General features: G+C 40.0%; 6 protein-coding genes across 15 annotated transcripts in view; all 6 read left to right on the top strand.

Moving 5' to 3' along the window:
- Positions 1-7,693, top strand: part of tbc1d10ab (TBC1 domain family, member 10Ab) — a 24,544-nt gene extending 16,851 nt beyond the window's left edge. The window contains exons 8-10 of the mRNA XM_082157731.1: positions 2,174-2,363; positions 3,664-3,818; positions 4,230-7,693. Of these exons, the coding sequence (XP_082013857.1) occupies positions 2,174-2,363; positions 3,664-3,818; positions 4,230-4,634 (750 nt within the window). The 3' untranslated portion in view covers positions 4,635-7,693. The remainder of the gene's footprint in view (positions 1-2,173; positions 2,364-3,663; positions 3,819-4,229) is intronic.
- A 22,046-nt stretch (positions 7,694-29,739) lies between these two features.
- aplnrb (apelin receptor b) lies at positions 29,740-31,854 on the top strand. Its single transcript, XM_082157366.1, has one exon. The coding sequence runs from the start codon at positions 29,823-29,825 to the stop codon at positions 30,900-30,902; it is 1,080 nt and encodes a 359-aa protein (XP_082013492.1). The 5' UTR covers positions 29,740-29,822; the 3' UTR covers positions 30,903-31,854.
- Positions 31,855-38,595: 6,741 nt separating this feature from the next.
- LOC309489717 (uncharacterized protein) lies at positions 38,596-51,742 on the top strand. Of its 6 annotated transcripts, none has more exons than XM_082158573.1 (9): positions 38,606-41,869; positions 42,495-42,851; positions 43,007-43,152; positions 43,301-43,401; positions 43,516-47,033; positions 47,659-48,015; positions 48,172-48,317; positions 48,466-48,566; positions 48,681-51,742. In XM_082158573.1, exon 9 carries the CDS (start codon positions 49,905-49,907, stop codon positions 51,063-51,065), a length of 1,161 nt encoding a protein of 386 aa, XP_082014699.1. In that variant the 5' UTR covers positions 38,606-41,869; positions 42,495-42,851; positions 43,007-43,152; positions 43,301-43,401; positions 43,516-47,033; positions 47,659-48,015; positions 48,172-48,317; positions 48,466-48,566; positions 48,681-49,904; the 3' UTR covers positions 51,066-51,742. The 6 variants fall into 6 exon arrangements, 4 of the variants coding, with proteins under 4 accessions (XP_082014700.1, XP_082014699.1, XP_082014701.1 ...); XM_082158575.1 differs by having other exon boundaries at positions 38,682-41,869; XM_082158576.1 differs by having other exon boundaries at positions 38,689-41,869; positions 48,466-51,742.
- Positions 51,743-55,946: 4,204 nt separating this feature from the next.
- LOC309489157 (C-type lectin domain family 10 member A-like) lies at positions 55,947-82,144 on the top strand. Of its 4 annotated transcripts, none has more exons than XR_014202353.1 (6): positions 55,947-58,324; positions 66,598-66,872; positions 67,385-67,659; positions 67,815-67,960; positions 68,112-68,212; positions 81,796-81,859. XR_014202353.1 is itself a non-coding variant. In XM_082157732.1 (5 exons), the coding sequence occupies exons 1-5, from the start codon at positions 80,103-80,105 to the stop codon at positions 81,929-81,931; spliced, it is 777 nt and encodes a 258-aa protein (XP_082013858.1). In that variant the 5' UTR covers positions 79,485-80,102; the 3' UTR covers positions 81,932-82,144. The 4 variants fall into 4 exon arrangements, 1 of the variants encoding a protein (XP_082013858.1); XR_014202354.1 differs by lacking the exon at positions 81,796-81,859 and adding an exon at positions 68,327-69,168; XR_014202355.1 differs by lacking the exons at positions 55,947-58,324; positions 81,796-81,859 and adding an exon at positions 65,602-66,554 and having other exon boundaries at positions 66,698-66,872; positions 68,112-69,168.
- A 5,189-nt stretch (positions 82,145-87,333) lies between these two features.
- LOC309489524 (C-type lectin domain family 4 member F-like) lies at positions 87,334-89,297 on the top strand. 2 transcript variants are annotated; one of them, XM_082158328.1, is made up of 5 exons: positions 87,334-87,606; positions 88,210-88,419; positions 88,575-88,720; positions 88,869-88,969; positions 89,084-89,297. In XM_082158328.1, exons 1-5 carry the CDS (start codon positions 87,423-87,425, stop codon positions 89,220-89,222), a joined length of 780 nt encoding a protein of 259 aa, XP_082014454.1. In that variant the 5' UTR covers positions 87,334-87,422; the 3' UTR covers positions 89,223-89,297. The 2 variants fall into 2 exon arrangements, with proteins under 2 accessions (XP_082014454.1, XP_082014455.1); XM_082158329.1 differs by having other exon boundaries at positions 88,869-89,226.
- A 14,396-nt stretch (positions 89,298-103,693) lies between these two features.
- LOC309489699 (coiled-coil domain-containing protein 63-like) lies at positions 103,694-115,245 on the top strand. Its single transcript, XM_082158559.1, has 14 exons — positions 103,694-104,044; positions 104,917-105,474; positions 105,651-105,759; positions 107,728-107,905; positions 107,989-108,087; positions 109,430-109,543; positions 109,629-109,696; positions 110,364-110,548; positions 111,080-111,235; positions 111,316-111,398; positions 112,028-112,184; positions 112,325-112,488; positions 114,837-114,952; positions 115,068-115,245. The coding sequence occupies exons 1-14, from the start codon at positions 103,900-103,902 to the stop codon at positions 115,168-115,170; spliced, it is 2,235 nt and encodes a 744-aa protein (XP_082014685.1). The 5' UTR covers positions 103,694-103,899; the 3' UTR covers positions 115,171-115,245.
- The last annotated feature ends 15,993 nt before the right edge of the window (positions 115,246-131,238 follow it).

Below are 131,238 nucleotides of genomic sequence, written 5' to 3'. Positions count from 1 at the left end.
ACTAGATGCCGCTAAAAATTACACAGTGCACCTTTAATGTCATGTAATCTATAATGTATATAGAAAATCTCAAAATGAACATCCATTTATCATATAGTACACTATAATGCTGTGATGCCTAAATTCACTTGTAGCATTTAAAAACGTTAAACGTAAAATAAATGTAACATTTTTGATTTCGTTTTTTTCATTTAGACAAAATGTTATGAAATTTTAATATCATCCATCTATCAGTATTGACCAGAATTTTACGCCTAAATGTAGTTGTTTTTTCTGGAAATTCAATTTAAAAAAGTTTGTGGTAATGCCTTGTTTTCATAATGCTGTGTATTACGTTTACAATTGAATCTCATATAATTTTTTTGCACTTAGAACATGGACACAAACCAAAATATAAGGTTGTTAATAATGAATGATAAATCTGTCTGCTTGAGTTAAAACAGTGGAACTAATATTACAAATCAGAAATTTGGACTAAATTTGGAAAGCTGGGATGTTACTTAACCAAACTACTAAACTCCATCTAACAAACACATCTAACAAGTTCTACCTGGTCTCGACCCACTCTGAGAGCACACTTTCTAAAAACAATTTGATGGTTCACAAACAGTCCTATTCTGGTCAACAGTTCCTGACACAAAACAGGTTGAACTGTTGCTGTAGTTATCTCTATGGCAGCCATCATGAGTTTAGGTGTCAGGATTGACAGAGATTGCAACAGTCACAGCCAGTCATGACAAATTTGATGTTTAATGTCAAGTTTGTGGACCAATAGGATTTCATTTTGTGTGGGGTTACCTATCACTCTAGGACGTGTATTAGGGTTTCAGTTAATTGGGCGCTCAAATTGACCAGTACAATCTTCCTCAACAGTCTTGTTCTGCTTACTTGCAGGTTTAAGGAATACAATTTTTTTATTTTTTTGCGTAATGTTATTTTTTCTTCGGGGCGGCTGTTCCATTACCAGGAATCCAGTGCGATCCAGCATTATGTGAGGTATTTTGTGTCTGACCTTCAGGAGTCAACAGACAAATGCTCCAGAGTGGGCGGCAGGACCCGGCCTGTCAGATAAGGAGTGAACTAGATTAAACCAACATCAGGATCTTCCTCCCCTCTCTCTCTCTCTCTCTCTCTCTCTCTCTCTCTCTATCGCTCTCTCTCTCTCTCGCTCTCTCTATCGCTCTCTCTATCGCTCTCTCTCTCTCTCGCTCTCTCTATTGCTCTCTCTCTCTCTCTCTCTCTCTCTCTCTCTATCGCTCTCTCTCTCTCTCGCTCTCTCTATCGCTCTCTCTATCGCTCTCTCTCTCTCTCGCTCTCTCTCTCTCTCGCTCTCTCTATCGCTCTCTCTCTCTCTCTCTCTCTCGCTCTCTCTCTCTCTCGCTCTCTCTATCGCTCTCTCTCTCTCTCTCTCTCTCTCTCTCTCTCTCTCTCTCTCTCTCGCTCTCTCTCTCTCTCGCTCTCTCTCTCTCTCGCTCTCTCTCTCTATCGCTCTCTCTCTCGCTCTCTCTATCGCTCTCTCTCTCTCTCTCTATCGCTCTCTCTCTCTCTCTCTATCGCTCTCTCTCTCTCTCTCTCTCTATCGCTCTCTCTCTATCTCTCGCTCTCTCTCTCTCTATCGCTCTCTCTCTCTCTCTCTCGCTCTCTCTATCGCTCTCTCTCTCTCTATTGCTCTCTATCGCTCTCTCTCTCTCTCTCTCTCTCGCTCTCTCTATCGCTCTCTCTCTCTATTGCTCTCTCTCTCTCTCTCTCTATCTCTCGCTCTCTCTATCGCTCTCTCTCTCTCTATCGCTCTCTCTCTCTCTCTCTCTCTCTATCTCTATCGCTCTCTCTCGCTCTCTCTCGCTCTCTCTATCGCTCTCTCTCGCTCTCCCTATCGCTCTCTCTCTCTCGCTCTCTCTCACTTGCTTCTGCCTGCGGGGTTTCCTCTTACCGTTTCTGTTATTAGCGTGTGAATTATAGCTGTCAAAATTTGTTTAACACATCCATGGTCTTGTGTTCGCAGTGTCAGATTGTAGGAACTTATCAGCGAAACTGATCATTCACCACAGATGATTTGCATGCTGGGAATCTGTTTAACAATGAAAGCGGTTATAGGGAAATGGATCCACTGCAATACATCCCAGACTTCACTTTGTCATCTTTCTTTGTTTTTTCCCCATCTCTGTCTGCACAGGAGGCCATCCAGTTAGACGGCGAGATCCTGTTCGCTCTGCTCAAGCGCGTGTCCCCGGTGGCCCACCGGCATCTGAAGAAACACAAGATTGACCCTATCCTCTACATGACAGAGTGGTTCATGTGTGCCTTCTCTAGAACGCTGCCCTGGGCCTCTGTGCTGCGCGTGTGGGACATGTTCTTCTGTGAGGGTGAGACTTTAACACCGTGTGCACTTTGTCCATTGTTGACAGCTCACCCCTCCACAAAGGGGATTTGCACCTTGCTACTTGTGACATTTATTTGCAAAGTGCAATAACTTTATGCCAAAGCAGATGTGTAAATGTTTAACATGCTCACTTCAGAGGGGTTTCCAGAAAGCAAGGTTAACTCACCGTCACATATACCCTGAACTCTTGCTTGATTAACCCAAAGCTTGCTTACTCGAGGTGTGCAGGTTCCAAAACACATATACTGCCAGTCAAACCTACTCATTTTTATTATTACTTGGCACATTTAAGAATAACAGTGAAGCTATTCAGTGTTATTAATATTACAGTAATAGGTTTTATTTGTTAATTTTATTTTATGGACAATCAATTATGAAAACACATTCATTGTATGTCTGTTTCCTGTCAACCAAAGCTCTAAAGGTTTTTGATATGTTCTAAAATTAGACAGCCCTAGACTGATATACAAGTAGTGCAAATGTTTCTATGGCTACGTTCACACTGCGTGTCTTAGTGCTCAATTCCGATTTATTGCTCAGATCAGAATTTGTTATAGTTGTTCACGTGGTTGTTTTAAATGTGGCCAACATCAGATTCCAGTGTGAACAGATCCCAGACTGACCCGCATGTCACGCAAGCAAGGTGTCATACGGAAGTAAACATGGAGAACTTTAAAGTAAGTGATTACGCATTTATTTATAGTGTGATTTGCCGCCGAAGCCGAGGATGACGAACACCTTCAAAGACGAGGATGCAACAAAAGAGTGCAGTTTTTAAACATTATATATTTAACATTATATACATTGAAACATCATATGAGCCCACATGTTTTGCATGTATAGAGCTGTCACTGTAATACTTATGAGTTCTGACACATCACTGTCCTTCACTCACCACCTTTCGCACCTGTCTTGATAACGTTGGGTATGTAAAATCTTTGAAGTGACTCCCATGAGCGCAGAATCGTGACGAATGTTGATCCAGAGTGACGTAAAGGTCGCATGAATTCCGATACGACTGTTCAGACAGAGGTCGCATTGCAAAACACCTGACCTGTATCGGAGGATTTAGCACCACACATGGACGTGGCACGAATCGGAATCGAAAAGATCATATTCCGTGTGGTTTGTGCCGTTCACACTGTCATGGCAAAAACAGATCAAATAAATATAAGTCACGTGAGCAAATAAAAATTTGGGCCACATTTACCTGCAGTCTGAACGTGGCCAAAGTTACATATACACTGTTGCCTAATGGAAATGCATGTCTGTGTGTGATGCAGGAGTGAAGATCATCTTCCGCGTGGGTCTGGTGCTGCTGAAGTGCATGCTGGGATCTCAAGAGAAACTGAAGGCGTGCCAGGGCCAGTATGAGACCATGGAGCTGCTCAGATCTATTGAGCCACGATACATGCACGAGGTTTTCCTGGTGCAAGAGGTATCACACACATATACCCTTACGTGTTACACTTGAATTGTTGCATATTGCATAGTTTTTCTTAGAATTATGAATGAATGAATGATAATTTTGAATAGAAATAGTAGGCAGAGTACATTATATTCTGTGCAGTGTGTAGATAGCAACAGCCAAACATAACCTGTGTCTCCCCCTGCTGGTTGTAACATGTCTTTTTGGCACATGCCTGCCTTTAGTACCATTTGATTTGCCTGAACTTTATTGACGCTGTTGGATGGAAAATTTTGGTAAAATGTTAATAATATAATGACACGTGCAAGTCAAATATAGAGCCACAATATCAACTTTGACAATACAGTGTTTTTCCCTTTTCTATTATTGATATTGACCATTTAAGACGTATATCTCCCTCTCTTTTGCCCTCCCTGTCAGGTCATTGAATTGCCTGTGTCTGAGCGAGACATAGAGAAGGAGCACCTCTCTCAGCTCCGGCGCTGGAAGGAGACCCACGGAGAGCTGCACTGTAAATCCCCACCCAGAATGCACGGCGCCAAAGCCATCATGGCCGCCGAGCCGCCCAGTCGCCAGGAGCTCAAACAAAACCCCACAATCATCGTCGAGGCACCGCAGACCACCGAGAGCAAGGCGGACAAAGGGAAGAAAATCAAGAAGAGCAAAACGGAGAAGAATAAAGACACCATTAACACCTCGCCTCCCCTGAATCCGTACCCGTTACCCAGAGACCCAGCACTGCAGAGCGACAACCTCTCGAAAGACACGCTCCTGCAGAGCTCCAGTCAGAGTCTTAGCAGCGCAGAGCACGACACATACCTGTGAACCGCTGCTAAAACATCTGGCATCAGTCCGCCCCTGCCTCCCCACTCTCAGGATCTCGCATCAGAGGGGAGGTCACATGACCAAACTATACTTGTGGGAGTCACAGGTTATTACAGAGGATGAAACTTTACATCATGAGCTTTAAAGTGTGTTTACAGGATTATATGTATATGTGCATGTTTGGAAATGAAATGAAGGACAAATAGCCAAAAGCAAGTGTCAGATCTCTGAATGAAGCGTTCATGAGCTGCGCTGGATGCAGATGTGGTTCAAACTAGTCATGGTTCCTGCTAGCAAATGCAGAAGACACACTCTAGTGGGATGCAAGTACATTTCCTCCATCTTCCTCAGGAGATTACATTTGTCTGTTTTTGTTCGTTAATATTTATGCCTAAATTTAAGATTTTTGTATTTGAATTGCATATACAATTTTCATCCTTACACAGTTTTAACATAAATGAACTAATACAATATGACGCAGATTTGTCAGTCATACAGACATGAAACGGGTAAGATTTCTGTAATAGTACTAATAAACTGAACGTTTTAAATGCACAATAACCTGGTTTATATATTTATCATCAATCAATATGATTGTTACATTCATTTTAACTGATTGAATATTACTTGTTCATACTTTTTAACTGAATAAATGTAATTATTTTCACGATTTATGCTCATTATAAGCGATTTGGTTGAATATATTTTGAAAATATTTAAATAAAATCATGCAAATAGTTTGAGTGCAGAAATATTACCCTTTTCTTTCCTGCTCTATTTATGTATGACTGACAAATATTCATCACATTAAGTTTAATAGGTTTTCTAAACTGCGTAATTCAAATTTCATATGCAATTCAAATACATGAATCTTAAATTTAGGGCTAAATATAATTTTTTTTCAGTGAATGGTTCTCCCAAAAAAATAACAATGTCATCCTCATCCTATTTCAAAATCTGCATGTTGTTATTTTTATCAGTGGAACCAAAAAGCATCAATTTTGAAGAATCTTTACGCTGCACTTTCCCACAGTGACCCATCTGGCATTAAAATGCTTTACAAGTTAATATGACATCATATGCTCACATATGACTGCTGTCATGGTGTTTGCTTAACGTTTAGGTCAGAGCTGTGTAAATATTCTTCAGAGAAAATGAGAGTGAGTAAATAATAACGTAATTAACTCTTTAAGTACTTGTCATTAGCATCAAAATGAGTGGAAGATTTTGCATCTGCCTGGCAGAAAATATTTCTCTGAATTCAGTTGTAACTCATGGTCTTGACCACCAAGGGACTCTATTGAGCTTCTTTTGTTTTCAATCCCAAATTCAGTTGCAGTTCACCTTCTTGAACACTAGAGCAGAATTGGGAGAGAGTACATCACATGACCAAAAATTGTACAGATTCATGTTCTCTGACATTGCTGACAACATTAACTATATAAGACTATTTAACTTAGTGCCAAAATGAAAACAGAATTCACTATTTTGCTAAATAGATTTGAATTCCCTGCAAAAGTCAATCGTAATCAATCCAGTGAATGAACTTTTGGGAGAATCATTATATAAGGCAAGCAGGTTTGCACACATTCCAGTGCATATGTTCCAGTTATAATCATCTTGTATTTCTGTAGCGGTCCAATGTTATCTTATGTGTAAGTTAGATGTGTACATGACTTTTGACTGTCAAATTCTTGACCAAGAGATTGTTTTTGCACATTGCCATCTTGATTTACAAAAAATGAAGGCATGCTGTAGGGCACAATACTCTGACCTTTTGTAGGGTGAAGAAATTATATTTTTTAAATATCAATGATTTATTTTCTCTGATGTAAATAGCCAAGACAATTGTAACACTATGAGACTTTTTATTTCTCTTCTTGCCATGGCTTCTTGTAAGATATGTATATTCATGAGCATTTATGGCAAGATTTCGTATGTATTTGCTTATTGGTCGAGGTGTAGACATTATTGCGGCAAGTCTTCTTCTTTGAGAGGAAGTGGTCTAGCTCATATCAGATGTTATTTCATTTAACTGACACCATTCACCCAATGTGTCACTATGAGGAACCACAAACTGACACTTATGCATGCTTGACCTCTCGACTGCTGAATTGTATGCGCTGATGATCCAGGTGTCATATTTATTACGCTTTTTAGAATTAGGTTCAATAATCTTGTGGGAAATCACACGCATTGAGGTTGAGAAGGCATTCTCATATAGATTTAGTGCTAAAAACAATGCTGTAATAAAGCTATATTATATTTTTAATGAGGGAATCAAGCATATTCTTAATTTTGAAAGCTTTATTTTCAGTGTCCTTGTTACACATTACATGTAGTTACTGTAGTAAAATATGCATAATTACATGCAACTAAACCAAACCGTAACCCTATAGAATGTACATATTTAATTATTATTATTCAGTAATTACATGTATAATTACACTGTAACACGGACACTGACATAAATTGTAACCCTTAATTTTTGTAATCATATGTTGGTAACTTTACAATTAGGTTCCATTAGTTAACATGTGCATTAACTAACAATAAGCAATACATTTGTTACCGGATTAATGGGTAACACTTTATTTTACAGTGTCTGTTACATATAGTAAGAGCTATACATTATGCATAATTACATGCAACTAATCCTAACCCTATTATATAGTAAGTAAGTGGTTAATTGATATTACTTAGTACTTAATGTATAATTACACTGTAACAATGACACCTTAAAATAAAGTGTAACATATTAATGCTTTAGAGGTATTTCATGTTAACAGTTAACAAATGAAACCTTATTGTAAAGTGTTTGCCATATTTACTGGTTTCGTTGATGCATTGGTTCAAAGATTTACATTTTAGAGCCCTTGAAAGGGACCAGCTGAATCCCAGCACTATTTGGGAGAATCCACACGCCACTTTGATAAGAAATGAGTTATTTTAGATTTAATTTCCATGTTTTCTTTCTTATTCACACTCAAATTGTTACATCGTATTGTATGCAAATTCGAGTTTGAGCAGTTTTTCATGAAATAAATGTGATCCTCTCATCTTGTCAGTCAGTGAATGGTTGTTTGCGTCAGTAATTAGTGAGTCAGGCAGGGTCCGGAGGGAAGAGTGCGAGGGAATGAGGGATGAGGAGAGGTGAAAGAGGGTACTGTGGCTGTGTGCAATGGACACCTGTTGTCTGAGCTCTCGCAGATTTGCATGTCAAAGGTGCTGGCGTGCTCCCCTCTCCTCATCTCCTCACCACAGCGTTTCCCAGAACCCCCCTCCTGTCAGCGGATGTGCCAAAGTCATCCAAGCCCGTTCTGACAAACGCATTAGTCAAACCTCAAAGTCAGTAACTGGGGAGTCAAATTTGGTCTGAAAAATTACATTCTAACTTACCTATTGTAGTGGATTTTTCCCTAAACCCGACTATCTAGCGTCTGCAAATCGACACTTAATAGCCTTTATACTCTAGCTCTCTGCGTCTTCCGTCGACAACTGGCCGAGTCTCTTACTCTAACTTACTTGCTTCCCTAAACTGACAAACAGACCTTAACAAATGTCCTTTAAATGCTTTAATCACGGCCAGGAGATCTTCCCGAGCAGTTCTCAGGGAATCTCTCCCAAGAAGCAAGGCCGGAGGATCTCAGACAAATTCCATTGAGAATCCCCCCGTAAAACACAGATACAACAGTCTTTATAGAATCGAGAAAACAAATAAGACTAACATGTCACCTTCAATATGATTGGTTCAATTGGTTCAAAAGCCCCAACCTTTTCCCTCTGTCACTGGCACAAGCAAACTCTGTTTTAATGATGACTTCATTTGTTAATCACAAGATTCTAACAGACTGTCTAGTTTCATTTCCCAAACTATGTTATTTATACACACACACACGCACACAGTCAAAGACACAAGTTTTCCATTGGTTTCGTACAGTACATCCTGTTCAAATGTTAGATGTTAAATAAGGTTAGATGTTAGAAACATGGTTAGTTTAATATACAGTTTAAAATGTCTATGACACTATACATCATATTTTAACGAAAGATCGGGTGTTGATATTGCAAATCGGTATTTGTTTTATTATTTGAATTTATTATTGATAAAAAAAAAATTATCAAACACATGCGTGGGGCTTAACCTAAATTCATTTGCGGTTATTTATATGGTTACATTTCATAATTCAAAATCAGCAGCATAGAAATGAACTTGCACAGTTTCATTTATGAAAGACTAATGTCCACTAACAAAGTAAACAGGGTCAATTTGGACCCATAATATAACGAACGCATAATGTTTTAGTAAAACAAAACTTCAATTCATCAGTTCTGGCCAATCACAGGTTATGCCTGTAGTTCAAAATGTTCATGAACTGCAAATGTTTTATTTGTCATTTTTGTGATTGAGCAAATGTGTAGTACAAGTCACCATGAAATCAAAAACGACAATATTTATTTCATGGTATATTGCAGTATTTATTAAAAACGATTTATTCGTGCACGTCATTTTTTTTTTATTCATGTGTCCTCTTAATCTTTAATCAAAATAACTTCCCCTCCCTCTTGCAGCTCATCTCTTCTCTTCTCTTCTCTTCTCTTCTCTTCTCTTCTCTTCTCTTCTCTTCTCTTCTCTTCTCTTCTCTGATGTTGACTGGAGTGAGGGCGGGGCAACCTGTCACTCACATGAGATTGACCAATAGCAAACCACAACCAGTCAGTTCCCCATGGACAAAATCAAGTCCCGCCCTCATTTGTTCTTGTTCCAAAAGCCGTTTCACTCTGATATACGTCACAATAGGGAAGAAAAGACTGTTGTAACTTCCATTTTATGTCGTATTTTTTATGAAAAAAAATCAACTTACTCACCAGAACAAACACCTGTCGCATTCATGCTCTTTTTTAATGTGCGAGCAATTGCATACAAACTATGCCTGGGACTAATTAAAACAACTCTTTTTTTATTTTTTTGCCTTGATTATTTCCGTCAAATGCAGTTCTGGGCTGGTGTGCTATGACTGGTTGGCAAATTTCCCGCTCTAATTCCGGTAAAGTGATGTATCGATGTTCATTTTTCCTTAAACCGTTGACAGTTCAGACTGCGCATAAAATCGCTTAAAGTCGGCATGAAACAGAAGTTGCAATAGTCTTTTCTTCCCTATTGTGACGTATATCTGAGTGAAACAGCTTTTCAAACAAGAACAAATGTAGGGCGGGACTTAATTTGTCCATGGGGAATTGATTGGATGGTTGTGGTTTGCTATTGGACGATCTTGTATGAGTGACAGGTTATTGCCCCGCCCTCCTGCCGGTAAACACATCATCAGAGAAGAGAAGAGATGAGCTGCAAGAGGAAGTTATTTTGATTCAAGATTGTGAAGGAACATGAATTTTAAAAAATAATGATTGTGTAAAGATAAATCATTTATAATAAACACTGCAATATTCTATAAAAAATAAGAATGATCAATTTTGATTTCATGGTGTCTTTACTGTAAGCGATGGGTTCCATAAACTACAGGCATGAAATCCACAGTGCACTGGCACATTCCTTTGTAAATCAATCTGGGGATTTGAGCTCGGTGGGGAAAGCTCATAAAGCAACCTGCAGGAAATGCTGTGATTATTTATGACAAAAATCCCCTCTCCTGCATGAGGTGTAGCGGATGCCAGATCGTACGGAACAACTGTGCTTCTTCCACTCATTTCTTCCTCCTTTTGTACTCCTTTCTTTTCCATTTTTTTCAGCCACATGGCACACTGTCATGCTTACTGTCATTTTACTAAAAATAGTCTTGTTCAAAGATTACTTCAATAAAAATGAAAATTCTGTAATGTTTTTCTGCTGTGGAAGGCATCAAATCTGCGACAGGTGACCCAGACATCGCCCTCTCAAACCTGAGACACCCAGACATGAGGCGGCCGTACAGTTCAGGGTGAAAAAACACAACAACTGTGCAGAGGAGGATGACCAGATGGATATCCTCAGTTATTTTAAAGTCACCATGAAATCTTATTTCTTCATATTTTTTAATGGAATATTGCAATATATATATATATTCTAAGTTTAAATTAACGTGTCCTAATAATCTTGAATCAAAATATCTTCCCCTCCCTCTTGAAACTCATCTCTTCTCTACGGCCGTCTTCCGGAAGCTAGTGATTATAGTTTATAAAGTTTAAAATATGGATATTTTCCTTAGACAAACGCATGTCTTCACTTCAGAAGGCCTTTATTAACCCCCTAGATCAGTATAGATTACTTTTATAATGGATGGATGCGCTTTTTTGGGCTTCAGTAATTTTTTCCAGCCATTCACTTTCATTATAAAGCTTGGAGGAGACAGGACATTTTTTACATATAACTCTGATTGTATTCGTCTGATATTCGTGGCAATAGCCAACAATACATTGTATGGGGCGAAATTATCGATTTTTCTTTTATGCCAAAAATCATTAGGATATTAAGTAAAGATCATCTTCCATGAAGATATTTAGTAAATTTCCTACCATAAATATATAAAACATTAATTTTTGTGAGTGAATGCAGCACAATCGTGAACATAAATGGACAACTTTAAAGGCGATTTTCTCAATGTTTCGATTTATTTGCACCCTCAGATTCCAGATTTTCAAATAGTTGTATCTCTGCCAAATATTGTCCTATCCTAACAGTCCTAACTACATCAGTGGAAAGCGTATTTATTCACATTTCAGATGATGTATAAATCTTAATTTAAAAAAATCGAGCCATGTGACTGGTTTTGTGGTCGAGGGTCACATACATGAAGATTAATAGCTCTAAACTCCTGTTATTGTGTGACAAACTCCATATGGGTGTTTGACATGATATGGCAGTGCAGTGACAGCAACGTCCTGCAATGTGTCATGCTAGACTTCATCTAAAACAGGGGTTCGCGAGGTTCACTGTCCCGCAGAGTTCAGCTCAACCCCTGATCAAACGCTCCTAAGAGACTTCAGTCAAAAACATTAAAAACAACAACATTTGAATGGTAGTGTATATTGTTATAATGATGTTTTTCATTATTGTTTCAATTTGGCTGAAAAGCCTCCAGAGTTTTCAGTAGTAGACTCATATTGGGGCATGTTGTCACAGAAGGTACTGACGTGTTCACTGATGAACTGTTGCACTAACTGTGGAAATGTAGTGTATATTAAAGTCTTTAAGGTATATAACTATGCAGAAATGCTTCAAAAATAAACCCTGATGCATATTCAGTGGAGAAAAAGTGCTAGGATTCTTATACCATAAATATGTCAACATTTTAATCCATTTAACCTTTCAGGCATTTCTCTTTTGCTTCTATTTTTCCACGCTGTAGCTGAGTTTATGTGTTAAGGTGTGAGTTTGTTAGTTCAGATGATAGTCATTGGCATGGAAACATCCAGTAGTCCGTGTGGGTCAGGAAGTTGGTTGTGTCAGGTCAGGGTCAGAGGTCAAACAGATGCTTTTACTGTGGACAGAGGGCAGGAAGAGGAATTGGGCTGTTTACTCCTGGTACAGGATGACTCCGAGATCAACAGTCCTGCACTGTCCACCTCAACGCTCACTGTTTATTGTTTACAGCTTTACATGCACGTCTTTGGATGTGTGCCCGCAGACTTTATCATTTTGTTTGTCAAAATAATGCATTGGTTTAGTCTCAGCGGGAGGTTCTGCCCAACTGTATCTGTGTCAGTGGAGAAACGTCTATTTTCGGCTTAGTTTGAGCTGAGTGGTCTTGCAGCCGCAGCTTGTTTCATTGAATTGGTTGAGGTCAGAATAAGAGGATAACCATGAGAGAACATTGTAAACAAATTGAGAAATTGAAGTAAATTTAATTTAGTGACATTTAGTGTGCTGTCTGCTCTTGATAAGTATGTTTAGGCATTGCATGTGGTTGCAGCTGTAGGGCCCCATGAAATCCTTTTTATATATATTTTATTTTTCCAAATTCAGTTTTTGTCCACTTGAATTTCTCTGGACTCCGTTTTAATGGTTAAATTAAATTTTAATAATAAAAAAACATGCCTAATTAGTTGAAATCATGAAACTTATACAATTTAAAAACAATAAATTAAAGTTAGCAAAAGTTATTCCATAAAAACTTTTTATGGCTCTATATGAAATGTATGGATCCACGATATACTGTATCGGCCACCATATCGGTATCGGCCGATATATAATACAGTTAAGTGCAACATGTGCAGCGCAAGTCTGTCATGTTTTTGTAATCAGGCTCTCAAAAATTATATAATAATTTGGATTTTAGATTTATCGGCCAATAGCCTATATCGGTTATCGGCTTTCAAATATAAAGAATTATCGGTTATCAGTAACACCAAAATTTTCATATCGGTGCATCCCTAATGTAATGTGTTTTATTTTATTCCCACACCCCAAAAAATGTCCTTTTTCAATGATTCAAATTTAATGGTTTAATTAAGTTTTATATGATTGAAAGGCATTTTTTTTGTCATTTAATACATATTTATTATTAAAACAGTGGTAATAAAATGAAGGCATATGCACAGCAGAAGATTACTCTCAAAATTAAAAATCACACCATTCTTTCACACTTTAATATTCACAAACAATAGTGCATATATCGCTATTTGATGAACCTTCTGCAGCTGTTCTGTCATTTTTGGCAGAAAAATTTTACGTTTTTATTTTTACTTAATCAAAATGGTATGAAATTTGGTAAAAGTTTTGACTAGCTGTGTGAACACACACACACACACACACACACACACACACACACACACACACACACACACACACACACAAACAAAATCATGACATGATTCCGAAAGATTAAATGTTTGTATTTGTTCACTTGTATTGTTCGCAGTCCAAAATAACCACATCGGAAACAAATGAGAAGCGAATTTCATCTAGTGGAAGCGTTTGGTACTGCGCCCAAACAAAATCTTACTGAAAGTTCAACCTCAAATTCGGAACACAGCTTGTTTAGAAATGTTTAAAATATGTTTTGAAAAATATACTTAATATAAAATTTGAAAATAGTATTTTTGTGCAGTTTCATAACAATAAACCTTTTTTTTTTTTTTACTCTTTTCACTTCTGCAAAAATGCCAAGTGTCTTTAAAAAGAGACCAAACTGAAGTTTGCTTCAAAGCATTCAAGATTTAGGGCAGTTTAAGTTGGAAATTTAATTTGCAGGTCTATACTCAAAAGGTGGTTAACAGGTAATAAATGGAGTATAACTATTGCATAAATATAATTCAGTACCATAAAATCCCCTAAAGATACAAAATATTAATTAAAAAACATTATCAAACTAAAATATAGAACATTCAGTTAGTTAAGAATTGGTCATTTTTGACCACCCTACTTTAATTCATCCAAAATTGGTGAATGTTAAATGAACCGCCCTGCTACACACAAAAAAAAATGGTTCTTCAGCGGTTCTTCAGGGGTTCTTTGCGGTGGTTAAGGTGCTATATAGCACCACTACCATTTAAAGAACCTGTTAAGCCCAGTTTGGTTCTTCAGCGGTTCTTTAGCGGTTCTTTGGGGTGGTTAAGGTGCTATATGGCACCTCTTATGGTTCTACATAGCACCATTTGACAAAGGTAGGTGCTATATGGCACTTAAAGTGGTTCCCCTATGATTACAAGCCAATGAACCACTTTTAGTGCTATTTAGCACCATTTTTGTTTAGAGTGTATTTATTTCCCCCTAACTTACCATTTTTAGCATAAAGAACTTTCAGTCTCTGTCTAAATGAAAGGGCATGTGGTTTTCCCAGCCATTTCAAGAGCGTGTTAAAGGAGTGTGTTTAGTGTTTATTTGAGGAATGTTTTTTGCCTTAATCTCTATTTGATCTGGACAGTCTTCCTGCCATTGTTGCTTCATGTCTCTTCCTACCGTCTCCTATCTTCCCGTCCCTGAAACCCTTCTTAGTGAGGAAGCCATGGATGCAGATACAGGATACACACACTCATTAGTGTGGGTGATTGTGGCAAAAACATGGTGTTTAACAGGGTACAAGTGGGTAAAAGCTTAGAAATACGCATACATACACACACTGAAGACGATATGAGAAAAGATGATGTGTCTGCAACTACTCACAATCCAATTTGAAGCTTGTGACATAAACGCGCACATCAACCCAATCCCTTTATTTAGCGTTCATGTTAGGATTCATCAATCGGAATGATTTCAAAAAGTACTTTAATTATATTTCCTTAAATGGGTAATGTAATGGATTACGTTACTAACTACATTTTTATGTCATGTAATTTAGAATCTGTAACTGATTATAATTTGTAAGCAATCTACCCAGCTGTCACGGTGGGTTGCAGGAAGGCAGACGGAAACGAGGATATAATTCCACAACAAACATCGGACAAGGACTGACAGAACAGACAGAACTTAAATACAAACACGGATTACACTGATTAACAGAACACAGGTGATACAACTGAACTGATAAAGACGTAACCATAGAAACAAAGGAGTGGCGGGAAAAGAACAAAGGCAAACAGGAACATATCTATGGAAACTTGTTTCCGCCACAGAATAATTTTTTTTTTAAAGATAATTGCGACTTTATAACACGCAATTGTGACTATATCTCGCAATTCTGAGAAATAAAGTCAGAATTGCGAGATATAAAGTCAGAATTGCGTGATATAAAGTCGCAATTGCGTGTTATAAAGTCAGAATTGCAAGATATAAAGTCAGAATCGCGTGAAATAAAGTCGCAATTGCGTCTTATAAAGTCAGAATTCTGACTTTTTTTCTCAGAATTGTGAGATATAAAGTCCAATTCTAAGAAAAAAAAGACTTTTTTTTATTTTTTTACCTCAGAATAGTTTATATCTCACAATTCTGACTTTATAACACCCAATTGTGACTTTATATCATGTTGTTTGATAAAGTCGACTTTATATCTCCCAATTGCGACTTTATTTCTCAGAATTGCGACTTTATTTCTCACAATTCTGACTTCATGTCTCGCAATTGTGAGAAAAAAACTCACAATTCTGACTTGATAAATCGCAATTGTGAGAAAAAAAGTCAGAATTGTGAGATAAAAAGTTGCAATTATTATTATTTATTTATTATTCAGTGGCGGAAACAAGCTTCCATACATATCAAAACACAAACAGAGAGTTCAAACATACACACTGACATGTGACACCAGCACTGAAACATATTAGGCCTATATATTTTTTGACCTCGTCATTTTTAATAAAAAAATGTCATAACTGGATCATCTGGTGAAACGACAGACTTCTCTCTGGTGATGTATGCGGGATTCTCCAATCATTTAGTCTGCTTAAACCCCGCCCCTTTCTTACAATCCACTGCAAGTGCGCATTCATTTTTGAGTGAAACGCCCACATCTCAAAGTCCAATCAACAACCGACAAATTCCCTGCCCTACATTTTTAATTACACTTGAATGTACGTCACAATACGGAAAGATCTGTCGCTACTTCAATTTCATTGCGACTAAATTGAAATTCTTCACGTTCACATCACAGAAAAGATCCTTCATATTTTTACTTTTATGTTTCATAAAACAACATGAGGGTGAGAAGGCTAAATAATGACAGAACTTTCATTACCCCTTTAAATAATTTCTTAGGGACTCGTACTGTAAAATCAAAAAGACTTTGAAAAGCAAAGACCTTGCACACTCCATGTGCCTCTAGAGTTTGGGAGTGAACAATGGGTCCTAATGAGGCAATGATGTCATACATCTGTGTGTCAGAGACCGTGTGTGTGTGTGTGTGTGTGTGTGTGTGTGTGTGTGTGTGTGTCCTGACAGTGAGTAGGATGGATGAGTAGACACTGATGTTGTGCACAATGGGTAGCCACTTAAGAGCACATTTTGGTGTAGATTGATTACAAAACCATATGGCAAGTGAGAAACTGATTTTTTTGGGACAATGGTTTATTGTGTTCCAGCTGCCGTGAACCCCACCTTCATTATGTGAAATGTTTGAATGGTATATTGCATATGTGTGTAACTAAGGACACATGTCATAATATGATTAGCATTTTCTTCAGCAAAGCTCAGTTAAGCTGAGATGAACATCTAAGTCCATAAATGGTACATGCTGCTCTCACACTGTTGAATTATGCGGCTCATGAACTATTGCTAAATGAACTCACTGTTTGCAGGTTTGATCATAGAGTTTTTATACTATGTTAGAAGTAAATATCCACTTCTAGGATCAATATTCGCAGCACTGCTGCTGACCTAATCCATTACATATAAATTTGCACAGATGATTTCTAATCAGTGTAAACAGAGAAAAACTGTTAAATCTGTCTGCAAAGATAAGGTGATTAGAATCTGTAACTGATTACAATTTGTTATCCGTTATCCGTTATATTGTAATATGTATATATTACAATAAAATATATTGTAATATGTAATATTACAAATATTCCAGGTTCAGTACAAGTTACGCTCAACCAACAGCTTTTGTGGCATAATGTTGTTAGGCATTAATGCATAATAGGCATTATAGGCATTAATGCAATAGCCTAATGCAGCATGCATTCATTTTGACTTGTCCCTCCTTTTCTTTAGAAAAAGCAAAAGTATTTTTTTCTAGTTTTATCCATAAATCCTCAAATGAATTTTAAAATGACAAGAACAAGAACTTTACAGCTCAAATAATACATGTTTTAATAGAAAAATCAATGTGCTTGTATGAAATTGAAAGATTTCTCATTTCTGCTTTTAAATCCTCCAAAAATTGACACCATTCACTTGCATTGCAGTAAACTCGATTTTTGAATTTTTTTTTAAAGGCGAGTTTGGATCCAAATTTCTTTTTGTGGTAATTAACTTTATGCCATCAATGCTGTCGACTGAGATGAAGTTGTACTGAACTTGGAATATTCTTTGGCTCTGTTTTTCTCATTTAAGGAAGGCGGCCTTTTAAAGGAATTGTTCAACCTAAAATTAAACTGAAGTCTTCATTTACTCACCCTGGTGTTGTTCTAATGCCATATGACCTTCTTTCTTTTATGGACCAGAAAAGGAGAATTTTTTTAAATGTTACACTCAATGTCATTTAAAAATGTCACACTCCATATAATGGCAGTGAATAGCGACCAGCATCAAGGTTTTTAAAAAAGTATCTTTTGCGGTCAGACACAAAATTATCACAGAATGATCCCATGTGACATTTTCCAAGTGTGCTGGGGGTGTAAGATAGGGTTTAGTAAAAAATAAACCGAAATCGAATGTATTATTTAATGAAATTCTTGACCTTGGCCGTTGATGTTTTGTATACGGCTGCACGTTGTGAGCCCGATCTCATCCCAAGTCGTCATATACTGACGCTTTTGACATTTCGTCTACATCCAACGCACATGGCACCCTTTAGCGTCAATATAAGACGCAGATAGATATGGGCCAGAAGGCGCCTCCTAGCGGTCTAACCCTAACCCTACCCCAGACCTAAACCTACGCATAACCGAACAAAGCTCTGTGCGTGTCATATTGACGCTAAAGGGTGCCATGTCCGTTGGATGTAGACGAAATGTCAAAAGCGTCAGTACATGACGCCCTAGGATGAGAATGCGTTGATGTTGTGATACTCGCCCAGAAAAAGCACACAAGTTGAGAGAAATCAAGATTATCAAAAACACTACATGAAAGACAACACCTAGAAATCCCAAATAAGTATCCATGTACGTTCTATAGTGAGTTAAATATCTCCGGATAACTCTATGAAGAACACAATGGATATATTCACCTCAGAGGAGAAGGTACACATGGGATGAATTTGATGTCGTGTTTTTGTTAATCTTGATTCCTCACAACTTTTGTGTTTTTCTGGGCGAGTCGGAGTGAACCGCACTGCTAATAGAGTCTCATGAACACGCAGTCGTACACAGAAGAGCAACAACTAAGGAGTTTTATTAAATAATGCATTTAAATTTGTATACACCCAGAACATTTGGAATATAAGGCACATGATCATTCTTTGATACTTTCGCATCTTTTTTAATAAGCTTGACACTGGTCACTTTTCACTGACATTATATGGACGCGTGTGAGCAGGACATTTTTTTTAAAACGTATATCCTTTTGTGGTCCATAAAAAAAGAAGGGCATATGGCATTAAAACAACACCAGGGTGAGTAAATAATGACTTTAGTTTCATTTTAAGGTAAACAATCCCTTTAAGAAACCTTCTTTTGGCCAAAATATAATGTATCCTTTGCAGAGAAGCCAAACCCATAATGCATTGCAATGAGATGAGTTATCATCCAGGCAGGGGCGGATTAAGGTTGTCAGGGGCCCCTAGGCTGCTCTTTGTGTGCTCTTTGTGTTGTTCATTTAAGCCATTCGTGGACAAATCGCCCCTTTATATTAATTTAATTACTTAGGCTATATACCAGATAGATGAGCGTTTACATAATATAGCCGCACTCAATCGCACGACCACAAGGAGACATTTATTAATTATTTATTAATAAACTGGTGTTTTCTGTGTCGCAGTAAAGATGAAGTTGATGATGTGGTCTCGCCATGAACGCCAAAAAGAAATGCACATTTCATATTACATATTCAGAGAGTAGGCTAGCCTATTTATTTTAGTTTTTAATATTTTCGTTTAAAAGTAGACATTTCAAACTTTCTATAATAGATAGCCTATATTTCTCAAATCTGTGAGGCACAAGCTGAGTTTCGGCGCCCTCCAGTTCACATGCAATGCAAGTGATCGTGTCGGCGCCTTATTACACTGTCTGCTATATATTTGCTTGTTATTTAATAAATACAGGCAAATTGTCGATAAAACATTGATCAAAATTAAGATACAATTTATACAAAACGAAAATCTTTTAAAAAAGAGACTACAAAACAAAACTTAATGAAGTGGTCAAAATGTTTTACCCATGTCTCCAGACATATTGCACATCTCATGATGTATCATATCTTTCTCATGCTGCATGCTCACTTTCATAATCAACATTGATTAAATTAAAAAACATAATTACGTCACATATTTTCCAACCCAGCCCTCGGCCCTGTTGCAACAGTCGTTGTTTAGGTACCTTAAACGCGCACGTACAGTCTCGGAGTCATCGCTGCAACCAGGAAATGAAGAGAGCTGAGACCCACATCATCTACATCTTCGTCTCTGCCACCCCAGGGTGCTAGCGCGACCAGCGCCATTGCTAGGAGGGCGCCAGCGCCTCTGCCTCTCAGCGCCTCTGCCTCGTGAGTGGATGATAGCCCTGAAGACGCCTAGCAATGGTTTAACCTTTAGTTAAGTTATACCTTAAGAGTCTTCGTAGCGCGCTAAGAGACAGCGAGCGTTATCGGGAAACGCAGCCCAGGAATGATGCTTATGATGCGTAATGGAGATTCCAAAGCGCTCTTCTTTGGTCAGAACCACGGAGAGCGATCGCGGATAGGTCCGTCCTATGCACCGAAACTTTTTTACAATGCAACAAAGCTATTAAAATCTGTATAGTCACAGATAATTTAACAGTATATTAGTCAGTAATTTTTATTAGGTTAAACAGTGATTAGATAACGTTTTTTATTTAACGTTCTGGCCCATCCAAACTGGAATCCCCCCCCCAAAAAAAAAAAAATTGTCTGGCCAATCCGAGGCCCCCTGAACACGTGGGGCCCCTAGGCTGCAGCCTATGTAAGCCTGTGCATTAATCCGCGCCAGTATCCAGGTATCCATCCAAGATTGCGACAAAGCCATAAAAATCTAAATTATATAAATATAAGTGTCTCAATACAAAAACATTCTAACAAAAAAATGTATAGTTATCCTTATTTTACTTTATCATTTGAATGTTATTAAAGCATCACACTGTTAGCTTAGCAACATGCTAAAATCAAACTCTACTGAAGTAAAAGGTGAGTAGAATCTTCTTAATTCAACTCTTTCCCCAATAGCTCAGTCCAACCTATTTTCTCCTTCCAGATTTACTGGTTCAGGAAGAGGTTTATCAATAATCTGAAGACTTGCAGCTTACAAAACAAGACTGTCCTCCAGTCTCAGAGGGCCAACACAAACGCAGGCCACATCCTGACAGGCCCTTTCCTGTCACTCCAGTCTCGTAACCCACACCGCTCAGACTTATTCTCTGAGTGTCTTGGGAGCCATTGTGATGTGCAGTGTCTAAATGAAGATCACTGCGGTGGAAACTTGTGCCCCTGTTTTTGTGTGCCAAGCACTATTTCAGGGCTCATTCTCAGGAAACAGTGGCATTTGTGCACTAGTGTCCTGATTCAAGAAACAGGATGATCTTAATCAGATTCTAATTTTGAATGTTTGTTTTTCATTGGAACGTCAGCAATTCATCACCATTACATGGTTATCTGTGAAAAAAAAATAAAAAAATATTAATTTAACATTAATGAATTAAATTAAATGAATACATTTTGGTTTTATTGAAATGCATGCATGCTTCCTTTGTCCATAATGTTTTTTTTTCTAAAAAGCATTTGTCTGTTCATCCACATTATGTTGTGACAAGTTTTATGTTTTAGAAGACATCATAAACATATTTGGCCATTACACGTTTTCTCTTGCAGTCTTTATGAGTATTTAATTAAGCTTAAACTTACGGTTAAACACTGATATAGGAAAAATAGTTGTTGTTTTTTTATACAATTTTAATAAAAAAGTGGTGCAATTTGCTAGTTCAGGCTATTATTAGACCATCAATCAGTAACATATTGCAGATTTAGCAAAGTTGAGACAAAACATGTTTTAAAAGTGAAATGTCACAGGTTATTAATATGTCTTTTATAGGTTATTAATACTTTATTAGTATAATGTGCTAAATTCCCAAACTGAAGGTAAGATTTCTTTTTAATGTTTTTGAAAGAAGTCTTACCATGGCTTATTTGATCAAAAATAGAGTAACAACAGTAATATTGTGAAATATTATTACAATTTAAACTGTTTTTCTATTGTAATATACTTTAAACTGTAATTTATTCCTGTGATCAAAGCTGAATTTTCAGCATCATTACTCCAGTCTTCAGTCACATGATCCTTCAGAAATCAATCTAATATGATGGTTTGATGCTCAAGAAACATTTACTCTTATTATCAATGTTGAAAACAGTTGTGCTGCTTATTTTTTCCCACAAGATTCTTTAATGAATAGAAAGTTCAAAAGAACATTTATTTTAAATAGAAATCTAATGCATCTTCCAAAAAACTCTTACTGACCCCAAACTTTTGAATTATAGTGTAAATACATGAAAAGCAAACATGTTGTAATGGGTTTGAAATAATAAATTGCTTTAGCGTTTAGGGTTAGTATTCAGGATTAATGGTAAGTCACTACTGGTACTTTGCAGGGCTGTTTTCTGGAATTACCCTCAAATTTAGCGTAGCAACAATAGATGAGAACATCCCTCCTGATATGTGCCAGATATTTACATCAGAAGCAACTTTTCCTCTTCCAAACAATGGCCATCACAAAAGAGCAATTAAAGAGGGATTTCTCAGGTCAAATGTCCAAACGAGGAGTCGCCCACAAACACAGTCCAGACACGTTCAGTCATAACATGTTGTAGGCCTACTCAAGATGGCTTTTCCTGTTAAAGCCTGTGTTGGCCATCAAGCATTTCACTTGAGCCATTAAGAGGGAAAAAATTTAGACGCCACACGTTTGGACGTACTTCAATGCATATGTCTAATTTTAAAACAGGCTGCGATTAAATCAAAGCTCAAGCCTGAGTGCTAACTTCCTACACTTTCATGCGGCGTGTCGCTTTTCCTCGTGGAAAGCTAAGACAAGAAAGGAAACCAAGCCATGCCGATACACCGCAAGGACAAAAGACACTCGGCTTTCTTGAGAGATCCGTCACACCGCTGCTCTCTGAGGGCAGGAGATAAGAGAGAGTTAAGTAAACACAGCTAGCCGCTAACTGCTAACAACACCAGCGGCTTCCATACGGATCTCATCTTTCAGCTCATTTAATTGGGCCAGACAATAGCCTGTACTGGCTGGTCTGTAAATCAGCACTACTGGGGAACATGTGGAAAGAAGGCCAGCCGCCCTGAAGCAGCTAGTGCGGAAGCTGAAACATGTTGGTGTTACGTCTGCCTGATTAGCATCCGATGTTTTCAACAGATCGTTAAATAGAGACGCGCAGAGCAGCGGGGCAAATGCTTATCTAGATATTCAACCCCGAGCATGGCGAGGAAACTCTCACCAGCCGCAGATATAATGCCAACAAATGGAGCTCCTTAGGAAAGAAAACACTGAACCGCACGAACTCCCTAAGGAAGACTAACTCCATGAACTCATGACTTCTGATATCAGGGAACTCATGTGCTGGAAGGAAGCAGGGGAGAGCGGGGCACTAACTAACGTGGGGGTAGTTGTAAAAGACTTGTTTTAAATACTTCCACACATGCTAGCATGACGAAACTTAGTGTATTTACTATTTGCCATATCAACACCATATAGAGAAAAAACTGCGGCAAAATTCTTAAATCTTTGGAAGATATCACTGAACATTTATTTAACCATGCACAGCAAAAGTACATTTCTTAAGTAAAATTTTCAGCTCTTTTTATTTTTTTTGTGTGTTTATTTAAAATTAGACAAATCTGATATTATTTTAATCTCCAATATGTTATTTAACAGTTGAGATAGTTCTTGAATGCTGATCTAACCAGCAGAAGACACTAGCCTGGTGTAAATCCCAGTTGTGCAGCTGGGGCATGTTGTCACACTGCGTTACAATGAGCCCCTATTAGAAACTATGCAATTCTATTCTATACTTTTATGAATTCTATTGAAAAACCATGAGAAAAAGGTGAATAAAGACAGAGATTGGGAAAAATATTAATGATTATTATGTTTTGAACTAACTATTATGTGTTTGCAGTGTGCTTGTTGTCAATTTTTTTTAAAAATTTTTATGATTAAAAATGCCATTATTTTAAATGAAAAACATAGCAATTGTATTTTATTGAGAAAATATTTTAGTTTGTATTGTTTTTTTGTTTGTTTTTTATTAGATCAGATAACATTTTAATCTGTCAAATGGTCATGTTACAATGTACCCCACATTCTATGGGACATTGAAATGAATGCGTGGAAAAATAAATACTCTGAGCCCAAAGTAGGTTTACACAAACTGAGAAAGTGAAAAGGCGTTAGGTTGTACCCCGCTCTCCCCTAGTTGTCACACTACTATATTTTCCAGTATAGCATGCAGTAACTTTTCTACAGTCTACCCATGTTTGGGTCAAATATGGACAAACCCAATCATTGGTTTAATTTTTTTTTATTAAATTCTTAAACTCAACAGTTGAGTTTTTCCATATCTGACCCAAACATGGGCTGAAACAACCCAGCATTTTTAAGAAATGTTGTTAGTAACAAACAATTTTTTCCAACAAGTAGTTCTGTAACATGACAACATTGCAATATTTCCACATGCTACGGCACCTTGGATGTCCTTTTTTCTCTCTCTAGTATGATTCATTTAGTGAGTTGGTTTGTTCAAACAGTTTCAAAAACGATTCACTGATTCTTTGAGTCCTTGCACAAAACCTCATGTCTCAGTTCGTCACTGTTTTTGGCTGTTATAGAAATTAGCATGCTGTTAAATTCTATTTGTGTCAGCTATTTTGTGTAAATGTGTCTGTTTTTAATGTTGTTAATGTGCAACAATGGCCATCCACTGTTTTAAGAGCCCTAAGTACTTTTTCCATTCATTTTCCCCATTAAAAAAAAAAAGACCTTCATTATTTATAAGCCATGAACCAAACCAACCAGCTGACAAACATATAAATATAGCATCAGTGTAGTTAGCTTCTTAGCTTTTTTTTTTACTTAACTGCATTTTCAAATGGTAGATTGACTTTAACTATGGTCATAGCATCTTGTAGCGTGGCTAACTAGTTTAAGTAGCTTCCCAAACACCTTTGAACACTTTAGAGGAGCTTAATGTGACAGACTGTCTTCTCGGGATGATCTGTGTTCTGGGTCATGGCAGGACAAGAGAGACAGGAAGGGGCTTTGGGTAACCTGATGTTTGGTCCACATAATTAGCTTCCTTGTTGTCTCCAGGAAGACCATGCGGATGTTGTCCACACTCTTGATCCCGCATTTTTTTTAATCGTCCCAAGCCCATGCTAATCGCATTTCAGTTTCTGACTGGAAACTGTAACTGAAACTTATTTAAAACAAACACCCACACCTTCAATACGCTGCCAGGCTCGAGGAGCGTGTGTTCAGGGGGTGAAAGGAGGAGGCCGAGCGATGGCTCAAAGGTGTGAACTCGTTCATTGTCCCGTCCCTGGTGCTCAGCGACTTGGTGTCAATGAGTCGGAAACTCTTGTTAGAATCAGTCAATGAGGCGCGGGTGTGGTGCCGTAAAAGACCGCCACACCTTTCCATGTGACGAGGAATGTATTACACATTTACAAATGCCTCTATGTGGTTTCATTCAACTTTGAGATTCAGAATCAACAGCCAAATCAATTAAGCTCTTTTCTAAGCTCCTCATTGTTCTTTCACTTTAGCTTGTGTGTGATGCCGGAGATGCTGGCCAGAGCATATCTACACCTGAGAGACGCAGCTGTCATGTGACACACACAGGGGGTGGTGACACACACACACACACACACACACACACACACACACACACACACACACACACACACACACACACACACACACACACACACACACACACACACACACACACACACACACACACACACACACACACACACACATCAAACGGACTGAGAATCTCCTCACACTCTGCTTATCATGCCGGTTAGATGGGGAGTGAGACAGTGGGAAAAATACACAAACTACAATAAAGATGTTTTATTGCCATATGATTCAGTGAAGAATCTCCATGGAACCTTTCATTCCATAAAAGGTTCTTTATAGGAAAAAGGTTCTTTCGATTATTAAAAACTAAGAAAAAGTTGATTCTTTTAAGAACTGTTCCCTGCAAGATTCTTTGGGGAACTGAACGTAGTTCTTCTGTTGCACCTCTTTTGGAATCTTTTAAAAGTGTTTTTGGATGTCCAGAAAGTTATGATGCCCTTTTACCTCTTTTTATTTATAATTTTTTTGTTAAAAGTTAATATGGACGACATTGTTTCTGGTGCCACCCATACAAGACTTTATCATGTTTGTGAGGTTGGGGGAAATTATATGTGACTAACTAACTAACTAACTAACTAACTAAATAAAAGATTTCTACCTTGGCTTACAAAAAATAAATCTCAGAAATGGGGTTGTTATTAACACACACACACACACACACACACACACACACACACACACACACACACACACACACGCACGCACGCACGCACGCACGCACGCACGCACACACACACGCACACACACACACACACACACACAAGTACACAGAGATTTCTTATATTTTCTATAATTTTTTATATTTAAGCCTAAAAAAAATGCATTTTTTCACACAATTGGTGACAGTGTGCCTTGTGCAATATTTATTTATGTATGTATGCCCCATATGATATGCAAGAAAAAATATATGTATATCATGGCCACAAATGATCAATTCGTTCCCTCGACTTACTAATATGTGGCCACAATATACTAAAACGATAGAGCTAATTCTTAATTTGTGGCCATGATATAATGTACTAAATTCAATATTTTGATCAAGCTGTTCGCATTATAATATTACTGTTGTCATATTCATGTTTCTTTAACCAAAGGATGGCAGGTAGATGTGTAGTGCTGTGAGTACGTTTTTTTTGTGTGTTTACTAAACCAAATAAAGTATAATGAAAAAATAAATGACTTAAAAAACATCAAACAACTAAAGTATGCCATGGGACTTAAATAAAATCAACTGAATAAGAAAATGACACCATGTTAACATATACACTTCTTTCCCAATCATGCATTCGTTCATTTAAAGAAATACATTTATTTCAAGGGAAAACTGTTGTACGATTGCTGATGGTCGACAGCTGCTGTTTCGTCAAGATTTAATTTGGTTGAAAAGTAAATAAGCACAATTGTTCTCCTCTGTCAGGAGGTCTATGTGTTTTCTCAGTTGTCTAAAACATAAACTTACACTCCTAAATCCCTTGTGGCCCTCACACAGATGCCCTGTACACACATTTGTCCTTATTAAGCAGTTCATTTGCGCTGCACATTGAGTCGGTTAACTTCTGAAAAACATCAGTTATTATCCATGGCCAAGGTCGGACACAACGGATCAAAGAGGCTGCGCTGAATCCAGCTGCTCGAAGAGCTCTGTCACTGTGTGTGTGTGTGTGTGTGTGTGTGTGTGTGTGTGTGTGTGTGTGTGTGTGTGTGTGTGTGGTCTAAAACTGCGCTTGCCATTCATTCCATGTATGGTGTGTGCATGCAAATACCACATCAAACTCTGTCATGTGTGAAGCCCACAGATCTTAATAGTTTTGTTCCCATCATTTAACATTTAAATAACACTACGCCATTTAGAAACGGATATAAGATACTTTATTTTGGATAGGGGACACTTGAGACCTACGGAAATAAATTTAATTGCAGAGGAATAAACAGTTTGGCAGTTGTTGGACCCCCAATTGCTCTTGTCAAGCATTTGCATATCTATCTGTACCATTTGTTCCATTATCATATCTCTCCTGTTAAAATCAAGGGAAGATAAGTCCAATGCCTCCTGTGAAGTGTGTATTTGGAGGGGGGGCGCATGATCTGTGATTTAGCTTCAGATAACAAAATACTAGTTTTTAGTCATGCTCATTTCAATGAAGAATAAATCAAAATAACTTGTAGGAAGATTCTGTCATGGGGCATGTTTAAATCTCCATTTAACATCTGCTCAGACCTGCCAAAAAGAGCTTGTGCCCTGTATAGGATGTTTAGAGGGAGTTTTAGAGATTCAAAGAGTCAGAAAGCACAAACTCCAGCACATGTTGAGCCATTTTAATGATGTCACAACACTTGATCTTACAAACGCTGCAGCCTCCCGTCCTGGGCCTGGCCAGTGCACGTGTGTGTGTGTGTGTGTAGGATGGGGTCGGGGAGGGATAGTTGTGTCTGAGCGGGTCAGGTCCTCGGCGCCACTGACGCCTCATCGCTGAGAGACGAGGAAGGGTGCCGAGTGAAACCTCCCGTCTGCTCCTTCACTCTGAGTCAGTTAAACTGTGAGCCAAATGCTCTGCTGATATCTGCCATTTACAGTGGGAAATAAACCTCACCTCTCTGCTGCTTTCCTTTGAAATTGATTTAGTTGACCCATTTCCATAATAGATTGTAAATTTAAATCGTTCTTGTTTCTTTGCTGTATTTTTTAAAACCCCTGTTTAAAACCCTGATGCAGTCTTGCATTCAGACACAAAGTGGTTGGGAGTCTATTCTATTTTAAATTCTGTAGCAAATATCTGACTTATTTTCTGGAACTGGGTTCTTTTTCAGTTGCTTGTGAATGTTGCGTAATCTTCTAACAAAGGTGTTGTTGTTTGTGTTTACTAAACCAAATAAAGTGTAATGAAAGAATCAAATTATCATTCAACTTCTTAATCATTTACAAATAAGTATGCATTGTGACTAAAATAAAACAATTGGATAAGAAATCAAATAAAATTACTGTTACAGTAACATATATGCAGTTTGTTGCAGACTCTGCCCAATCTTTTCTTTCTTTCTTTCTTTCTTTCTTTCTTTCTTTCTTTCTTTCTTTCTTTCTTTCTTTCTTTCTTTCTCTTAATCATTCATTAATTTCCAGCATAACAGACTGTAAATAGATAGAAAGTAGATAGACTTTTTAATATTTTTAGCTTAAAAAAAATGTTTTACAGTTGGTGACTGAGTACCTTGTGCATTATTTCTTTGTTTGTGAATTTCTTTGTAAATGTATTTATTCTTAAGACAGATTATATAATATATTTTTTAATATACATAATGTTCTTAAAATATAGTTTATGAGTATAGTTAAAATAAGACTTTATTTTTTTATAAGGTATCAAATAATTATGAGGTATTATTTAGCCTTATTATTTATTTTTACATATTTATTTATTTATTTATTGCAAGTGTTTTATACCATCATAAATGGTCCAGCACAATATATTACTTTCATTATTGTGTGTGTCACGTTTACATTAACTTATTATTTGATACTGTCTTAATGTATTAGCCTATTTCTTTAATGTTTCTTTATTTTTTAACTTTTCTTGGGACTGTGACATGGCTCATTGCTGCTAGTTCAACACATGATGTTGTTTTAATTATTGCATTTATTGCTATTACATTAGGCTGTTATTAGCTTACGATTTTTACGGATTTCACTGTTGAGTGAAAACTCGAACGAGAGAAAACGCAATTTCATCCTAAAATAGCCTAACTTATACGGCACGTAAATATCATGCTGAAAACGGCGTTTAACTGAAGATTAGTCTTATGCACAATTTGTATACGCATTGATGATGCTGCACTATATTTTCTGGGATAAACTCGGACATATATGATCTTGCTCGGGCAAGTCTGTGAGCGCAGAGGCAAACGCATTGGAATGGAAATTAGAGCCCTCGAATCGTCCAACTAATAGACAGTTGTTCACACATTCACATCCGACCATTACAATATCAATTAATCCGTACAGGGGAAAAACACAGGTCCTGACATGTCGCGACAGATAGAGAAGTTTCGTGTTTAACTTTTAAAATAGTAAATCTCTTGAAAATATTAATACAAACGCGAAAAACGCTCGTGTATACAGTAGTATTAGTGTATAAATAGCCTATATAAAAGCAAGTTTATATAAAACCTGTAGCAGAGCTCTATCAATTTAAACCTTCTATTTCTGCAGCATTATTTACGGCTGTGATGTGCGACTATTTTTAATGTCCGCTTTGAATGTGGTCTACGCGCTGTTTCTCAGTAGTTCCGCTTGCAAATATTTTTGTTTGCTTGTTATTTTTATATTTCGTTGACTAATCCTGTGTGTTTTCCTGTGGAAGCTGCAGTGCGGGTGAGAGGAGGGGTCACTGGGGTAGAGGGGAGGGGTCAGGGGTGAGGGGAGGGGAGTGTGAGATCCTGAGGGTTTAAAAGCCACCGTTTGTCCAGCTGAAAGTGTATTCTGACCTGAACACATCACAAGCAACTTGTCTGTGATCATTTAGATCTCTTGTCAACGGATACTTTAAACACTTAGAGATTTTTAGAGGAATGAATGCCATGGACAACATGACTGCTGACTACAGCCAAGATTACTACGACGAGGCAGCAAACAGCTCAATGTGTGACTTTGATGAGTGGGAACCATCATATTCACTGATTCCTGTGCTCTACATGCTTATCTTCATCCTGGGCCTCACTGGTAATGGTGTGGTCATCTTCACGGTGTGGCGGGCCCAGTCCAAGCGCAGAGCTGCGGATGTCTACATCGGAAACCTGGCTCTTGCTGACCTGACCTTTGTGGTGACTCTGCCTCTGTGGGCCGTCTACACTGCCCTGGGATACCACTGGCCCTTTGGCGTGGCCCTCTGCAAGATCAGCAGCTACGTGGTGTTGCTCAACATGTACGCCAGTGTCTTCTGCCTGACCTGCCTGAGCCTGGACCGTTACATGGCCATCGTGCACTCGCTCACCAGCACACAGCTGCGGACCAGAGGACACATGCAGGCCTCGCTAGCCACCATCTGGCTTCTCTCAGGTGTGCTGGCTGCACCCACCCTGCTTTTCCGCACCACGGTGTTCGACGTCGAAACCAACCGCACCTCCTGTGCCATGGACTTCAGCCTGGTGGTGAGCAAATCGGGCCAGGAGACCTTTTGGATTGCGGGCCTCAGCATCTCCTCCACGGCTCTTGGCTTTCTGATCCCCCTTCTGGCCATGATGGTGTGCTACGGGTTCATCGGCTGCACCGTCACACGTCACTTCAACAGCCTTCGCAAGGAGGACCAGCGCAAGCGTCGCCTGCTGAAGATCATCACCACATTGGTGGTGGTGTTTGCTGCGTGCTGGATGCCCTTCCACGTCGTGAAGACCATGGACGCCCTCTCGTACCTGAACCTAGCGCCTGACTCCTGCACCTTCCTGAACCTCCTGCTGATGGCCCATCCCTACGCAACCTGCCTGGCGTACGTCAACAGCTGCCTCAACCCGCTCCTCTACGCCTTCTTTGACCTCCGCTTCCGCTCTCAGTGCCTCTGCCTCCTCAACCTGAAGAAAGCCCTTCACGCCAGCCCCGCCAGCTCCCTCTCTTCACAGAAGACCGAGGCCCAGTCGCTGGCCACTAAGGTGTGAGGAGCTGGTTGGAAGGGTGACACAGAATTGGGGTAACAAGTCAACAACTTCCCTCAAACTCTTACATCCTTCACAAGAACTCAAAGGTTACTCTGTTTGTTGGGGACAAGAAGACTTTCCTTTTGTATCTGACTGTGGGAACTTGAGGAACCAGCTTCTCCTGTCCCGGGACTATGCGTTGTTACTCTGTGTAATATAAAGGAGAGCGTTCTGGTTCTGAAGAAACTGATGCAGTCTGTTTGTCCTGGTGTCTCTGAGACCACAAGCAGCTTCTGGAAAGCAGACCCCCCTCCGACAGCTGTGCTCCAGACGTGCGGGACACAGTTGAATGTACATTATGGAGGACGAGCGAGGGCTTTTCTGCTTGCCTCTGCATCTCTCCCGGCTCCAGAGATTGAGCTTCACAGACTCTGCTGTTACTTTGGAGCTGCAGGGGGGTGGGTGGCCCACGGAAGGCTTTGAGAGCAATTTATGAACTCTTTACTTTTGAAACTGTATTAGTGTATTTAATCATGCTCCTTACCCTTTGGTTGCTTGTTTATGTTTTTGTCCATTAAGCACTTGTTCGTAAGGGGCAGTGATAAGAATCCTGGTGGCCAGTCTGTCTTATCTAAACCGTCAAGATAGGGGAGGGAGGGATGGGAGCCTTACATGAGAAGAAGTGTTGCAGCTTGATTAAAGACTTTCAAGGGGGGAGGTGGGTGTTTTGGGGAGACGAAAACAGGAGATAAAGGGAGGGGGGTAAACTCAGACAGACAGATGGCAGTTGACAAATGTTGTTGGGGAAAAGGGACGGCCAATTAATAGGTGGCAGCTTCGACAGATGAGATACTGTGCGTGTGAGTGTGAGCTCATGAAATGTGTGCAAGTCAACTTTTATTTTGATATTGTGGAAAACACTGCTGTATGATTCATTTATGCAGTACTTTCTGAATAAAATGTGTATTATGAATTTCTCGTGTATGCCTCTTGTTTTGTCATCCGTTAAAGCTCATGGATTCGGCTGGAATGTCTGCAACATTCCCTCATGTGCGCTGTTTTTCCTGTTAACGCTGGGCTGAGGCTAGTTGCTTTGTCTTTTATTGTCCTCGGCCAGTTCAAAATCAAAGCAAGTGACTGACAGGAAATGCATGTTTAAAGCTGATTTCCTTGTGTTTCTGGTTTTGTACTCTTGGCTTCGTCAAACTATGTTGTGTACACAGACGCAACAACACTAAAGAGCTCTTTAAAAATAGACACAAAAAATCATCACCTAAAATATGAACTCCCTAAAATATGAAGTACTAAAAAAATTTTTTTTCAATAATTTAACAACATCTTCATTTTTTATTTGCAAATACTTAAAACAAGTATAAACCATTTACACATCTATCTATCTATGTATCTGTCTGTCTATTTATATATTACTTTGTTATATGATATAATACAATGATTCACATTAGAACAATTCACAGTATCTTTTTGCATGTGTATAATTCATTTGGAATTTAGCACAAAAAACAACAACAACAAAAAAAACCCCTTTAAAATAAAAACTGCTCTGCATATGGAGGGTCATCAGCCCCTAAACAGCCCACTAATGATTAAGCTCCCTAATAAGCTTTGGTCAGGACATAATCATTATCAGAGAGACTATACTAATCTGTGGTAATTAGTGGTCTTTAGCATGGACTTATATTTGTCCTTCATAATAAAGGGTGTGGTTATTATCAATAACACTGATAACTATGTGCATCATGATACAGATGAAAAACACTTTAAATTGATGAAATCACAAATGAGCTTAAAACTTTATTTGCTTGTAGAATGTACCACAACATGCGAGTGTGTAACAGCTAGAAAAAAAAAGAAAAGAAAAAAAAAAGCTACTTGTTAACACATTTGACCATTTGTGTAGCATTTCTTACTTTGAATAAAAGCATCTGAATGAATTAATGTAAATGTACAATCTAAAAATGCTGGGTTGTTTAAACCCATGTTTGAGTCAAATATGGACAAACCCAGCCATTGTGTTTAATTTTTTTAATGCTTTTTTTTTTTACCCAACTTGTGTTTGTCCATATTTGACTCAAACATTGGTTGAAACAAACCAGCATTTTTTTTTAGAGTGTAAGTAAACACTAACAGGCAGTTGATAAATGAGTGAATTATATCTATTCTGAAGATTACTGCATAATGTGGACAGACTGAACATGCAACAGGGATTATGAGGCAGGCAAAACACACGTCTGTTAAGCGGGAAACAAAAAGCAGAAGCAAGAGGGTGGGGCATTAAGATAGCGGAGGAGAAGTGAAAGAATAGAGGGTGTTTCTTTTATATAAATGGCCCTTAGAGACAGAACAAGTGTGTTTTGTATGTGTGTGTGTGCAGTTGCTAGCATGTGTGTGGGCTAGTGCCTAGTGGGCTAGTGGGTTTGTTTATTTGTTTTCTGTCAGGGGTGTAAAGTGAAATATGAAGACAGGAGACTGTGAGCTTGCATTTATGGATAAAGAATTGAATGTGGATTTGAAGAACGACGCTAGAACAGGGTAAAGTTATTCCATGTTTCTGGCGTCTGCTGCTAACATGTTCCACGTTTCTTTGCTAACAGCTGCAGTGTGTGGGCACAGATCAAATGTTGGGCTCAGTATTGCCCGCAGGTGTCAAATTATACCTTAGGTTCTCAAAGAAAATCTGGACGATATTTCTAGGGACATTTTCAAAGATGTTGTAAAGATTTTGAACAGTAATTTAATCTCCCTGCATAATTGTGAATTTCATGGTGTGAAGTTGCATATGTTAAATGAGCTGCTTCCTGTGCTTTAAAGTGAAACATGTATATGGTGGAAGTGGGAAACCTGACAGTGTAAAATCAGAGCATGAAATAAAACATTCAAAATCTTTTGTAACTTAAAAAAGGTCATCTCTGCACTTCCTGTACACATTTTCGTTGTCTAAACATATTTTTCTTTGTTTTATCTTGACATTCTGATTTTTTTCAGTGTCTTATGCTGATGTAGTTAATTTTTTGGATAATTTTTTTCTGCTATCCCAGCTTAATAAACTCTAACAGAGAATAAGGAAGCCATTTGTGGAGTTCTAAAATCTGTAAATACTGGAGAAGCGGCTCACTCCAGAACAAATGGGTGGAGCGTACGCAGAGGTGGACAGTATACACTCTAAGAAGAAAAGGTTCAAAAATGAACCTTTTGAGGTTCCTGGAAATTGCAACTGTGGGGGAACCTGAAGGTTCATTTTTGAACCTTTTTGAAAAGGTTCTAATTGGAACCTTTACTTAAAGGTGCATTAATGAACCGCATGGGTTCCATTTTGAACCTTTTTATACACACTTTTGGTATGTATATATATATGTATTATTATTATTATTATTATTATTATACATTACTACTTTAATCCCATTTCACAACACAGACACAACCTATTATTCTTCTTGAAATATTTATTTAATATAGGCATATACAAATGTGAACACAGGACAGAAAGTACAAATGAAGACTTATTAAAACTGGAATAGAATATAGAGAATATAGATTATAGAATATTATATATCATGAAAAAAACGAACAGAATGCAACTGAATATTCACAATAAATATTATTAACCCATTTATTGTATTTACATCATGTATTTACACACCCACACAAGTGTACTATACCACATTGATAATATAGAGAGATCTTGGACTCTCTTTGAATAAAAGTGGAAGCAGCAGGACAGCAGCAGCCATTGAGAGACCTTAAATGTAAAAGTGTAAAAATATGGGTAGTTTAGTGTTAATTGCAAAATTGTATTTACTATCCATAAAAACAAATTGATTACATTTTCATTTATATATATTACCTTTGTGTGCCAATTCAATATGGGTTTTTTTTCGCTTCAGCCAACTCAGCACAAATATCCACCCCGACTTCTCTTCTGTGGCACTCATTAATAACTTTCGGTGCCACCAGGGCAAGATTTTTCAGAATGTTCTTTTCAATGTTTGCATCAAGTATGCTTTCAAACTCTAATACAAGCTATTAAGGAAAAAAAAATATTAACAAAAATGTTCAAATACGCAAATGTTCATTGCTTTGAAGTCATAATTTGGAATACAATTCTACTCACAATTGAGGGGATTTTAAGGGCTGGATAGCGTGATAGTATTTCTTTTGTGGAGTGATGTTTCACGTAGTCTGCCCTCTCATTCCTCGTCCGTGCCATGCAGTCTTGTAAAAGTCGGCTATTTGGTGTCCTCTTCAAGCATTCTGTTCTCATTTTCTCCAAGTGGATCCCTATGCTGTATTCATCTTCTCCTGATTCACTCTTTCCACACAAAAAAACATACTTATAGGTATGCTATTCTTAAATAACATACCTATTCTTAAATCCTGAAGAGTATTCTATTTGTGACTCTTACCTCTTCAGACCTTTGTCTCTTTTGGTGCTTGTCTTGGATACCTGATAGATCCTCAGTCTAAAAAAATAAATAAAGACATCTATTACTGTAGATATCCATTAAGGTGTAGTATCATTTGGCATACTTATTTCTTTATTAGTTACCTTATTGGTGACACTTGTCTGTTGGATGCTCTGAGAAATCATCTGGTTCTTTACTTTCCTGAATCTGCTGCGAACTTTATTTATCTCTTCAATGTCAACCAAGGGTGATCTTTCTTTCTTGAATTTGTTCTTAAGAATCTCATGCCATGACTCCTTCAATTGAAAAATATTAATTAAACATGTATAACCTTCAAGATAACAATATCAAGGAAGTATTAAAGGGTTTATGAAATTGAAAAACATCATGTTCTTACATATCCCCTTCCTGTCCTGTCTCTCAAGAATTGGTATTTAGTAACAAGGGCTGAACACACCCTGTTGTATTGTTCACTTGTTGGATACCTGAAAAAAAAAGAGATTTTTTTTTTTTTTTTTTGCCATATATGGGCATCTGAGACTGTCAATTCTCAAAGCATTTTTATAAATCATAAATTCATATATTTATTCTTTGTAATGTGTGAAAAGCATTGATATTAAAAGTTAACTATTTGTACCTGATTGTGTTTTTGTTTTTTCATAGCATGATTTTTGGGGAATTGTATTGAATCCAATTAGGGTCAATTTTACCCGTACCATACAGGCTGTAACCAGAAATCGAACAGTGCATAAAGGTTTTTGGTTCACCCAAAAAGAACATTCTGTCATCAGTTACTCTGATTTCTAAACCTGTATAACTTGTATACTTGCTTTGTTCTGCTGACTTTGAAGAATTTTAAAGGGATAGTTCACTTTAAAATTAAAATTCTGTCATAATTTACTCACCCTCAAGTTGTTTTAAACCTGTATGAATTTATTTCTTCTCCTGAACACAAAGGAAGATATTTTGAAGAATGTCAGTAACCAAACAGTTAACTGGAACTATTGACTTCCATAGTATATATTTTTTCCTACTATGGAAGTAAATGGTTCCTCAGATCTGCTTGGTTTACAAATATTCGTCAAAATGTCTTCCTTAGTGTTCATCAGAACAAAGAAAATTATACAGGTTTGACAATTTGAGTAACTGATGACAGAATGTTAATTTTTGGGTGAACTATCCCTAAACATTTTGTAATACAACAAATTATATACATGTATAACGTTATACCGTTAAGTTTTCTGCGTTCAAAACGGTTATACTGAATAACGTTAATTAGCTAGAATTAGTAATGAATTTTAGTTAAGAACCACTGATGTAAATAATTAAAAAGATTATAGCTTAGGCCTTATATCCATAAGCCAACTAAAAATGCTTTGTATTACTAACGTTATATTGTTACTAAAATAAAAATGAGGAGGTAGAGGTAAAAACAAACAAAACAAATATAAACCACAAATTGTTCTTGTTTTTTTCTTACCTTTTTTCAATGTCTGAATCCAATCAATTTTGCGATCTTACTGTCGATAGAAGAGTCACAAAATGAGCTCAAACCTTATTATGACACACTACACTCATTATATTATCGCAGATATCAATGTTTATAGTTATTTTGACATGTTATTTGTGACTTACCTAAAATATTTACCGTCGATCTTCTAGTAGTCCATCAGCTGACGTCACGCGAGTCGCGCAACAAAATAACGGTTTAAACGTTTTTTGTTTTTTTTCACAGACCATTGAAGATTTTGTGATTTACGTAAAAAAATTATTAAATTATTAATGAATTGATATTATTTAGTAGCACAATTAAAGTGGCTAAACAAAAATTAATATGTTATTGAGGTTTATGTGTTCTGATTTTTGTGTGGAAACAAATAGCCTACATTGTACAAATTTTCAAAACTTTTAATAATAATAATAATAGGTAGGCATGTTATTAGCCTACTATTAATATAAAATAAAATAAATAGTAGGCTAATCAGAACAGTATTATTGTTATGCATAATAAAAAAAATATAATAATAATAATTATTATTGATATTATTATTACTTCTTGGATGTCATTTTTGTTAGAAGAATCCAAGAGTAATTAATTAATAGCCCAACGTTTCAATAGATTAGGCCTATTTCTGTATCAAAAAAAGAAAAGAAAAAAGAAAACTATGTAAAATATATATATATATATAGGCCTATTTTTTTTTTTTAAATAAACCATTAAATGGCACTTTCTGGAGAGTTCTGTGCAAAGAAATGGAGAAATTGAGTCTTACATGATAAAAACTGCAAGGTTAAGAGCATATACTTTGCATTGTTGTAGTAGCCTATCAACAGGTTTTAGGACATTTAGCATTTACATTAGGACTGTTAATCAGTAATCACTTGATTACACATTTAGTCTTATTTTCCTTACCTTGTTGTTTCCTTACGTTGTGCTGAACTTGACCAAATTGATCTGCTGCTGCTGCAGCGGCGGCCGGCAGCGTGAATTTTTTTTTTTTTTTTAGGGCAGTAAAAGGTTCTGGAACTTTTGCGCGCTTCCACATCCCGCGCAACTACGGATCTCAAAGGAACATTCATTATATATTGCTGCGTACATTTATTTATCCGTGTCGGAGTTCTGAGTAGTAGGCTAGCCTATACGCGCATGGCATGCACGAGCGGTGCGCGATCATGGTCGACTGACAACGAGATTAAGCAGCTGAACAAGACGGCCGTGTTCCGATTGTTCTCATCTCAGCTCCGCGGAGACAAAATAGACATGCCATTTAAAAAATCTTTCATTTATTGTCAGAAATATGTTTTCAAAAGCATCACTTTCATCAAATTGTATATGACATAATATATATATATATATATAAGAACAAAGGTTTGTAGTTCACTTTGCAATTTACAGAAATTCTTTTTTGATGAATGTTTACTGAATTATAATTTATTGACTTCTCTATAAACAAAATGTTGTATTTATCTACCTGAAAGCAGGGTTTTTTCAGGGCTGTAGTTTTGCTTATACTTGTGCAAAGTATTTTTTAAACTAACAGGTGAACAACAATAATGGAGCATCTTTATTGATCAAGTGCTTTGAATGTGTACAAATTTAAAAGTTCCATTCTTGTATGTTCAGGGGCTAATAGCAAAGCAAGGGCCTAATAACAAAATAAAACAATATTTTAAGGCACTTATAAGGTTCAAAAAGGAACCTTGACAACAGGCCAGGTTCTTATATGAACCCTTCTGCCACAACAAAGGTTCTAAAATGAACTGAAAACATGTGCCAAATAATCAGTGGATCATTATAGAACCTATAGGTTCAACTTTGAACCTTTTTCATAGTTAGAAGTTCATATTTGCACTTTAAAGTTCTTTTTTGAACCCCAAAGGTTCAATCTCTTTTAAGAGTGTACATTTACTTGAGGACTGTACTTAAGTACACTTTTTGACTATCTGTACTTTACCTGAGTATTATTTTTCTGGAAACTTTTTACTTTAACTTCACTACATTTGAAAGACAAATATTGTACTTTTTACTCCACTACATTTCTGTCAAGGTCCTTGAGTAGAAAGTAGTAACGTCAGTCAGGGGATGATTTTGGTTGCAGGGGTTGCATTTTGGTTGGAAATAAAAATCGGGTTGACGTCAATCCGACTGATGTTGGTTTCTGACAACAACCCGTTTTCCGTAACATAATTGCGTTTTAGCATCGATTGAAGTTAAGCTTCTTGTTTCTGTATGCTCAATAGCTTCTACATTGTGTCATGTGATATAATTGAATGATCACAGCCACTTATTTGCCAGTGGCTTATCGTTATATCCGCTTCGAGTAAATGAGCCAACAGCCATCGAGTTTGTTTGTTTGTTTGTTTTAATTATATTGGCTAATTCTGTTTTGCTTTGATGGTCTTTTAAAATAGTTTTGTTTGATAACTTGTATACATTTTCAGTTTTGATTGTTTTGTCATTCTCTATTGCTTTCTCAGTTGGTAGCTGCATAACTTCAACCAGATATTAAAATACAATGAGAAATGTTTAGAAATGTAACTTCTTCTTTTTCCGTAAAACACACAGTGCTCTTTATGATTAGAAACATGGTGAGATGGTGAAATTAGCAACCCTGCATCACTTTAAGGTAGGGATGCACCGATATGTATACACCGAAAATTTTGGCCGATACCGATAATAACCGATAATAACCGATAATAACCGATAATCTTTATATTTGAAAGCCGATAACTGTTATATTGGCTGATAAATCTAAATCCAAATTTTTAAATAATTTTGAGTGCCTGATTACAAAAACAAAAGTCTCATGTCCCAATCACACAATTATAATGATGTTTTAATTTTAATTTTATGTAGCCTATGACAGACTTGCACATTGCACTTAACTGTATTTTCTTTTCAAAGTGATTTCAATATGAAGAGTTCAGATGCAAAAGCCTCTAAGTGCCATCTGACATTTTCTTCTAGAATAATCATTTATATCAAGCTTGCATATTTAAATTCAGTAATTTCACTTAAATGGTCATTTAAGTGAAATTATTGAACTTAAATATATGAGCTTGATAAAAATGATCATTCTAGAAGAAAATTTTAGATGGCACTTAGAGGCTTTTGCATCTGAACTCTTCATATATTTCAAGCAATTCAAAACCATCATGACGAGCAGAGCACATCTGAACTGTCTTAGCTGAAGGAAATAATCCAGTATTTATCGGCTTTAATATATCGGCCACATTTTCTTATTGGCCCGATAACGCTAACATTAAAAATGAACATATATTGGCCGATGCCCATATGGTGGCCGATATATTTTGCATCCCAACTTTAAGGTTTTAGTTAAATTCTACAAGCTTACACAACAATTAAAATGTTACAATTGAATTACAAGAGGTTAAAGGGATGGTTCGGAGTAAAATCAACCTAGGGTCCTTTGCACCATGACCTCGAGCCAAACACCCCCAGAAGCCTATTTTCCTTTGGTCATCCATGAAGGCTCATATTGGGGGATGTCGCACTCCAGATCAACATGACTTTTCATGGTGCCTTTCTCAAGCCGATGCCAGTCTAATGTACCTGACCCAGTGGTGGATCTTAGCCCAAACTTGCTGTAATAATCCAGGATAAGGTCTGTGATGCTACTGTGAACATGATGTCGCTGGAGGGCAAGCACAATGAGATTATGAGGTATGGATCCACAAGCATTAGCAAGGTCCAACCACAACACAGAGAGATCTCCTTCTCCTTCACGAGCCTCCCTGATGAGTCGTGTGATGACTCCTGTGTGTTTCAAACAGCCTCACACTCCCTGGATTCCACCCTTCTGAACAGAGGTGTCAATATAGTGGTTCTTCAGGAGGAACTCAGTTAGTCGTCACGAAAGGATACTGAAGAATATCTTTGCCTGTTTATGCAATTGTTTCCTGCAGCGTTAATGAAAGTTCATGTCAGGTAAAAAGGAAGCAAGACATTCTGTAGATGATATTTAATGTTGTGTCTGCTGGTTTTATTTCTTCAACAGTATCAAGTTTAACGCACTTTAGTGTTCTATACAGGCCGTTTGGCGGTTCACAAGTTCCTTTGCCCATAAGAGACTTGCGCCTTGAGACTTTTCTCTGCGATTCGCAGTCTTTAAATCCATATAATTTGTGTTGTCATTGATGGAAAAATCTGTTTGATAGCAGCACTTGTAAATAGTACAAGTACACCATCTGTGTGGTGGCACAACTGGTAAGCTTGTGTGGCAGCGGCCCGGTTTGAATCCTGTCCGTAGTGTTCCCAGACCTAAAGTATACCAATTTTTATTGTGCTACAAAAACATTTAGTTATACTAAAGTACCAATAAATTGTGCATAAATATAAAACAAATTCACTAGGGTGGTCTGGTGTCCCGTCCTGAAGAGGGTCTTTTTTCTCCCTGTTGGTGATATCAAGAGCAATCAAAGCTCCTGAGACTCTATGTGACTCTGTGACTCTAGCGATGGATGAATCACCGCAGATGTGTATTTGTCTTCCTCATCAGAGCCTCAGACTCTTTACCACTGAAACCCAATTACAAGGGGGAGTGTTTGAGGAAAGAGTTTGGAAACAAATTATTTTTGCAAATCCATCTAGTGATGATTTAATTAAATAATTGCCTGACCTTTTTATGATCATAAATGTTCTGTTTTTAGACTCGTGGTGTGAATAGGCACATCTCAATCCTTCCTGTCTTGGCAACCCGAATGTCACATGACTCACACATTGACCACTTACAGTTTCATTTTGAGTTTATTTCCGACTTCAGTTTTAAAAGCAGGCTGAAGAAATGCAAAGCATTGTAGCCTAAACAATCTGAAGCTAGAACAACCGCAGCATTAACCATTAACACAGTGTTATAATGAGTGACATTAAGAGATCAGAGATAACTGAAGATATATATGATGATGTGATGTTGATGACTGAGACTGTGGAAATGGACAGAGGAGAAAGAGTGGAGATGATGGTGGATATCTATGACAGTGCAGATACTGAGAGACATTATGATCTGTGGACAAACACGGAGAGACATCAGCCACTTCAACACACTGGTAATGTAATTCATCTGATACATATTATAACAGAGAGACAGAAGTATTGTAGTATCTCTTGTGTTTTTCTCAGTTGCTTTGGTTAATTTATTGAAACAGTCTTAACATTCTCTAAACTCAATTTTCACAACTGTTTTATGGGACACCATGTCTGCAAAATGTAGTTACTCACCCAAAACATTTAAAGTCAAAATGTTTTTTCACCATCACAAACATGCCATGTCATAAATATTTTTTTAGAAATGACACGCATGTCTGACAGATTTTGATAACTGAATGGCTCACACAATGAAAGACTGTTTAGATGCGTTGAATAGTATGACAATTTTACAGAGAATCAACTCATCAGTCTTGATCAGCAGGCCATGTGTATTAAGATATTATGTATGTAGTACTTACTCTTTTGCACCAAAACACTTGCACTAAAACAGATGGAATTTGCTTAAATAAAAAAGAAATCCAAATTTGGTGTGAACAAGAAATGAATTGTTCAGAGATCTGAACTTATTTTGCGAGATCTCATTTGAGAATTGAGCCAAAGCGATTGAGCAGAACTGTAATATATATATTCATAAGAATATAGCAGAAGTGTGACGACTAATTTAATCTTGTCTGTCGTCTTCAGGAAGTGTCTCGGTGAAGAACAGAAAGCACAGAGCAGTTGAAGTGTGTTTGTGTCTGCTGTGTGTTCTTCTGCTGACTGCTGTAATGATGCTCTGTGTGTATTTCACCACCGAGAGAAACCAGTTACGAACCCACATTAATAATCTGACTGAGGAAAGAGAGCAGATACTTACCAAATATGAGCAGATACTGAACCACAGTAATAATCTGACTGAGGAAAGAGAGCAGATATTTACAAAGTATAAAAAAATTATAGAAGATAAAGAACATTTCCTGATCAAGAAAAAAAATCTGACTGCAGAAAGAGAGCAGATAAAAAACAAGAATGATGAACTCCAACGTGTCCTTTATGAACAAGGTAATTTTGTGTTTTCCTCATTAAATCATAAAAAAAAAAAACTTTTTTCTACCATTCCACGTCAATAAAAATAAGCATTGACTTTTCATTGAATAAATTTCATCATGGACAAAGCTAAACTGTGTAAACTAATATCTAAACTGGTGTATTAATAGATCAGCGTGCTGACAACTTCAAATGGATTTACTACAACTTCAGTTTTTATTATATTTCATCTGAGAAGAAGAAATGGAGTGACAGCAGACGAGACTGTCAGCAGAGAGGAGCAGATCTAGTGATCATAAACAGCAAAGAGGAACAAGTGAGTGAGAAAGAAAAAGATTTTGTGTTTGTTTGTGCACATTGACACATGGGTTGGTCTGTTTTAACTAATGAGACAAAGGTGTATTACTGTTATTGTAATTATTACTACATATATTCTACAATATATTACTGTTCTATCATAACAGGAGTTTTTGCAGAAGGTTGCAGGTAATGATCAGTTCTGGATTGGTCTGAGTAAAACAGAGAGAGTGTGGAAATGGATCGATGGCACCACAATAACAAAAGGGTGAGAGATCACTGGATTTAACTGATCATTAGCCAGAATTTCTCTACTGTGAGTATGTTATCATACTCATAACTGACTCTACTGGAAATCAAACAGTCTTCTTTGTTGTTTCAGGTATTGGAGAAATCAGAAGCAGTATTTATATAGTGATTATTGTGCTGTAATTATTTCATCGGGTTGGACAGATAAGGAATGTTATTATTTAATAAAATGGATCTGCAAGAGAACAATTTTAAAACCACTCATTAGATTAAATATATAAGAACACACAAAGAAATAAACCCATCGTGTTTTTGATCAGTGGTTCTGCTTTGTAATTCTAATTATATCATTGAACAGTACAAGTTATTTTGAAATGAAATATCTTTATGTGATTCATAATATGTTTAAATATGCAGCTTAATTGGAAATATGAGATCTATGTAATATTTCATAATATATCATAATAGAGATGAAGATAAATGGATCCACTCCTTTAAAGTCTGTGGATATTGCTCATGAGAAAGGGTCAGTGGTCTGGTGTCTCGTCCAGAAGAGGGTGTATCAGATAAATAGTCCACTTTGGTGGCTGAACAAAGAAAAAGGCTTTGCACTCACTGTCCAGGATAGATTTCATTACTGAAATAATATTTATTACAAAAAAATAAGTATAAATTCAGCAAAAATTATGGATCTAGTGAATCAGCACAATAAAATACAGATTTTATGTAAAGCTCTTTATGTCCTGTAATTTTATCTGTGTGAGATTGCTTTCTAGTGATGGGAAGTCCGGTTCTTTTCCGCGAAGACAGTTCGTTTCAATGAACCGGTTCAAAAAACCGGTTCCCTTTCAGTCGCTCGCGTTCGACGTAACGTCGACGTGACGACGTAATTGGGATCACTTCAGGGAGCCCTATCAACTTCGAGTGTCTACAGAACGAGCCAATGAAAGTTGGCGTGCGTGAATCGCGTTACGCGCCCCCGCCCCGCCGAGCGGGTATAAACAGGAAGCGGGCGCACGCACACATTGTCTTTCATTTCGGAGCCGAGTTTCTGTGAGACTTTTTTGTCTATGAGAATCAGCCTTGAAGACTTCAAAGAGGATCGTCTCTCTCTGTTCCTGTGTTGGTGTGACGGCGCGATCAGCGGTGGCCGCGAGCATTGCAGCTCTCAACTGCTGTTTTCACAGCACTGTGTTTGTGTCTGTGTGTGTGTGTGTCGGTTCGGTGGGCGTTTCCCCTGTGTGTGCATTCACACTGCGGCTACCCCTGGGTGCCTCAACACAAAAAGAGAGTTCTAAATCCTTTTTTATTTTTTACTAAAAGAGCAACACAAGCGTGACCCTGCGTCTTTTTCAAGATGTCATTCCGCTTGTGTGTTTCTGGATGCCGTCGTTCCCTGGCGCCAGCAGATGGCCACAGCAGTTGCCTCTCGTGTTTGGGCATTCAACACGCTGAGGCAGCTTTTGTGGATAGTTCATGTTCCCATTGCGGGAATATGACTATCGCAGCGCTGAGATCGAGACTCGCTTACCTCAAGGGAGGTGCAGTCCCCTCGCCTATGCCCCGATCTAGTGTCTATTCTGCCCCGCAGAATAGACCTACTTTGGCGCATGACCAGGGTGATCTGAGGATTACCGTGAGGGCTTCCCCGTCGAGTCATCCTCCGCGGGCCCCTCACGCCTCACAAGCGCTGTCGCCACTGGGGCCCCTTAGTGGACGCCTTGGTCCTTCTCCGGAACGACCAACCGTTTCCTTTGGGGCTCCGGCTGATGACCAGATGTCGATCGCAGCATCGGAGGGGGAGCTGTCCTCTGGAAATGACGACTCGGCTGCGTTGCCCCCCTCGGGGTGTGTAGCGTCGTCCGAGCCAGATCCAGAATGGACCGCTATGCTTTCCCGGGCCGCCGAGAAGGTCGGGCTTGCGTGGAATCCTCCACCATGTCCCGAACCTTCTCGGTTGGACGATTGGTTTCTTGGGGCGGGCCGTGCTGGTTCTCAGTGCGCCGCCCCGGTACCTTTCTTTCCGGAAGTGCATGAGGAGCTCTCTAGGACGTGGAAGGCACCGTATAGTGCCCGAAGCCGTTCTAGTGGCTCCTCACCCCTCGCCACCCTCGACGGCGGGGCAGCTAAGGGGTATGTGGATATCCCCCCAGTGGAGCGGGCCGTCGCGATGCAGCTGTGTCCGGCGTCCGCTTCCTCTTGGCGGGGTAATCCACGCCTCCCGTCCAAGGCCTGTAAGTTTTCGTCCGGCTTAACGGCGAAGGCTTATAAGGTCTGTGGACAGGCTGCTTCCGCCCTCCATGCCATGGCGCTCTTGCAGGTCCACCAGGCCCAGGCGCTCATGGACATGAACGAGGGTGGTTCTGACCCAGAGCTCGCGGGAGCTCCGTGTGGCAACCGACCTCGCCCTCCGGGCGACGAAGGAAACCGCACGTTCGGTTGGTCAGGCGATGTCCACTCTGGTGGTCCAGGAACGCCACCTTTGGCTCAACCTGGCGGATATGAGGGACACCGATAAATATCGGTTCCTGGATGCCCCTCTTTCCCAGGTTGGGTTGTTCGGCGACGCGGTCGAGAGCTTTGCCCAACAGTTCTCGGCCGCACAGAAGCAGACGGAGGCCATCCGGCACATCCTGCCCCGGCGGACCCCTGCTGCTCCCACCCGTCCGCCGGCCGCAGACCCTCCGTCTACTCGTCGCCGTGGTCGGCCTTCTGCGGCGTCCTCCGCTCCCGCTAAGCCCCAGCAGCAGCAGCCATCATCCAGGCCTCAGCGTGGAGCAAGCCGCAGGAAGCCGACCCCGCCCGTCCAGGCCGCTGCCAAACCAGGAGGCAAGCGACGGTGCAAACGACCCTGAGACGGGCGGCCCAGAGGTGGATCAAGTTGCTCTTCAGGAGATGGCGAAGGCGCCACTCCTTCCCCCGGTGGAGGGCCGGGCGGAGAATCTTTTGTTTCCTTTTCTTTTTGTTCTCTTTGTGGTACCCACAATTTCAATAAAAGAGCAATTTCTGAAACCTCCGGGCCCCAAGAGGGCGCGCTTGGCAGTCGACGACGCCGCCATGCCTTGTCACTCCCGAGCCCCTCTTTCATCGCCAGCAGGCAGCAGTGGCTGTGTCCTGGACGCACTGACGCCTCCGCACACTCACTCTGCCCTTCGACGGAAGCAGGTATGTGCTGCACCACACACTCAGACCCCACTTCGGGCCGCTGTGCTGTCCGAGTCGGGTCCCTGCATTCCGCCGCGCTGCCCCACCCGGGGTACGTCTGTGGTGCCGTTGGTCCCGCTTGCTCGGTCTCTGGGAGCCTGGTTAATGCTTCCCAGCCCGTCTCGCTGGCTCATCCGTACCATCAGACTCGGCTATGCGATTCAGTTCGCCCGGCGCCCCCCTGAGCGGTCCCTAAACAATCCTAAACAATCTGAAGCTAGAACAACCGCAGCATTAACCATTAACACAGTGTTATAATGAGTGACATTAAGAGATCAGAGATAACTGAAGATATATATGATGATGTGATGTTGATGACTGAGACTGTGGAAATGGACAGAGGAGAAAGAGTGGAGATGATGGTGGATATCTATGACAGTGCAGATACTGAGAGACATTATGATCTGTGGACAAACACGGAGAGACATCAGCCACTTCAACACACTGGTAATGTAATTCATCTGATACATATTATAACAGAGAGACAGAAGTATTGTAGTATCTCTTGTGTTTTTCTCAGTTGCTTTGGTTAATTTATTGAAACAGTCTTAACATTCTCTAAACTCAATTTTCACAACTGTTTTATGGGACACCATGTCTGCAAAATGTAGTTACTCACCCAAAACATTTAAAGTCAAAATGTTTTTTCACCATCACAAACATGCCATGTCATAAATATTTTTTTAGAAATGACACGCATGTCTGACAGATTTTGATAACTGAATGGCTCACACAATGAAAGACTGTTTAGATGCGTTGAATAGTATGACAATTTTACAGAGAATCAACTCATCAGTCTTGATCAGCAGGCCATGTGTATTAAGATATTATGTATGTAGTACTTACTCTTTTGCACCAAAACACTTGCACTAAAACAGATGGAATTTGCTTAAATAAAAAAGAAATCCAAATTTGGTGTGAACAAGAAATGAATTGTTCAGAGATCTGAACTTATTTTGCGAGATCTCATTTGAGAATTGAGCCAAAGCGATTGAGCAGAACTGTAATATATATATTCATAAGAATATAGCAGAAGTGTGACGACTAATTTAATCTTGTCTGTCGTCTTCAGGAAGTGTCTCGGTGAAGAACAGAAAGCACAGAGCAGTTGAAGTGTGTTTGTGTCTGCTGTGTGTTCTTCTGCTGACTGCTGTAATGATGCTCTGTGTGTATTTCACCACCGAGAGAAACCAGTTACGAACCCACATTAATAATCTGACTGAGGAAAGAGAGCAGATACTTACCAAATATGAGCAGATACTGAACCACAGTAATAATCTGACTGAGGAAAGAGAGCAGATATTTACAAAGTATAAAAAAATTATAGAAGATAAAGAACATTTCCTGATCAAGAAAAAAAATCTGACTGCAGAAAGAGAGCAGATAAAAAACAAGAATGATGAACTCCAACGTGTCCTTTATGAACAAGGTAATTTTGTGTTTTCCTCATTAAATCATAAAAAAAAAAAAACTTTTTTCTACCATTCCACGTCAATAAAAATAAGCATTGACTTTTCATTGAATAAATTTCATCATGGACAAAGCTAAACTGTGTAAACTAATATCTAAACTGGTGTATTAATAGATCAGCGTGCTGACAACTTCAAATGGATTTACTACAACTTCAGTTTTTATTATATTTCATCTGAGAAGAAGAAATGGAGTGACAGCAGACGAGACTGTCAGCAGAGAGGAGCAGATCTAGTGATCATAAACAGCAAAGAGGAACAAGTGAGTGAGAAAGAAAAAGATTTTGTGTTTGTTTGTGCACATTGACACATGGGTTGGTCTGTTTTAACTAATGAGACAAAGGTGTATTACTGTTATTGTAATTATTACTACATATATTCTACAATATATTACTGTTCTATCATAACAGGAGTTTTTGCAGAAGGTTGCAGGTAATGATCAGTTCTGGATTGGTCTGAGTAAAACAGAGAGAGTGTGGAAATGGATCGATGGCACCACAATAACAAAAGGGTGAGAGATCACTGGATTTAACTGATCATTAGCCAGAATTTCTCTACTGTGAGTATGTTATCATACTCATAACTGACTCTACTGGAAATCAAACAGTCTTCTTTGTTGTTTCAGGTATTGGAGAAATCAGAAGCAGTATTTATATAGTGATTATTGTGCTGTAATTATTTCATCGGGTTGGACAGATAAGGAATGTTATTATTTAATAAAATGGATCTGCAAGAGAACAATTTTAAAACCACTCATTAGATTAAATATATAAGAACACACAAAGAAATAAACCCATCGTGTTTTTGATCAGTGGTTCTGCTTTGTAATTCTAATTATATCATTGAACAGTACAAGTTATTTTGAAATGAAATATCTTTATGTGATTCATAATATGTTTAAATATGCAGCTTAATTGGAAATATGAGATCTATGTAATATTTCATAATATATCATAATAGAGATGAAGATAAATGGATCCACTCCTTTAAAGTCTGTGGATATTGCTCATGAGAAAGGGTCAGTGGTCTGGTGTCTCGTCCAGAAGAGGGTGTATCAGATAAATAGTCCACTTTGGTGGCTGAACAAAGAAAAAGGCTTTGCACTCACTGTCCAGGATAGATTTCATTACTGAAATAATATTTATTACAAAAAAATAAGTATAAATTCAGCAAAAATTATGGATCTAGTGAATCAGCACAATAAAATACAGATTTTATGTAAAGCTCTTTATGTCCTGTAATTTTATCTGTGTGAGATTGCTTTCTAGTGATGGGAAGTCCGGTTCTTTTCCGCGAAGACAGTTCGTTTCAATGAACCGGTTCAAAAAACCGGTTCCCTTTCAGTCGCTCGCGTTCGACGTAACGTCGACGTGACGACGTAATTGGGATCACTTCAGGGAGCCCTATCAACTTCGAGTGTCTACAGAACGAGCCAATGAAAGTTGGCGTGCGTGAATCGCGTTACGCGCCCCCGCCCCGCCGAGCGGGTATAAACAGGAAGCGGGCGCACGCACACATTGTCTTTCATTTCGGAGCCGAGTTTCTGTGAGACTTTTTTGTCTATGAGAATCAGCCTTGAAGACTTCAAAGAGGATCGTCTCTCTCTGTTCCTGTGTTGGTGTGACGGCGCGATCAGCGGTGGCCGCGAGCATTGCAGCTCTCAACTGCTGTTTTCACAGCACTGTGTTTGTGTCTGTGTGTGTGTGTGTCGGTTCGGTGGGCGTTTCCCCTGTGTGTGCATTCACACTGCGGCTACCCCTGGGTGCCTCAACACAAAAAGAGAGTTCTAAATCCTTTTTTATTTTTTACTAAAAGAGCAACACAAGCGTGACCCTGCGTCTTTTTCAAGATGTCATTCCGCTTGTGTGTTTCTGGATGCCGTCGTTCCCTGGCGCCAGCAGATGGCCACAGCAGTTGCCTCTCGTGTTTGGGCATTCAACACGCTGAGGCAGCTTTTGTGGATAGTTCATGTTCCCATTGCGGGAATATGACTATCGCAGCGCTGAGATCGAGACTCGCTTACCTCAAGGGAGGTGCAGTCCCCTCGCCTATGCCCCGATCTAGTGTCTATTCTGCCCCGCAGAATAGACCTACTTTGGCGCATGACCAGGGTGATCTGAGGATTACCGTGAGGGCTTCCCCGTCGAGTCATCCTCCGCGGGCCCCTCACGCCTCACAAGCGCTGTCGCCACTGGGGCCCCTTAGTGGACGCCTTGGTCCTTCTCCGGAACGACCAACCGTTTCCTTTGGGGCTCCGGCTGATGACCAGATGTCGATCGCAGCATCGGAGGGGGAGCTGTCCTCTGGAAATGACGACTCGGCTGCGTTGCCCCCCTCGGGGTGTGTAGCGTCGTCCGAGCCAGATCCAGAATGGACCGCTATGCTTTCCCGGGCCGCCGAGAAGGTCGGTCTTGCGTGGAATCCTCCACCACGTCCCGAACCTTCTCGGTTGGACGATTGGTTTCTTGGGGCGGGCCGTGCTGGTTCTCAGTGCGCCGCCCCGGTACCTTTCTTTCCGGAAGTGCATGAGGAGCTCTCTAGGACGTGGAAGGCACCGTATAGTGCCCGAAGCCGTTCTAGTGGCTCCTCACCCCTCGCCACCCTCGACGGCGGGGCAGCTAAGGGGTATGTGGATATCCCCCCAGTGGAGCGGGCCGTCGCGATGCAGCTGTGTCCGGCGTCCGCTTCCTCTTGGCGGGGTAATCCACGCCTCCCGTCCAAGGCCTGTAAGTTTTCGTCCGGCTTAACGGCGAAGGCTTATAAGGTCTGTGGACAGGCTGCTTCCGCCCTCCATGCCATGGCGCTCTTGCAGGTCCACCAGGCCCAGGCGCTCATGGACATGAACGAGGGTGGTTCTGACCCAGAGCTCGCGGGAGCTCCGTGTGGCAACCGACCTCGCCCTCCGGGCGACGAAGGAAACCGCACGTTCGGTTGGTCAGGCGATGTCCACTCTGGTGGTCCAGGAACGCCACCTTTGGCTCAACCTGGCGGATATGAGGGACACCGATAAATATCGGTTCCTGGATGCCCCTCTTTCCCAGGTTGGGTTGTTCGGCGACGCGGTCGAGAGCTTTGCCCAACAGTTCTCGGCCGCACAGAAGCAGACGGAGGCCATCCGGCACATCCTGCCCCGGCGGACCCCTGCTGCTCCCACCCGTCCGCCAGCCGCAGACCCTCCGTCTACTCGTCGCCGTGGTCGGCCTTCTGCGGCGTCCTCCGCTCCCGCTAAGCCCCAGCAGCAGCAGCCATCATCCAGGCCTCAGCGTGGAGCAAGCCGCAGGAAGCCAACCCCGCCCGTCCAGGCCGCTGCCAAACCAGGAGGCAAGTGACGGTGCAAACGACCCTGAGACGGGCGGCCCAGAGGTGGATCAAGTTGCTCTTCAGGAGATGGCGAAGGCGCCACTCCTTCCCCCGGTGGAGGGCCGGGCGGAGAATCTTTTGTTTCCTTTTCTTTTTGTTCTCTTTGTGGTACCCACAATTTCAATAAAAGAGCAATTTCTGAAACCTCCGGGCCCCAAGAGGGCGCGCTTGGCAGTCGACGACGCCGCCATGCCTTGTCACTCCCGAGCCCCTCTTTCATCGCCAGCAGGCAGCAGTGGCTGTGTCCTGGACGCACTGACGCCTCCGCACACTCACTCTGCCCTTCGACGGAAGCAGGTATGTGCTGCACCACACACTCAGACCCCACTTCGGGCCACTGTGCTGTCCGAGTCGGGTCCCTGCATTCCGCCGCGCTGCCCCACCCGGGGTACGTCTGTGGTGCCGTTGGTCCCGCTTGCTCGGTCTCTGGGAGCCTGGTTAATGCTTCCAAGCCCGTCTCGCTGGCTCATCCGTACCATCAGACTCGGCTATGCGATTCAGTTCGCCCGGCGCCCCCCTGCGTTCAAGGGCATTCTGTTCACCCGTGTTTTGGCGGACAATGCCCCGGTGCTCAGGTCAGAGATCGCAGTCCTACTGGCGAAGGATGCGATCGAGCCGGTCCCTCCAGCCGATATGAAGACCGGCTTCTACAGCCCGTACTTCATTGTACCCAAGAAAGGTGGTGGGTTACGACCAATCTTGGACCTGCGCGTCCTGAACCGGTCCCTTCACAGGCTACCGTTCAAGATGCTTACGCAGAAACGCATTTTCAAATGCATCCGTCCCCAAGATTGGTTTGCAGCGATCGACCTGAAGGACGCGTACTTTCATGTCTCGATTCTCCCTCGACACAGACCGTTTCTCCGCTTTGCGTTCGAGGGACGGGCATATCAGTACAAGGTCTTACCCTTCGGGCTGGCCCTGTCGCCCCGCGTCTTCACGAAAGTCGCGGAGGCGGCCATTGCTCCCATGTGCGAGCGTGGTGTTCGCATCCTCAACTACCTCGACGACTGGCTTATTCTGGCCCAGTCGAGAGAGCAGTTGTGCGAACACAGGGACATGGTGCTCAGTCACCTCAGCCACCTAGGGCTTCGGGTCAACTGGGAAAAGAGCAAACTCACCCCCGGGCAGAGGATCTCTTTTCTCTGTATGGAGTTGGACTCGATCAGCATGACAGCGCGCCTCACCGAGGCCCGTGTCCAGTCAGTGTTGAACTGCGTGAGCACGCTCAAACGCAGGACAGCGGCACCACTGAAACTGTTTCAGAGGCTCCTGGGGCATATGGCATCTGCAGCCGCGGTTACGCCGCTCGGATTGCTTCATATGAGGCCGCTCCAACACTGGCTCCACGATCGAGTCCCGAGATGGGCGTGGCAGAGCGGCTCGTGCCGGGTCCAAGTAACTCCGCACTGTCGCCAAACTCTCAGCTTGTGGTCGGACCCTTCGTTCCTGCGGGCAGGTGTTCCCCTGGAACAAGTGTCCAGGCACTCCGTGGTCTCCACGGATGCCTCTACCACCGGCTGGGGGGCCACGTACAACGGGCATGCAGCTTCAGGTCTGTGGACGGGGCCTCAACTGCATTGGCACATCAACTGCCTCGAGTTGTTAGCAGTACGTCTTGCATTGAGCTGTTTCAAAACGCTGCTACTAGGCAAGCATGTACTGGTCCGTACGGACAGCACTGCGACCGTTGCGTACATCAACCGCCAAGGTGGTCTACGCTCCCGCCGCATGTCACAACTCGCCCGCCATCTCCTCCTCTGGAGTCAGAAGCGTCTGAGGTCGCTTCGTGCCGTTTACATTCCGGGCCTGCTCAACCGTGCAGCCGACGAGCTCTCACGGCAGCAGGTGCTACCGGGAGAATGGCGACTCCATCCCCAGGTGGTCCAGCTGATTTTCAGGCGCTTCGGGACCGCTCAGGTAGATCTGTTTGCCACCCCGGACACGTCTCATTGCCAGTTGTTCTATTCTCTGACCGAGGGGACCCTCGGCACGGATGCTCTGGCACACAGCTGGCCCCGGGGCCTTCGCAAGTATGCGTTTCCCCCAGTGAGCCTTCTTGCACAGACCTTGTGCAAAGTCAGGGAGGACGAGGAGCAGGTCTTGTTAGTTGCGCCGTATTGGCCCAACCGGACCTGGTTCCCGGAACTAGTGCTCCTCGTGACAGCCCCTCCCTGGCCCATCCCTCTGAGAGAGGACCTGCTCTCTCAGAGACGGGGCACCCTATGGCACCCGCGTCCAGACCTCTGGAAACTCCATGTCTGGTCCCTGGACGGGACGCGGAGGTTCTAAGTGACCTACCCCCTGCGGTAGTTGACACCATCACTTCCGCTAGAGCCCCCTCTACGAGGCGCCTCTATGCATTGAAGTGGAACCTGTTCGTTGACTGGTGCTCCTCTCATGAGGAGAACCCCCGATCTTGCTCGATCAGAGCCGTGCTTTCCTTCCTGCAAGAAGGGCTGGAGCGAAGGCTGTCTCCCTCCACCCTTAAAGTGTATGTTGCCGCTATTGCCGCACATCACGATGCTGTTGATGTTAAGTCTTTGGGAAAGCATGACCTGATCGTCAGGTTCCTGAGGGGAGCGAGGAGACTGAATCCTCCTCGCCCACTCTCTATACCCTCTTGGGACTTGTCTCTGGTCCTTTCGGCACTTCAGAGACCACCCTTTGAGCCTCTGCAATCAGCTGAGTTAAAAATTCTGTCCTGTAAGACAGTACTCCTGGTTGCATTGGCCTCTATCAAGAGGGTAGGGGACCTGCATGCATTTTCGGTCGACGAATCGTGCCTAGAATTCGGCCCGGATAACTCTCACGTCATCCTGAGACCCCGGCCCGGATACGTGCCCAAGGTTCCTACCACTCCCTTCCGGGACCAGGTAGTGAACCTGCAAGCGCTGCCTTCGGAGGAGGCAGACCCAGCCCTGGCTTTTCTCTGTCCCGTTCGCGCTTTGCGTCTGTACGTGGACAGAACGCAAAGCCTCAGGACCTCAGATCAGCTCTTCGTCTGTTACGGAGGCCAGCAGAAAGGGAAGGCTGTCTCCAAGCAGAGGATGGCCCACTGGATAGTGGATGCCATCGCCTTGGCTTACGAAGCCCAAGGCGTGCCCTGCCCGCCTGGGTTGAAAGCCCACTCCACTAGGAGTGTCGCTTCTTCCTGGGCGCTGGCTCACGGCGCCTCGCTGACAGACATCTGTAGAGCTGCGGGCTGGGCGACACCTAACACGTTCGCTAGGTTTTATAGCTTACGTGTTGAGCCGGTTTCTTCCTGTGTGCTCGCTTCTACTAGCCGGTAACACCGAAGTTCCCGCTCTAGTGTCGGCTTGCTGCGCCACTCCCTTCCTAGGAACGGATACGTGCGCTTTTTACTCCAGTCAAGTTCCCCATTGGCGAACCCTGTGAGTTCCTCCGCACCCCTTCGGCAGTCGGACGTTGCGGAGCGTCCGACGCCAGGCCTAGTGCTCGTATGCTTGTTAACTTGTGCTAGGCTGGGTTCCATATGTGGTGATCCCTGCGGCGATCCCATATGTGTATTCTTCCACGACCAGCTCCCTGCGGTGAGCCCGTGTCTTCCCTTGGCAGAGTCTGCTCTGCCGTCACTGTCCGGTGTGTCTCCCCCTTTTGGTGGAGCCACCCCAGTGACATTCCATATGTCGCACTGCCCCTTCGGCCAGTCCATATGTGTATTCTCCACATGTTACCTCCCTTCGGGCAGGATGTGGCTCCGCAGCGTTCTTTCCCCTGGAGAGGTACGCTTTCCCAGTGTTATCCAAGAGTTCCGCTGTGTGGGGTATAATGGAACAGCAGTTGAACTCCCTCTACGCAGGTCTTCCGCCCCAGCAGTTGGGGGTCTGAGAGTCTTGCGTAGGGCGCTGGATGTGGCAGCAACCGTGGCGTTTTCCATGGGATCCCAATTACGTCGTCACGTCGACGTTACGTCGAACGTGAGCGACTGAAAGGGAACGTCTCGGTTACTGATGTAACCCTCGTTCCCTGAAGGAGGGAACGGGAGACGTAACGTCCCGTCGCCACCGTTGCTGACCATCGCTGCATGGCCGTCACAAATCTCGGCTCCTCAGCGAAAAACAATGTGTGCGTGCGCCCGCTTCCTGTTTATACCCGCGCGGCGGGGCGGGGGCGCGTGACGCGATTCACGCATGCCAACTTTCATTGGCTCGTTCTGTAGACACTCGAAGTTGATAGGGCTCCCTGAAGTGATCCCAATTACGTCGTCACGTCGACGTTACGTCTCCCGTTCCCTCCTTCAGGGAACGAGGGTTACATCAGTAACCGAGACGTTCACCAGTTCTTTTACGTCATCACGTAATGACGTCAATTCTATCATCCCGGCGGATAAATATACATTCAAATAAAGGCATTTGTAATCATAACTTCAGTTAAATAATAGTGCTCATCGTCATAATCATCTTGGATAGGTTTCTTACATTTACGTTTTGAAAATTAACCCTGTGGTAGGCCTAAGGCGATGCGCAAACGCGGATGTTTTACATGTCTTAAAGTGAATCATTTTTATTTTATTTGTAATTAAATAAACTTACATTTCGCCGAATTCGGCCCCTCATTCAAGTCCTTGGTTCACCCGTGCTCATGTATCAGCACAGCGCATAGACAGTAACACAGCATCAGTTGGCCAAAAGAAAGTTCGGTTCAGAGACGGTGTTGTTATCACGCATGCGCAGTGTCTCCAGCTCGTCGGTTCTCCGTATCGAATGTGTCCGAAAGAAACAGTTCTCGGTTCTGTACTGGTGATGCGAGAACTGCTGCAACAACCAGTTCTTGACTCGAGAACCGCCTGTGTGTGAGCTGAGAACTACTGAAACCTTACTAGGCTATATAGCCTTATTCAGTCGACAAAACAAAAAACTTGATGCATATCTATGTTTAATACGTTATGTTTTGATTAACACATTATAAACATTTACTTTGCACCCTTTAAAACCTTGGCAAGAGTTTACGTCAAAAATGTATATCAACTTACTTAGAAATTAAATGATCTGTTCCAGAAAATAATGTTTTAGTATAATAATAAATGTTTAGTTTTACAATCCATTCATTGTGTTTCCAATCTTTAAAATAATACAGTGAAAAGGCAGTAGCCTATGTGATAAAAATGTTTCTAACATGTTTTATTTTGTTAGACTTATTGATGTTCAGTAAAATACTTCAGATTTGCATGCATTTCGTCCCTCTGAAAAAATTGCACGCATGCTCAGCTCATCAGCTCATCGGTTCTCCGTATCGAACGTGTCCGAAAGAAACAGTTCTCGGTTCTGTACTGGTGGTCCGAGAACCGCTGTACCTGTACGTTCGGTAGTGCGCGCATGCTCAGTATCAACTGCTCGTGCTCATCACTTCTCTCAGCACGTCTCAGTTCAGTGAACTGTTGGATTTACTGGAGTAACATATATGCCTACTCCGGGATATTGGTTTATTTTGAGTAGAGGTGACTGTCAGGACTCAGGCATGTCCGAAAGTGAGTAACTTTACTAACTTGTTGTGGATCAGTGCTGACGCAAGACGCGAACTGTTTCGAACGATTCAGTCCGATTTAGTGTACTGGTTCGACCAGTTCACTAAAAAGAACCGGTTCAAAAGAACGATTCGTTCACGAACCGGACATCACTAGTGCTTTCACACTTACCTCATTTAGTTCGGTTGATTCGCACTAGAGTTCGTTTTCCTGAGTCACGGTGAATGCGGCAATCACACTCGGGTGCGCACCAAAAGCGGACCAAACAAGTGTTCGAGGAGGTCTCAGTACGCTTTCAAACGAACTCTGGAGCGGTTTGTTTGTGGTAAGAACGTGATCTGACCTCGAACAAAACCAACTGCCAAAGAACTGCGCATTTTTGGACTAAACCAGTTGCCGTAGTCAGCTGCGCTGTGCATTATGGGATGAGGAGAAATGTTTGTTGACGGATTGCACTTTAAGCATGGCAGCTCGCGGACAAACTTGGAGTTGTGAGGAGGTGCGGAGCCTGATAGAAATTATTAACATTATTTTCAAGCCGCATCCTCGCTTCATTCTCAAATATTGTTGTTTGTCTAAAGTGGTGTAGACAAACTATATAATAAAATATGACCAGGGATACATTCAGCCCACGCAGTCGTCTCTCCATAGTAAACAGCGGCGTGTTGTCTGCTGGATTTTCCACCTCTTTGTTTACTTCCATGAGTTCTGTTGGAATTTTCCCGCACGTTAATTCTGACCAATCGAAGTGCAGTTATAGAAATGCATTCAAGACACATCTGGCCAACGAGTGATGTGGATGTTGTCACGTGACTGCATTTTGGTTCGTTTTATCAACTCATAAACTGATTCGGACCAGAGCGATCAGTGTGGTGTGAAAAGGAACCAAAACGCCTGAAAATGCTACAAAGCATCATTTTTTGCCCTTGGTCCGGACCAAATGAACCGAACTACAGATGTGAAAGCACCCTGAATCACGTGTTGTGCTGCAGAAATAGTGTGAGCAACACTATCAACTGATCTCTTGAGTAAACTAATGTTTCATTAACACAGCAAAGCACTGAGCTAACGGCCTCTTGAAAAGCAAAACAACAGACTAAAGGAGATGAGCCATTTATTTCACAATAGATTCTCTGATAATAAACATCATAATATCACATTCACCGATGGGCAGGTCCTGCGTCAGAAGCAAAAGCCAACAGAACACATTTGATGCAACAATTAATCTGTGAATAATGTGGGACACCTGAGGTCTAGTGTTTGTAGGTCCCCCATAAATACATGAATGACAGTGAAACTATGGGTTAGACAAAGCTGTGGTGTCATGTGATCAAAATCACATGACCTATCAAATGTCCAACCATATTTGAGGGTGGAGCAATCATCAAACAGGAGGCACCTTGTGTGAAGACCATCCGAAGGTTAGTGACATAGAGTTTTAACAAATTTGATATTAAGGAGTTAAATACATTTTAAACAAAGCAATCCTGCTACTTTTTAGCCTAATATGCTTATGAAATGTTTGTCCATCAAAAAAAAGTGTAACTTTGTGTGTATAAACTATATATTTTATATTTTTATCAAATTTCCTAGTGTCCCGGATTAGAAAATGTGGTTTCCAAATCCGGGACAGCATGATCAGCCTAATGTGGGACAGTACTTCAATGAGTCAAAAATGTGTGGTGGGGCATGGTTTGTGGGACAACCATGTTTATTTACATGGTTTTAGTCTTGTAATGCAATATTAGAATACTGTTAATGCAGATTTTTACAGTCATGTTAATTTTTTATTCTTGGATGGCGGTTTGAAGGCTCTTTTTTTGTGTGTACGTGCGCATGCATACGTACGTCTCTCTCTCTCTCTCTCTCTCTGTCTCTCTCTCTCTCTCTCTCTTTGTGTGTGTGTAAAAGGTAGGTAGTTGACTTAAAATGAAAAATAGCTCTGAATTTAAAAACGCAGTAGAAAACCAATAAAGCCATTCCACTTTATTTTATGCATCTGATTAATTCAATGAAATGTATTCAGATCACAATGGCAAAGGTGAGAAAGACAGGGACAGATTGTCAGACTCAGAAAGAGAGGCAGAAACAGGGAAAGGATAAGAGAAAGAAACTTAATCAGTGGAGGCAGGACAGGATGAGAGGAGCCATAGAGGAATATAGGCAGATTGTTGAGGATGGTGGGGTCCCTCAGCCGAGACTGTTGGCCAGGGCATGGAATGTCCCTAAATCTACTCTCCAGCACAGGATAAAAGGCAATGGCCACTTTCACCATACAATAGGAAGAAAACCACTGATTAACAAGGAGGATGAAGCTGAACTGGGGCAAGTTATATGCACATTAGGAAAACGCGGATTCCCCCTAAGAATGCCGGACATACAGAAACTGGCCTACCAGTTTGCAGAGAAGAAAGGAATTAGGGGATTCAGCAAAGAAAAAGGCTGGCTACAAATAGTTTCAGGGTTTTTTTTTAAACAAAACAAGAACCTGAGCATCAGAAAACCAGAGACACTCTCAGCCTCAAGAGCTGCAGGGTTCAACCCCACTGTGGTGAAAGGTTGGTTTGAAAAATATAAAAATACGATTGAGAGTCTGGGGTTGGAGAATGCTCCTGATCATATATGGAACTGTGACGAAACAGGGCTCCAGGACCACTTCCTGTCAACTAGGGTGGTTGCTGAGGTTGGGTCGCCTTGTTTTGAGGTTACCAGTGATGAGAAGGGCGAGACTACAACCTGTCTTGCCAGTATCAATGCTGCTGGTGGGTATGGACCAACACTCATCATATTCAAAGGCAAGAGGCTAAGGGCAGACTGGCTTTTTGGGTCCCCAAACAACACGCACCTAAGGATGTCTGATAATGGGTGGATAAATGCGGAGTTATTCTGAGAATGGGGGAAGTGGTTTTTAAAAAGCCTTCCACTAAATGATCCACGGCCGCACCTGCTCTTTGTTGATGGTCATGCCTCTCATGTCTACAACATCGACTTTTTAAATATTAACCCCACCACCTCTGGCAGATGGAAGTGGTGACACAGCCAGATGTCTCCTTTAAGTCACTGATCACCATTCCTGTCAGAGAACGCCCAACTACCAGCCGCCAGAGGGCAAAGCCTCCTTCCTATGATTTGACTAGCGATGCCCATTTTTTTTTCATCAAAGAGAGAGGGGTTAAGAACAAAGAGAACAAGGGGAAAAAGCAAAATACTACAAAGAACACCAGACAGGTGAACCAGGATGCTTGTGCTATCTGCCAGCATTCGTACGGTAACATAAAGGACCCCAAGGTCACAGAGGACTGGCTTTCTTGTCCAGTCTGTTCACAATGGTTCCCCGAAAGCTGTGCAGAGAACAATGGGGTTATAGATGATAAAGGTGTCTTGACATGCAAGGATTGCTTGTTTACAGAATTGTAGGAGTCCAAAGTTAACCTCTGCAGTTTGTTTTTATTAAGGCAGTTCAGGTTGGAGAAAAAGACTGTTACGATTAAACGTTTTCAACTGGAGTTAACAGCACATTTATGAATTAAAGTTTGTTCAAGCTGTGTTTGTTGTTAAGTAAACTGTATTATCGGTCTGATGATGTTTCATCCATCCATAACCAAGAGAATTACTAACTAAGATTTAAGAGAGAATCTAAAATATATTAAGATTTTACTATTCTACATGTATCAATGTTATTTTTTGGTCTTTTATAATTGATTTTTCAGTGTCCCACATTGGGGACACAACTGTCCCACATTAGGAAGCTGCAGATTGTCTCAGACGACTTGCAAAAAGAGCACTAATATGTCTATAATTTCTCTTATGAATGGGTTATCTGAATTTTCTCTTTTGATTGGATTAGGACACATCTTGGGGTTTTTAAAATGGTATTGGGTGTGGATTTAATGTTTTGGTTACACATTGCAAGTGCAAAAAAATTTCCCACATTATGACAATTGACCCTATATATGCATGTGCCGTCTGTCCACATTTAACACCATAGTTGAAATACGGGGACTACTGGTATGGTCTTGGTCTCGTCTCAGTCTCAACACACTCTGTTGAGGGTATATAAAATATTATAGAATAAAATACATGTCAGGAGTGAATCTTAAGAATAGGTTACACAGAACCGCGTGCAGGAACGAAACCAAATCATGGTATCACACCAGGAGCCTTTCGACTTCTCAGATTCAGCGGATCATCCAAGATGGATCAGATGGTTTGAGAGCTTTCATCTAGCATCAGGATTGAGTGAAAAACCTGAGGAATACCAAATCAACTCCTTCACTGTAAAAAAAAATTACATCCCCAAGTCAAAAATGTCAAGTGACCGATAACATCTACATTTTTCAATTAGCCTGACGTATTCTCATTGAGCCAATGTTAACCGACTATTGCAACAAGAATTTTACTTGTAATTTTTGATTTGGGAGGGTTATACATTTTTTACAGTGTTGTTCTATGCCATAGGAGACGGTGCAGACAATATTTTGGCCATATTACCGCTAAGTGAGTCAGAGAGAAAGAATTATGAATGTGTGGTGGAAGTATTTAGACAACAACTGTGTCGGCAAATAAAATGATGGTGAAAATGCAGAGACTTTTATAACAGCAGTCCACAAGCTGACAGAACACTGCAACTTCAGGGCATTTAAAGAGGAATTAATCCGAGACCGGAGAGTTGGGTGAATCAGAGACAGGGGACTGTCAGAACGTTTACAACTGGATCCAGAGCTAACATTAGCTAAAGCTATCCAAAAAGTAAGGCAAAATGAAACAGCAAGCAGTGTTACATGGATCTGACTAAACGTCCACTCACAGCCCCTGGAAGCAAGATTATCAAGACATAATATGCTAGTCAATGACTAGAAGCACATAAGCTACATCAATTCATCAACTAACCATTCAGAAACATCCTGTTGCATTCTACATGTTGTCACTTCTTCTTGAGTCTCTCCATCATTGTCTGACTCCGGTTTGAACATTAAAGGCTAAAAGTTTTTGAAATGTTCAGTGCATGTCTGTGTGAGGTAAAAGGACACGAGCTCTTGAAGCTCCGCCCTCTGTGCCGGGAGCAGCAAATCATTTGCATTTAAAGGGACAGACACAAAAACGGTGCGTTTTTGCTCAAAAAGTGACAATTTTAACATGCTATATAAAAATATCTGTGGGGTATTTTGAGCTAAAACTTCACATACACACTCTGGGGACATCAAAGACTTATTCTACATCTTGTGAAAAGGGCATTATACTACCCCTTTAAGAGACAAAACAAGCCAGAAAGACATAATGATGGCACAAAATCAGCACAACATGACTGTGGTAGATGCGGAATGGGACAGACTTGTAAGGATTGTCCTGCGAAAGTTGCAGAGTCTCGAAAATGTAAGAAAAAAGCCCATTTCGCAGCTGTATGTTGTACGTACAAACTGGACTATGTTTCACAACAGGACTCGTTGAGGCATCGACAGGGACCGTTAACGGAGTGGACAGAGACTGTCACTGTAAATTGAACTCCTATCAAATCTAAACTTGACACAGGAGCTGTGACTGCCGTTCCAGAGTACATTTTCAAAGCAAACAAGTTTGGTGAGTTAAAAACACCCCCAAAAGTACTGTACGGCCCAGGGCATTACATTCTGGATGTAAAAGGATGCTTTCAGTGTGTACTGAGTGCAAATTCAGGAGATACTTTTTCAATAGACCTTCATTTGGAATTGGTGAATGTCTCAACTACTGGAGGATTTGAGTGGTGTTAAACATCATGCAGATGCCATTCTTGTCTTTGGCCGAAACAAACTTGAACACGACCAGCATCTGAAAAATGTCTTGAAGAAACTCACACATATTCACCTGAAAGACAGACAGAAGTTGCTGCAGAAGCGTCATCCTACGGCATAGGCACCGTAGCAGTCTAAAGGATACTGAGAAGCGCTATGTGCAGATTGAAAAAGAAGCACTAGCAGTGATGTGGACGTGTGAGAGACTGGTGTCATATCTACAAGGTCTGCATTTTACGATTCTCCCTGACCATAAACGTTTCAAACCACTACTGGGAAGCAGAGGACTGGACGAACTCCCACCCAGGATTCTCAGATTTCGCCTTCGTTTGTTTTAATTTAGTTTTGACATCCAACATGTTCCAGGAAAAAAATTCATCACAGCAGACACACTTTCACGCGCACCTCTGGACGTGGGTCCAAGCAGAGGATGTAACCTGCAAAAAGGTAAAAGAACACGGTCTTGCCGGATGGCCAGAAAAACACACAGTGAGCAAAAAGCTGATGCCATATGTGAGAGCAGAACTGACTGTACCTGATGACATCCTGTTGAAAGGTGACCGACTTATCATTTCAGTGACATTGCAGAAAGAGATTCTGACAAAAATACAAGACGGGCACCAGGGGATGACAAAGTGCCATGCCAGAGCACAACACTCAGTCTGGTGGCCGGGTATTTCATCACATATTCGTCAGATGGTTGAACATTGTCACACATGCAATCACCACAAAATAGTTCACTGTGAACCACTCTTACCTACTTCTCTTCCGGCACGTCCTTGGCAAAGAGTCGGGATGGATCTTTTTGAAGGGGAAAGAAAACGTACCTGCTCATTGTAGACTATTTTTCCAGAGGTTGCACACAAGTGTGCAATTTCAGCGTTTTTTAGTTTAAGGGCAAAACAGGTTTAACTGGCTGGAGGCGCTGTCAGTTGAACCTGGTCATAAGAAAACCGCTGTTAATGTGGTCACACTATGTGTTTAAGCATTGAATAAAAAAGTGTTTTGAAAACATTTGTAATGCATAAGATGTGTTTTCAAAGTTTAATCATATGAACCTACAGAAGTAGGTCTTTAGCCTATACTGTTCCTAGACTTGTGTTTCTTTTAATGCAAATTTATTTTCAATTACGCAACATGTTATCTCTTTAATAATCATCAATTGTCCAATCTTCAGCCTTCAATATATTTAATCTATTGTATTCCATTTGACCTCGTTTTCTTCATAATAACAGGCTATTCAACTTGCAAACACTCAATATGACTCAAGGAAGAAATATAAGAAACTTTATTGTAAACGGATTTGTCTGTCTTCGTCACCTAATAGCCTATTAGAAAGATTACGCAAAATGCGCATAGGCTTATCGCCTATTGTTAAACTGTTATGTTTCATCTGTCCCACCCCTGTGTTTCAATCGCCCCACTCAGGCGGGACAATTGAAACAAAGCACAACTACCGTTCAAAGTACATTTTTACTTAAATCATTCTATATTTGTACCGAATAACACATGAAAAGCAAAAAAACTATCTGTAACCTTATCTTAGAAAACGACGTTTATCTGAAAAGTGTTTCAACTGTCCCACCTCTCCCCTACTCACTTTCGTTGTCTAAAGACGGAAACAGTCTGAATACCAACCAATGGAAGACAGGGGGGGTCGTTTGAGGAAAAAAGAATTTTTGCAAATCCATCTGGTGATGCTTTAATGGAGCCCAAAATCACAAAATTCAGCTTTAGAGAAAAGATTATGAGTGTCATGATTCCTGTCTTGTGTTCCCCTTGTCTTTTGTATTGGACTTTTATGTTATTTCCTGTTTTGTGCCAAGTTTTGTAGTCCTTTGTAGTTTTTCTCATAGACATAATAAATACATAGACGCCCTATTGGCCGCTGGATCGTACGTCAATGGCGCCGCCATACTGCGGAGGGCAACTTTCCCATACCTCTCATAACAAGAATTGAGAAAAATGCCTATTTCGTGTGCTGCTTGGGGCTTTACAAATCGCCACACAATTGAAAACAGGTCTCAGGGAATTATCTTTCACAAGCAAAACTGAAAATTTGTTTCTGGTTGTATTTCATTTACTATTTTTATTTTCAGAGGAGAAAGGCCGCGAAATTTTAAAATACTACTGTTATTGTGTCACGAAATGTAGTTTTAAGAGTTTTTCAGTCGACAATGTAGTTGTTTAAAGCTCAAATCTGTGGTTTATTTATAAAGATAGCGCCTATTTAAAAATGTTATCTGACGGTTTCGGAGTTGTGAGATCCAGCGATCACCGGGCGCTCATGTACCCCGCCGAGAACAGCCTTACCTCGGCTGGTCCTTCTGACGTTCGCCGCTGGATCTGATGTGTTTAGTCTAGTGGTTAAACATGGGAATAATTCGTCTTGTGTATATCTAATGGGCGATCTTTGGTCTCATTAATCTATAATTTGTTCCTTGGCAAATCGTTTTGGCTGAGGGCAAAGTGAAGTTTCATAACTTTATTTAGGCTATTTAACGTTGTAGCCTGCTGTATGTTTGACTGAATCGTTTACTTTATTTCTTCACTTGTATAGCTTCTTATACCTTTTAAAAACTGAAATTTAACAAAAAGAGACAGGGTTGCGTCATTTTATTTTATATAGCCTATGTAATCATATTTTAAAATATATAAATTTACATTATTTATTATTGTTATTATAATAATATACCACTTGCGATTATCAATCTATTACAGTTATGCTGTTAAATTATTGTACTATTCATAGTAACTATTTAACTTATTTTTTATTGTCTATATTCTGTAATTGATATTTCATATTCTATTGCTATTATTATAGTATTATACATAAACTATGCTATTATCAATATATTATTATTATAATAATATTATAGTACTTATGATATTATATAATTATACTTTTCATTACTATTTTATTTGCTGTATACTGTTTGTTTATTTATTTGACTAAACTATTTACTATTAGCCTTTACTTCTCACTTTATCTTATATTTACTATTTGCATTGCACTGTAGTTGTACCATATCATTTGTAGCCCATTAAAGGATCCATCAGTTATCTTTGTTATTGCTAAAATCGGGTCAATGACAGAATATGCTTTTTCCACAATAAGAAAACTTTATTTAATTTAATGTGAAAATTAAATTATATGTCAGTATGGGGGTGTTTACAATTATTATCCAAGAATAAAAAGCCAAATACATGACAAGCCTGAGCTTTGGCCATTCCTTATTAAAAAAATATTTTATAAGTCTAACTATAGAGATTTTAAATAACTAGAGATGGAACCTTTTTGTACACCAAATACAAACCACTGAAATCGGTTGATAAATGTAAAACAAATTGGTTTTTATCCAGAAAAACCACAGCTCACCTGTTTACTTGCATTTGATTACAGCGCAGTCTTGCCCTCCGCAAAATGGCGGACGTGTTGACGTATCGCAGCAACGTTCCAAAGCGGCCAATAGGGCGTCTATGTATTTATTATGTCTATGGTTTTTCTTATTGATTAGTTCCTGATTGTTCCCAGGTGTGTCTTGTTTGCCAATCTCCCCTTGAGTGTATTAATGACCAAGTGTTTCTCATGTTCTTTGTCTGGTGTTGTCCTTTGTTGGATGTATGTTTGGTGATGCTCATTCTGTTATCGGGTCCCTGGTTTTGTTTATTTTGTTTATTTTGTTTATTTTGTTAAACTATTTCTGCATTTGGATCCAACTCCTCTTTTGTTTTTTGAGTTCATCCAGCGTTACAATGAGATGATTGCCTGACCTCTTATAATCATAAATGTTCTGTTTATAGACTCTCGGTGTGAATGGGCACATCTCAATCCTTCCTGTCTTGGCAACTTGAATGTCACGTGATTCACACCAGTTTGATCGTGAGTTTCTTTCTGACTTATTTATTTCCTTCTTTTTTTTTAGACAGGATGATGAAATGCAAAGCATTGTAGCCTAAACAATCTGAAGCTAGAACAACTGCAGCATTAACCATTAACACAGTGTTATAATGAATGACATTAAGAGATCAGAGAAAACTGAAGTTATATATGAAGATGTGACATTGATGACTGAGTCTGTGGAAATGGACAGAGGAGAAAGAGTGGAGATGATGGTGGATATCTATGAAAGCGCAGATACTGAGAGACATTATGATCTGTGGACAAACACAGAAAGACATCAGCCACTTCAACACACTGGTAATGTAATTCATCTGATACATATTATAACAGAGAGACAGAAGTATTGTAGTATCTCTTGTGTTTTTCTCAGTTGCTTTGGTTTATTTTGGTCTTAACATTCTCTAAACTCAATTGTCACAACTGTTTTATGGGACATCATGTCTGCAAAATGTAGTTACTCACCCAAAACATTTCATTATTTTTTTTCATCAAGTGAGAAGTGAAACATGCCATGTCGTAAATATTTTTAGAAATGACACGTATGTCTGACAGATTTTGATAACTGAATGGCTCACACAATGAAAGACTGTTTAGATGCGTTGAATATATGACAGTTTTACAGAGAATCAACTCGTCAGTTTTGATCAGCAGGCCATGTGTATTAAGATATTATGTATGTAGTACTTACTCTTTTGCACTAAAACACTTGTGCAAAACACGTGCAATTTGCTTAAATAAAAAAGTTAAAATTTGGTTGAACAAAAAACAAGAAGTGTGACGACTAATTTAATCTTGTCGGTCGTCTTCAGGAAGTGTCTCGGTGAAGAACAGAAAGCACAGAGCAGTTGAAGTGTGTTTGTGTCTGCTGTGTGTTCTTCTGCTGACTGCTGTAATGATGCTCTGTGTGTATTTTTCACCACCGAGAGAAACCAGTTACGATCCCACAGCAATAATCTGACTGAGGAAAGAGAGCAGATACTTACCAAATATGAGCAGATACTGAACCACAGTAATAATCTGACTGAGGAAAGAGAGCAGATAAAAAACAAGAATGATGAACTCCAACGTGTCCTTTATGAACAAGGTAATTTTGTGTTTTCCTCGTTAAATCATTAAAAAATTAACTTTTTTTCTACCCTTCCACGTCAATAAAAATAAGCACTGACTTTTCATTAAATAAATTTCATCATGGACAAAGCTAAACTGTGTAAACTAATATCTAAACTGGTGTATTAATAGATCTGCGTGCTGACAACTTCAAATGGATTTACTACAACTTCAGTTTTTATTATATTTCATCTGAGTATAAGAAATGGAGTGACAGCAGACGAGACTGTCAGCAGAGAGGAGCAGATCTAGTGATCATAAACAGCAAAGAGGAACAAGTGAGTGAGAAAGAAAACGATTTTGTGTTTGTTTGTGCACATTGACACATGGCTTGGTCTGTTTTAACTAATGAGAGAAAGGTGTATTGCTGTTATTGTAATTATTACTACATAATATATTATACAATATATTACTGTTCTATCATAACAGGAGTTTTTGCAGAAGGTTGCAGGTAATGATCAGTTCTGGATTGGTCTGAGTAAAACAGAGAGAGTGTGGAAATGGATCGATGGCACCACAATAACAAAAGGGTGAGAGATCACTGAATTTAACTGATCATTAGCCAGAATTTCTCTACTGTGAGTCTGTTATCATACTCATAACTGACTCTACTGGAAATCAAACAGTCTTCATTGTTGTTTCAGGTATTGGAGATATCAGAATCAGTCTTTAAATATTGATTATTGTGCTGTAATGACTTCATCGGGTTGGGAAGATAAGTCATGTTATAATTCAATAAAATGGATCTGCAAGAGAACAATTTTAAAACCACTCATTAGATAAAATATATAAGAACACAGAGAAATAAACCCATCGTGTTTTTGGAAACCAGTGGTTCTGCTTTGTAATTCTAATTATATCATTGAACAGTACAAGTTATTTTGAAATGAAATATCTTTATGTGATTCATCAGCTTTTTAAATATGCAGCTTAATTGGAAATCCGAGTGCTATGTTATATAACTAAATCATAATAAAGATGAAGATAAATGGATCCAGTCATTAAAGTCTGTGGATATTGCTCATGAGAAAGGGTCAGTGGTCTGGTGTCCCGTCCAGAAGAGGGTCTTCAGCAGTTTTTCCTCCCTGTTGGTGATATCAAGAGCAATCAAAGCCAGCAGACAAACTGATGGACCCTCGTTCTCCTCTGTGACTCTAGTGATGGATGGATCTCCACGGATGTGTATTTAACTTTCCTCATCAAAGCCTCAGACTCTTTACCACTGAAACTCAATTACAGAAGCTTTCATCTACTTCCTTTTCCACAAACAGTGAAATCAACGATATCATGTAGCCCAAAACTTACTTGATGCAGAGGGATGCATAATGTGACAAACTTAGTAAATAAAATAAAGCTAACAATATATAAAACTAGATCTAATGTGTTGTTGTTCATCTATTAGATTTCATGTATGTTTAAAGCAGATGCTACAGTTCAGCTAAAATTATGCATCTAGTGGATCAGCACAATAAAATATTTTACTGTCCTGTAATTGTATCTGTGTGAATCACGTGTTGTGCTGCAGAAATACTGTAAGCAACACTATCAACTGATCTCTTGAGTTTCATTAACACAAAGCACTGAGCTAACGGCCTCTTGAAAAGCAAAACAACAGACTAAAGGAGATGAGCCATTTATTTCACAATAGATTCTCTGACAGATAAACATCATAATATCACATTCACTGATGGGCAGGTCCTGTGTCAGAAGCAAAAGCCAACAGAACACATTTGATGCAACACAATTAATCTGTAAATAACACTATATATGCATGTGCCGTCTGTCCACATAGTTGAAATACATCTTTTGAATTCAGTCCTTGCCAGTGTTGTATTTGAGACCGGTCTAAAGTTCTTGGTCTTCTCCCGGTCTCGACAGCATTTGTACTCGGTCGTGTCTCGGTCTCAGACTAATGCTGCGTTCCAGTCCACTTTTAGACACGCACTTGCGAACTTCCCTAAACACTTCCCCTCGGGGGAATCCCCGCCGCCATTTTGAAGTGCGTTCCACTTCGTGAAGTGGACGAGGGAAGTTTAGATGGACAGACCCTCGTTCCCTCGATTTTGACCGAGGGAGCAAGTCTACTTCATATGTACACTTCAGGCACCTATATGTCCCACAATGCAGTGCGATTGTGATATATTAATTCAATTTTTTTTATTGAAAACAACCCAAACACCATATATACATTTGGATGCTGCATTAAACAAATTCTTAAAGGGAAAACAAATGTAAATAATAAATCAACTACATAGCTGATTCCAAGTGATCAAGGGCTTAGGACGTTCCAATTCAGCCCATTGCAGTTTCCGCCAGTAGTGGGCACTCGCAATGACGTACATCCGAGTGAACGAGACGGAGGGAAGTTAGCAAGTGAAGGGCATGACAATTTTGGACTGGAACGCAGCCCATGAGGACTCAGGATTTTATCTCAAGACCAGTAAAGGCCAGGATATCACTAATTGCTGGTGTATTTATGTGTTAACATCATGAATGTAATTTTATGTAAAACTTACTGCTTAAAATGCAATCAATAACTTATTTCCAATGTGATTATCTTTTGTTACTGTGGTGTCGGGTTCAAAATCAATGCAGGATTGTCTAAAAAAAAAAAAGCCAAAAATTAATACAAACACCCTCAAAATTCAAAGATCGCAAAAAAAGAGTATTTGTATGAGATTTTTACATTACAACATATAATAAAGCAACATCACAAGAGCAAAATAGCTATTTTTACAAATATGAGCACAATTGCACATGTGATATCCCCACATGTGAGACCCAGAATTTTTATTTAATTTGAATTTAGTTTTTTTTTCCCATGTCATCACATTGTTTAGAGCATAAGAAACAAATGGTTAAAAAAAAAAAAAAAAAAAAAAAAAAAAAAACATTTTTGAAAAATGACATTTTATTCATATGTTATGCTATGTCCTCTGTAGTGGACACCAGGACTCAGTTGTTTAAAATTTTAAATGACATGAAATTATAAGTATAGGCAAAAACAATGGGATTTTTTTTTTTTCAATCACCAATAAATATTGGGGTTTCAGGATTTATTTGAACTAAAATTTGTATAAAGATGATTCTCAACTATGTTATGAAAGATATAACGGAATGAATTGATGCACCATTTTACTTTATGTAATATGTGGGTAAAATGGCCATAAATTATTTTTCCCCATTTAAAGCTGCCGTCGGCAAGTCTGGCAGATTGGGTCGATTAGCCAAAATTTTGAATGTTTACAACTCTCATGCCCCTCCCCACTACCAGCGAGCACCCTCCCATCGAGGTCGTGCTCGTCAGTGCGTCACTGTGCGTGTGTACCTGATTTTCTGTGAACGCGTCTGTCTCTTCAGCATCTATCAACACCATGGACTCAGAGGTAGGCAGCCCTGGCTAATCTATCCATAGATAGCAATAACCGAGGAATTGGAAGCTTGTTAGTAGATTTTCTCTCCGCCATCACGCTTCATGCAATCTCCAGGCGAACTTCAGGCGTGGCGTGTGCATGTGATATTAACGTGCGCGAGTGAGAGGGGATCTGTGGCGTGTGCACGACCTGTGATTGACAGTCAGATCTCACACCCCCCTGCGCTGATTGGACCTGATGAAGCGGGAGCGCTGGATTTTTGCAAAACAAATAACACGCTCCAGGTGGAGTTAGAAGCTCGGGTTTTTTTCTAAAACCACCTTATTTATGTTGTTCTGTCGGATTATAGTGTCGATTACTCTGAATATGATCAAAAAATTTTTGCCGACGGCAGCTTTAATGCAATGTATCTATACACTGTATCTAACGTGCACATTAATGTGTTCTTGGAACAACATTTAATAAAAAAAGAAGTGTAATAATTGGAGTAATAATTAGCAACATTTTAATAATAATATCTAATATTTCATAGGAATATTGATGTACAACTTATTTCCATATTCACTTGTTGTGTCTCCTAAAATGCCTGATAAAGACGATTTAAGTCCTGATGTCCTCTAAAGTGGACACGTATGAAATCAAGGCCCTGTTCTGTAACAGAAAGTCATTTTTTGATCTGAAACCCCATAACATTTTCCTGAGATGTTGGTTTATGAAATACAATTTGAAAAGTAGTCCGATTTAAATTATAATTACAATATATTATCATATTTCTCTAAGAGTGCTACATTTGATCACTAAATTAATGTCAGACATTTTTAAAGACCGAGCATAAGTTGTTTTCATGGTGAAACCTCCAAACATTTGGTATCTCTCTTAGAAGTCCTGAATGTGCTCTTTACAGGACACACAGGTTGTGACGTGACATGTGTGGTGTCAGAGAAATTCACTCAAATATAATGTCCACTACAGTGGACAAAAGTCTATTCCTGGTTCCCAGGAGGATATTGATATTATAGAAAAACATTCAATAAACAAGAATAAGAATAATGAGTGACTTGAATTTTAGACAATTTTAGACAAGTATTTGCTATTTCGGCAACTCATTAAGTGTTTTGATGTCAGTTTCACATTTAAAAGTAAACCTATCATTTTATTTTCCATCATATTTCTATATTCAAAATGTTCATTTAAAGAAAACAATCTCAACAATATTTACACGGGTGTAATTGTACCAATTCAGATGCAACTCAAAGATGAATATTATTGTTAGTGATTTGATTGGTAACAGCTCGTGTCTTATTATTCTAATTTATTGATTAAATATAAGATATTTCTCAGACAGTAGATACTTTTGAGGATAGGGTTAGGGTTAACCAATCCAAAACATGGTATCACATGGATGCAGTCAGAAGTAAAGCCTCAAACAGTAAAACAGTCCAATTTAAAGGGGTGGTGGATTATGTCTTCTCTTTTTTAACTTTAGTTAGTGTGTAATGTTGCTGTTTGAGCATAAACAACATCTGCAAAATTACAACGCTCAAAGTTCAAAGCAAAGGAAGAAATTGCTTTAAGACTACAACACAAGGCTGGTTGGGACTACACGACATTCCTCCCTGGTTAATGACATCACAACCCTAAAATTTACATAAACCCCGCCCCCGGGAAAGCATTTATAGATTATCAGGAATCTATATTAGAATATGCTAATCAATGACTAGAAGATAACTACACATAAGCTACATAAATTCATCAACTAACCATTCAGAAATGTCCTGTTGCATTCTACATGTTGTCACTTCTTCTTGAGTCTCTCCATCATTGTCTGACTCCGGTTTGAACATTAAAGGCTAAAAGTTTTTGAAATGTTCAGTGCATGTCTGTGTGAGGTAAAAGGACAGGGCTGCGTTTCCCGATAACATTGTCTCTTAGCGTGCTACGAAGACTCTTAAGGTGTAACTTAACTAAAGGTATACCATTTCTAGGCGTGTTCCCCGAACCATACCTTAGGAAGTTGCTTAAGATATAACCTTCTCACGTTCGACGTTACCCGGTGCTGTCCGTGGCGATGCTGCTGAATTGGTTGATATCGATGGCTCGAGAATCAATTATTCTCTCGTGCAGGGGCTGCTTCACTGCATTATGTGAGAAAGCGGTGTTCTTTATAAAAGAAATTCAGAAATAGTTGAAATTGCATTTATTAGGACTCATGGGATATTATAAAAAATAATCCAAACTATAATAGCCTATAATAGCCTAGCCTACATATTTTTAAATTGTATCATATATTGCTGCCATAATAACCATTTCAAATTTTGACGTGCTTTCTTCTCTTTCACATTTTTGTTCGCTGAGGTGGAGCTGCGATGAAATATTGTTCTTGTAAATACTTTCACATTTCAGTAATAAAAGTGTACATCTTACGTACGGTGCTCGGCAGTGATCAAAAAGGATTTAAACAGTGGATTTTGAATCTCTTCTTGTAAACTCAGAGATGTGGATTCAGACGGCAATTAAATCACCACGACCTGTTTGTCAAAAAACAGTAAGTACTAATTTGGCCAGGGATTTTTATGCGGTTTGGGTGAGAATAAACACTCATATTATGGATTCGGACGGCACTAAAATCACTGGCTTACCCCTGTAAATGTTTAAAATACCGTACAAGCCCATGAGAAACAATATTAGCGTCCGAATAGGACTTAACTGACAGTAGCCTATGCTTTCACTGGCCTTTAAAAGCGCTCTTTAATTAAATGAATAATATAATATATATAATAATATACTGTAATTAAAAATCTAACAACAATTTTATTCTTTGCATGAAAACACTTGAATTAGCCTAATTCAACACTGTCTGGGTGTATTAAAACTTCAGAATTATATATAGACCTGCAACAGTGATAAGGTAAAGCTAAGAGTGGTCCAGACCAACCTTCTGAACGTATGACTTACAGAACATTAACGGAGTGGACAGAGACTGTCACTGTAAATTGAACTCCTATCAAATCTAAACTTGACACAGGAGCTGTGACTGCCGTTCCAGAGAACATTTTCAAAGCAAACAAGTTTGGTGAATTAAAAACACCCCCAAAAGTACTGCACGACCCAGGGCATTACATTCTGGATGTAAAAGGATGTGTTCAGAGTGTACTGAGTGCAAAAGGACACAGCAGCATTCAAGATGTGTATGTTGTAAACAAACTCACAAAATCTCTTCTGGGTCTTTCCTGCTATAGAGGCCCTGAATCTCATTCATCAAACTGATACAGTCACACAACATGACATCAACTACATTGCAGAGTTTCAATCAGTGTTCAGTGGTAATTGCTGAACAGAATTGTTGAAGACTCAACTCAAGTGACACTGTATAGAATTTGTATATGTGTGGACTTGCTAAACCTAAACAAATGGGTCAAGAGAGAGAACCACATTCTTCCGGCTGTCGATCAATCTTTAGCCATGCTGTCAGACGCCACAATCTTCACAAAACCTGATCAGGCTTTTGGCAGATTCCCCTGACCCAAGAGTCGAGACTCACCACATTCATTAATCCATCAATAGACTTTCATTTGGAATTGGAATTCGTTTCATTTGGAATTGGAATTCGTTTCATTTGGAATTGGAATTCCTTTCATTTGGAATTGGAATTCCTTTCATTTGGAATTGGAATTCCTTTCATTTGGAATTGGAATTCCTTTCATTTGGAATTGGAATTCCTTTCATTTGGAATTGAAATCTCAACTACTGGAGGATTTCAGTGGTGTTAAACATCATGCAGATGCCATTCTTGTCTTTTGCCGAAACAAACTTGAGCACGACCAGCATCTGAAAAATGTCTTGAAGAAACTCACACTGAACGATAAATGTGAGTTTGCTAAGACTGAAATGCTTTTCGTCGGTCACAAGATCCCAGAAAGAGGCCTGGAGGCAGACCCAAGCAAGGTCAGGGCTATTCTACACATGCCAGAACCAAAGGCAGATGTAGGCAAAGTACTAGGAATGGGAAACTACCTCGCAAAATTTCTACCACAACTTGCTTCATTCATCACCCCACTGAAGGAACTGCTCAGACAAAGAAACGAAGAGGTGTGGGATGAGCCACAGAGACAAACTTTTCACAGACTGAAAGAGATATTGAGTTCACCAAGAGTGCTGGAAGCATATTCACCTGAAAGACAGACAGAAGTTGCTGCAGAAGCATCATCCTATGGCATAGGCGCCGTGTTGTCACAGAAACAAAAAGATGAAACATGAAAACCTGTGACATTAATATACAGCAGTCTAAAGGATACTGAGAAGCGCTATGTGCAGATTGAAAAAGAAGCACTAGCAGTGATGTGGACGTGTGAGAGACTGGTGTCATATCTACAAGGTCTGCATTGTACGATTCTCCCTTACCATAAACCTTTCAAACCACTGCTGGGAAGAAGAGGACTGGACGAACTCCCACCCAGGATTCTCAGATTTCGCCTTCACCTTCGCTTGTTTTGAGTAGTTTTGACATCCAACATGTTCCAGGAAAAAAATTAATCACAGCAGACACACTTTCACGCGCACCTCTGGATGTGGGTCCAAGCAGAGGATGTAACCTGCAAAAAGGTAAAAGAACACGGTCTTGCCGGATGGCCAGAAAAACACACAGTGAGCAAAGAGCTGATGCCATATGTCAGAATCAGAATCAGAATCAGAAAGAGCTTTATTGCCAAGTGTGCTTGCACCCACAAGGAATTTTTCTTGGTACTGAAGCTTCCAGTGCACATATACAAATACAAATACAACAAGAAACATAGTAATACAAATTCTAAGAATAAAATATATAAAAAAATAAAATAAAATAAAATAGTATAAAAAGTAAAAAAAAGGGGTCACAGTTGGGTTTAGTCTGAATAAACATTTACAGATTATGAACATATTTACAGTATTTTGAGAAGTATGAATAATATAAATATCACCTGAGTTAGAGAATATTACACTAGACAGTGGGAGTCTAGTGCATGTTACAGATTATGAACATATTTACAGTATTTTGAGTAGTATGAATAATATAAATATAAATATAAATATAAATATCACCTGAGTTAAGAGAATATTGCACTAGACAGTGGGAGTATTGCACTTGCAGGCATATGCCTTGGGGGGCATGTTAAGTGTTCAGAAGGGAAATGGCCTGTGGAAAGAAACTGTTCCTGTGCCTGGATGTTCTTGTGGCCAGTGATCTGTGTCGCCGTCCTGACGGTAACAGTTCAAACAGGGGGTGTCCAGGGTGAGTGGAGTCTGTGATGATTTTACCTGCTCTCTTCCTCACTCTGGAAGAGTACAGGTCCTGGAGGGTTGGCAGGGGGGCACCAATAATCCTCTCTGCTGTCCGGACTGTCCGTTGTAGTCTCCTGATGTCCGATTTGGTAGCTGAACCAAACCAGACAGTGATGGAAGTGCTTAAAACAGACTCAATGACGGCTGAGTAGAACTGGATCAGCAGCTCCTGTGGCAGATTGAACTTCTTCAGCTGGCGAAGGAAGTACAGTCTCTGCTGGGCCTTTTTCACAATGGAGTCAATGTGATTTGCCCACTTCAGGTCCTGAGAGATGGTAGAGCCCAGGAACCTGAATGACTCCACTGCTTCCACAGTGCTGTTCATGATGGTGAGAGGGGGGAGTGCTGGGGATTTTCTCCTGAAATCCACAATCATCTCCACTGTTTTGAGCGTGTTCAGCTCAAGGTTGTTATAGCTGCACCAGACAGCCAGCTGTTCAACCCCCAGTCTGTAAGCAGACTCGTCACCATTTTGGATGAGACCGATGACGGTGGTGTCGTCTGCAAATTTCAGGAGCTTGACAGAGGGGTCTTTAGAAGTGCAGTCATTAGTGTACAGGGAGAAGAGCAGTGGGGAGAGAACGCACCCTTGGGGGGCGCCAGTGCTGATGGTGAGGGTCCTGGATGTGAGCTTCCCCAGTCTCACTCGCTGCTGCCGGTCTGTCAGGAAGCTGGAGATCCACTGACAGATTGAGGATGGCATGGAGAGCTGAGTCAGTTTGGCTGTGAGAAGATCAGGGATGATGGTATTGAAGGCCGAACTGAAGTCCACAAATAAGATCCGTGCATAAGTCCCAGGTCTGTCAAGATGTTGCAGGATATAGTGCAGTCCCATGTTGACTGCATCATCCACAGACCTGTTTGCTCTGTAAGCAAACTGAAAGGGATCCAGAAGGGGTCCAGTGATGTCCTTCAGATAGGCCAACACCAGTCTTTCAAACGACTTCATGACCACAGACGTGAGAGCGACAGGTCTGTAGTCATTAAGTCCAGTGATTTTAGGTTTTTTGGGAACCGGAATGATAGTGGAGCGTTTGAAGCAGCAGGGAACTTCACACTGCTCCAATGATCTGTTGAAGATCTGCGTGAAGACTGGGGCCAGTTGGTCAGCGCAGGCTTTTAGACAAGCAGATGAGATGCCGTCTGGGCCTGAAGCTTTCCTAGTCTTCTGTTTTTTGAAGACTCGGCTCACGTCCTCCACACAGACCTTAAGCTCAGGTTGGATGGCAGAAGGGGGGAGGAGAGGGGTTGCAGGAGGTGATGGTGGATGTGTGAAGTGCACATCAGAGCGGGTGTGAGGTGTGAGTCTGGGCTTCTCAAACCTGCAATAGAATGCATTGAGAGTGTCAGCCAGTTGTTGATTCTCCACAGATCGGGGGGATGGTGATTTGTAGTTGGTGATGTTCCTCAGGCCTCTCCAGACTGATGCCGGGTCGTTGGCTGAAAACTGGTTTTTCAGCTTTTCAGAGTAGCTTCTTTTAGCAACTCTGATCTCCTTTGTCAGTCTGTTTCTGGCTTGGTGAGAGCAGAACTGACTGTACCTGATGACATCCTGTTGAAAGGTGACCGACTTATCATTTCAGTGACATTGCAGAAAGAGATTCTGACAAAAATACAAGACGGGCACCAGGGGATGACAAAGTGCCATGCCAGAGCACAACACTCAGTCTGGTGGCCGGGTATTTCATCACATATTCGCCAGATGGTTGAACGCTGTCACACATGCAATCACCACAAAATAGTTCACTGTGAACCACTCTTACCTACTTCTCTTCCGGCACGTCCTTGGCAAAGAGTCGGGATGGATCTTTTTGAAGGGCGAAAGAAAACGTACCTGCTCATTGTAGACTATTTTTCCAGAGGTTGCACATCTGAACGTCACATCTTCTGAGGTCACAGTCAGAGTAGGCAAAGATGTTTTTGCTCATCATGTCATTCTGGAGGAGGTCATTTCCCACAACGGGCCGCAGTTCATATCATGTAAATTCCAACAGTTTGCACATGAATGCAATCTCAAACACACTACGAGCAGCCCTCATTATCCCCAAGCAAACAGAAAAGGTAAGAGGCTGAAAGAGCTGTACGCACAATTAAAGGATTGTGGACTAAAGAAACAGACTCAAACAAAGCCTTGCTGACTTACAGAGCAACACCTTTGGAGCACAGGTTTTCCCTTCTCAACTGCTTATGGGCAGATGTATCCGGACCAATTTACCACTTTACTACCAAGAAACCTGGATCCTGAGTTGTCTCCCATTCAGGGGAAAAAATTAGGAAACAAGAAAACAATTAACTGCGATTAACTACAATTGTCATCATAAACCACATTCCTTACCTCCAATAAAGAGAGATCAAAAAGTGTGGATTACCACAGAGCAGATCTATGGATCTGTTCGCAGACCTGCTCAGACTCCAAGATCATATATTGTAGAGTCTGACAGAGGAGTGATGCGGAGAAACAGAAAGCGTCTTCAACCCACTGGAGGTGTTTCTAGCAGGCAGGGTTTACAACCCCCCCAGAAAGACTGAATTAATAGTCAAATTGAGTGTTGTGGACTAAACACAAGGGTAGAAGGTTAGAAAAAGAAAATGGAAATATTAATGTGGATTTAACATGTTGAATTGAGAAAGTGTTAAGGCTGAAATGTACTGAATGTGTTAAGAAAATGTTATGATGTATTGTTGAAAAAGAAAATGTGGTGATGGGTTGTAGAAGAAAGATGCATTGCTCAGCTAAAAGGTGGAGGTGTAATGAATGATAGAGACTTCCATGATGTACGAGAACACGGATAAATCACGTTGGGGAAATAAAGAAAAGACATTCCACATGTTGGATATTAGATCTGTGCAGCCCCGATTATTCAATCACTCTTAACACACCTCCCACCACAGGAAAATCTGATAAGACAATCTGTAGAACCATCAAGATAATCGGGACTTTACCTAGGATTGTCGGAAGGGGAGGATTGGGCCCAGAATCTGCCTGATTATCCTGTAGTGTGTGGGTTCTTTAAGTCACATCAGCTAACCGCTGGTGTACCTCAGTGCTCGTTGTTTGAGGAAACATGTTTGAAAACAATAATTTTTGCAAATCCATCCGGTGATGCTTTAATGGAGCCCAAAATCACAAAATTCAGCTTTAGAGAAAAGATTTTGAGTGTCATGAATCCTGTCTTGTGTTCCCCTTGTCAATTGTATTGGACTTTTATGTTATTTCCTGTTCTGTGCCAAGTTTTGTAGTCCTTTGTAGTTTTTCTTATTGATTAGTTCCTGAATGTTTCCAGGTGTGTCTTGTTTGCCAAACTCCCCTTGAGTGTATTTATATTGTTCTCATGTTCTTTGTCTGGTGTTGTCCTTAGTTGGATGTACAGTATGTTTGGTGATGCTCATTCAGTCATCTGGTGTTTATTTAGTTATTAAACTATTTCTGCATTTGGATCCAACTCTTTTGTTTTTTTTAGTTCACCCAGCGTTACAATGAGATCATTGCCTGACCTCTTATGATCATAAAGGTTCTGTTTTTAGACTTTTGGTGTGAATAGGCACATCTCAATCCTTCCTGTCTTGGCAACTTGAATATCACGTGATTCACACCAGTTTGATCATGAGTTTATTTCTGACTTATTTATTTCCGTTTATTTTCCGACAGGTTGATGAAATGCAAAGCATTGTAGCCTAAACAATCTGAAGCTAGAAAAACTGCAGCATTAACCATTAACACAGTGTTATAATGAATGACATTAAGAGATCAGAGATAACTGAAGATATATATGAAAATGTGACAATGATGACTGAGACTGTGGAAATGGACAGAGGAGAAAGAGTGGAGATGATGGTGGATGAAAGCGCAGATACTGAGAGACATTATGATCTGTGGACAAACACGGAGAGACATCAGCCACTTCAACACACTGGTAATGTAATTCATCTGATACATATTATAACAGAGAGACAGAAGTATTGTAGTATCTCTTGTGTTTTTCTCAGTTACTTTGGTTTATTTTGGTCTTAACATTCTCTAAACTCAATTGTCACAACTGTTTTATGGGACATCATGTCTGCAAAATGTAGTTACTCACCCAAAACATTTCATAATTTTTTTTGTCATCAAGTGAGATGCGAAACAAAATATTTTTAGAAATGACACGTATGTCTGACAGATTTTGATAACTGAATGGCTCACACAATGAAAGACTGTTTAGATGCGTTGAATAGTATGACAGTTTTACAGAGAATCAACTCGTCAGTTTTGATCAGCAGGCCATGTGGATTAAGATATTATGTATGTAGTACTTACTCTTTTGCACCAAAACACTTGTGCAAAACACGTGCAATTTGCTTAAATAAAAAAGTTCACATTTGGTGTGAACAAGAAATGAATTGTTCAGAGATCTGAACTTATTTGCGAGATCTCATTTGAGAATTGAGCCAAAGCGTTGATAAAAACTGTAAGAGTATAGTTCATAAGAATATAGTAGAAGTGTGACGACTAATTTAATCTTGTCTGTCGTCTTCAGGAAGTGTCTCGGTGAAGAACAGAAAGCACAGAGCAGTTGAAGTGTGTTTGTGTCTGCTGTGTGTTCTTCTGCTGACTGCTGTAATGATGCTCTGTGTGTATTTCACCACCGAGAGAAACCAGTTACGATCCCACATCAATAATCTGACTGAGGAAAGAGAGCAGATAAAAAACAAGAATGATGAACTCCAACGTGGCATATGCGAACAAGGTAATTTTGTGTTTTTCCTCATTAAATCATTAAAATTTATCTTTTTTTTCTATCATTCCACTCCAATAAAAATAAGCATTGACTTAAACATCAAGTGTCTGTTCATCAATTCGGCTTAAATACATTTCATCATGGACAAAGCTAAACTGTGTAAACTAATATCTAAACTGGTGTATTAATAGATCAGCGTGCTGACAACTTCAAATGGATTTACTGCAACTTCAGTTTTTATTATATTTCATCTGAGTATAAGAAATGGAGTGACAGCAGACGAGACTGTCAGCAGAGAGGAGCAGATCTAGTGATCATAAACAGCAAAGAGGAACAAGTGAGTGAGAAAGAAAACGATTTAGTGTTTGTTTGTGCACATTGACACATGGGTTGGTCTGTTTTAACTAGTGAGAGAATGGTGTATTACTGTTATTGTAATTATTACTACTACATATATATTATACAATATATTACTGTTCTTTCATAACAGGAGTTTTTGCAGAAGGTTGCAGGTAATGATCAGTTTTGGATTGGTCTGATTAAAACAGAGGGAGTGTGGAAATGGATTGAGAGCACCACAATAACAAAAGGGTGAGAGATCACTGAATTTAACTGATCATTAGCTGGAATTTCTCTACTGTGAGTCTGTTATCATACTCATAACTGACTCTACTGGAAATCAAACAGTCTTCTTTGTTGTTTCAGGTATTGGAGAAATCAGAAGCAGTATTTATATAGTGATTGTGCTCTAATGACTTCATCAGGTTGGGAAGATAAATCATGTTATCATTCAATAAAATGGATCTGCAAGAGAACCATTTTAAAACCACTCATTAGATAAAATATATAAGAACACACAGAGAAATAAACCCATCGTGTTTTTTGGAAACCAGTGGTTCTGCTTTGTAATTCTAATTATATCATTGAACAGTACAAGTTATTTTGAAATTAAATATCTTTACATGATTCATCAGCTTTTTAAATATGCAGCTTAATTGGAAATTTGAGTTCTATGTGATATATCTAAATTGTAATAAAGATGAAGATAAATGGATCCAGTCATTAAAGTCTGTGGATATTGCTCATGAGAAAGGGTCAGTGGTCTGGTGTCCCGTCCAGAAGAGGGTCTTCAGCAGTTTTTCCACGATATCATGTAGCCCAAAACTTACTTGATGCAGAGGGATGCATAATGTGACAAACTTAGTAAATAAATAAAGCTACAATATATAAAACTAGATCTAATGTGTTGTTGTTTGTCTATTAGATTTCATGTATGTCTAAAGCAGATGCTACAGTTCAGCTAAAATTATGCATCTAGTGGATCAGCACAATAAAATACAGATTTTATGTAAAGCTCTGTATGTCCTGTTATTTTATCTGTGTGAATCACATGTTGTGGTGCCAAAATAGTGTGAGCAACACTATCAACTGATCTCTTGAGTAAACTAATGTGTCATTAACACAGGAAAGCACTGAGCTAACGGCCTCTTGAAAAGCAACAGACTAAAGGAGATGAGCCATTTATTTCACAATAGATTCTCTGACAGATAAACATTATAATATCACATTCACCGATGGGCAGGTCCTGTGTCAGAAGCAAAAGCCATTTGATGCAACACAATTAATCTGTAAATAACACTATATAGTACATGCATGTGCCGTCTGTCCACATTTAACACCATAGTTGAAATACATCTTTGTCCTTGCCAGTGTTGTATTTGAGACTGGTCTAAAGTTCTTGGTCTTCTCCCGGTCTCGACAGCATTTGTACTCGGTCTTGTCTCAGTCTCAGACTAAGAGGACTCAGGATTTTATCTCAAGACCAGTAAAGGTCAGGATATCGCTAAATTTCTGGTGTATTGCCTGATTTATTTGTTAACATCATTAATGTAATTTTATGTAAAACTTACTGCTTAAAATGCAATCAATAACTTATTTCCAATGTGATTATCTTTTGTTACTGTGGTGTCGGGTTCAAAATTAATGCAGGATTGTAAAAAAAAAAAAAAAAAAAAAGCCAAAAATTAATACGAACAACCCTCAAAATTCAAAGATCGCAAAAAAGTATTTGTATGAGATTTTTACATTACAACATATAATAAATCAATATCACAAGAGCAAAAGAGCTATTTTTACGAATATGAGCACGATTGCACATGTGATACTGATATTATAGAAACATTCAATACACAATAATAATAATAAGAATAATGAGTGACTTGAATTTTAGACAAGTATTTGCTATTTCGGCAACTCATTAAGTGTTTTGATGTCAGTTTCACATTTAAAAGTAAACCTATCATTTTATTTTCCATCATATTTCTATATTCAAAATGTTCATTAAAGAAAACAATCTCAACAATATTTACGCAGGTGTAATTCTACCAATTCAGATGCAACTCAAAGATGAATATTATTGTTAGTGATTTGATTGGTAACAGCTCGTGTCTTATTATTCTAATTTATTGATTAAATATAAGATATTTCTCAGACAGTAGATACTTTTGAGGACTGCTGGTATGATCTTGGTCTCGTCTCGGTCTCAACACACTCTGTTGAGGGTATATAAAATATTATAGAATATAATACATGTCAGAAGTGAATCTTAAGAATAGGTAACACAGAACACAAAACATGGTATCACACCAGGAGCCGTTCGACTTCTCCGATTCAGCGGATCATCCAAGATGGATCAGATGGTTTGAGAGCTTGTGTCTAGCATCAGGATTGAGTGAAAAACCTGAGGAATACCAAATCAACTCCTTGTTCTATGCCATAGGAGACGGTGCAGACAATATCTTGGGCATATTACCGCTAAGTGAGTCAGAGAGAAAGAAATATGAATGTATGGTGGAAGTATTTAGACAACTGTGTCGGCAAACAAAATGATGGTGAAAATGCAGAGACTTTTATAACAGCAGTCCACAAGCTGACAGAACACTGCAACTTCAGGGCATTAAAAGAGGAATTCATCCGAGACCGGAGAGTTGGGTGAATCAGAGACAAGGACTGTCGGAACGTTTACAACTGGATCCAGAGCTAACATTAGCTAAAGCTATCCAAAAAGTAAGGCAAAATGAAACAGCAAGCAGTGTTACATGGATCTGACTAAACGTCCACTCACAGCATGAATATGGATGCAATTAGAAGTAAAGCCTCAAACAGTAAAACAGTCCAACTTAAAGGGATGGTGGATTATGTCTTCTCTTTTTTAACTTTAGTTAGTGTGTAATGTTGCTGTTGGAGCATCTGCAAAGTTACAACGCTCAAAGTTCAAAGCAAAGGGAGATATTTTCTTTTCAAGGAATTGTTTTTCAAGGACTACAAACGGCTGGTTGGGACTACACGACATTCCTCCCGGGTTAATGATATTATCACCAACCCTAAAATTTACATAAACCCCACCCCCGGGAAAGCATTTATAGATTGTCATGACAGAATATGCTAATCAATAACTAGAAGATAACTACACATAATAAGCTACATAAATTCATGGGATAACCTCAGGGCTCAGTGCTCGGCCCTTTTCTCACTGATTGTACTGCCACTCTTATAGCAGTGACACAGCTCTGACAGAAGTTGCTGCAGAAGCGTCATCCTACGGCGTAGGTGCCGTGTTGTCACAGAAACAAAAACACTTCCTGTACTTACTTTCGTTGTCTAAAGACGGGACCAGTCTGCTTGCCAACCAATGGAAGACAGGGGGGGTTGTTTGAGGAAACATGTCTGAAAACATAAATTTTTGCAAATCCATCTGGTGATGCTTTAATGGAGCCCAAAATCACAAAATTCAGCTTTAGAGAGACGAGTAGGAGTTTCATGAATCCTGTCTTGTGTTCTCCTTGTCTTTTGTATTGGACTTTTATGTTATTTCCTGTTCTGTGGCAAGTTTTGTAGTCCTTTGTAGTTTTTCTTATTGATTAGTTCCTGATTGTTCCCAGGTGTGTCTTGTTTGCCAATCTCCCCTTGAGTGTATTAATACCCAAGTGTTTCTCGTGTTCTTTGTCTGGTGTTGTCCTTTGTTGGATGTATGTTTGGTGATGCTTATTCTGTTATGTTTATTTTGTTATTAAACTATTTCTGCATTTGGATCCAACTCTTCTTTTGTTTTGTTTTAGTTCACCCAGCGTTACAATGAGATCATTGCCTGACTTCTTATGATCATAAATGTTCTGTTTATAGACTCTCGGTGTGAATAGGCACATCTCAATCCTTCCTGTCCTGGCAACTTGAATGTCACGTGATTCACACCAGTTTGATCATGAGTTTATTTCTGACTTATTTATTTCCGTTTATTTTCCGACAGGTTGATGAAATGCAAAGCATTGTAGCCTAAACAATCTGAAGCTAGAACAACTGCAGCATTAACCATTAACACAGTGTTATAATGAGTGACATTAAGAGATCAAAGATAACTTAAGTTATATATGTTGATGTGATGTTGATGACTGAGACTGGGGAAATAGGTTTGGGATGAGCCGCAGAGAAAAACTTTTCGCAGACTGAAAGAGACATTATGTTACCAAGAGTGCTGGAAGCATATTCACCTGAAAGACAGACAGAAGTTGCTGCAGAAGCGTCATCCTACGGCGTAGGCGCTGTGTTGTCACAGAAACAAAAACACTTCCTGTACTTATTTTCGTTGTCTAAAGACGGGACCAGTCTGCTTGCCAACCAATGGAAGACAGGGGGGGTTGTTTGAGGAAACATGTTTGAAAACAATAATTTGTGCAAATCCATCTGGTGATGCTTTAATGGAGGCCAAAATCACAAAAATCAGCTTTAGAGAAAAGATTTTGAGCATCATGATTCCTGCCTTATGTTCCCCTTGTCTTTGTTATTTCCTGTTCTGTGCCAAGTTTTGTAGTCCTTTGTAGTTTTCTTATTGATTAGTTCCTGAATGTTTCCAGGTGTGTCTTGTTTGCCAATCTCCCCTTAAGTGTATTAATACCCAAGTGTTTCTCGTGTTCTTTGTCTGGTGTTGTCCTTTGTTGGATGTATGTTTGGTGATGCTTATTCTGTTATGTTTATTTTGTTATTAAACTATTTCTGCATTTGGATCCAACTCTTCTTTTGTTTTGTTTTAGTTCACCCAGCGTTACAATGAGATCATTGCCTGACTTCTTATGATCATAAATGTTCTGTTTATAGACTCTCGGTGTGAATAGGCACATCTCAATCCTTCCTGTCCTGGCAACTTGAATGTCACGTGATTCACACCAGTTTGATCATGAGTTTATTTCTGACTTATTTATTTCCGTTTATTTTCCGACAGGTTGATGAAATGCAAAGCATTGTAGCCTAAACAATCTGAAGCTAGAACAACTGCAGCATTAACCATTAACACAGTGTTATAATGAGTGACATTAAGAGATCAAAGATAACTTAAGTTATATATGTTGATGTGATGTTGATGACTGAGACTGGGGAAATAGGTTTGGGATGAGCCGCAGAGAAAAACTTTTCGCAGACTGAAAGAGACATTATGTTACCAAGAGTGCTGGAAGCATATTCACCTGAAAGACAGACAGAAGTTGCTGCAGAAGCGTCATCCTACGGCGTAGGCGCTGTGTTGTCACAGAAACAAAAACACTTCCTGTACTTATTTTCGTTGTCTAAAGACGGGACCAGTCTGCTTGCCAACCAATGGAAGACAGGGGGGGTTGTTTGAGGAAACATGTTTGAAAACAATAATTTGTGCAAATCCATCTGGTGATGCTTTAATGGAGGCCAAAATCACAAAAATCAGCTTTAGAGAAAAGATTTTGAGCATCATGATTCCTGCCTTATGTTCCCCTTGTCTTTGTTATTTCCTGTTCTGTGCCAAGTTTTGTAGTCCTTTGTAGTTTTCTTATTGATTAGTTCCTGAATGTTTCCAGGTGTGTCTTGTTTGCCAATCTCCCCTTAAGTGTATTAATACACAAGTGTTTCTCGTGTTCTTTGTTTGGTGTTGTCCTTAGTTGGATGTATGTTTGGTGATGCTCATTCTGTCATCTGGTGTTTATTTTGTTATTAAACTATTTCTGCATTTGGATCCAACTCTTCTTTGGCTTTTTTTTTTAGTTCACCCAGCGTTACAATGAGATAATTGCCTGACCTCTTATGATCATAAAGGTTCTGTTTATAGACTCTCGGTGTGAATAGGCACATCTCAATCCTTCCTGTCTTGGCAACTTGAATATCACGTGATTCACGCCAGTTTTATCGTGAGTTTATTTCTGACTTATTTATATCCGTTTATTTTCCGACAGGTTGATGAAATGCAAAGCATTGTAGCCTAAACAATCTGAAGCTAGAACAACTGCAGCATTAACCATTAACACAGTGTTATAATGAATGACATTAAGAGATCAGAGATAATTGAACATATATATGAAAATGGGACATTGATGACTGAGACTGTGGAAATGGACAGAGGAGAAAGAGTGGAGATGATGGTGGATGAAAGCGCAGATACTGAGAGACATTATGATCTGTGGACAAACACAGAAAGACATCAACCACTTCAACACACTGGTAATGTAATTCATCTGATACATATTATAACAGAGAGACAGAAGTATTGTAGTATCTCTTGTGTTTTTCTCAGTTACTTTGGTTTATTTTGGTCTTAACATTCTCTAAACTCAATTGTCACAACTGTTTTATGGGACATCATGTCTGCAAAATGTAGTTACTCACCCAAAACATTTCATTATTTTTTTTGTCATCAAGTGAGATGCGAAACAAAATATTTTTAGAAATGACACGTATGTCTGACAGATTTTGATAACTGAATGGCTCACACAATGAAAGACTGTTTAGATGCGTTGAATAGTATGACAATTTTACAGAGAATCAACTCGTCAGTTTTGATCAGCAGGCCATGTGGATTAAGATATTATGTATGTAGTACTTACTCTTTTGCACCAAAACACTTGTACTAAAACAGGTGAAATTTGCTTAAAAAAAGAAATCCAAATTTGGTGTGAACAAGAAATGAATTTTTTAGAGATCTGAACTTATTTGCGAGATGTCATTTGAGAATTGAGCCAAAGCGATTGAGCAAAACTGTAATATATATTCATAAGAATATAGTAGAAGTGTGACGACTAATTGAATCTTGTCTGTCGTCTTCAGGAAGTGTCTCGGTGAAGAACAGAAAGCACAGAGCAGTTGAAGTGTGTTTGTGTCTGCTGTGTGTTCTTCTGCTGACTGCTGTAATGATGCTCTGTGTGTATTTCACCACCGAGAGAAACCAGTTACGATCCCACATCAATAATCTGACTGAGGAAAGAGAGCAGATAAAAAACAAGAATGATGAACTCCAACGTGTCCTTTATGAACAAGGTAATTTTGTGTTTTCCTCATTAAATCATAAAAAAAAAAAACTTTTTTCTACCATTCCACGTCAATAAAAATAAGCATTGACTTTTCATTGAATAAATTTCAGCATGGACAAAGCTAAACTGTGTAAACTAATATCTAAACTGGTGTATTAATAGATCAGCGTGCTGACAACTTCAAATGGATTTACTACAGCTTCAGTTTTTATTATATTTCATCTGAGTATAAGAAATGGAGTGACAGCAGACGAGACTGTCAGCAGAGAGGAGCAGATCTAGTGATCATAAACAGCAAAGAGGAACAAGTGAGTGAGAAAGAAAAAGATTTTGTGTTTGTTTGTGCACATTGACACATGGCTTGGTCTGTTTTAACTAATGAGACAAAGGTGTATTGCTGTTATTGTAATTATTACTACATATATTCTACAATATATTACTGTTCTATCATAACAGGAGTTTTTGCAGAAGGTTGCAGGTTATGATCAGTTCTGGATTGGTCTGAGTAAAACAGAGAGAGTGTGGAAATGGATCGATGGCACCACAATAACAAAAGGGTGAGAGATCACTGGATTTAACTGATCATTAGCCAGAATTTCTCTACTGTGAGTATGTTATCATACTCATAACTGACTCTACTGGAAATCAAACAGTCTTCATTTTTGTTTCAGGTATTGGAGAAATCAGAAGCAGTATTTATATAGTGATTATTGTGCTGTAATTATTTCATCGGGTTGGGAATATAGGGCATGTTATAATTCAATAAAATGGATCTGCAAGAGAAAAATTTTAAAACCACTCATTAGATAAAATATATAAGAACACAGAGAAATAAACCCATCGTGTTTTTGGAAACCAGTGGTTCTGCTTTGTAATTATATCATTGAACAGTACAAGTTATTTTGAAATTAAATATCTTTACGTGATTCATCAGCTTTTTAAATATGCAGCTTAATTGGAAATCCGAGTGCTATGTTATATAACAAAATCCTAATAAAGATGAAGATAAATGGATCCAGTCATTAAAGTCTGTGGATATTGCTCATGAGAAAGGGTCAGTGGTCTGGTGTCCCGTCCAGAAGAGGGTCTTCAGCAGTTTTTCCTCCCTGTTGGTGATATCAAGAGCAATCAAAGCCAGCAGACAAACTGATGGACCCTCGTTCTCCTCTGTGACTCTAGTGATGGATGGATCTCCACGGATGTGTATTTAACTTTCCTCATCAAAGCCTCAGACTCTTTACCACTGAAACTCAATTACAGAAGCTTTCATCTACTTCCTTTTCCACAAACAGTGAAATCAACGATATCATGTAGCCCAAAACTTACTTGATGTAGAGGGATGCATAATGTGACAAACTTAGTAAATAAATAAAGCTAACAATATATAAAACTAGATCTAATGTGTTGTTGTTCATCTATTAGATTTCATGTATGTTTAAAGCAGATGTTCAGCTAAAATTATGCATCTAGTGGATCAGCACAATAAAATACAGATTTTATGTAAAGCTCTTTATGTCCACATGTTGTGCTGCAGAAATAGTGTGAGCAACACTATCAACTGATCTCTTGAGTAAACTAATGCATTAACACAGGAAAGCACTGAGCTACACTGTAAAAAAAACAAAAAAACATCCCCAAGTCAAAAAATTTCTAGTGACTGATAACATCTAAATTTTTCAATTAGTCTGACATATTATTTCTCATTGAGTCAATGTTAACAGACTATTGCAACAAGAATTGCACTTGGGCCAATTAAAAAATTTAGATGTGACCAGTCACTAGAAAATTTTGACTTGGAGAGGTTAGAAATTTTTTACAGTGTACCGGCCTCTTGAAAAGCAAAACAACAGACTAAAGGAGATGAGCCATTTATTTCACAATAGATTCTCTGAGTAATAAACATCATAATATCACATTCACCGATGGGCAGGTCCTGTGTCAGAAGCAAAGCAACAGAACACATTTGATGCAACACAATTAATCTGTAAATAAATAACACTAGAGCATATACATGTGCCGTCTGTCCACATTTAACACCATAGTTGAAATTCATTTTTTTTATTCAGTCCTTGCTCTCTTCATCTTAAGTCTGACCCACACTAAAATATTTTTTATCCAATCCAGAGATATTGTCAAAACAAGCATCAGCTATCAATATCAAGATGATTTAGCATTTCCAATTTATGTATTAAATTATTATTTGTATTATTGTATTATTATTATTATTAGGGAAGGCTACTTTTATTATTAAATTGATAGGCTATTATAATTATTTGCCACGCAATAATTTCATTGCGCATCACCGCATAACCAACGCGCTGTGAGGATAATAAAATATTACATAGAAGCTTCTAAAACATTTTAGAAATTGTCTAAAACATTTAGGTCGATTACAATGAATTATAGGCATATCATTAATTATTAACAGTCTATAATATGTCCGAACACTGCAATAATTAGTTATCAATGAAATTTTAAAAACAGCTTTATTTCAAAAACATTGTTTAAAGGTGTCATGACCCACATTTTGCATTTTTCCACGAGAATCAATGTATGTTATGATTGCCTAACGATTATACACTGGCCGGGAAGCCGATATTTAAAAGTGAAGCGTTTGTTTACCTCAGGGTTTGTAAAATATCCCACGTGCACGCGCACTCAAATACGAGATTTTGATTTCTACCCTGGCTTGACGTCACGACGGTGGAGGATATGCCATAATGGACAGCGCAGCAGGAAGCCACGTGTGACATTGACACTGTAGTGGACATTATGCATCAAAGTGTCAGAGTCAGGATGGTACTTTAGCAAATAAGCCACTTCACTGGACATTAGTGAGTCATTTAATACACCGTGACTCACTGAAAAGTACATAAACATAGTTTTACATATGATACATTGTTATTATGAAGTTTGCCTTCAACGATAAACAGACAAGAAAATGATACAGCTATATTTTCATAGAATTGTATATTAAATAACTATGACAACATATCATTATTATATATTTTTTTTTATAGAGTAGATAAGGATAGATAAATAAAACAAACAGTCAAGTAATAATAAACATAAAGAAAAACATCTCGTTACTTGTCTAAAGAAGAAAATATTGAATGTCTAAATAACCACAACGTGAAACAAGGCAAAAACACCACATGATAGTAAACGTTTATCTCAATAACCGCTGTTAAGCTGATAAAAAAATTACACTACATCTCCGTTAATGTAATTCTACATTTAAATAAAAGGTAAACCTATGCGGGAGAAAATAGCAACAAATGTTTTAGCTCGTTACTGATGTTAATGTACGTCTCAGTCAAAATTATTGTCTTTACCATTCAGAGACATCTTGATGTAGACGTCCATCCAACAACTCAACATCTTCACTTTCTAGCTCTGGTTCGGAGTCCGGCTCAAACATGTACGGTTGAATCCCATAGGTCGCGGCAGGGTCTGGTTCATTGACAACTTGCGCCATGATGTCAGTTTGTAATGATATGCTAAAGAGTTACCTGCGCTGTCAACCCCCCTACTTCCTGCAACCAATCAACGCGCCCCTCATTTGCATTATTATAATGACCGTCCACGACAGCCAAAACATCGCATCAGATCTCGCGAGACAATAATGCCTTTAGAAATAAGGGTCTGAGGAGCTCTGTGTTTAATTTTTTTCCACACTTTTTTTTTTTTAGAAGTGCCTGAAAGACTATAATAGAGCGTTGGGTATCCAAGGTAACACGAGGTCATGACTCCTTTAACAAATTAATAAAAGAGGCACGTTGATACATTGCAGGTGGCTTGGAAGACGTGGATAATGGTTAATCCATTTTGCAACACGAACTAGAGGTAAGCAACAGTTATTTGTAGCTAGTTTGAACTACAGAACTTAAAGATCTCCCTCTTTTTTTTTTCTTGCTGCAGATGAAATGGTATAACTTCTGTTTTCGCGCAGGCGCAGTTAGGGAAAAACACTGAGTTTAGTGCAATCGTTTCGTAGCTCTGCTTCAACTGTGCGATATAGTCACGAGGAGCGACCAACATTTCTAACATGCAAGAAATTCATCGGCACATTTCCATCTAAGTGCTGAATAACACAAAATATTGATATAACCCATAGAATGCCCTATGAATTTGTGTGTTTTAAATAGGCCTAGGCCTATTTGAAAAAAAAAATAAGACGAATGTATTTTTTGCTATTTCTAAAAAATGTGGCAGGTTTGTTGGTAGGTCTATAAGCTTCTCCTTCCAGAATTAAATAGTGTTCCGATTTTTGTAGGCTAATTAAATTCGTGTTTTATTCATATTATATTCATTAATAAAAATAACATAGCCTAGTTATTTCTTTCCCACATTTGAGTCATTATTCTTAAAAGAAATGTAAATTATGCTTGCAACAATAGCTGTAGGTTAATTGGCCTGGATGAGTGTGATTGGCCTAATATTGTGTCCCAGACCGGCATTAAATAATTCGTGAATATTTGTAAAAATTCGTGGCTTGAAAGAGTTGGAAAATTAACTGTTCTGTCGATGTTTTGCCCAGTTAAGTAAAACTATTAAAAACATTTAAATGCTAATCGAAATAAACCTGAAATAAAGGAAAATATAACTATTAGTTGAAAAACTTAAACTAAACGGAAATGAGAAATGTTAAAATTAAGATACAATTTACAAAACGAAATTCACTTTAAAGAAAGTTTTCTACAAAACAAAACTTAATGAAGTGGTCAAAATCATGTCTGACCCACTCCATGTCTCATATTGCGCATCCTATCTTACTAGTGCTGTTCACTTTTCATAAATCAACATAAATGGAAAAATATAACATTATAATATTTTAACAAATATGAAACTAAATGCACTTATTTAATGGCTACAACAGTATAGTAGGCCTACAGACTCTCTATTTGTACAAATTGCTGCACATTCATTTAATTCTGAATTTTGCACACAAGTTGAAAGGCATTTGTTCAAATCAAGTTCACGGATAATTGTGCGTGCATTTATTAATCATTATGATACTAAAATCATAACAAAGTGGGCTATGCTATGTACAAAAAAAAATCAGATGAGCCCAGAACGCAATTACACGTTAAAGGTATAGCAGAGGATGTTTTACTTCCTGGTGGGTAGTCTAAACTATTGGTCCTCCTAATTGTCAATCATTCTAGTGAATCAATCAAACTTTTCAAAAAGTGGAGAGGGCGGGTCTTATCTAAAATTTGGAAAGATCCTCCGCTATACCTTTAAGTATTTCCCCCCCATAGAAAACCATTATAAGAACGCTTAATGTGGCTTATTGCAGATTAGAATGTCCCCTTATTATGTCGAAATAACGAGATATTATGTCGATACTAGGCCCTACTACTGCTGTGTCCACCATGGTCTCCACATTCTTGATCAGCGGAAACGATTTTTGCTTGTTTGGGATCTGACTGGCCAGCGTATTTGAAAAAGTTAAGCAAACTTTGCTGTCTTTTCGACATTTTTTCCCTGAGTGAAACGATCGAGGCTAACAGCAATCTCAACCATCTCAACTAGCACAACAAGCGGGCAAGTCATGTGTCACCCATGTTCACATGTTCCGGCTCAAATTAAGCCCTGTGTGACCAGGGGGGCAGGGTTTCATATTATTTTGAAGTAGCCCCGGGCGCCGCCATTGGCTAGCGGACCATCACCTGCTGTTAGCATCCCATTGACTCCCATTCATTTTGGCGTCACTTTGACAGCGAATAACTTTACATCTGAGGCGTTTAAAGACTCCATTTGTCCATTATTTATTTCTAAAGAAACACGAAAATGTATAAAAGGCTCCATTACCTTGTATCTTACGTTATGGCCCCGTAGAAGCAGTTTTTGTAAAAATAGGCTAACGATTGCGTCATAACCACACGACTCTCTGTCGCACAGTAGAGAGATTACCGTATGGACAGGAGGAGAAGCTCGCGCGCAATCGGGGGGACGTGGAGGCAAAATGACAAAGTAATTAATCAGAATACTTGGCAAAAGTTTCTCCTGCTTCTAGCTCATGGACACCTCCTACTCACATTCTCCGTCTCTGCAAGTTTCGGAAGGGAATGATTCAGATTTCTCTCGGCACAGCTAGTAGTAGATAGACGGGTTGCTCACGTCACATCTACGTCGTCGAGCTCAGTTTGAGTCTGCGCAGTACGCTCGACCATCAGGAAGTTAGTGCTTCTATTTGACTTCACTTGTCTCCGTTGAATCCAATGGGGTCGCTGTGTCCAGTTTATATACTGTCTATGTGTGTGACACCCTTTTAAAATGTGAAAATCCTATTAATTTTGCTTTATTGATTTGAATGTTTTTTTATATTTTCTTTAATTTCAGTTTATTATTTAGCTTATTTTAATACATAAAATTAATAATTCCTTGGGAGCATACGAATTGGATTACCACAAATGATCCGTGCTGAATTCGTCTGGTCTGACTCAGTTCATCATTGATTGGAAGAGAACAGTTCAAACTTACTGGCTGTGGAAATCAGTGGGCGTGTGTCATTATATTATAAGCAAAACGCTGTAGCATAGCGCACGCTCTGTGCAACCAAAACGGCGTTTTTTACGGCGTCATATGGCGAGATGAACGGCGTAAAAAGCGGCGCTTTCCATGCACACTAAAACGCCGTCAAATCCAGTAGCACCTCAATGCAGTACACGAGATCCGGGGGGCGGAGTTGGATCCAGATATAAGGGGTGGAGATTGGTAGGTTTAGGGATTAAGGGGTGGAGATGGGTAGGTTTAGTGGTAGGTTTAGGGATCAGGGGGTGGAGATGGGTAGGTTTAGGTATATGTAAGGTGGGAGGAGTTGGATCTAGATCCGACTCCTCCCCGTGGATTTCATGTTCTGCAGTGAGGACCATGGGTGCTTCTCATTTCTTATTTGTGCATCCTCGTTTCCTTTCCTCGCGTCTCAGCTCCGCCCCCTGTAGGATGCGAGGGAAGGCTGCAAGGAAAAGACGCGAGGACGGAGGAATCGAATGTAACTTTTTTTAAAACATTGGAATTCTTGATCACTCAAGCGTCACTTCATCGCGTCATCAGCAGCGCTCAAAGGATCTGCCCTTATGTTGTTGAAGTTTGTTTATTTAAGAAATTCATAATAAATAATAATAAAGCAAGATACCCTGTTGAAATATGTGAGATGTGTGGTTTATATAAACTGCAAAGGTAAAGTATAAATTAAAATGATGGTGACCGATGTGAAGGGGGAGGAGAATTTAGACGTGCGTCATGTTTAAGTCGATAAAACTCTTCCGCATAGGATCAGTGGCGTCATGCCCATTCAAAGTGAGGGGGCACGTGCCCCCTCAGATTTTTCCTCCCTGATAATTTTTTTGTCACAACTTTATTCCTATTATGCTCCATAATATACCAGAGCCTATAACGACTCAAATGTATTCTTCTGGATGTGTAATAAATCGGTCAGCAATGCATCAGCCCGCCCCTTTTTCTGGTGTCTGTGTATATCAAATCTAGAGCGCTACGCGAATCTTTGCTGTACATGTTCAAGCAACTCACTCGTCTCGCACGTTGAGCTGGCAATGTTTTACAGATGGTCTTGAAGTGGTAAGTGGGCAAAGCAACAAATCAGCATTGAATTAGTTATCGGATGATATTAAAAGGTAGTGGGATTCCGATTATTTGTGGTTGACCTGGAATTTTTAACTTGATCAAAAAGTTATGGATTTGATATTAGCTGCGAATTCAGAGCATTAACTTAAGTTGTGTCAGTGTAACGTTATCGATAGCTAGCCTAGTCCAACCGTAAACTAGTTGGCTAACGTTACTGCCATACAAAGCCATAGTAACCTTATCTGATCGGTTTTGATTACTTTTTTTTACATTTCTGTCAAATATGAACCATTTTCAAATAAACGGGGTAGTGTTAACCTTATTCAGCACTGAAATCTGTCAAACTTCTTTCAAAGTCCTTCATCACATATTAATATTAAAAATAACTTAATTTCAGAGCACCACAAAGTCAGACCTCAGCACCTTTATGTAGGGTGATATCAGGTAAAATGGGCCATCAGGTAAAATGTCCCAGCCCCTCTGGAATTTAGAGCCAATGACTGCAAAGGATTTCAAACTGTTGTCATAACTGTGCTTAACAAGTAACAGGTGATTTGATTGGTTTATGGTTGCTATGGTGGGCTGGGCAATCATTCTAATCAAGACTGCACCAGAAAGTTGCATGGTAAGTAGTCTGGCATACCAAATGTGACTAAACTATTATAAGGATGATAAATCTATAAATAAAAAAAACATGCACATAAAAAAATATGCATAATATCTGTCTTGATGGCATCAATCAGAAATAATGTTGTTAGTTTGGTATCTGAACATATTTTTTGATAAGGAGATGATTTTCTTGGTAGCCCAATTTACCTTAACCCACTAAGGTAAAATGGGCTACATGGTTTCAGCTAAAATGGGCCATTATCTCTGTCACTCACAAACACGTGTGTGTGTAAATGTTTTATTACACACATTTTTTATATATTTAAATTGATAATAGGCTATATTATTTATAAAAATGTATAAATGTAGTGCATGTCACATACACACACACACACACACCAATTATCAATTTTGAATGAGATTTTTTTTTATTTGTACATTTTGTTCTAAATGTGCACACACACACACACACACACACACACACACACACACACACACACACACACACACACACACACACACACACACACACACACACACACACACACACACACACACACACACACACACACACCAGTTCACTGATCTATGCTGTTCCAAAATGACTTTGTTTAATTGCAATTTGAATATGGGTTTGACTTTGCACCCAAAATGTTTGTTTTTTTAATAGCACAATATTAATATGTTTGTTTTTTAATACAGTTTAAATGTTATGTGGCTGTATAAGCAATTGTGTTTTAAAATTAAATTTGATTGTAAATAAATATTTCCCTTTGTAGTTTGACTGGCCCATTTTACCTGAAACTGCTCATGCAAAAAAAGTTGGCACAGCTAATGTTTCAAGAACTGTAGGGCATAAATAATTATATTTTATTACATAATTTTAGCACAAAATTATCAAAAACAGTCATTATTAATCATAAAAACACATGGAAAAGACATGGTACTGTATTATTGTCCCAAACGATTTACCAAAAAGTGGCCCAATTTAGCTGATATCACCCTACCTTTAATGTAAGATCGTTCTTAGGTCACATACCAATTATCATAACATAAAAACTGCAATGGTAGGCTACTGTTTTTAAAATCATGTGTAGTAGGCCTAAGTGTACAGTAAGTGTGTGTGTAAACATGCTTTAATGAAGTAGACTTCAAAAGCTTTTGAATTTGAGCTTACAGTTCTTTCATCAACCTGTCTTTTACATAAACTTACAAAATAGATACTTTAACTTAGTCCTCAGATAGAGGAGGGTTGCTGCTAGCTCCGTTAAGGTATTTCTGTCCCTCCCAAACTGCATTGAAATTGTATGTTTAGCAGCCAGAATTAAAAAAAAAATTCTCCCCCTGACCCCTCCAAACATGATCCATATCACCCGTCAGAAAACAGTTGCAACGTCTCAGATTGTGCCCCCCCAGAATTTTGGCTTGCATGACGCCCCTGCATAGGATACACCTGTGTATCCTCGCTCATGACTCCTCAGGAAGCCTTCTAACTCCTCGATCCTCGACTCCTCGCGGTGCAATTAGAGAATTGAGATGTCCTTCAAGATGGCTGTGCTCGATCGGTTTCCGGGTCATAGGATGGAGGACGGAGCAGAGTCATAGAGAGAGAGAGTTGCGACACTCCCATAGACCTCCGTTGTAAATAATGGCGGCGCTTTTAACCGCCTACTTCCGGGATATGAAGATCGGAATAGTTCCAAACACTGTCATTTGGGCGTTGGACACCATTCACTTACATTGCTGCGCGTCGAGTTGTTCCAGAGTTAAGTTGCCGAAATGTCGACCTCTTTTGAATTGTCAACTGTCTATATTGTATCAGAGGCCCTTTGCGATGCTTATACTGGTCTTCATTTGTACATGCACAGCGTAATTATTTATATTTTATGTTGGTTGTTTCAACCAATTTTCAAGCACTGCCTGCTAGCTAACGTTAGTTAGCTAGCGCGACTTCGTCAGCTAAGAGTTCGGTAATGAATCGCTACCACCTTTATAGCAACTTTTATTTAATTTAATTTTTTGGGATATACTAACTTTTCATTATGTTATTATTGTCTTGAGTGAAGCGGCTTGTGAGAACAATGCTGGACCTTTAGGATTGTTATGGCCATCACCAGTCCTGTCTGTTTCATGGATCACCTGCCCCTGGTTTTTGTTTTTCTTGTTCACACACACAAGCACACATTTTTGTTGTCTGTCATTGTTTAATAAAAAATATTTTATTTGAAAACCTTCATTTGTATCAGCCATGCTTAAATTCGTTTTTAATCTGTTATAGTTTTGATAATGTGTATGGCTTAATCTTAAAATAATATTCTTAGTCTTAACATGATTATGTTTCACGTTGTGGTCCTGGGGGTGGCCACTTTCATCAGAAGAAGTGAGCTAGCTTCTAAGCGAATTCTGAACGGACCGCCACGGCAGACCTCTTTGCGTGATCACAAAGGTAGGCTAATGGCTGAATCTAAATTTATAAGCAAAATCACGGGAATCAATAGCCTAATACAGCCCAGTTGTGCTAAAATAAATATCATGAGACGTCCATCATCAGATGAATGATATGGAAAAGTTAAGTTAGAGCCGCTAAAGCCAGTGCTACTACCCATGCGAACATGAACACTAAGCTTTTCCCTCCAAAAATATAGCTTAAAACTTATCTCCAAATGCAAAACTGACATTAACAAAATGCAATAATGCAATAACAGCTGAAAAAGTACTTGGGTGTGTGTTTTATTTTATATTTACCGTTCAATAATGCAATCGCTGCTGTCTGTCCCATAGAAGAACATGACAGCCAGCGTACGTTTTGGAACTTTTTTTTTTTTTTTTTTTTTTTTTTTTTTTTAATGAATTCAAATTTACATACAAAATAGGTATTGAACAAACAATATTAATTAACAATTTTCAAAGGCAGACACAATTACAAATTATAATAAGAAACAGCGACAAAGTCTCAAATATACAATCAAGAAGGACAATAAAAAAAAAAAAAAAAAAAAAAAAAAATAAAAAAAAAAGACAAAATAATAAATACATAAATAATAAACCAATGAATAACATTTACACGAAGGTAGGTCCTTGCAAGGGGTACGGATCTAAAGTGCACTTAGCTCATTGAGAAAATTTGCAACTGTGGAAGCTTTTACATTTGAAAGGGTGCAAAGTGAAGAAGCAAAAGCTTTAAGTTCATTAGCAAAGTGAGGAAAGGATGGGGGGGTTTTCAAAAATCTGCATTTATGAATGAAATATTTAGCAAATTCAAAAAGATTATTAACTAAGTAGTACTGTGGACAATCTTTCTTAAGTACACCAAACTTAATTTGTTTGTATTCAAAGGGATTTACACATGTAATAATGCATGACATTTTACTGTACAATTGAGACCAAAACAATTTTGAGTGATTACAATGATAAAAGATATGTTCAGTGGTTTCAATATTCGTATCACAAAATTGACAAGAATTTTCTCCGATATCAAATTTAGATTTTAAGAATTCTTTAGATGGGTATATATCATTTATAATTTTAAAATGAACTTCTTTCATTTTAGGAAGACTTGGAAAGGTAAGATAATTCATTCTCAATTCCTTCACCTCCTCCGGGCTAAAATCTTTGAAAATATAGTAACGTTTAATTCTATTTGGATGAAGTCTATCAATAAAAACACTTCTGATATATTTGTTGTTGCATTTATGATCTCTAATAGATAATTCACCCAGAGAAGGAGAAGGGAGAGAGAATGTTACAGAATAGTGTGAAAGAATACTCTTTACTAGTAACACCATGCTTTTGGGTATGACATTTACAATTGTGTAAAACTCTTTAGGGTGACATACAAATCCATGTTTCAAACAAAAATCATTGTAATTTAATACATTTCCATAGCTGTCCATCATGTCCAACAGGGAAAAAATATTATATTGAATCCAATTTTCATAAAATAAAGATTTGTTATGGTGTAAGATAAAGCGATTGTTCCAAATACATGTTTTGTGTGGACTAAAATTGTGGGAAAAGGCTAACTTCCAATAAAGGAGAACTTGTTGATGGAATGCAGACAATTTAAGAGGTAATTTGTTCAACTCAAAATCACATCTAATCAAAAATTCCAAACCACCTACTTTCTGAAATATTGAAGAAGAAACAGTAAACCATAAGCCGTTTGCATTACAAAGAAAAGATTTTAACCACTGAGTTTTTAAAACACTATTCATTATTTCTAAGTCAATAACATTTAATCCTCCTTCTTCGTAACTGTGAACTAAATCATTTTTGTTAATATAGTGATGCTTATTTTTCCAAATAAAGTTAAATATTGCAATGTTACACTCTTTTAGTAAGTGAGGTGGGATAGCTAGCGAGGAGGCTGGGTAAACAAACCTAGAGAGCAATTCCATTTTGGTTAACAAAACTCTTCCAAATATTGAGATATCCCTTTGTATCCAGTTATTGAGAATAATTTTAGCTTTTGAAAGATTTTTAACAAAATTTTCTTGGACACTTAGATTGCTATCTCTAGTAATAATTATCCCCAAGTATTTTACAGATGTTTTTATCGGTATATTACATAAAGAGTCTAGTTCGCTGCCATGAATTGCAAATAACTCACATTTATTTAAGTTTAAGTGTAGGCCTGATGCTTTGGAGAACAGATTAATAAATTGGATGGCTTTATCAATTTGATATTGGTCCTTTAAAAAGATCGCTGTATCATCGGCTAATTGGCTAATACCAATTTGTTTCCCAAATACACTCAATTTGTCAAAGTCGCTGTTTTTATCTATCAAAATAGCAAGCATTTCTACCGCCAAGATAAAGGGGAAATGGGACAACCTTGTCTTATTCCTCGTGAAATATTAAATCTTTGGTTTGGTACGTTTTGGAACTATTGGGGCTTACATGAACCACGTGACAGCCATAGCGGCGACATCAAAGAGTGTCGCAACTCTCTCTCTCCATGGCTCTGGGACGGAGGAGAGAGGAGACGAGGAGGGATATTGAAAAGCACCCCATCTCGTCAAATACGGCGTCATTGACGTATTTCGCGCGTCTTCTTCTTCTTGTTGAGTTTTTTGGCGGTTGGCACACAACGTAATGGTGCATTACTGCCACCGACTGGTATGGAGTGTGGATCTGAATGTCTATTATTTACTTTATTCTAAACAAAAATAAATAAATAAATGATAATAATAATAAATAAAATCAACAAAATTAAATTAAATCTCAAATCCTCTCAATCATATCTATTATTCTAAGATAATGAAAAACAATTCCATAGCATTTATCTTTTGAGTTTTTTCTAAGAATTTCTACTAAATCAAAACTTATTCTCTCCTTTTTAAGATTTTGGATCATTTCCTTTCTTTTTCCCTCATATTTTTTACAATGTATCATGACATGTTCTACTGTTTCCTGTTGCTCACAATATTCACATCTGCCGGTGTTATTTTTACCTATTTTAAATAAATGACTGTTTAACCCTGTGTGCCCAAATCTAAGTCTCGATATAATTGTCTCTTCTCTCCTTCTCCTTCCTGCACATCTCATTTCTCCCACTCTCCTCTGAATTTTGTAAAACCACCGTCCTTTCCTCTCTTCCTCCCATTGTTTTTGCCACCTTTCCTTCAACCTCTGTTTAATAATGCTTTTCATTTCCATCTTACTGATGTTAACTGTGACTTCAACATACTCTCTTTTTGTGGCCTCCTTTGCAGCCTTGTCTGCCATTTCATTTCCTATGACTCCAATATGTGCTAGTACCCACAAAAATATAACTTCAATGCCCATCATTTGAATTCTATATAATGCTTGTTGTATTTCTATTAAAATATCGGCTCTGCTGTTTAAATGACTGTTCTGTAAACTGACTAATGATGAAGTTGAATCTGAACATATTATAACCCTCAATGGTCTTATTTCCTCTACCCACCATGGACTGGAGTTGAAAATTAGCAATAGCTATAAACTCTTTTTGCATAGCATTAGTTACAAACTTGTTTTGTACTATGTTTAATTGCAATGTCCATGTCAAATAAATGAAAAAAAATAAAAATAAATACTGCTAACAGAATTGCTAACATTTCTCCCGTGTATACTGATACATTATCACTTATTCTCTTTGCTATTGAAATATGAAACTCTGGAACAATAAAAGCTACTCCTATCTTATTAACTAAATTCTTTGATGCATCTGTGTAAATCTGAATATAACTGTAGTAATTATTAATATATTCCTGTATAGTATGCGAGTCAAAAATTGACACATCTTTGTTCTTCTTTTCTAATAGCACTAAATCTACTTTCACTTCAGGTATTATCCAAGGTGGCACTACTGGTAATGGTACAGGACTGATTTTTAATTCAGTTAATTTTAACTCTCTTGCCTTTTTTAAAACTGTCCATCCAAAGCTTTTTGTCTCCCTCTTCTCCTTTTCCCAACAAGGTTTTAAAGTACTTTGTGCTGGATGATCTTCATTATGGCCCTGTAAATTGACCCAATAATTCAGAGATAGCTGAATTCGTCTCAACTCGAGTGGCATTTCTCCCAACAAAGCTGCTGTTGAAGTTGTTTTGAATGCCCCTGTACATAATCTCAAAGCCTGAAACTGAATGTTATCTAATTTTTTGAGGGACATGTTTGATGCCTATCCATACACCACACAACCATAATCCAGTACTGATCTAATTAATCCACAATAAATTGCCTTCAGTGCTGTTCTGTCAGCTCCCCAATCACTTCCCACCAAACACCTCATAACATTTAACACCTTCCTACACTTTTCTATTACTTTCTGGATATGTACATCCCATGTTATTCCCCCAAAAACTTAAAGTGTTTCACTCTTTCCAACTCTTGATGATATAACTTTATTTTCGCGCGTCTTTTACGGCGTTTGTAATTACAACGGCGTATTTTACGGCGTCCAATACGGTTTAAAACGCCGTATTTGACGGCGTTTGGCTTTAAACGCGATTAATCTATGGCGTATTTCTGAGCCTCTTGGCTCTTTGCCCTCGTATCCTGTGCACGCGCCTAGATTTTATGTGCGCGAGTTTTGAGACTCACTCAAGTTCGAAAGTCAATGGTCGCCGTGCACGGAGCGAATTAAATCAAAACAATAATGTTTTGGCTGGCATTTGCTCTGTGACGTCGCCGTTAGAAGCATTCCGATGACGTCACAGAGCAAATGAGAGCAAACTTTTTTTAGTACTTTTTTAGTTCAGCTAACGTTAGTTAAAAAACAGTTGTATAATTGTGGAACAGTGCACCATTTTACCTTAAAACATGGACAGTAGTACATTTCGCTCGCTCAAGCGACCTACATGCCTAGTTAAACCTATGTGTGCTTCAGAAGTACCTGCAAGAAACTCCGGAGAGAGCCTGACACCGCAGTCCGTCCAGCTTCCTCCAATCTCCAGGGCTTCCAGAGGTGAGCTTCCCACCCAGCAAAAACTCGTCGAAAAGACATTGCCAGTCGTCTAAACAACGTTAAAATTTGGTTGAAAAGTGAAAAGGCGTCTTTTTCAGGTCTTTCGCTGAAAAAAGACGTATTTTTCAGGCCTAATTTCAACCGATTATAATCAACATGATTATATTTAATATTCATAAGAACTGACAAAATAAGACAATTCACAAAAGAGTATAGCAAACCATTTATTGTCACTTCAAATACATCTTTCACATAAAAAACACTTTCCTGAACAGCTTAAAGGACAAGTTCGGTATTTTACACTTAAAGCCCTGTTTACAGATCGTATTTGATGAAATAGAACGGTTAAGATTAAAATTTGGACACATGCTGCTGTCCCGAGAATTTTAGGTTTATTTTCGCATTTACATTTCGCTAAAAATGTATAAATATACATGTGAATATGTAGTAAAGTGTAATTTATTCCTGTGATCAAAGCTGAATTTTCAGCATCATTACTCCAGTCTTCAGTGTCACATGATCCTTCAGAAATCACTCTTAATATGATGATCTGATGATCAAGAAACATTTATGATTATTATCAGTTGTACGGCTTCATATTTTCGTGGAAACTATGATACAGTTTTCAGTATTCTTTGAATAGAACTCTCAAAAGAGCAGCATTTATTTGACTTTTTTTTTTGTAAAACAATTAAAAAGTTTTTACTGTGACTTTTGATGTGACTCTTTTCTGTATAAACATCTTTAAAATATTTAAAATGTTTATAAAACAGAACAATGACCAATTATAACCACATTAGAAAACATTAAAGGGATAGTTCACCCAAAAATGTAAATTCTGTCATTAATTACTTACCCTCATGTCGCTCCAGAGAGCCCGAGACCTCATCCACCACCTGTGAGAAACCCGGGAGAGAGCCTGAGACCTCATCCACCGCCTGGGAGAAACCCCAGAGAGAGCCTGAGACCTCATCCACCGCCTGTGAGAAACCCGGGAGAGAGCCTGAGACCTCATCCACCGCCTGGGAGAAACCCCAGAGAGAGCCCGAGACCTCATCCACCGCCTGTGAGAAACCCCGGAGAGAGCCTGAGACCTCATCCACCGCCTGGGAGAAACCCCAGAGAGAGCCCGAGACCTCATCCACCGCCTGTGAGAAACCTCGGAGAGAGCCTGAGACCTCATCCACCGCCTGTGAGAAACCCGGGAGAGAGCCTGAGACCTCATCCACCGCCTGGGAGAAACCCGGGAGAGAGCCCGAGACCTCATCCACCGCCTGTGAGAAACCCCGGAGAGAGCCTGAGACCTCATCCACCGCCTGGGAGAAACCCCAGAGAGAGCCCGAGACCTCATCCACCGCCTGTGAGAAACCTCGGAGAGAGCCTGAGACCGCAGTACGTCCAGCTTCCTCCGATCTCCAGTGCTTCCAGAGGTGAGCTTCCCACCCAGCAATCTACATTTGAATTGAAACCATACAGGGCTCACAGTAAGCCTTTCCATTCCCTTGTCTGAAAAAAGAAGATTTTTTTTTGTGTTGTAAATGTAATTTATTCTGTGGCAATATTAGCGTGTTCAATCAGCTTCGATACTTTGTTATTGATCATTAAGATGAACCAGCTGAGACAGAGATTGAAAAACTGCAGAGACAGCTGAGCATAATGGACCGGGATCGGCAGGCCTACAGCGTCCAGACGCAGAAAGAGATGCGCAAACAGAGGTCAGTGCCACAAAACACTTTCAGGAGTTTTGGGGTTTATTAAGTCTATTGGGTTAACTGACTAACCTATCATACATAAAGTAGCCTAAATATTATATTTGTTCTTAAAAAAAAAAACCTGCATTCTTTATCTTTTAGGAGTGGGTTAGGATTTATCATTAGAAGCCTATCGAATGTCGTCCTGCAATGTTGCATTATGTACCAGGGCTCTCTAAATTTCAGAATCGCTGGTAGTCGTTCGGGCAGACGTTGGTAGAAATAGCCCAAATAGAAAGACAATTTTTAATGTAGAATATTGGTTAGGAGTCAAAACATGAATCAAAAAACTTTTTCAACACACAGATATCAACAGTTGGATATAAAATAATCAAATTAGAATCATCATTACAAATATGCATCTGGTACTAACTGAACTGAAGTGTGTGTGACCACCAGTGTGGAACATGAATCAGTGTGTGTCTGTGGCTCAGCCCCCAATGAGGGTAACACTTTAGTTTAGGGTCTAATGCTCACTATTAGCTAGTTTAATCAACATGCAGAAGGCAGGGCTTTATCATCACTGAGGTCCCGTGGTAGGCTAGTTAAGGGGGTTCGGGGAACATTTTGATTTCTCTGATCTACATGTGTGCATTTTAAGATGTTTTGAAGGCCAAAAAAATTGGATAACAATAGCTTTAAAACCATGTCACGCCGCTGATTATTTTTCTGCATCACACTCCTATTCTCTTTGTTTTTCTCTTGCTCTGTCTCTTCCCCTCCTAAAGCTGAGCTCTGACTGATATAGGCTTTTCATTTTTGTCTGTCAGTGAAGAAAGTAAACATAGGGTCAACTGATTGATTTATGAATCATTTTCTCAGACGAGTTAATTTACTGAAAGCTGCTAGGAAAGCTAGGTAGCCTAACTAAGTTTATTAAATTAATTCACAGTATGTACACATTTGATCTTATTCCTAATACAGGGCCGTAGACAGGGCTTTATAATCAAAGAGGTCCTACATTTGAGGTTATTAGTTTTTTTTTTTTTTTTTTTGTGCATTTCAAGACGTTTGAAGGCCAAAAAAAGGATAAGAAATAACTTTAAAACCATGTCAGCGGGCAGTAGATTATGTGTCAACACCTGCTCTCTCCTCTTATCCATCACTCTCACTTCTTCTCTCAGTCTCCTCATCTTGCCCTGTCTCTTCTCCTAAAGCTGAACTTTTTTAATTTACTGAAGGCTACAAATTGTATTATATTAATTCTCAACATGTACACATTCATTATTAATCTTGTGCCTAACATGATGAAAACGGCTTTGTTAATGTTTCTTGTCCCCTCACAATGACAGTAAACTAATTATTACATTACATGAGTCATGTTACATAGGCCTATTTTCAGTTAAAAATGGCGAAATTCGACAAAAGTATGTTCATTTGCCTGATTATTTTTGTCATTCGTTTCACATTTATGACCTAAAAAAGCTGTCAAATGTGAAATGTTTAGTTTAGCTACTTGCATCTTATCTGGCACTCGACCGTAAACTGGAGCGAGTCGCTCTGCTCAAATTCGTGCGCAGCAGCTTCTGTGAACAACAGTCCCGCCTACTTTGATTTGATTGGTCATCTCAAATATTCTGACATTGACGAGCAGTGACAGACCAATGAGGCTCAGATGAACACACACACACACACACACACACACACCCTGTCCTCTGTTTCTGACGTGCGCTCTGCTCGGCGCCACTGCGGATTGAAGATGAAGAACACGCTGGATCTGATTATAACCAGACTGAAGCGAACACTATTTCAAATAGCCCGTCGGCCAGGCCGGTTATGCATTTTGGTAGCCCGACTGGAAAAGGCAATAGCCCCGGGACGTCAGGCGAGCGATTTTGCGAGCCCTGTGTACAGTACATGTATTGCATTGTGTCTTGTATGGAATGTGTGTGTTTAAGCATATTTTGTTTGTTGTGTGGTGTTTGTCCGCAGCCGGGAGATTTCTAGCTTGCATGTGGTTCATGAGGAGTTTCTTCGTGAGCTTGAGTGCCGATCGCGTAGGAAGGACAGCCAGGACACTGAGAGAATCCAAGCTCTGCTAGAGCAAAGAAACACGGTGGAGGATCAGCTTGATAATATGAGACAGACCCAAACACAGATGGAACAGGAGGTGCATATGTGCCGAGTTATTAAACTTATTAAACACACATTGTTGGTGCTACAGATGTTTATTTACATGCATTTTGTTTACAGATCATGAATATGGAGAAGAAACTGGTGGAAGCGAGTGGAACGTCTCAGGCCTGCCAGACTCAGAAGGCCGCACACACCCTGCGGAACAAACTGCACTGGGTAAACAGAGAATCAAACATTTCACAGCATGCAGTTTCACTGACCACACAACTGTGGGCACAAAACATTTGGCCATACAAAACGGTTCATTTGTTCCTTAGCCTCTTATGCTCCTGGACCATTTTTGGGGAAAGCCTCCCACTTCCACATATTTTTTTCAAAATAGACAATTTTGGTGTCATTTTACAGGAAACCCTTTACAGTTTCATAAAACCATGCTAAAAGTGATAAACATTTAAGTATATGTTGTCTGAGCTGTAATAACCCCCCCCAAAAAAGAGGCGCTTTTTGATTATTTAATTTTTTATCTTTTTCTTAAATTCATTTTTGAAAGTGTATAACTCAGGCCCTGTGGGCTCTAGCAACATGCAGATAAGTATGGCTGTTTCCTCTATATGCCAGCAAACACTGGAAAAAATATTTTTTTCTCTAGAATAAAAAATGAAAAAGATGTTCATATAAATCTGAAGGGAGGAATATTACTTTTTTTTAATGTAATTTCCACCTACCCAAATCTAAACTCTGCTCATACCCATATACAGTGGTATATATGCAATATTCCAGTGTAATTTTACAGAAAACCCTTTGAAATTATATAAAACACTGCTGAATGTGATCAATATTATAGTATATGTTGTCTGTGCTATAATAATAAAAAAATAAAAAAAATAGGCGCTTTATGATTTTGATCATTTTATTCTTTCAGAAGATACAAGATAGAATGAGAGCTTTCTTGTGATATATGACTTGACTGTTTTGTGAAATATATAAAAAATAAATATTTGTAGAAAGATTTCTTCGCAATCATAAAGCGGAATTTTTTGCCTGGGACCAATGCATATTTAAGCTAATATTTCATTTGATATGTATCATAAAAACTAAAGTGATGGAACCTTTGTAAAGGTTAGAGTCAAAATTTTCAAATGAAACCATGGATTGGGTGATACCTTATAGGGAAGCCTATAAAAAGAACGTACGAACATCATAACAAAGATTTTCTTAAGAACTGGTGTGAGTAGCTACGTTTGTACGAAACCAAATAATCCCTTAGTAATAGGATCGATGACTCGATCGGACTGAAAACCTGATTAAATCACCTTGCATGATTCATTTAAATACTCTCCTCCCATAAATACTGTGTCTGAAAGGGAAAGCATCTGCAATGATGTCAGCCGCACGCGATAATTCTACGGTCATTTTTCACTGCGTGTCTTTAGTAAATCCTGACAGTAGTTTTTTAACGCCAAAAGAGGGTTTGCGCTGGCGAAAGCTGTTAGTAAATCTGGCCCCTAGTGTGTGCATGAACTTCTCCTTAAATGTTTTTCCCTTGTTGTCCCTGCAGGCACTTATTCGGTGTAGCGAACGGCTGACGAAGAACAGCCAGCTCAAAGAAGAGGTCGAGACACTCCACAAGGAACGCGCCCGATTCCAGAAGCTGCATCGCAGTCGGGAGAAGGTTGGTCATTCTGGGTGTTTTTGATGAGTGTGAGGGATGGAGTTATTGAACACAGTTCAAACAAGTGCTGTTGTCTTTCTTTCAGGTCTTGCAAGATGTGTGTAAGGAGATCGGTGAAGTTATCGACATGGCAACCACAGCTTTTGATGAGAGGTACTTTGAGATTTTAAGTTTCTTCGCTTATATACAAAGTTCCCAAAATCATGAAAAACTTCACCAAAAAAATATCTGTTTTAGTTTTTTATTTACTAGTGCAAAGAGCCCGTGCAAAATCAGTTTTGTGTGTGTTTTTAGTAATTGTTGGTTTGGTGTGTTTAATATAATTTAAACGGATGAGTTATAAAGAAATTCACCCCCCTCACAGTTGTCATGACGGGCAGAATTAGCTGTATAGACCAAAGCCACTTTTTGCACCAGGCTGTAAACATGTGTTTTTCTGCTGTAAAGTTGGGCATTTCAACATGGGGGAGATACAGATTTGACTCACTTCTTCAGTTGATGAACTGCCGTTTAATACACTTCCGTGTTGGTTTCAAGAGAGACTTACTCGTGCCCGTAGCGAGACACCTGTCGAGTTTGAAATCCATCGGACTAACGGTTCGAGAGATATGCGAATAACAGACACACAGACAGACGTTCCTGTAATTTATAGATAGATCATGCAGTAATAATTGTGCATGGCAGAAAGCAAATACTGATACTGACGTAATGACACACATAATAAGAGTTATTATTTTGTACGGTTTTACACATTGCTCCACCCTCAGTACGTGTTTTGGACATTTGTAGCCGGTTCTATTTATATATGTGTGTGTTTCAGAGAGGAGGCACAGGCCGAAGTTGCCATGATGAAGAAGGATTTTGCGGAGTACTCAGCTGAGATGAAGGAGCTGAAGAAAGCAATCTCTCATGAACACCGACTCGACAAGTTTGAGACCGCCAAGGACAAGGCGAGAACCGCCAAGAACAAGGCGAGAACCGCCATGGATGAAAAGAGACAATGTGGTCAGTGAGCAATATTTGTAACCAAGAATTGTTGTTGGTTAAATTGTGTGCACTACCGACAAAGTTCTGTCATGAAACTCTAGATGGTTCCGGCTGATCGGTCCTTAACTCTGTTTGCAATCACATCTGTATCTATTGGCACAGCTGATTGGTTCCTGCTGTATCAGTAGCCAATGAGCTCGCTGCTCAGCCTTCAAATACTTGGAACTTAGCAGTTGCTTTCAGAAACTCTCCGCCTGTACACATCAGCTACGCCTAATTAACGAATACTGTGTTGTACTCTATCTTGCTCACAGTGGTGTGTTGGAAATGCAGCAGCAGTAGTGTAGCAGATCTATTCTGCCAAGACCAAACATATCAACATTGTCATATCCATTTCCATTTTGTCATGACATATTTTAATTTACTTTGCGGAGTAAAAATATAATTTACTTTTTTACAAATCTTGCTAATCTCAAACTTTTGTTATACTCTGTAACAGACTGATAGATTAATTGATTCTGAATCCAGCTATTTTTTCTATTATGGCAGAGATGGAGGAGCAGAGGAGGGCAGACGCCGAAGACGAGGCGAGGAGGGCAGACGCCGAAGACAAGACGTTTGACCCTCTGGAGGAGGTTTTCCAGCAGATCCAGAGATTGACTGGGGAAGATCATTTGGAGATGTTGGCAACACATTTCATTCAGGGTGAGCTTTCTGTTTTCTGTTTTGCGCAGACAAATGATTGCAATGCATTCTGCTACAACTCTTTATGTGTTTCTTAACAGTTGAGGACAAGAACTTTTCTCTTTGCAACTTTGTGATGAATCAGAACATGGAAGTTGAGACGGCGAGAGAGCAAATCCAGGAGGTCAGTGTGTGAATCACAGAACTAGTCAAATAAAGACCCGTTCGCAAGATGAACTGATCATTTAATATAAATACATGACTGAGGAAGGACAGTTCAGTCCCCTCCACTTTTTGTGAGATAATGATTTAAGTTTCATTAGGTTTATTTCGCTAAGCAGCTGTGCAAGGCAAAAAAAGTAGCTTTGTAAAATTACTTTTGTCATTTTAGTATTATTTGTGTACTATTATAGTATTTTTATTATATAGTATAGCATTTCTACTATAATACTCAATGTTTAGTTAAGTTTCTTATGTGATTTTGTCATTTTTATTAGAATTAGTTTTTTTCTGTTTAGCTTTATTTTCTTTTTATAGTAATTTTAGCACTTCCACTTTTTTTCAGTTAATCGTCAAAGCAACATTTCTAGTTTTTCGTCTAATATTTATTTGAATTCATTTTAAGCTTTATTTCACTTAATGAAAGCAATTTTAATAGTTTTAGTTTTAGTTAATAAGAACAACACTAAAACCAAACAAAACATTGGCAAACCTGGGCCAAATGAACATGCAACGTGCATAATGTTATTCATATTCACATTTGAATACAGACACAACAGTAGGAATCAATTTTTTGTGTTGATTCTGTTCCAGATTAGAGAAGAGATCAAGCAGATCCACATGGAACGTGTCCAAAAGGAAGAGAAAATTCAGGTGGAATTAAAACTACAGCAAGAGTGTGAGACTCAAGCTCAAGATTATGAAGCCCAGGCCGATGACATCAGCAAGATCCTTCATCAGATCAAAACAGGTACTAGTAAAATCACCCAAACATGCGTTAACATAATCACGTGGAAGAATCAAAAATGATAACATTCTCACGTTATCGTCTTAGAAGAAGAATGATACTTGCGTTTTTATTCACAAAAGCTTATGTTGATGTCATTCTAGGGACAGACAGTGTGTTCAAAAAGATTGACTGCGACAGCACACAGGTGTTAGACGTGCTGGGCTCTTCCTCTGGGATCGAAGACAGTAACATCATGAAGTACCTCAGCCTGGTGGAGCAGAGAACCAGTGAACTGCTCATCATTCAAGCCTTCATTAATTATAAGGTACAGAAAGGACCAGAATGTACCAACAGGTTATTTCATAGGCAGTGTCCGAAATCACCCCCTATAGCCTTAAATAGGGCACTATTTGAGTGCACACATTCAATCCCCAGGGTTCCTACGCAGTTTGGAAAAGTATGGAATTTGATTTGAGTAATTTCCAGGTCTGGAAAAGTATGGAAAAAAGAAAGCAGATTATGGAAAAATATTTGCATTTCCAGACTATTGCCCCTGTTTAGTTTTCTATAATAGAAAATTAAGAATTTAATGAACAAAAATGTATCATAGAAGTGTGTTTTCATGGCAGCTGTTTAGTGATTGTCTAACACAACTGAATTCAAGGTGCACTTTTTCATTATGCAAAAATGCAGGTTATAAGTGTTCTGGGTTTCTTCTCATGATATTCTTAGCACCGTATTACAGAGCCACTAAAAGGATCTTTGCAAAAATAAAAAATATGCAGACTTTCGTGTGCGCATGAGAAACCATTAAACTTAGCATAGACAATGCACACTGAGCCACCTATTGCACCATCAGCCCATTTCACGGTGTGGTTTCTTGGCCGCCATTAAAGTGTGTTAAAGCAGTGTGTTAAAGCAGACCTAAGGCCTTGAAATATAATGTACTGCCCTACACATTTTTTTCACCACTTTATTTTAATAAAAAAAGTTATTTGAGTCTGGAAAAGTATGGAATTTTGAAATGGAATATGTGTAGGAACCCTGAATCCCACAATGCACTGTGATAAAGAGTTTCTTATTATTAGAGCTGCCAGTTTGCTAAGTTTCAAATGACTATTAAGCATCAAGCACAAACGATGCAAAACGGCAGCCCTTCCGGCGCACTCAATGTCCGAATTCACTCACTCGTTTTCATTCACTCCTTTAACTCGACTATATTAGTGGAGTGATTTAGGGAATAGTGAATGAGGGTATAGGGGGAGATTTTGAACACAGCCATAGTGTTAAAGCAACACTGATAAATATGCAGCCAACCCAAGTGTATTTTACAAAACAAAAGAAAATGTACAATAATACAATGTTACACCACAACGATAGTGTGTGTGTGTGTATAAAGTATTTTAGTCCAGCGTGCACTAACACTGAAGACTGGAGTAATTTAGTTAAGTTTAGTTTGTTTATTTGAGCAGTAAACATTCTGTTCAAAAGGAGTGGGCCGAAGCAAAAGCGCCCTCCCCCAAAATTAATACAATAAAAATTCTCATTTTACAATAGTACAAAGGAACATAGTGCAAAAGCAACAAAACAACAACAAGGAAACAACAGCAAAAAAAAAAAAATATATATATAATAATAATAATTTGATTATATATTATATTGATTATAATTTGATTAATTAGATTATATACACTTGCAGTGTCTGATCATGGTAGAAATACCCCTAATGGCAATTTATTTATTCTTCTCTAACCTTTTCAAAAATCTTTTGCTTGTATTTATATTTGAACAGTTTGATGTTTGGACATCGTTTCATGTCCATCTCCAAGTTATTCCACAATTGTCGCCATTAACTGTAGGGCTAAACTTTTTGTTGTGCTATGTTTCTGAGTCCTAACATTTTATTCATCACGTAATTCATAACAACCAGTACATTCTTGGAACCTTCTTTGTATTTGACTTGGTAACAATTTGTGCCTTGCTTTGTATAGCATCTGTACTGTTTGGAACTCAACAATGTCATAAAACTTCATGATCTTTGATTTTAAAAATAATGAGTTTGTGTGGTCCAAAAACCCAACTTTATGAATTAATCGGATAACTCTTTTTTGCAGCATTACTATTGGTTTTAATGTGCTTATACAAGTACTACCCCATACCACAGAACAATAATGTAAATAGGGCAAGAACAGTATAAAGTATGCAGAGCTTTGATGTTTAAAGTATGCTTTACTTTTGCAATTACTGAAATGCTTCTTGATATTTTAGTGATTATGTATTTAATATGAGAGTTCCAAGTAATTCTATCATCTATAATAACTCCAAGGAATTAGATTTCATGCTCCCGCTCTATAACAACACCCTCTATCTGAATTGCTTCCTGAGCATTGGAATTACTGTTGCCAAATATCATCATTTTGCTTTTACTCAGATTTGGTGATAAGTAATGATGCTGAAAATTCAGCTTTGGTCACAGGAATAAATTACATTTAAAAAATGTATTAAAATAGAAAACAGTGCTTTTAAATTGCAATAATATTTCACTGTTTTTACTGTATTTTTTAATCAAATAAATGCATCCTTGATAAGTATAAAATACTCTTCTTTCTATAAGAGAAAAAATCTTACTTATTCTGAAATGCTGACCAGTGGTGTATCTAATGTTAAAAATAGGACCCGAAGAAGAGTTGCGACCTGAAAGAAGTTGCTCAGTTACTGCTGGGTCAGAAACCAGACGTGCTGAGACGCATTGAGATCCTTCTGGAACGTCCGTTCAGGCCCATTACCAGGTGAGAGAAGCTTCTCATACACTATGTTGAGCTATAGACACAAAAGTACACAAAATAGGTGGAAATTATGACTTTATTGTTTTATTAATATATGCTCCTGGTCTTATTGTGCTAGATTCGGGTGTGATTATGAGGCCGAGGACTGTGAGGAGCGTCGAATTTTGACCCACAAAGAACTCCATCAGTTTGCTTTGAGAAGAGTAAGGCACACAGCATAGCTCTTTCCCATTCTGATGTATTCATTAACTATGCTTTGCATTACAGTGGTGTTTGTGGGTTTTCTGTCGCAGGTCATGCGTGCAGGAGGAGGCAAAGATGGGAAAACCTAGAAGAGCAGGACCATGTCTAGCAGCAGACAGCGTTTGCTGGAGCCTTCAGACACACTAAGTATCTGTGTGTATTTTTTTATTATTTCAGCTGGTCCCTCCCACTGGCAGAGTATTTACTTGTGTCAGATGAGAGAGGGTGAGTTTTAACCCTTATGTGCTGTTGGGGATGTAGTGGTTCTCAACCCTGCTCCTGGAGGACCCCCAACACTGCACGTTTTCTTTGTATTCCTAATCAAACACACCTGATTTAACTCATCAGCTCATTAACCCATGTGATAATGAGCTGATGAGTTGAATCAGGTGTGTTTGATTAGGGAGACAAAGAAAACGTGCAGTGTTGGGGGTCCTCCAGGAGCAGGGTTGAGAACCACTTCGGGGTATTTTTGAGTCTTAAAGGGATAGTTCACTTTGAAATAAATTTTTGGTATGTTTTAGCTTACCTCAAGGGCATCCAAGATGTAGGTGTCTTTTTTTCCGCAGTAGTTTCAATTTTGATATTTTTAGGTCAAACCGTTCTTGTCTGTCAGTCATATAATGCTGTGCATGCTCTTTGAGACAGTGACCATCGACCTGCATTATATGACTGAAATATCAAAATTGAAACTACTGCGGAAAAAAAGACACCTACATCTTGGATGCCCTTGAGGTAAGCTAAAACATACCAAAAATTAATTTCAAAGTGAACTATCCCTTTAATTTGGCCATAACTTTCTCCGTGTTTCAGCAAATGGGATTTTTGGTGACTAATCTTATTTTGACACATATTTTGGGAAAATGCTTTGAAATTTTTCAAAAACTCAACAGTACACTGTGGGCAAATTCACTACCCTTTCGTTATGTTCGTGGCTGAAAACAGCCACTACTTTAAACTGCTGTAAAAATGCATCAGATAAATATTTTGTTCATTTTTATTTGCATAAATCTATTAATCAACTGCTCAAAACTATTAAATTTTTTTTTAAAATCAGGATTTTAACTCTTTAATTGCCAAATTCATAAATGATGTCACCGATTTGGGGAAAAAAACACACAAAATGACTTATTTTCAATATAAAATGTGAATGTGGACTGGATTTTTTTTTTGCTTTTATCACAGTCTTGGACATGTCAAAGATTAGAAACAACATTGGTTTTGATGCATTGTTAGTTTTTGTGTAGCATCAGATTTGAACTTTTTCTCCCTCATTTACTGTTCGTGGCTGTTTTTGCCCCATTGTCTTCCATTGTAACCACATTTTTTGATTGCAAAGCCATGACACCATATAATCATGCATTTTTGATTGGTGGTGGTTTTCCCTGTTGGGAAGAGGTAAAATTTGTAATTTTTACTGTTGATAACCAGGTGGCACCAATAACCCTTTAGATAGGCCTGTGCAAAAAAAACTGGCCTTTTACATGGAGTTATATGGAGTATAATAGCATATTTGTGTGTTTGTGTGTGTGTTTGTGTGTGTGTGTGTGTGAGAGAGAGAGAGAGAGAGAGAGAGAGAGAGAGAGAGTATGAGAACTCACCTTGATGCGTCTGAGAAAATCAAAATATGCACCTCAGCTCTCAGAACTACATGGAGTAAACAAAAACAAAGTAAGTGTATTTATGTATCTGCTGCCTTTTGATGGTGAGAAATGCAGACTAAACAAAGCAAGTGGATTTAAACACTTGCATGCAAGCCTGCTGGTCATTTGATGGTGAGAAGAGTAGCAAGCAACATGAGAAAGGGCTTGACTTGTAGTGAAGTTTTAGAGATGATTATGCCGCCTGACCCCTCCAGCGAGCTGCAGGATGTATCGTCTTCTCCCTCTGACACCACAGACTCAGGAGAGTCAGATCCTGATTTGGATGTGGCACCCTCATCATCCTCTCTAGCTTCCACTGAAGGCGAGGAAGATTCGGAGGATCCTGGATCTGGGTGGATTGGGAGAAACGGCGAAGTGTGGTTTTCCATCAACACGGAGACAACTTTCTTCAGCCTGCCAACTCCCGTGACTCCAGGGCCGACGCGCTATACCATCGCAAGGGTCCAGAACATGGATTCTGTGTTCAACGGATTCTGTTTTTTCCATGTTCTGGACCCTTGCGATGGCATAGCGCGTCGGCCCTGGAGTCACGGGAGTTGGCAGGCTGAAGAAAGTTGTCTCCGCGTTGATGGAAAACCACACTTCGGCGTTTCTCCCAATCCACCCAGATTTCTCCCAATCCACCCAGATCCTCCCAATCCACCCAGATTTCTCCCAATCCACCCAGATCCTCATCATCCTCTCTAGCTTCCACTGAAGGCGAGGAAGATTCGGAGGATCCTGGATCTGGGTGGATTGGGAGAAACGGCGAAGTGTGGTTTTCCATCAACGCGGAGACAACTTTCTTCAGCCTGCCAACTCCCGTGACTCCAGGGCCGACGCGCTATACCATCGCAAGGGTCCAGAACATGGATTCTGTGTTCAACGGATTCTGTTTTTTCCATGTTCTGGACCCTTGCGATGGCATAGCGCGTCGGCCCTGGAGTCACGGGAGTTGGCAGGCTGAAGAAAGTTGTCTCCGCGTTGATGGAAAACCACACTTCGGCGTTTCTCCCAATCCACCCAGATCCTCCCAATCCACCCAGATTTCTCCCAATCCACCCAGATCCTCCCAATCCACCCAGATTTCTCCCAATCCACCCAGATCCTCATCATCCTCTCTAGCTTCCACTGAAGGCGAGGAAGATTCGGAGGATCCTGGATCTGGGTGGATTGGGAGAAACGGCGAAGTGTGGTTTTCCATCAACGCTGAGACAACTTTCTTCAGCCTGCCAACTCCCATGACTCCAGGGCCGACGCGCTATACCATCGCAAGGGTCCAGAACATGGATTCTGTGTTCAACGGATTCTGTTTTTTCCATGTTCTGGACCCTTGCGATGGCATAGCGCGTCGGCCCTGGAGTCACGGGAGTTGGCAGGCTGAAGAAAGTTGTCTCCGCGTTGATGGAAAACCACACTTCGGCGTTTCTCCCAATCCACCCAGATCCTCCCAATCCACCCAGATTTCTCCCAATCCACCCAGATCCTCATCATCCTCTCTAGCTTCCACTGAAGGCGAGGAAGATTCGGAGGATCCTGGATCTGGGTGGATTGGGAGAAACGGCGAAGTGTGGTTTTCCATCAACGCGGAGACAACTTTCTTCAGCCTGCCAACTCCCGTGACTCCAGGGCCGACGCGCTATACCATCGCAAGGGTCCAGAACATGGATTCTGTGTTCAACGGATTCTGTTTTTTCCATGTTCTGGACCCTTGCGATGGCATAGCGCGTCGGCCCTGGAGTCACGGGAGTTGGCAGGCTGAAGAAAGTTGTCTCCGCGTTGATGGAAAACCACACTTCGGCGTTTCTCCCAATCCACCCAGATCCTCCCAATCCACCCAGATTTCTCCCAATCCACCCAGATCCTCCCAATCCACCCAGATTTCTCCCAATCCACCCAGATCCTCATCATCCTCTCTAGCTTCCACTGAAGGCGAGGAAGATTCGGAGGATCCTGGATCTGGGTGGATTGGGAGAAACGGCGAAGTGTGGTTTTCCATCAACGCTGAGACAACTTTCTTCAGCCTGCCAACTCCCGTGACTCCAGGGCCAACGCGCTATACCATCGCAAGGGTCCAGAACATGGATTCTGTGTTCAACGGATTCTGTTTTTTCCATGTTCTGGACCCTTGCGATGGCATAGCGCGTCGGCCCTGGAGTCACGGGAGTTGGCAGGCTGAAGAAAGTTGTCTCCGCGTTGATGGAAAACCACACTTCGGCGTTTCTCCCAATCCACCCAGATCCTCCCAATCCACCCAGATTTCTCCCAATCCACCCAGATCCTCCCAATCCACCCAGATTTCTCCCAATCCACCCAGATCCTCATCATCCTCTCTAGCTTCCACTGAAGGCGAGGAAGATTCGGAGGATCCTGGATCTGGGTGGATTGGGAGAAACGGCGAAGTGTGGTTTTCCATCAACGCTGAGACAACTTTCTTCAGCCTGCCAACTCCCGTGACTCCAGGGCCGACGCGCTATACCATCGCAAGGGTCCAGAACATGGATTCTGTGTTCAACGGATTCTGTTTTTTCCATGTTCTGGACCCTTGCGATGGCATAGCGCGTCGGCCCTGGAGTCACGGGAGTTGGCAGGCTGAAGAAAGTTGTCTCCGCGTTGATGGAAAACCACACTTCGCCGTTTCTCCCAATCCACCCAGATCCAGGATCCTCTGAATCTTCCTCGCCTTCAGTGGAAGCTAGAGAGGATGATGAGGGTGCCACATCCAAATCAGGATCTGACTCTCCTGAGTCTGTGGTGTCAGAGGGAGAAGACGATACATCCTGCAGCTCGCTGGAGGGGTCAGGCGGCATAATCATCTCTAAAACTTCACTACAAGTCAAGCCCTTTCTCATGTTGCTTGCTACTCTTCTCACCATCAAATGACCAGCAGGCTTGCATGCAAGTGTTTAAATCCACTTGCTTTGTTTAGTCTGCATTTCTCACCATCAAAAGGCAGCAGATGCATAAATACACTTACTTTGTTTTTGTTTACTCCATGTAGTTCTGAGAGCTGAGGTGCATATTTAGATTTTCTCAGACGTATCAAGGTGAGTTCTCATTCTCTCTCTCTCTCTCTCTCTCACACACTCACACACACACACACACACACACACACACACACACACACACACACACAAATATGCTATTATACTCCATATAACTCCATGTAAAAGCCAGAAACTAAGCTTTTTTTTGCACAGGCCTATCTAAAGGGTTAATGGTGCCACCTGGTTATCAACAGTAAAAATGACAAATTTTACCTCTTCCCAACAGGGAAAACCACCAACAATCAAAAATGCATGATTATATGGTGTTATGGCTTTGCAATAAAAAAATGTGGTTATAATGGAAGTCAATGGGGCAAAAACAGCCACCAACAGTAAATGAGGGAGAAAAAGTTAAAATCTAATGCTGCACAAAAACTAACAATGCATCAAAACCAATGTTGTTTCTAATCTTTGACATGTCCAAGATTTGATGCATTGTTAGTTTTTGTGTAGCATCAGATTTGAACTTTTTCTCCCTCATTTACTGTTCGTGGCTGTTTTTGCCCCATTGTCTTCCATTGTAACCACATTTTTTGATTGCAAAGCCATGACACCATATAATCATGCATTTTTGATTGGTGGTGGTTTTCCCTGTTGGGAAGAGGTAAAATTTGTAATTTTTACTGTTGATAACCAGGTGGCACCAATAACCCTTTAGATAGGCCTGTGCAAAAAAACAGGCCTTTTACATGGAGTTATATGGAGTATAATAGCATATTTGTGTGTGTGTGTGTGTGTGAGAGAGAGAGAGAGAGAGAGAGAGAGAGAGAGAGAGTATGAGAACTCACCTTGATGCGTCTGAGAAAATCAAAATATGCACCTCAGCTCTCAGAACTACATGGAGTAAACAAAAACAAAGTAAGTGTATTTATGTATCTGCTGCCTTTTGATGGTGAGAAATGCAGACTAAACAAAGCAAGTGGATTTAAACACTTGCATGCAAGCCTGCTGGTCATTTGATGGTGAGAAGAGTAGCAAGCAACATGAGAAAGGGCTTGACTTGTAGTGAAGTTTTAGAGATGATTATGCCGCCTGACCCCTCCAGCGAGCTGCAGGATGTATCGTCTTTTCCCTCTGACACCACAGACTCAGGAGAGTCAGATCCTGATTTGGATGTGGCACCCTCATCATCCTCTCTAGCTTCCACTGAAGGCGAGGAAGATTCGGAGGATCCTGGATCTGGGTGGATTGGGAGAAACGGCGAAGTGTGGTTTTCCACCAACGCGGAGACAACTTTCTTCAGCCTGCCAACTCCCGTGACTCCAGGGCCGACGCGCTATACCATCGCAAGGGTCCAGAACATGGATTCTGTGTTCAACGGATTCTGTTTTTTCCATGTTCTGGACCCTTGCGATGGCATAGCGCGTCGGCCCTGGAGTCACGGGAGTTGGCAGGTTGAAGAAAGTTGTCTCCGCGTTGATGGAAAACCACACTTCGCCGTTTCTCCCAATCCACCCAGATCCAGGATCCTCTGAATCTTCCTCGCCTTCAGTGGAAGCTAGAGAGGATGATGAGGGTGCCACATCCAAATCAGGATCTGACTCTCCTGAGTCTGTGGTGTCAGAGGGAGAAGACGATACATCCTGCAGCTCGCTGGAGGGGTCAGGCGGCATAATCATCTCTAAAACTTCACTACAAGTCAAGCCCTTTCTCATGTTGCTTGCTGCTCTTCTCACCATCAAATGACCAGCAGGCTTGCATGCAAGTGTTTAAATCCACTTGCTTTGTTTAGTCTGCATTTCTCACCATCAAAAGGCAGCAGATGCATAAATACACTTACTTTGTTTTTGTTTACTCCATGTAGTTCTGAGAGCTGAGGTGCATTATTTTGATTTTCTCAGACGTATCAAGGTGAGTTCTCATTTTCTCTCTCTCTCTCTCTCTCTCTCTCTCTCTCTCTCTCTCTCTCTCTCTCTCTCTCTCTCTCTCTCTCTCTCTCACACACACTCACACACACACACACACAAATATGCTATTATACTCCATATTACTCCATGTAAAAGCCAGAAACTAAGCTTTTTGTTGCACAGGCCTATCTAAAGGGTTAATGGTGCCACCTGGTTATCAACAGTAAAAATGACAAATTTTACCTCTTCCCAACAGGGAAAACCACCAACAATCAAAAATGCATGATTATATGGTGTTATGGCTTTGCAATCAAAAAATGTGGTTATAATGGAAGTCAATGGGGCAAAAACAGCCACGAACAGTAAATGAGGGAGAAAAAGTTCAAATCTGATGCTGCACAAAAACTAACAATGCATCAAAACCAATGTTGTTTCTAATCTTTGACATGTCCAAGACTGTGATAAAAGCTAAAAAAAAATCCAGTCCACATTCACATTTTATATTGAAAATAAGTCATTTTGTGTGTTTTTTCCCAAATCGGTGACATCATTTATGAATTTAGCAATTAAAGAGTTAAAATCCTGATTTTTTAAAAAAACATTCAGTAGTTTTGAGCAGGACTGAGGTTGATTAATAGATTTATGCAAAAAAAAATGAAAGAAATATTTATCTGATACATTTTAACAGCAGTTTAAAGTAGTGGCTGTTTTCAGCCACGAACATAACGAAAGGGTAGTGAATTTGAACAATGCACAACTAGATCTGCCGGCTGAAACTGCGCGAGCTCCGGCTCCGGCGGCACATCTTGGACGGTGAGAGTGGCGAGGAGAGTTGAAGTCAGGTCAAATTTATGGTAATGAGCAATGACGCGTTTCGGCGGCAACCGATCGGAATGTAGAAGTGCTCCACTTGAGAGGATTCCAGAGAACGCAGTCAAGTAAACTTTGGTTCCGACCACATTAGTTCCTAAGCAAGCAGGAGTGATGAGATAGTCAGTAGATTGTATTAACTTAATGGTTGGCTGTCGAGGTGGTGTCCGCTTAATAATATAGAATTCATAGACAATTGGAAAAGTTTTTGGGGCAGACCTGACCTGTTGAAAAGAGATGGTATTCATCCCTCCTGGGATGGTGCTGCTCTTCTCTCTAGTAATATGGCACATAGTCTTAGAGATAAAACATGACAATCTGGGGCTCAGGTCAGGAAGCAGACAGACTGGCTAAACCGACCGTCTGCTAGCTGTCTCACGTCACCAAGGTCAGATAAATCCCATCACATAGAGCCTCTTTCACCTAGATATTATCATATAGAGACTGTGTCTGTTCCCCGAATTAGGACATACAAAAAACATCCAAACCCATTCAAGGGTAAAAATGTAATTGATGTTCAACAAATAAAAAACAGATATAGTACAAATGAGCAAATGCTAAAGCTTGGGTTGCTGAATATTCGATCGCTTACTCCAAAAGCACTCATTGTTAATGATATGATTACAGACTATAACCTAGATGTGCTGTGTTTGACAGAAACCTGGCTAAAACCAGACAATTATATTACTTTAAATGAGTCCACATCGCAAGATTACTGTTATAAACATGAACCTCGTCTGAAAGGCAAAGGGGGAGGTGTCGCTGTAATTTATAGTCATATCTTCAGAATTACTAAGAAATCAAGTTTCAAATATAATTGTTTTGAAGTGTTGCTGCTTAATATAGCAATATATAGTGTAAATGATAAATCATGTTTAACATTTGTGCTGGCTACTGTATACAGGCCACCAGGGCACCATACAGACTTTATCACAGAATTTGCTGACTTTCTATCAGAGTTAGTACTGGCTGCAGATAAAGTCATAATTGTTGGTGTTTTAATATACATGTAGATAACGAAAAAGATGCATTGGGATTGGAGCAGAAAAATGGAGCGTTGCTGGAAGAAAACAAAACTAGAAGTATTTCGCATTTCATGGAAAGAGAGTTCGATTGCATACAGAGAGGCCTTAAAAGCTGCTGGATCAGCTTATTTTTCAAACCTATTAGAAGAAAATAAACAAAACCCTAGGTATTTATTTGAAACAGTGGCTAAACTAACGAAAAATAAATCTTCAACCCCAGACGTTTCCAAGCAGCACAGCAGTAATGACTTTATGAACTTCTTTACTAACAAGATTTATAATAACACGGAGAAAATTATAACTATGCAACCGTCTACTACAGTATCGCATCAGGCAGTGCATTGTAGTGTCCTTGAAGAAAAATTGGATTCATTCGTTGCTATAGGAGAGGAAGAATTTACTAAACTCATTAAATCATCTAAATCGACAACATGTATGTTAGACCCTATACCGACTAAGCTATTGAAAGAGATGCTTCCAGAGGTCACAGATCCTCTTCTTAACCCTCTGGGGACCAAGCTGTTTTTGGGGCCCTTGAGATGTTCTGACATGCTCTGACATTTGTGCTTTTTTCAGTTATTTATAAACATGTTAATGGCAAAGGTGTAAATTCACTCTATATAGCACAAACAGGCCTACCATAATATGCGAGCAACATGTATGTAGATGTTTGTATTTTTAAGAGAATAATGTTTATGCGTGGTTATTTAAAAAAATAAAAATGAAAGTTGCTGAAATAAGACCACAAAACTCATACAAAATATGTGCCCACAAGACTTTTGACTAATGGATGTTTTCTCTTGGAGTTCTAGCTTCAAAATTATGTGAAAATAGTCTTGCTTTATCGTTCACAAAAAAAAAATACATTGATTTAAATGGTGTAAAACAGGTTTTGCTTGGAAAGCCAATATGCGAGGGGGAGGAGTAGTTTACACCTTAGATTACCCAGTCCCACCCACTCTGCATAATGACTCTGCATAATTAGCCATTCATTCAGGTGTGACACTGACTGAGCCACAATGCAAGGACAAAATAGCCTATATATTTAGAAGAAGACTTATATTGACCATTTAAGATTTTGCTTACATCTATCTTGTAAATATGTTTTGCTATTTTATTAAAAAGGTTACAATTACAACAATAATTACAATTTCAGCAATATTTCTGCAAAAAAAGTACTCTTTCTTTGTAAAAAAAAAAAAAAAAAGATTATAGGCCTACATTTTATCATATGTATTCATTAGTTTGAATATAGCCAACATTGGAACATCTTAGTCTATGACTTTATTTTTGACAAAATAGTATTTTATATATATGAGCAGAAAAGCTTATTTGATGTGACAGTATATTCTACAGTAAAAACTGTACCCAAATCTAGTCAACAAAATGTTGTCTTTCATACTTCGCCTGACTGTAACGCAGTAACTGTAACTGTAAAAGCAGTTTATTCTTTCACACACAGACGCGCGATTCATATTTAGGCTAAACAGTCTTTACAAATATGTACCCTTCATTCATCTCACAGAAACGCTATTCATATTATAGAAACGCGATTCATCTTTTTGTTTACATAAGCCTACAACGTTATTCCATAACGTTATTCCACATTAACACTTGAGAAAGGATAACTTAGCCTACCTCACTCCTCAGCGGGATCTGCTCCTCATATCAGCACGGAAAATTTTCTCCATAAGGTAGGCTATATTATGCCTCTTTGTTTACAGCTGATGTGGGGGCGTTTCACAGACTGAAATGGTTCTCAGAATTTGCGTTTGAATAGCACGCGCTCTCCGGGGCGTGGTCAAATTACTTTTGAATGGCTCCTAATGAGCTCGACTGGAGTCGCTCTCTTTTTATACAGATTACAGAAGCTGATAATATTTGTTTTTTATATAAATTACTTCATTTAAAAGCTGCGATCTCAAGCTTTATGCCCGTGGGTCTGTTTGCCTGTTTGACTGAATTTTCGCGGAGTTATAGATAATTTTCGAACGCGTTTCAAATGGGAGTTTACTGACAGAGAGAAGGCAGAAATAGCATCATGTTAGTTTTTCTTTATTTGTCAAAAACCAAAACACTTTATTTGTATTGTGAGTATACAGAAAAAAAATAGAAACTGAACAGGATCGATTGATGTATTACACGAAAATGAAAGATCAAAATTAACAGAGCATTTTGTGTTTATTTTTCATTGCTAAAAAAAAAAACGAGCAAAACGCGCGGGCGCGTTTTTGGTCCCCAGAGGGTTAATATCATTAATTCCTCTTTGTCAATAGGATATAATAGTGTGTGTCAACACACACACACACACACACACACACACACACACACACACACACACACACACACACACACACACACACACACACACAAATATGCTATTATACTCCATATAACTCCATGTAAAAGCCAGAAACTAAGCTTTTTTTTGCACAGGCCTATCTAAAGGGTTAATGGTGCCACCTGGTTATCAACAGTAAAAATGACAAATTTTACCTCTTCCCAACAGGGAAAACCATCAACAATCAAAAATGCATGATTATATGGTGTTATGGCTTTGCAATCAAAAAATGTGGTTATAATGGAAGTCAATGGGGCAAAAACAGCCACGGACAGTAAATGAGGGAGAAAAAGTTAAAATCTGATGCTGCACAAAAACTAACAATGCATCAAAACCAATGTTGTTTCTAATCTTTGACATGTCCAAGATTTGATGCATTGTTAGTTTTTGTGTAGCATCAGATTTGAACTTTTTCTCCCTCATTTACTGTTCGTGGCTGTTTTTGCCCCATTGTCTTCCATTGTAACCACATTTTTTGATTGCAAAGCCATGACACCATATAATCATGCATTTTTGATTGGTGGTGGTTTTCCCTGTTGGGAAGAGGTAAAATTAGTAATTTTTACTGTTGATAACCAGGTGGCACCAATAACCCTTTAGATAGGCCTGTGCAAAAAAACAGGCCTTTTACATGGAGCAGAACATGGATTCTGTGTTCAACGGATTCTGTTTTTTCCATGTTCTGGACCCTTGCGATGGCATAGCGCGTCGGCCCTGGAGTCACGGGAGTTGGCAGGCTGAAGAAAGTTGTCTCCGCGTTGATGGAAAACCACACTTCGGCGTTTCTCCCAATCCACCCAGATCCTCCCAATCCACCCAGATTTCTCCCAATCCACCCAGATCCTCCCAATCCACCCAGATTTCTCCCAATCCACCCAGATCCTCATCATCCTCTCTAGCTTCCACTGAAGGCGAGGAAGATTCGGAGGATCCTGGATCTGGGTGGATTGGGAGAAACGGCGAAGTGTGGTTTTCCATCAACGCGGAGACAACTTTCTTCAGCCTGCCAACTCCCGTGACTCCAGGGCCGACGCGCTATACCATCGCAAGGGTCCAGAACATGGATTCTGTGTTCAACGGATTCTGTTTTTTCCATGTTCTGGACCCTTGCGATGGCATAGCGCGTCGGCCCTGGAGTCACGGGAGTTGGCAGGCTGAAGAAAGTTGTCTCCGCGTTGATGGAAAACCACACTTCGGCGTTTCTCCCAATCCACCCAGATCCTCCCAATCCACCCAGATTTCTCCCAATCCACCCAGATCCTCCCAATCCACCCAGATTTCTCCCAATCCACCCAGATCCTCATCATCCTCTCTAGCTTCCACTGAAGGCGAGGAAGATTCGGAGGATCCTGGATCTGGGTGGATTGGGAGAAACGGCGAAGTGTGGTTTTCCATCAACGCGGAGACAACTTTCTTCAGCCTGCCAACTCCCGTGACTCCAGGGCCGACGCGCTATACCATCGCAAGGGTCCAGAACATGGATTCTGTGTTCAACGGATTCTGTTTTTTCCATGTTCTGGACCCTTGCGATGGCATAGCGCGTCGGCCCTGGAGTCACGGGAGTTGGCAGGCTGAAGAAAGTTGTCTCCGCGTTGATTGAAAACCACACTTCGGCGTTTCTCCCAATCCACCCAGATCCTCCCAATCCACCCAGATTTCTCCCAATCCACCCAGATCCTCCCAATCCACCCAGATTTCTCCCAATCCACCCAGATCCTCATCATCCTCTCTAGCTTCCACTGAAGGCGAGGAAGATTCGGAGGATCCTGGATCTGGGTGGATTGGGAGAAACGGCGAAGTGTGGTTTTCCATCAACGCTGAGACAACTTTCTTCAGCCTGCCAACTCCCGTGACTCCAGGGCCGACGCGCTATACCATCGCAAGGGTCCAGAACATGGATTCTGTGTTCAACGGATTCTGTTTTTTCCATGTTCTGGACCCTTGCGATGGCATAGCGCGTCGGCCCTGGAGTCACGGGAGTTGGCAGGCTGAAGAAAGTTGTCTCCGCGTTGATGGAAAACCACACTTCGGCGTTTCTCCCAATCCACCCAGATCCTCCCAATCCACCCAGATTTCTCCCAATCCACCCAGATCCTCCCAATCCACCCAGATTTCTCCCAATCCACCCAGATCCTCATCATCCTCTCTAGCTTCCACTGAAGGCGAGGAAGATTCGGAGGATCCTGGATCTGGGTGGATTGGGAGAAACGGCGAAGTGTGGTTTTCCATCAATGCGGAGACAACTTTCTTCAGCCTGCCAACTCCCGTGACTCCAGGGCCGACGCGCTATACCATCGCAAGGGTCCAGAACATGGATTCTGTGTTCAACGGATTCTGTTTTTTCCATGTTCTGGACCCTTGCGATGGCATAGCGCGTCAGCCCTGGAGTCACGGGAGTTGGCAGGCTGAAGAAAGTTGTCTCCGCGTTGATGGAAAACCACACTTCGGCGTTTCTCCCAATCCACCCAGATCCTCCCAATCCACCCAGATTTCTCCCAATCCACCCAGATCCTCCCAATCCACCCAGATTTCTCCCAATCCACCCAGATCCTCATCATCCTCTCTAGCTTCCACTGAAGGCGAGGAAGATTCGGAGGATCCTGGATCTGGGTGGATTGGGAGAAACGGCGAAGTGTGGTTTTCCATCAACGCGGAGACAACTTTCTTCAGCCTGCCAACTCCCGTGACTCCAGGGCCGACGCGCTATACCATCGCAAGGGTCCAGAACATGGATTCTGTGTTCAACGGATTCTGTTTTTTCCATGTTCTGGACCCTTGCGATGGCATAGCGCGTCAGCCCTGGAGTCACGGGAGTTGGCAGGCTGAAGAAAGTTGTCTCCGCGTTGATGGAAAACCACACTTCGGCGTTTCTCCCAATCCACCCAGATCCTCCCAATCCACCCAGATCCTCCTGGAGTCACGGGAGTTGGCAGGCTGAAGAAAGTTGTCTCCGCATTGATGGAAAACCACACTTCACCGTTTCTCCCAATCCACCCAGATCCAGGATCCTCCGAATCTTCCTCGCCTTCAGTGGAAGCTAGAGAGGATGATGAGGATCTGGGTGGATTGGGAGAAATCTGGGTGGATTGGGAGGATCTGGGTGGATTGGGAGAAATCTGGGTGAATTGGGAGGATCTGGGTGGATTGGGAGAAACGGCGAAGTGTGGTTTTCCATCAACGCGGAGACAACTTTCTTCAGCCTGCCAACTCCCGTGACTCCAGGGCCGACACGCTATACCATCGCAAGGGTCCAGAACATGGATTCTGTGTTCAACGGATTCTGTTTTTTCCATGTTCTGGACCCTTGCGATGGCATAGCGCGTCGGCCCTGGAGTCACGGGAGTTGGCAGGCTGAAGAAAGTTGTCTCCGCGTTGATGGAAAACCACACTTCGGCGTTTCTCCCAATCCACCCAGATCCTCCCAATCCACCCAGATTTCTCCCAATCCACCCAGATCCTCCCAATCCACCCAGATTTCTCCCAATCCACCCAGATCCTCATCATCCTCTCTAGCTTCCACTGAAGGCGAGGAAGATTCGGAGGATCCTGGATCTGGGTGGATTGGGAGAAACGGCGAAGTGTGGTTTTCCATCAACGCGGAGACAACTTTCTTCAGCCTGCCAACTCCCGTGACTCCAGGGCCGACGCGCTATACCATCGCAAGGGTCCAGAACATGGATTCTGTGTTCAACGGATTCTGTTTTTTCCATGTTCTGGACCCTTGCGATGGCATAGCGCGTCGGCCCTGGAGTCACGGGAGTTGGCAGGCTGAAGAAAGTTGTCTCCGCGTTGATGGAAAACCACACTTCGCCGTTTCTCCCAATCCACCCAGATCCTCCCAATCCACCCAGATTTCTCCCAATCCACCCAGATCCTCCCAATCCACCCAGATTTCTCCCAATCCACCCAGATCCTCATCATCCTCTCTAGCTTCCACTGAAGGCGAGGAAGATTCGGAGGATCCTGGATCTGGGTGGATTGGGAGAAACGGCGAAGTGTGGTTTTCCATCAACGCGGAGACAACTTTCTTCAGCCTGCCAACTCCCGTGACTCCAGGGCCGACGCGCTATACCATCGCAAGGGTCCAGAACATGGATTCTGTGTTCAACGGATTCTGTTTTTTCCATGTTCTGGACCCTTGCGATGGCATAGCGCGTCAGCCCTGGAGTCACGGGAGTTCGCAGGCTGAAGAAAGTTGTCTCCGCGTTGATGGAAAACCACACTTCGGCGTTTCTCCCAATCCACCCAGATCCTCCCAATCCACCCAGATCCTCCCAATCCACCCAGATTTCTCCCAATCCACCCAGATCCTCCCAATCCACCCAGATTTCTCCCAATCCACCCAGATCCTCATCATCCTCTCTAGCTTCCACTGAAGGCGGGGAAGATTCGGAGGATCCTGGATCTGGGTGGATTGGGAGAAACGGCGAAGTGTGGTTTTCCATCAACGCGGAGACAACTTTCTTCAGCCTGCCAACTCCCGTGACTCCAGGGCCGACGCGCTATACCATCGCAAGGGTCCAGAACATGGATTCTGTGTTCAACGGATTCTGTTTTTTCCATGTTCTGGACCCTTGCGATGGCATAGCGCGTCGGCCCTGGAGTCACGGGAGTTGGCAGGCTGAAGAAAGTTGTCTCCGCGTTGATGGAAAACCACACTTCGGCGTTTCTCCCAATCCACCCAGATCCTCCCAATCCACCCAGATTTCTCCCAATCCACCCAGATCCTCCCAATCCACCCAGATTTCTCCCAATCCACCCAGATCCTCATCATCCTCTCTAGCTTCCACTGAAGGCGAGGAAGATTCGGAGGATCCTGGATCTGGGTGGATTGGGAGAAACGGCGAAGTGTGGTTTTCCATCAACGCGGAGACAACTTTCTTCAGCCTGCCAACTCCCGTGACTCCAGGGCCGACGCGCTATACCATCGCAAGGGTCCAGAACATGGATTCTGTGTTCAACGGATTCTGTTTTTTCCATGTTCTGGACCCTTGCGATGGCATAGCGTGTCGGCCCTGGAGTCACGGGAGTTGGCAGGCTGAAGAAAGTTGTCTCCGCGTTGATGGAAAACCACACTTCGGCGTTTTTCCCAATCCACCCAGATCCTCCCAATCCACCCAGATTTCTCCCAATCCACCCAGATCCTCCCAATCCACCCAGATCCTCCCAATCCACCCAGATTTCTCCCAATCCACCCAGATCCTCATCATCCTCTCTAGCTTCCACTGAAGGCGAGGAAGATTCGGAGGATCCTGGATCTGGGTGGATTGGGA

This window comes from Leuciscus leuciscus (assembly GCF_965113295.1).
Source record: "Leuciscus leuciscus genome assembly, chromosome: 24".
Classification (NCBI taxonomy): Eukaryota; Metazoa; Chordata; class Actinopteri; order Cypriniformes; family Leuciscidae; genus Leuciscus; species Leuciscus leuciscus.
The sequence above is the reverse complement of the archived record's forward strand: the minus strand, read 5'-3'. Positions and strand labels throughout refer to the sequence as shown.

Bases quoted from the DNA above. Each gene is read 5' to 3' on its own strand.
- LOC309489157 (XM_082157732.1), top strand. From the start codon at position 80,103: ATGAATGACATTAAGAGATCAGAGATAACTGAAGATATATATGAAAAT. The intron at 80,287-80,889 runs GTAATGTAATTC...TGTCGTCTTCAG, and splicing joins TCAGCCACTTCAACACACTG to GAAGTGTCTCGGTGAAGAAC. The intron at 81,100-81,281 runs GTAATTTTGTGT...GTGTATTAATAG, and splicing joins ACGTGGCATATGCGAACAAG to ATCAGCGTGCTGACAACTTC.
- aplnrb (XM_082157366.1), top strand. From the start codon at position 29,823: ATGAATGCCATGGACAACATGACTGCTGACTACAGCCAAGATTACTAC.
- LOC309489524 (XM_082158328.1), top strand. From the start codon at position 87,423: ATGAATGACATTAAGAGATCAGAGATAATTGAACATATATATGAAAAT. The intron at 88,721-88,868 runs GTGAGTGAGAAA...CTATCATAACAG, and splicing joins TAAACAGCAAAGAGGAACAA to GAGTTTTTGCAGAAGGTTGC. The intron at 88,970-89,083 runs GTGAGAGATCAC...TTTTTGTTTCAG, and splicing joins GGCACCACAATAACAAAAGG to GTATTGGAGAAATCAGAAGC.
- LOC309489717 (XM_082158573.1), top strand. From the start codon at position 49,905: ATGTCATTCCGCTTGTGTGTTTCTGGATGCCGTCGTTCCCTGGCGCCA.
- LOC309489699 (XM_082158559.1), top strand. From the start codon at position 103,900: ATGGACAGTAGTACATTTCGCTCGCTCAAGCGACCTACATGCCTAGTT. The intron at 104,045-104,916 runs GTGAGCTTCCCA...ATGTCGCTCCAG, and splicing joins AATCTCCAGGGCTTCCAGAG to AGAGCCCGAGACCTCATCCA. The intron at 105,760-107,727 runs GTCAGTGCCACA...GTTTGTCCGCAG, and splicing joins AAAGAGATGCGCAAACAGAG to CCGGGAGATTTCTAGCTTGC.